Source organism: Tachypleus tridentatus, chromosome 12 (assembly GCF_004210375.1).
Source record: "Tachypleus tridentatus isolate NWPU-2018 chromosome 12, ASM421037v1, whole genome shotgun sequence".
Classification (NCBI taxonomy): Eukaryota; Metazoa; Arthropoda; class Merostomata; order Xiphosura; family Limulidae; genus Tachypleus; species Tachypleus tridentatus.
In genome coordinates, this window is record NC_134836.1 from 95,427,745 (window position 1) to 95,571,923 (window position 144,179).

Consider the following 144,179-nt stretch of genomic DNA (forward strand, 5'->3'; position numbering starts at 1 on the left):
TTGCACTTACGTATAAGCATGTATTATATTAATAAATTAATGGAAGCGATATATATTGATTACTTTACTATTACTACGCATCTATAACACAGACACCTTTAATATTCCACTTTAAAAGTAATGGAAGAATAAATATCTTACTTACTGCAATACGACAACATTCATATTAAACGTGTATAATTAAAACTCATTCAAAATCCAAAATTCTTAGTGTTATTGTTTTTGTCACGCTAAAAAAAAAAAATTTGATTGAATAAAGACAAGAGATGGATTATGACGTTACTGTGCAACATTTTATTTTCTTTTTCAATTCCGTGCATACAACATGCAAGAGATACCCATTCAGAACAAAATATACTAGTAAGAGCAGTTCAAATAATGCTTTCAGTTAAAAATATTGAAAAATAAACAACTCTATGGTAAAATGTTATGAAAAACAAACCGAAATAATGATTATTTTCAAACCAGCTTCTTACCAAGTTCAGAATATCAATTTTAACTTAGGATAAATCTTAAATTATAACATTAACAGAAATAACAAGTTACAGATCAAAATACTTTGTTTCTTTTTGCTGACCTCGAAAAATATATTTCAAAAATAAATATTTAAGATGATTAAAAATCAATTTATTAAAGAAGCAAAGAGATTGTTATCTCTTAACGACAGTTAAGACAAAAATGTTTGGAGTGATTGTGATTACACTTTGATTAGAATAGAACACGCATAATAAGAGGGGCAAATGCAGCTTGGTACAACATTGTACACTCGGCAATGCTAAACTGTCATTTTGTCTGTTTTAATGTACAATGTAAATCAAAAAAGGAAATTATTCAACAGCATTACGGTATAAAAAAACTGTCTTATTAGTTTACTTTAAACTTTTCATGAAGCAGTTTTTTCTAATTATAAAAAAACCTTGTTTTCTACGATTTTCTAAGCTTAAGAATAAAAAACAAATATTAATTTGTTTTAAGAATAGCAACTCTTCACTTTTTCATAATATATTGTCAACTAAATTATGGCTGACCACAAAAGTACTGATTTTAGTTATAATAAATAATCATATTTAGATGTTATGTTTTTATTTCATTACGTTTTGTATACAGTATTTGAAAAAACAAATGAAAAAACAAAAATGTTACAACTGAGTAGTTGAGATAAACTTTAAGAAGAGTTTTTTATAACAAGTTTTTAAAGGATTAAAACAACAAATAATTAATTAATAATTCCTCATTACAAAAAAAAGAAAGATAACATGCTATAAATTTGCAGCATTAGTAGATCTTCGAACTGATACTATTATTTAACAAATTTACAATATCATATAATTTTATATGTCTTCAAGTATCAATTTGACCATACGTGAAACACCAGAAGACTTTCCTTGATGAGTTTTTAATAACAGACAATTTTTAGCTCATATATCGCAAGTGTGGCAAGTGCAATCAATATGGATCTTCACCTTGTGGAAGAGTTTATTATATGAATTACATAGGCTTTGTGTACCATTGTTTTTATATGAAAATGGAATCCAAATATTTTAGATAGTTATTTTGCTCGCCTCTGCATACTTCTTCTAATGTATCTTGATTTACATAAAGAGGAAAATGTTCGTGTTGCTCTTTACAGACTTGTAAATTTTCTCACACGTTCTCTGAACTTGACGATAACTTTTATACACAAGTGTATTGGAAAGTTTTGTATTTTTATCCCACTACATTATCTCAATTTTCTGCTTGATTTCAGTCTTTGAGTTTTTGGTAAAACCGAATTTGTGTGTGTGTATATTATGTAATTCATCAATACTGAAGAATTAACCCAGTTTTCGTATAAGAACGTGTAAACACGCCCGGGCAATGAGCATGCGCAACAGAAACATATACAAAAATCTGAGCGTCGAATGTCTTAATTTCATGTGCTATATTTTAATACTGACTTTAATAACAGGTCTAAGTCTGTTTTTGCACTTACAAATGCTCGTGGTTATAAAAAAATAAATGTTCACACGTTGTGATATCAGTTTTATAAGACTCACTTATTGAAAACTAACCACGCTATTTACTTTCTTAGTAAAACAAAACCGATCTCAAGTTTCTAGTAACATATGATACGCTACAACTGGATTTAACAACCTAGTCTGTTTGAAAATCAAAACCTATTTAAATACTATACTATGACGTCAAATTGTTGCATTAATTTTAATACGAAAAACAAACAAACAGAGGCTTAATTTTGGATCGTACACACGAAAAATATATGGAATTTTTGCACTCTTTACACGATAAGGCAGTTTAGGATACAATAATCTCAAACAGGTGTTTTTTCACAAGAAAAGGGAGTATCTTCATGCACTCTGGTAGTATAGCATCCTCATCTTGGTCTGTTGTAGTTCACGAAGCGCTATATTATTACTTTTTGTGTTTACTCTGAAAAACAAATTCAGGGACGGTCAAATAAGTAAACGATTTTTAAAACATTTGATATTCACTTGTAGATATTTCTAGAAAGAAAAAACATTAACTGTTCTTAAGATATTATATAGTAATCCTAGTATCATGTTATAAAAGAAACTACAATAAGATTGTCATGTAACACGTTTTAAAATGACCTGATAGACCATACAACGTAACTAATTAATTATAAATACAACGTGTACGCTTCCAAAGAGTGTGCAGGGCTTTCAAGTTTAACACGTTGTTGATAAGTGTACGAGGTGTCCCAGAAGTATAGACCCATAGGAAAGACAAACATTATATTTTTAAAATCCAAAAACCATTTCTAATGTCATATGTACATATTTCTTGAAATAAAACACCATGAAGGCACAGTATACCAATAACTGATATGTGCATAGCCGTTAATGGCATACAATTTGAACAGTAAATCAGTTGAGAAAACATTGTATATTTTTCCGTATGGGTCCAGACTTCTGGGTACCTTGTATGTAAATGTGAGTGTGTGTCTATAGATTTATACGTCTTCAAGTATAAATATTTTGTATCAAAACACGTAGCTGACAGATTGTGCGACATATTCCAAAACTGTATATTAACACTAAACGTATTCTAAGATCAAACTTACAGGAGTTTCCAGAGATGTCTGAGAATCCCAGCGTTGCAACTCCTCTCTCATTAGTTTTTCCATCTGCATCCTCTTAGTCCTGTCGTCTAGTCCTTCGCTCTAAAAAAAAAGTAAAGACTATATTAGATAACGCCAACAAATGAATTAAGTCGCTAATCCATAAAATCAAAATATTACATATGAAAAGATTGATACGATAAGATTTATGCGGTTGTATTTGTTGTTGGTGTGTTGAATTTAAGCACAAAGCTACACAATGGGCTAACTGTTTTCTGTCCACCACGGGTATCGAAACTCGGTTTCTAGAATTGTAAGTCCAAAGACGTACTGCTGAGCTACTGGAGAGTGAGATTATTAATAAAAGGTCCGGCATAGCCAGGGATTTTAAGGCGCTCAACTGAGGGTCGCGGGGTCAAATCCTCGTCACACCAAACATGCTCGCCCTTTCAGCCGTGGGGACAGTATAATGTTACGGTCAATCCCACTGTTCGTTGGTAAAAGAGTAGCCCAAGAGTTGGCGGTGTGTGGTGATGACTAGATACCTTCCCTCTAGTCTTACACTGCTAAATTAGGGACGGCTAGCGCAGATAGCCCTTGTGCAGCTTTGCGCGAAATTCAAAAACAAAGTAACACTAATAAAAAATAGAAGAGTTTTTTTTACTGTTCTTGTAGTGTGTGCGTGTTTTTACAGCAAAACAGTCGAGTTATAATTTAAAAAAAAACAAGCAAAACGTTTCATGTATTATAATTTGTAATTTTGTTATCAACATTCACAGATTACTTTGTTGTTAAGTCCATAGCTGCGCATAGGTTATCTATGCTCTGTCCACCACGAGTTTTGAAACCCAGTTTCTAGCAATATAAGTCTGCAGACATGCCGCTGTGCCACTGAGGGGGTGGTCAACATTCACAGAAATGAAACACATGAAATGTCTTTAGCTCATATTAAATTTGAAAAATATTTTTTCTCTTTATTTATACTATTATTCCTTAAAATTCTACTCTTAGAAATGATATTATTTTTTTAAAAAGTGAAGTGAGTGAAAATTAGGTGAAAAAAGTACAAATAATACCGCGTAAGTAATTTTATTTGGTTTAAATGCAAAAAACCTGAACAGTGGGATATCTGCGCTGTGCTTACCGCAGGAATGGAACCTCACGTGCTAGTCTTTTAAGCCCTCAATATTACTTTCGAGCCAATGATGGGATCTGCAAAGTTGAGGACATAACCTCTGAACACTTTCAGCCGCGAATTCTGAAAGTTACGTGACTTTCTAAGCCACGTTAACAAAGGTTGACCTGTAGATGACCTAGGAAGGTCGAAGCGTTGTTCTCTGCTTATCAGTAGAACAAAAATTATTTGATGAAATAATAATCAGTGATGACGAGAAACCCACTTGTTGAGAAATTTATATGCAAAAAACGGCTCGTTTGGGCTGAGAAAACACTTTTACATAGAAGAGCGAACAACGTTTCGACCTTCTTCGGTCATCGTCAGGTTCACAAAGAAAGAGGTAACTGACCGGAAGCTGACCACATGTTTGAAAGGGGTTGTGTAACTGTGTGTCGAAATGTAGAGGGCGGTATTAGATGTTTGAATATATAATTTTATTTATTTTATTAATATAGGTATAAAGGCGTTCCTTTATATTGGTTTATTTTGGGTTTAAGTTGTTGTATAAGTAAGGCTTCTTTAATTTTGCGTTTGTTTATGTTTGTTTCTTTATTTAGTATTTGAGTGTTTTCTATGGTTATGTTGTGTTTATTTGACTTGCAGTGTTCGAAAACGTGTGAAGGTGACTTTTTTTATGTTCTTTGAATCTGGTTTCCATTTTTCTACTTGTTTCTCCAATATAGAAGTCGTGGCAGTTATCACATTGTATTTTATAAATAATGTTGGTGTGGTGTTTGTCAGTGTAGTTTTTACATAGTATAGACCTCAGTTTTGTGCCGGGTTTTTGAATAAATTTGGTATTAATTGGAATGTCATATTTTGTTACTAATTTTTGCCAAATGTTGGTTATTTGTTTGCTGATGTCAGGAATATATATCATAATTAACAGATCCGACCGTCAATTAAACACAGACGAGAAACAACTACTTAACAAAGGACTCAACTTCGCTATAGCACCTAGGTACATTCCAACCATAGAAATCAAAACATGTTTAGAAGACCTAGCCAGGAGACTTGTGATACTTTCTACAGAGAACAAAAACAAGGAAACAACCAAAAACAACCAACAAAAAGAAGACAACTTAGATAATTTTATTGACATCCAACAGCCAAACTTCCCAAGTAAAATTACAAATTTATATTTTCCAGAAACACCTAAAAAACAACATCTTAAACAATTTTTTCAAAGAATTTTCTCACAAAACCATCAACATAATTTCACAAAATAGAAAACTGAAAAACAACCTTACAAAAAGAGACATTAATTGCATTAAAAACCAAAAACAAGACATAAACATAAAAATTCTAAAAGCAGATAAAGGAAACGCTGTAGTCATAATGAACATAAATGAATATATCCAAAAAATGAAGAACATTCTATCAGACACAAACAAATTTAAACCAATACACACAAAGGCACACGAAACGCAACTAAACAAAATAGTACTAAAAATGAAAAAAGCCAACACAATTTCACAAACACTTTATTCCTACCAACGCAAGACCGACTCACACCCACCACAAATATACCGCATCCTCAAACCTCATAAACCAGATTATTTATTACGACCAATAATGTCCACATATGGATCGTTTAATTACAATCTTGGTAAATACATAGCATGGGCGTGCTCCAAATATGTAAAATCAGCCAGCTCATTTATCAAAGACTCTTTTAATTTCAAGTCTAATCTAAATCAACTTAATCAAAAAGCCTTAATGGCCAGTTTCGATGTTATATCCCTCTTTACAGAAGTTCCAACCACTGAAGCCTGCAAGATAGCCTTAGAACTCTATATCCGAGACCCTAACCCAACTATAGAAATTCCCAGTAACCAGTTAGCAACCCTCATAGAATTCACCACGATAAAGACAAACTTCATGTTCAACAACCAAAACTATATACAAACAAATGGCCTAACCATGGGCAACCCAGTATCACCAGTTCTAGCCAATATTTTTATGACACAAGTTGAAACACAAGCAATTAACACAGCATTACATCCACCATTATACTGGTACAGATATGTAGATGACACGATTGCGGGATTCACATCTACAAAACTCATACTTAATTTTTTCAATCACATTAACTCTATACATCCCAACATCAACTTCACATGTGAACAGGAAGAAAACAAACAAATATCATTTCTTAACCTCAAAATTACAAAAACTGATACACAATTTCAAACAGAAATCCACCGAAAAATCACCCATACTGGACTATACATTCCTTGAGACTCAGCACATGAAACAAAACAAAAACTCAACATACTAAGAAACCAAATAAACACAGCCATAAAACTATGCTCACCAGATAAAATTAACGATGAATTAGACAAAATAAAACAATACTTCACCAACATCAATAAGTTTCCTCCACAAACCGTAGAAAACATTATACGCACACACCTAGACAGAAAGCAAAATCAACCAACTAAAGTAAATACAGCTCACGAATCAAAAAACCACGAAACCATATACTGCTGTATACCATATATTCCTGACATCAGCAAACAAATAACCAACATTTGGCAAAAATTAGTAACAAAATATGACATTCCAATTAATACTAAATTTATTCAAAAACCCGGCACAAAACTGAGGTCTATACTATGTAAAACTACACTGACAAACACCACACCAACATTATTTATAAAATACAATGTGATAACTGCCACGACTTCTATATTGGAGAAACAAGTAGAAAAATGGAAACCAGATTCAAAGAACATAAAAAGTCACCTTCACACGTTTTCGAACACTGCAAGTCAAATAAACACAACATAACCATAGAAAACACTCAAATACTAAATAAAGAAACAAACATAAACAAACGCAAAATTAAAGAAGCCTTACTTATACAACAACTTAAACCCAAAATAAACCAATATAAAAGAACGCCTTTATACCTATATTAATAAAATAAATAAAATTATATATTCAAACATCTAATACCGCCCTCTACATTTCGACACACAGTTACACAACCCCTTTCAAACATGTGGTCAGCTTCCGGTCAGTTACCTCTTTCTTTGTGAACCTGACGATGACCGAAGAAGGTCGAAACGTTGTTCGCTCTTCTATGTAAAAGTGTTTTCTCAGCCCAAACGAGCCGTTTTTGCATATAAAAATTATTTGAAAAACATCGCAAGTGCAGAAAGGGATGCGAAATAAATCATTTAGAGTAAAATTAGAAACAGATATCGTGTAGATATTTCATTTACACCAAAAAATACGTCCAAATATCAGTATCTCAATATACATGATATATTTTACAAAAACAAGAAATTTAAAACATAAAAGTCTTCGATCTGCAATTGATAAGTCCATTTTGTATAGTGTACACTTCAATGTCCTACGTCACTATTCATGAGTCATCTGGAGCATTACCGTGGTTTAAATTTATAAATGTGTTACATACCTTCCAGTGATTTTGATTATATATATGAAACTATTTAAAATATTTGTGAATCATACAATTACGACGTGGTTCACAAAACTTTCATTAAATTTTGACATCTTTCAAACTTATATTCATATCATTTTGTAAACAAAAACTTACCACTCATCTTGTGATGTAATTAGATAAAAAAAAACCTCACTTACTTCAGAAATCGTATCCAAAATTTTTTTTATGTTTTCTTTTTTCTTTGACTTCACTTTTTCCATGGCGTCCATTTTTCTAAGCACGGTATCAATCTTAATACCAATTTTTCCAATAGTTGTTTCCATTTTATCTACTCGTCCAGAAAGACTAGAAGACAGACGATATATAACATTTTTTAACGTAACACAAACTGTCAACCTCATTTGTTACTTTTACTATAGCTATACACATTTCAGAATGACACACTATCACTAAATCTCTTAAAAGCATAATGTTATTTTAAAAGACTTACCAATTGAATGACTTATTAACCATACCAGTAATCATAACATCCCACTCGTAACTGGTAACTTCCATATTTTAGGACAACAATTAGATTTAAACTTCAATGTAAAGTATATAATCTCCTTTGTCTGATTTTTATTATCCTAAAACATACAACACTTGTTTACTTTTTAAAGACGTGTGTACTTTTACAACTTATTTTGTATAAAAAATTATAAACTTTTTCGATTTCAAAGAAAAGTTCGGTTTCGACAAAGGACACGTTGAAATAGCAAATTAGGCTTAATTCATCATAATAAATTCGGTGAATTATGAGTGAGATCCATATATAAGGATCAAAAGCAATAACATCCTGTAATCGTAATTTTATTCTTGATCGGATGAAGCACTCTATGGAAGAAACACGCGAGTATTCATAATACTTACGATACGAATCTCGCAGTGTTTATCATACATTCTATTTGCACTCCCCACTTTTAAGTACACGTAAAACAAACAGTTCCTCCATTTAGCCTGCACGCCCAAATATTTATTACAAGTAGTATATGCTCTTCCTAGTTTCTGTCCCATCCTTCAAAGTTTACTGCTCCTGAATCTTAAAAATGCCCACAAGAGGGCGGTACTGTTCAGAATGGGAAACACTGGTCTAACCAACAAGCATCTCTACAATGTTTGAACACTGACGTACCCGTTGATCATTTCTTTAGTAACATCTCCTTCACTTCCATTAAGTGAATAGCCAAACTCTTCCTGTTCTCTTCTAATTTCTCTGTTCAACTGGGTTTTTTCACCTTCCATGTCAGCCAGCATTTGTTTCGTTTCTCGTGCATCTAATTCACGATTTCCTGCTTTGTCGTACTTTGCAAATAACATCTCGATCTCAATCTCCGTAAAATTTTGCCTACAAAAGCCGAAAGAAACGCACTTAATTCCTACATGAAAGTATATATTGACTTCGAACCTTTCCACAGAAATATTGGCATATCTACACTCACATTAAGACGTAAATATACATCTAAATTAAATTAACCTCAAATTTTTAAACATTTTCATTTTTACAAACACATGACAAAATTATATTCCCATACATATTTTAAGAGAGAATTGAATTAATAAAAATGTTTCAAAAGGCCATTAATTAAATAAAATATTTAAAATAATTATGCATGTTATTACAAAAAACGAAATATATGCATAAAAAGGGAAGCAGTGAAGTGCATCTTTGTCATTCACCAAAGCAGCTCTACGAATACAATTATTAATAAATATTTTTAACTTTAAAAATCTGTTGTCGAGTTAGGTGTGAAGAACATAAGTTGAAGTTGAAACTTATTTTGTTTGTTTGTCTGTTGTTTTCAAGTACAAACTTTTATCTCATAGCTCAGCCTCTTGACCGTTTGACCATTAATTACATTTGCGGCTATTGAGGACTCCCTCTTGTATTAATCGTCAACAAAAAAAACCTTTTGCAAGTTAAAATCTACTCCTTACTACTTGTTTTAATCGTCAACGATAAATTTTTTTGCAACTCAAAATCTACTCCCTACTTCTTGTTTTAATCGTCAACGACAAATTTTTCTGCAAGTCAAAATCTACTCCCTACTTCTTGTTTTAATCATGAACGACAAATTTTTGTGCAAGTCAAAATCTACCCCATTTCTTATTTTTATGCAAGCTAAAATGTGTCCCATCATTCCTTTCTCTCGTTTACAGTCGAGTAGTCAACTTCGTGTCTTAATACACAAAAGGCGAGATAATATAACATAGTTTTACCGTTGTAGAGCGTGACGAACTTCGTCGAACGAAAGCGTCATATCGTTATCATTATCTGCGAGTTTCAGAGCATTCTGTATATCAATAAGTTGGTCACGCTTGCCAACTTTTCCCATAATATTGTTGTACCCCTGAAAACATAAAACCATTAATAAGAAAACATTTTATCCGCTTCCTTGGTTATTCTATTTTATTTTCAAAAACCATAGTAAATTTATCAAAAGCAAGCTTGTTTTTAAACTTCATGAAACAAATACAATCATATTAATAATAAAAAATCACCTCAAATGTTAGTATATGTATAAAGGCTTAGTACGTTAGACACAAATGGCTTTCTTAGTCAAAGGAAAGTTGCCTATGAGACCGTTGTATTAGGCCCAGCATGGCCAGTTTGTTATGGCACTCGACTCCTAATTCTAGGGTCGCGGGTTCGAGTCCCCGTCACATCAAACCTGCTCGCCCTTTAGGGACAGTTAGTGCAGATATCTCTCGTGTAGGTTTACGCAAAATTCAAAAACAGAAAAATAATCCTTGTACTAAAAATAAAATTTGATATTTTATATACGTGCATCGATACCGTGTTTATACTTATATTAAGTATAAGTATATATAAGTCCTTCTTTATAATATTTTCTCCTTATAATGTTATTTATCAAATATATGTATGCCGCACGTTTTATTGCACATTCCAATATATTATATATATAACTACCAAACATATCCTCTTCCGCTGGTACAACGGTAAGTCTACGAAGTTTACAACCCTAAAATCAGGGGTTCGATTTCTCTCGGTGAACACAGCAGATAGCCAAATGTGGCTTTGCTATAAGAAAACACACACACACAGCAAGAGAACTAGGGTTATTAGGTTGATATACTCTAGACGGCTTTGTCAGTGCACGTATTCTGTATAAGGAATCACTTCTTTTCCATTGATATTTTGCTAGCTTGATTCATTTAAACGATATGCACGCGAACGTACAAGAATAAGATAAGTAATAATACCTAGGTGCACACCCTTATGTTCTACATAGTATGGGTGCAAAATGTCTACATTCTTTCTCTTAGGGCTATGGTAATCGCATTTTTTTCTTATGTAGTTTTTCATATAAAAAGATGCACTTGCACGTAGATAAGTAATAACACCCAGGTCCAAACACTCAGGGTCCATTTAGTGTGGGGGCAAATTGTAAATGTCTTTAGGTTCTTTCTTTTTGGAGCTACGGCGGTCACATATACATACACATAAACATGTGCGTGCGCGCGCCCTCACACACGTGCATGTCTATCTGAAATGTCTATTTGTAATATAAAAATCATTTCTTTGCTATGTGTTTTCTGCTAGCTTGTATCAATAGAAATGTTCGCTTGTGCGCACACATGTGAATAAGATAATTAATAATACTCTGGTGCACACTCTAAGAGTCCACTTATTTTGTGTGCAAAATGTCAGGTTTCTTGATTCTTGAAGCTATGGCAGTCATACACACACAGAGAGAAAAATAAACATATTATTTCATTATTACAGCATATTAGTATATTCAGCAACATCTTTTTTCTCACTGACTCTAAACAGAATCATCATCTCTAGTTAATTTTAATAAATAGATGTGTGATTAATTTTCTTGTTCAGAAAACTGTTCATTTATTCACTTTCTACACACACTTTATGGTTTGGCTTCTCATAATGCCCATTTTGAAGGGTTATCTATAATAATAAAAGGGAGTGTCTGTATGTGTGCGTATGCTCATTTTTTTATGAGACAAGGTGGGGGAATAAACCACATAGAAAATAAGTGTGACCGCCATAGATTCAAGGGTAAGACATCTAGGTATCTAAAATTTGGCACCCATATTAAGTAGATCTTGATGGTGTGCACCATCAACGTGCAAGTGCGCAGGGATGTACGCATCTATTTTAATGATATAAACTAGCGAAAATCCACATAGAAAATAGATTATTCTTCATATTACAGGCGAAGCGTGGCCAGATGGTTAGGGCTTTCGATTCACTGATTTGAATCCTCCTTACTCCAGACATGTTCGTCCGTTCAGCCGTGGGGTGTTATAAAGTTATGGTCAGTCCCACTAGTAGCCCAAGAGTTGGTGGTGAGTGGTGATGATTAGTTACTTGCATTCCTTCTAGTTTTATGCTGCTAAATTAGGTACGGCTAGCGCAGACAGCTTTCGTGTAGCTTTAAGCAAAATTTAAAAACTAACAAACTGTATATTACGAATAGAAATCAAATATATACAGACAGGCACTCACGTACGCGTGAGATGTACACCTGAGTATTATTACTTATCCACATGCATGAGCGCAGACGCGTACGCATCCTTTTAATGAAACAAAATAGCGCTTGTTTGTTTGTTTGTTTTAGGAATTTCGCACAAAGCTACTCGAGGGCTATCTGTGCTAGCCGTCCCTAATTTAGCAGTGTAAGACTAGAGGGAAGGCAGCTAGTCATCACCACACACCGCCAACTCTTGGGCTACTCTTTTTTACCAACGAATAGTGGGATTGACCGCACATTATAACACCCTCACGGCTGAAAAGGCGAACATGTTTGGCGCGATGGGGATGCGAACCCGCGACCCTCAGATTACGAGTCGCACGCCATAACACGCTTGGCCATGTCGGGCCACAAAATAGCGAAAACCATATAGAAAGTAATTTGTGACCGCCAAACGCTCCAACAGAAAAGAACGTAGAAATCTGAAATTTTGTACCAATACCAGCTTTCGCTTTTATTTCAAGAAATCGAGCGTGACGTGACGTGACACATGGTGACATTTATATTGGTTAGATAACGTGACGTATGGAGGCATCTAAAATTAGCTATGATAATTTTATCATCATCGTACCTATGTGACCTTTTTTTAACGTTTTGAAGTCTACGGATTTATAACCCTAAAATCAGGGGTTCGATTCCCCTCGGTGGGCTCAGTAGATAGCCCCATGTGGCTTTGCTATAAGAAAACACACACAAACACAAGTTTCTGGGAAATAAAAATGGTTATAATATTTTTCACTGTTCTTTTATTTCGGGTATTTTCGGTAGCACTTAATAAATCATCCATATTTACCCTCATTCTTTATAAAAGAGGAAAAAGCAAAACGTATTATTAATTTTTCTTTGTATTTGCGCTTATTTATGTGAGAAATAGTACAAGTTAAATCTAAAGACTAAAGGTAAAGTTCCTAATTTAGTGCTCTCCAGTGGCATAACGATATGTCTGCGGATTTACAGCGCTAGAAACCGATTTCGATACATGTGGTATGCAGTGAACAGATAGCCTATCGTGTAGCTTGGTGCTTAACTAAAAACAAACAAACCACACTCTGGAGCTCCCCGGCAACACATCAGGATGTCTGTGGACTTAAAACGCTGGAATCCAGGTTTGGATCACCGTGATGAGTAAAGTACAGATAGACCATCGTGTATATTTGTGTCAACTACAGACAAGTAAACCCTAAGCTAGCAGTAATATACCAGAAAGAATGCTGTTAGTTAACATCACCTGCATCCAATTCTTAGGATATTCTTTTACCAACAAATAGTGTGATCATCCGGATTCGAACCTGCAGCCCTAATCAACTAGGCTCCACATTTCTCCGCTGATTTCTCAAAGCCCGTTCCCTTGGCTGTGGAATGTTAACAAGTAATATAAATTATGAAGCAATCAAATAATGTCTGTTATTGAAGAAGGGTGAGTGGTTAGAATTTGTAAAGCACAAAAATATACAATGTAATTTAAAACGGCTGGTATGAGAACTAACACTTTTACTAATAAAGCAAAGAACAATGTTTCGACCTTCCTAGGTCATCTTCAGGTTAACTCTTTGTGAGTAAAAGTGTTAATACCCATACCAGCCGTTCTGAGATACATTTTTATTTCAAGCGGGTTTATCGTCATCAATAAAAATATACAGTGGTCTATCTATGATCTGCCTACTGCTGGTATCGAAACCCTATTTCAGAGAAGTAAGTCTGCAGAACTACGGCTGAGCTGCTTGGCGATACAACCTAGAGAAACGTTTTATATTTATAATAAATTTAATTTACCGACATTTATTTGTACAGCAAATTCGAGACAGTTTGTTTGTTTCGAATTTACGCGCAAAGCTACACGAGGGCTATCTGCGCTAGACGTCCCTAATTTACCAGTGTAAGTTTAAAGAAAAGGCAGCTAATCATCACCACCCACCGCCAACTCTTGATATGCTTTTTTACAAACGAATAATGGAATTGACCCTCACATTATAACGTCCGCACGGCTGATAGGGAGAGCATGTTTGGTGTGACGGAGATTCGAACCCGCGACCCTCAGATTTACGAGTCGAGCAACTTAACCACCTGACCATGCCGGGCCTCACAAACCTTTGTAACGCAACTTCATGTCTACTATGGTCGTCGCACGACTTGCTGATTGCATATTCAAAATCATTTTAATATAATACCCAAGCCTTCATATGAGTTTATTTTATATTCGGTAAGTATAGATAATTTAATTTCATAACTGTATTTGTATATATTTAAGTTGACTGACACTCACCCGTTTAAAGTAGTCAGCAATTTCAAACTCATTTCTGTGACTTGACAGCTCGGATTTTACTTCTGCATAGGTATCGTTGATGATGGCCAAGAACATGTTCTGCAAGAAAAATTCGACTAAATGTGACTTCTTTTTATTTTGCAAGAGGATACTGAATATTAAGGAAAAGCTGGTAAAATATTGTCTAAAAATAAATAAAATACGTTTCTAAGCAACAACACTCACCATCAGGACAAAGAACACGAAAAACACGTAGCTAAGAAAGAATATTGGTCCAAGCACTCTATTGGCCGCCTCAATTTCATCGAAGTTAAAGTCTCCCAATATGATACGAAGTAAAGTAAATCTGTTAAATACATAAAAATTATTTAAATTATGAAACACTTGTTTTACATATTGTAAAACGTATAATTAATGACTCAGTGTCGAGAATATATCGTTATTTAAGCCGCTAAACTACTTCATAGAGAAAAACTTACATGGACTTAAGAAAGTTTCTGAAATCATTTATTTGTGTACCAAACAACAGGTAGCCCAGTTGAGCATAGGCCAAGAACACAATACAAAACATGATCCCGAAGCCTGCAATGTCCTTGGAACACTGTTTAGGAAAAGGAAGAAGAAATAGAGATTTGTGAGATGACATTTACTTTATGAAATATTATTATTCAAATCAACTTTACGTCTCATCCATTATCCAATGAAATAACGTTGATTGGAACACTACCAAAAATTAAACAGAAAATTTTAACTCTAAGCTTTCAGCTGATGTTTAGTGTTTTTAAAAAGTTAGACTTTACATCAAGAGCTTCACACTGATCGTATATAGAAGTTTCTACTTACCCGTGACAGAGTTGACGAAAGCTGAGTCATCGTTTTGTTAAAACTTATGTACTTGAAGATCTTAATCCATGCGAAAAATACGGTTATGGCAACGGCACTGTTAAACTGAGTTTGCCAAAACCCAAGGGTTTCGAAGTCTGCGAACACGTCCGGTTTTCAAGCAGCCTCTCCATCATACCGTTAACAGTAAGAGTTCTAAAAATGCTGAACCCTATACAGACGAGTGATATCTGGGTAAAAGGTGGGAAAAATAAAATAAAAGATGACCACGGTGTTAAGTATAGGTACATATATTTCTTGTTCATTTTGAAATGAAACATAAAAAATCTTTATTACCTTTTACAAGGCTTTCTTTTTGACAATAAAAAGTACTTACGAAATATCTGCTTAAAAGATCACAAGAAAAGACACTTCAACTTGTTTATTTGTAAGTTCATGTATATCAGTTTTTGTCCCTCGGTGGGACGGTAGCAAGTTTTTGGATTTACAACGCTAGAATCAGAGGCCCAATTCCACTCAGGAATCACAGCAGATAGCCTGATGTGGCATGGCTAGAAGAAAGCACACTTATCGGTTTTCATCATGTCGGTTTAGAAACCTGTGGTTAAAAGATTAGGATTGCTTATAAAAGTAATAGTGACAGCTTTGTTGACAAACAATCATTGGTCATTTCCAGGTGGTTAAGGCGTTTGACTTGTAATATAAGGGTTGCGGGTTTGAATACCCGTCACACCACACATGCTCGCTCTTTCAGTCGTGGGGAAGTTATAATGTGACGGTCAATCTCACTATTCGTTGGTAAAAGAGTAGCTTAAGAGTTGGCGGTGGGTGGTGATGACTAGCTTAAACTGGTAAATTAAGAATGGCTGACGCATATAGCCCTTGTACAGCTTTCCGTGAAATTCAAAACAAACAATCAATGTGGCCCAAGGGAAGGGAGCAAGTCATTGGCAGCCGCTGTCAGAAAGTGCTTTGTCCTGTTCTTTGGATCGAATAATGAGATTGATTGTTACTTTTATAACCCGCTCACGTCTGGAACATGTGAACATTCAGCAGCACAACAATTCACACTATTTATAATGACACGCCTGATTACATATTATTTTACTTACAGTTCAAACTATGGTGGTTAAATAGAAGTGTAACCATGTTGGATGAGGTTTTTATTTTTCACCTCAAAATTCGTTTCACTTTTGATTTGTATGTTCCACCTTGTACAAGACACGTTGTCTACCCCCTATCTCTCGGCGTTTCAGCCATCATCCAGCACTTATATAGCAACAGCCTGTTTGTTTATTTGAAAATGAAGCCCCAGTGGACTATTTGCTGTCCCCATTGCGAGATATAAAACCCTGGATTTTAACGTTGTAAATGCGTGAGCTTGCCGCTGTCCCACCGGACATTAATTAATTCTTTAATCTATTGCGACTAAAATGCATTCATACACATCACCATTCTTAAAAAGTGCACATTGTTGTTCACTACACTTTAGCTTTATTTTTATTGTACACTAACAACAAGCGTCCTCTGAATGATTTTAAAATTAGTTTAAAACATCAGAAAATCCGCAAGTTTGACACATTTTATACATTCTTAAAGTGAATACCATAAAATACACAACATGTGACACTAAACTCGTATTTTATATTTCGGAATTTTAAAGAAAATCCAAAATCTTTAAAGTTAAATTTAAAAAGTAGTTTTTCAAAACTTACCAAGATCACAAAAATATCTAGTAGATTCCAAATCGACTTGAAATACTTGCATTTATTCTGTTTAATCTGAAAATTAAAGGATACCGATTGAGTAACTAATCGTCTATAGACAAACTTGTATTGTTAAATGTGTATTTAAAATTTCCCGCCTATTCACCAAAATTGCAGAGGATTCTCGACTGTAAGAATTAATATTCGTGTACGAAAGCACTAGTGCATCGCCTATATCAGTCACCTTGAATTGAAAAGAGAAGGTAAAAGAATCTCTTATTGAACTTTAATCTGTTTAATATATGTCAAAGTGTCAGTATGTTATGTTAAAATAATTTTGAAATCTCACCACATCATTACGCTACACGTTGCCAAGTTCAGTTATGCCTTGTGTGACGACCCTGCATGTTAAAAATAATCGTGAAGCGTGGTTTCTACTGCAAAAGCCTCCATCATAAGACTGTCAATCTAAAGTAAACCACTCTGCATGCTTTCCATAATACATATATTGGAGGAAGATGCTTTTCCACAGCTCATTTCAACACTCTGGTCGCACAGAAATCATAGTTCGCTGATTTGACTTACACGACTTCGCATGGAATAGTATGAATACCTAGTTCATCGTCCAAATGCTTGAAGTATATATATATATATATATACATGAATTGTGTTGTTTTAAACACGGAGATACTTCTTGTTTATGTTGCGCATACTCACCTTTATGTTCGTCGATTCAGATAGGTTGATTGATTTGATTGATTGTTTTGAATTTCGCACAAAGCTACACAAAGCTACTTGTTCATTCTTGGGCAAAATTGTGTTTTATTGCACACGTTCAAAAAAACAACCACGTATTTTCGTTATATTTCGTGTACAATGAACTAATGGCTCTTTTTAGTTGTTGTTTAATATGTTTGAAGAGAGAATGTTCACAGTTCGACTCTTGTGGTAGTATTTGTATTGGCATTAATAACTGTTTGTGTTTTATGTCTTTCCTAAAGTTTTAAATTACGTCAGAAAAGAAATATTTCAATGTTAAAGGAATGTATCGCATTTATTTGGAAAACTCGTATAAAAATAAATAAAATATAGTTATTTTTAGAACAAGTTATTTCCATGTTTTTATATATAGGTTAAAAAAAGGCAAGTGAAAAAAATACTATTTTAACAAAAACAGTTTCATGAACAACATAAAATGATTTTTTTTCTAATAATTACTCACAGATGTATCCAATTAATTAACGTTTATCTGCGGATATTTTGAGACCGTTAATAACGTTCAGTTATATGGAAAAAACGATTTGTCTCAATACATCTTTGTTAAAGTTATATGAGTAAACTTCTTATTACTCAATGCCTTCGAGCTTTACGTATCTATATAAAAAAAATAAAAAGCAGAAGTCAATCACACACCTCAGAAAGAATATTTCCAAAATACAGCAATACAAAAGCAATATTCATACACTAAACTTGTATTTGTACAGGTAGATAAATAGTCTTACCTCAATGGCTTCTTCGATGATGTAGTAAATGATAAAGAAACAGAAGATGCACTCACAGACCAAAACAAAATAATCAAATGGTGTCACATACCGCAGTAGCTTCACTGTCCGAAAACTCCAAGAAGGAATCATACCACCTGTGGCTGGGAACTCGAATACTAACCTAAACGATCAGCCATAAGGAACAAAAGAACTGCTTTAAAGAATTACTTTTGTCAACTTAACAGAAAGATACAATACGATTATGAGGAAAAATAAGGATTTTGTTATCAAGACCAACAAACAAATACAGTTTACTTTGTAAATTTGAAATAAACACAACAATGGAAAACCGTGGCTCAAACTGAGACCAATTTTCTTGAATATTTCAATGAAAATAAACCTAAAATAAATACAATATGAAAAAGATGTGATTTAAACTAAGAGCAGCTTTCGTGAAAATATTTTAAAGAAAATATACCCAATAAAAGACAGCTGTGGCTCAAACTAAGACCAGTTTTCTTTGAGGTGTTTAATGAAAATATTAAAATAAAGATACAATGCATTTTATATTAATATATAAATATTAATTGGGTAAAGCCGATTTATCTCTTAATTTCACAACTAAAACCAAAGGGATCAGAAATTTAACCTCAACATTTGTTTACATGCATGATGTTATGGGGTCTCACGAATATGTAGCATTGATACTAGTAATGTATTCTTTTAAATCATTTTCGACCTCATCTTAACTAGGGTTAGTGATGATGGGTTGAACTTGACGAAATTAGCATAACTGCGTGACAAGTGATGAACAAAATGATAGATTGGACTTCATATTTATTTAAATACCAGTTCGATTCACTTCAAAAACACACACAAAATTTTACTGATCATTATATGCATATACTGTCTACACTGAAAAGCATCGAAATGTTATTATCAAAATAAACTTTAAAGCTGTTTAATGTACATTAAGTCCTCAGAATGAATAGAAGAGATCTTACTTCACAACGCAAAATAGGTTGATGTTGGCGTTGTAAGTGGTGAAGTCTAGGAATACTGCACGAGTAGCTCGAGAAATCCACAAGTATGCATAGAGTTCCTGCATAATAGCCGCAGCCTGTGATCTAGCTGTACCAAGAATAGCATATGATCCTGCTCCACTGTAACGACTCAGCAAACCCCAGTGGTTGGAGCCATTCATTTCCTTCTCCGTATGATAAGCCCATCTAGGTGGATTAGGTTTGTTATTTTTTTAACTTATCGATGTGTATATCACTATTGAATATATATATATATAATTGTAAATAGTGTCAATCACTTTAGTGCAGATGTTTAATTTACCTCCATAACTTCTGCTATTAGGTTTTTAAAGTGCCAATATTAAACACGATGTTCTTGTTGTTTTTTAAATTACAACACTCACGTGTCAGGTACTAAGGATAATACATTCTTTTTTATATTGTTGCTATCATGGTTTCCTCCAATTGATCAGGTAACTATAAATACTAGTGTCAAAAAGTATAGATTCTGGGGTAATATTTCAAACGAGCTTCCTTAAAGGTTTAGCAAGATGGTTCCAGTTGTATTTGCAACGTTCAATTACCTATATTTTTCTTACCGTTTTGTTTGTAGTTAAAAGCATAGTTACATAAAATTATCTGTGCTGTGCCCACCGCCGGTATCCACATCCGATTTATAATGATGTAATTCCGCATACTTACCGTTGTACTACTGAAGAATAATTTCTTTCTTGTATCAGAACCAAAGTATAAATGTTTAATTACAAAACACAGTTCACAAACTCATTTTAAAATATTAATGTTAAATTATTACCAGAAATTTCTATTAAAATATAATATATATTTCAATTTCGAAATCGATTAAAAATACTACAAATAATACATTTATCAAGAATGTATTATAAATCTTTATGGAAGCCTGACATGGCCGGGTGTTTAAGGCACTCGATTCGTAATCCGAAGGCCGCAGGTTGGAATCCTCGTCACACCAAACATGCTCGCCCTTTCAGCCGTGGGTGTGTTATAATGTGTCAGACAATCCCAGTATTCGTTGGTAAAAAAGTAGCCTAAGAGTTGGCGGTGTGTGATGATGACTAGTTGCCTTCCCTCCAGTCTTACACTGCTAAATTAGGAACAGCTAGCGCAGGTAGCCCTCGTGTAGCTTTGCGCGAAATTCAAAAACAAACAAATAACCTATATGTAAATATTAATTTTATTAGTAATGTATTTTGTTTAACACAATCATTTTTTGGATCAACTACCAGGATTAATTTAATTCGATAAAAACATAATTTTATCAAACTAAATCATATACTAAATATATTTAAATCTGAGAGAAATAATTTTCAGAAATGCAGGGATCAACTGTAACACTTTTCAGTGGGATTCACCGTATCTTCTGCCTATCACTAGTAGGATTCAGATTGGATTGAATCACTTTTTTACATAGCTTCTACAGGCGAAAGGTATTAAAATAATTTCTAATTTAATATATATCTATTTATTGTTAGTTTATCAACACTGGAAAACTGCATTATATTAATTCAATCATTGTAGCATTATTGTTAAAACTGTTGTTTTACACAGTAGCAGAGTGCACTGATGGCACCACAATTCTGCTTCAAGAACATTATTAGATATCAATTCAAAAGCGTGGTTTTCATTCATTTTTAGCGGCGACATAGCGGCTCATAGATCGGCTTTAGGTGTTTTTGTTTGTTTGTTTTTCAAGTGTAAATTTTAGCTCATAAGTCTACCTCTTAACCGATTTGAGATCGAGTTGTTAGAGATTTCCTTTTGCTTATTTTTTATTTGTCTAAAAGGAATAAAGATTTTTAGATCTCGTACTTATAAAAAATATAAAAATCGCACTACTCAATTCTACTGCATTTCTGAAGTAATGACACGCATGCACATAAATTAATTTATATACATACAATTATCAGTATAAAAATATTAAAAATGTATAGCCAAGCATATTCATTTTTTCAACACATTTTAAAACCAATGTAGTGTTCTACTGTGTAAATAAATATTTATCCATATTTCAGGGTTTTTTGTTTGTTTTTGTTTTGTTTTTTTGAATTTTGCCCAAAGCTACTCGAGAGCTATCTGTGCTAACCGTCCCTAATTTAGTAGTGTAAGACTAGAGGGAAGGCAGCTAGTCATCACCACCCACTGCCAACTCTTGAGCTACTCTTTTACTAACTAATAGTGGGATTGACTGTAACATTATAACGCCCCCACGGCTAAAATGGCGAGCATGTTTGGTGCAACGGGGATTCGAACCCGCGATCCTCAGATTACGAGTCCAACGGCTTAACCCACCTGGCCATGCCGGGCCCAGGGTTTTTTTTAACTCGTGATCGTTAAGTGTAGAAAAGGGATTCAGTCGGGAAACTTTTTCTCCTTATATATATCCTATTTCAACATGCTAACCGTTTGTTATACTTGTTTCTAATGAATTAAAAGTCACAACTCTAAATGCATTGTAAGGGTATAAAAGACTTACGCTGTTCCATTCATCGGTCCGAAAGGTTTCTTATCTTCGACATCAGGTGAATAGACTTCATAACAATTCGATATGGCATTCTTGAATTCTTCGTGGACGTTGCAAGAGTCATTTCTTACTCTTAGCTGCCGAAGCCGTGGAGATCCCAAAAGTCGGTTTTCATAAAGTATATTTCGATCCTCCACGTTGGTAGGATTGTTATTATACCATGTCTCCCAATAAAGACTGTCCAGCATCACGTAGTCAACAAACTGAAACGTGTTGTATTTTTTTCCATCATCCATAGCAGACAAAGTTGACCAAATTTTTAAAAAACTTATCAGGTAAAGAAAATGCACTTAATAACATTAATATGGTACATTAGTTCTGATGTGAATTGGTTTTGTACTCTTTGCAGATATAAGTATGTGATTAAAATATATTTATTTCGAAACAATTCAAACTATAACTTTAATCCTAAAATTAGAATATGTCAGAAATGTCGAGGATGTTCATAAAAATATAATGACAATAATAATAATCAAATATATATGTATTAAATATTTGTTAAGATCTTCTCAATCTCTTCGGAAATGATAATAATCAATACTTAACTTGGCACAACCTTTACAATATTTCAAAGATTGTATTCTATTATTTGATAAAGTGGTTTGTAAATTATTACTGCAGTAGGCTGTTCAAACACATTGTTATCCTTTACTGGTATTAATCAAGGAAAATAGTAACTAAATTAATAGTAGCACTTATTCAATTACTTAACTCTCCCGCTAGTACAGCGGTATGTCTCCGGATTTACACCGCTAAAATCAGGGGTTCGATTCCCCTCGGTGGGCTAAGCAAATAGCCCTTTGTGGCTTTGCTATACGAAAAACACACACACATTCAATCAGTTTTCAATTATGTGCACGTTGAATAGTTTTAGCATCGTTTTAAGAGAGACTTTGTCCATCATTATGTTAATGCAGTAGTTAGAGTTGGACCTATTTGCACTTGGTACAGTTGGAGTCACTATTTAAGGAAACAATCAACTGGAATATATTTGACTTTCTTAACTTATTTAATAGGCTTATTCAGTAGTATTTTCCTTTTGGCCGGTCACCAGTGGCTCGCGATCACAGTTTTCTCTAGTGGTAAATGTAGTTGTCTTTGCCTGTCACTGTTAATATAACCTGAGGGGAGTTGTCTTTAAACAGACCGTTAAAGAAACGGTTTAATAACGAATCCATGCCAGTTGGAGAAATGCTTGCTCTTATCCGTTGTTTTGCACAAGGATTATAGTATGACAACATGTTTTATTTATGATACATGCTCAAAGAAATACCTGACATATCGTTAAAAAGCCTGTTTTGTATATACAAGGCAATATAACTAGTTGCTCTCAGAAAAGGATCCTGGTAAATCAGCATTTTGTTTTATTAAATTAAATCTTTATAACAATAATTTTCAAAAGTTTAATAAATTATGACTCAAATATTTTGAACTGCCAAATTAATTTTATTATGACAGTTTTCAACTCGATATTTTAGTTATTTGTTTAGAGTAAATAAACATTTTGTGATCCACGAGAAATATATATAAAAGTGTAGCCACAACTTTTTTTCTTGCTATTTCAAGAAGTTTCATTCTGCTTGTAAGCAGATTAGGGTTTTTCAATGAACGATTTTCACTCATCGTTTTATTCAGTGCGTACCATACTTAAAACCAAACCGTTTGAAATATATTTCTTACCGTAAAAGAAATTTTATTAGGCTTAAGACACGTATGCTCATGACTTACTGAGCCCAGTTTTATATTTTATTTCAAACAAAAAAAAATCGATTCCTTAGGTCTATTTGAAATTGTTTGATATTTTTAATGCTTTTTCGAAATCGTATTTTTATAAAGCTGGTTTTACAAACTAAAGCAAAATGTAATTTCTTCTTACTCTCCAAAAGTCCATAACCTGAGTAGAGCCTCGAACGTTGTTTCGTGTGTCATTGAAAGGCGAATCCAAGAATAATTCACTTATTACTTTGGTCTGGTAGTACATCACTGGACTCATCATGCCGAAAGTCACTGAAAAATAACATAAAAAAAATCGAAAGTAAAGCTCAAGAAACTGCAAAAATTAGATGCGAGTATAAAAAGAACATTATGTAAGTTTATGTAATAGAATTAACATAAAATGTCGTAAATATGACTTTTTATATTTTACTTTTGGGGGTTCGTCATAATATTTCTACCAATGTGTATAACTGAATATAACTTGTCACTACTCGTTTCTTAGCAATTATAACTTCACAGAAACATTAGGACCTACACACTGGATAATCTAATAATCCTCGCTGTTGGAGTCTTGTTGATAATGAAAAAAGCTTATCCTTGAAACCCAGCTATGGTTTCAGTAAGCTAAGCAACGTTTAATGTTCTTTAAAAATAGTGGTTTCAATACAGAATGAAACTCTCATAAGTCTTGCTCTATGGTTCATAATTCTAAACGATCTCTTGCTTAGCGTGTATCGCCCGTGAGAACGATGATGCTGTTAAAAATGTGGTAACAGTTTTATAAAAAAAACAACCTTTAGTTTCACGTAACTACTGATAACGTAGTTTATGTTTATTGTCTGTGATATAGTTAGTTCTACTTTGTCTAAGCTTTTCTCACTGGTGAACAACTGTTGTGACAGGAATTTGTAAAAAATCATCGTTAAATAATAAGTCGTTTGTTAATACTGTGATTTAATCTAACTTTACTGACTGTTGCTACATCAATAAAAAAGTCATGTGTTAAACAGCAGTAATGAATAATGCTTAAATAGTTACACGTTTATCACATGTAAAGAAAACAACGCAGTAATATTACTTGAAATATCACTGTTGAGAGTTCGTTCGTCTGCTTCATCTTAAGTGTCAGCAGTATTATATTACCAAAAATAATATTAGCATATATTTCTGTGTTAAAAAACAATGGTGTAATATTACTTGAGATCTTACTACTGTGTACACTCTTTTCTTCTTTTTTATTGCCATTAGTTTCATATATTAAATTATTTAATCATACAACCTAATTAACTAACATATATTTTTGACTGAACTACAAACCATCCGAACCTGGCCAGCTGGTTAGAACGCTCGACTCGCAAACTGAGGGTCGAGGGTTCGAATCACCGTTACATCAAACATACTCGCTCCTTCAGCTGTTGGCGCGTTATAAAGTAATGGCCAATCTACTATTTGTTGGTAAAATTGTGGCCCAAGAGTTGATGGTAGGTGGTGATGACTAGCGCTCCTTCAGCTGTTGGCGCGTTATAAAGTAATGGCCAATCTACTATTTGTTGGTAAAATTGTGGCCCAAGAGTTGATGGTAGGTGGTGATGACTAGCTGCCTTCCCTCTTGTATTAAACTGCTAAATTAAAGACGGCTAGCGGAAATAGCCCTTGTGTAGCTTTGTGCGAAATTCCAAATAAATAAACCATATTAACCATGCCTCAGTTATATGTAGAAATAAATACTTGAATGTAAAACAAGAGTGCTGCACAAGTTCAAGATATATTTATATCCTGGTCGGATGGTAGATTGTATAATAATTATGAAGAGAGATTCGTGTGGCGAATTTCTAACAACTTAACAAGACCTTTTTTATTTATTATGCTCTTTATATTCGGGGAAATACGTTAGAGTAATAAAATATTGGTATCTATATGATTACTTAAAGTTGTATTTATTTTCTGTGTTGTAAATTAGCAATTTAGCTTCGTATTAACTAAATATGACACGACTGCCAGTTATCTTAAACCATAAATTTACTTCTGTTTACGGTGTCATATTCTCTTCAAGGTTATTTTGAAACGAAACACATAATAATGTCTCAACATTTAGTTGTTTATTTGGTATTTTACGTACTAATTATATTACATTCTGAATAATTGCTTTAACTATAATTGTTTTAAGCAAATGCTTCTTCAAAGTATTATACCAATTGCTTGAAAACAAAAACATTTTGAATGAAATGAACGTATATTTGGATCAAGGACAGCAAACAAAGTATCTCTGAAAATACAAACTAAACCCTGTTCGGATGTGTTTTTAAATCCTAGAAGTCTTGTTTTAAAAAAATTATTGGGAAGAAAAAACTAAACTAAATTTCAAAGTTTATGGACTGCTTCTGGTGAATGGACATTCATCAGTCATTAGGACAGAAACCGAGACATTCTATATAAAACGTTTAAATTCCGTGTAAGAATGAGTTAAAACTAACAACATCTATTTAACGTTTTCAGTCTTAGACAACTTAAAACTTATATATATCACTGATCCAAATTTTCATAAAAGCATAGCTGTTGCTGTAGTTCAAGGAAAAGACTCATACTGAGTTATCCACTGCGGGAAATTAAATCCTGGACTTTAATGCTATAAATCCGTAAAGTTACTGCTAATTCACTATGGATCTTCAAAAAGCCAACTTTTAAATTAAGGGGGAGAAGGGTGGGCTTTTAAAAATGTATTTAACATTTTGATAAACTGATGAATTTAATACCAGCCGTAATGTCCCTAAATTATATGTGTTCAAATTGTGCGACACCAACATGACTGTGGTTGGTGTGTTTTTCACAACTTATGAACCAAACTCACGTTGTTGAAAATACTGTTATTTAGCACAACCAAATGTCGCTCATATTACACTTCGTACCACGACAAAGTATAGAAATCTCGAGCCTGGGACCTAGCTATAAAGAAAAGTAGCATTAAACATTCTTTCTTTGTGAAAAGATATATACATAAACATACATACATACACAAACAGAATTCGCTCTAAACTGGCTCTCACAGCTAAAGACATATAAATTCCATTCTAAATAGCATTTTCTGTCAGCAAACCCAATTGGGCTATTGCATGTTACTACAGTTCTAATCTACAATTTCCTGGTCGTGGTATGGAAGATGTTAACCAAAATGAACTAATTTACATATTACATTGAACAAACCAGTCATTTAAGAATTAAAATGCGATAACACGATGTAACACAAATTTTGTTCCTGGATAGTATGTGTTATTTCTTAATTGCTTATGTTGTAAAAGTACACAAAATGGCCATTATTTCCTTCAAACTTTGCTTTTATGATCTGGATAATGAAATTTAGAAACTAACGTATTTTCTGTGTAAAAATGGGCAAATTTGCACATTTTCATTTACATAAGGTCTGAATAAAACAACATATAAATCAAGATTTACATGTATTTATACTAAAGTTATACAAAATGAACAAAAATGTTTATAAGTGAGTAGTTTTTCGAGATTTGCGACTGCAATGTAAATCACTTTCACGTATCATCCAACAAATATAGTCTCTCATCATGTTTTCGTTATACGATCCTAGGTAGCGGCGTTCAAAGTCCAGTATATCTTAATGGAAGCGCTTGCCTTCTTCCTCTGAGTATGTTCCCACGTTCTCCTTGAATTTATCAAGATGAGCCTCAAGGATATGGACTTTCAGGGAAATCCTGCAGCCCGTTTTACCGTAGTTCTTCACCAGAGCCTCAACCAATTCCACATAATTTTCGGCCTTGTGATTGCCCAAAAAGCCCCGAACTACTGCAACAAAGTTGCCCCAAGCTTTTTTTTTTCCTTCCTACTGATCTTCTTGGGGAATTCTGTGCACTCCAGGATCTTCTTTATTTGTAGTCCAACGAAAACACCAGGATTGACCTCTGCCTCAGACAGCTTAGGGAAGAAATCTCGAAGATACTTGAAGGTTGCAGACTCCTTATCAAGAGCTGTGACAAGCTGTATCATAAGACCAAATTTTATATGCAATGATAGGAACAACACCTTCTGGAAGTCCACTAGTGGCTCACACTTGACATTGTGCCTCCCCACAGAGAACTCGGTCCGTTGTGGCCAGTGCTTCCTGTTGTAGTGTGCTGCGGTGTCCCTGCTGTCCCAAAGGCAAAGATAACAGGGAAACTTGGTAAAGCCTCCTTGGAGACTTATCAGGAATGCCACCATTTTAAGTCTCCGATAACCTCAGACAGCTTAGGGAAGAAATCTCGAAGATACTTGAAGGTTGCAGACTCCTTATCAAGAGCTGTGACAAGCTGTATCATAAGACCAAATTTTATATGCAATGATAGGAACAACACCTTCTGGAAGTCCACTAGTGGCTCACACTTGACATTGTGCCTCCCCACAGAGAACTCGGTCCGTTGTGGCCAGTGCTTCCTGTTGTAGTGTGCTGCGGTGTCCCTGCTGTCCCAAAGGCAAAGATAACAGGGAAACTTGGTAAAGCCTCCTTGGAGACTTATCAGGAATGCCACCATTTTAAGTCTCCGATAACCTCCCAGTCATACTCATCATGCTTCAAGGCTTCTATCAAGGTCTTGACGCTGTTGTATTCCTCTTTGAGGTGCACCGAATGAGCCAAGGGAAGAGATGGATATTTATTCCCGTTATGGAACAGCACAGCTTTGAGACTTCTACAACATTCTAGAAAGTTCTTGTAAGTTCGAGAAAATTCTCTAGCAGTTACTCAGCACGAAATCTACCTGAAATGTTTTGAAAAATAGGTAAATTTTAAAATTTCTTTACTCATGTTACAAAAGCAAAGTTTGAAGAGAAAAATAGGTCTTTTCCGTGATGACGAGAAAACCCATTTGTAGAGAAGTTTGTGGAGGAAACTTATTGTTGTTGATGAAGTATTGTTTTATTTTGTGTAATTCGTCGTTAATTTTATCTGGTGAGCATAGTTTTATGGCTGTGTTTATTTGGTTTCTTAGTATGTTGAGTTTTTGTTTTGTTTCATGTGCTGAGTCCCAAGGAATGTATAGTCCAGTATAGGTGATTTTTTGGTGGATTTCTGTTTTAAATTGTGTATCGGTTCTTGTAATTTTGAGGTTAAGAAATGATATTTGATTGCTTTCTTCCTGTTCGCATGTGAAGTTAATGTTGGGATGTATACAGTTAATGTGATTGAAAAAAATAAAGTGTGTGCTCTGTTGATATGAATCCCGCAATTGTGTCGTCTACACATCTGACCAGTATAGCGGTGGATGTAATGCTGTGTTAATTGCTTGTGTTTCAACTTGTGTCATAAAAATATTGGCTAGAACTAGTGATACTGGGTGGCCCATACTTAGGCCATTTGTTTGTATATAGTTGTGGTTGTTGAACATGAAGTTTGTCTTCATCGTGAATTCTATGAGGGTTGCTAATTGGTTGCTGGGAGTGTCTATTGATGGGTTAGGGTCTCAGGATATAGAGTTCTAAGGCTATTTTGCAGGATTTAACGGTTGAAACTTCTGTAAAGAGGGATATAACATCAAAACTGGCCATTAAGATTTTATGATTAAGTTGATTAAGGTTAGACTTGAAATTAAAAGAGTCTTTGATAAATGAGCTGGCTGATGTTACATATTTGGAGCACGCCCATGCTATGTATTTACCAAGATTGTAATTAAACGATCCATATGTGGACATTATTGGTCGTAATAAATAATCTGGTTTATGAGGTTTGAGGATGCGGTATATTTGTGGTGGGTGTGAGTCGGTCTTGCGTTGGTAGGAATAAAGTGTTTGTGAAATTGTGTTGGCTTTTTTCATTTTTAGTACTATTTTGTTTAGTTGCGTTTCGTGTGCCTTTGTGTGTATTGGTTTAAATTTGTTTGTGTCTGATAGAATGTTCTTCATTTTTTGGATATATTCATTTATGTTCATTATGACTACAGCGTTTCCTTTATCTGCTTTTAGAATTTTTATGTTTTTGTCTTATTTTAGGTTTTTAATGGAATTAATGTCTCTTTTTGTAAGATTGGTTTTTAGTTTTCTGTTTTGTGAAATTATGTTGATGGTTTTGGGAGAAAATTTAATTTCAAGTCTAACCTTAATCAACTTAGTCATAAAGCTTTAATGGCTAGTTTCGATGTTATATCCCTCTTTACAGAAGTCCCAACGGTTGAATCCTGCAAGATAGCCTTAGAACTCTATATCCGAGACCCTAACCCATCAATAGACATTCCCAGCAACCAATTAGCAACCCTCATAGAATTTACCACGATTAAGACAAACTTCATGTTCATCAACCACAATAATATACAAACAAATGGCCTAGGCATGGGCAACCCAGTATCACCAGTTCTAGCCACATTTATACCTATATTAATAAATATAATCCAACATCTAAGACGCCCACTACATTGCGACATTCAATTACACAACCTCCTTGAAACATGTGGTCAGCTATCGGTCAGTTACCTCTTTCTTTATTTGTAAACCTGACGATGACCAAAGAAGGTTGAAACGTTGTTCGCTCCTCTACATAGAATTTTCTCAATCCACACCAGCCGTTTTTACATATATATGTATAGGTGTTTTTCCATTTACTTTAGGCAAAAGCAATCGGCATATAACACTTTCTGACCAGGAACAAGAAAAAGTAATAATTTTATTACATAGTGTAATTTATCGGCTACCTGCTATTGCAATAAACATAATCAATTACAAAGAGAAGGAACGCGAATGAGCCAAATCTTCAATTCGATTTTTATTTGGAATCTATTAACAAAATTGGTGACAAATTACTTTACTTTTACACACAGTTTGTGTTCTATTTTTTAAGTTATTTGCATTACGCCCACCGAGGTTATTGAGCCCAGTGTTTAAGCGTTATATTTAAAATACTAACAATTTTGTACTAACTCGTCCACCCAAGCTGAATTTGATTTTCTCTTACTTGTTTTCACAACTGAAATGATACATGAAAACTCATTTTATCGTGTATTTTGCTTTGTTCTGGTTGTCGCTGTCAAGATGGGTGAACGAATAAAAACATACCACAACTTGTACAGTTTTTCACGAAATAATGTATTAGATAGCAAAATCTATATCGTATATTATTAATCACATTTTATCCATTGGAATAACTCCTAGTGATCAAACGTCACGGAAAGTTGCATTTTGATTGAAAGAAAAAGAAAACAGATCAAAAGAGGTTGATATGTGACAACAATGCGGTTGGTGAAAAGCTTGTTGCTGCGTTTAATGCCTGTAACAGCAGCTAAAATTCCCACTAACATTACTTCGTTACTAGGGCAACCAGTACGAACTCTCAGCTTGAGCTCAAAGTTGTCACGGATTCCATTAGACCGTTGGATGACGTTCAACAACTTATTTCATTAGGTTCATTAGTAAAAATAAAAAAGCCAATATTGTTTTAGCACAATGAAAAGCTTGAGAAATTTAACACACTCTTAAGTTTACTGTCTTTCTTAAGCTTATGAACTATAGTGTTCTTGTCTTCCTGAAGAAAAAAAAAAGTCTAAAAAAATTCTTTTACTTAACCAAACATAATTCTGTGTCTCTATTTTTAATTTGTTTGGGAATTTCGCACAAAGATACTCGAGGGATATCTGTGCTAGCCGTCCCTAATTTAGCAGTGTAAGACTAGAGGGAAGGCAGCTAGTCATCACCACCCACCGCCAACTCTTGGGCTACTCTTTTACCAACGAATAGTGGAATTGACCGTCACATTATACACCTCCACGGCTGGGAGGGCGAGCATGTTTTAGCGCGACGCGGGCGCGAACCCGCGACCGTCGGATTACGAGTCGCACGCCTTACGCGCTAGGCCATACCCTATTTTTAAAAATTAGGAATTTGAAAACTTAATTTTGTAAGAACGAAAAGAGTAAAGCAATATCGCATAATTATATAAAGAGTAAAAATCAAAACGCTAATTAAAATATTACTAACATTCAAAGTTTTTTGTTATAGTAAATTAATTACTTTGTAGTTTATTTGATGCAAACGTAAAGTTTTGATTTGTGACTTATAAGGAACAGACAAATTATAAATGCACTTAATAGAAATAATTTCATATCTATTACCCTCAGCTACACGTCTTTCCCTTGAAGCGCTTACTTCAGTGACAAAGAATCCATTAGTCCTAATTTTTAGCACTCTAACTATCATATCACAAATGACACTGTAATACAACATTTTACAGAAACAATGTTTTGATTAGACACTATATTGGCATCAGTAATTCGCTACCCAATGATGTGATAATACTTATTGTTTACAAACATGAAAACGTAACTCACAGATGCAAAGAATGATGACAAATATGACGTAGATAAATAACTCTCTTATAGTTGTCCTGATATACCATTCTCTATCGGTTTTGCCTTTGCTCATCTGTCGTGTACTCCAGCAACCTACAAGGAAACATTGATTCAGAAAATCATGAAGAAACATAGATTTATGTTTACGATACGACACTAATACTCTTTTATAAAACTATTTCTAATACTCAAAAAAGTAGTGTAATAGAAAAAATAATTGCTTTTTTCTTCTTAGCATGTTTTAGAGAGAAAAACAAACTATTTTGTTGTAATTTACCATTATTGAGGTTACTATTTCATAACATAGAAAGAAAGAAAAATGAATTTGATTTCCAAATGTTACATTTAATTTTTGCTAATAATTTATGACCATAAACTTTGTATTTTAGATGTAAAAAATGTTATGTTAACAGGACTTTAATTAATCAAAATTAAGCTATTATTTTATAATTTCTAAACTTTCTTCTTACCCTGAACTTCATTGTTTCTTATTGTTTTTACTGACATTTTTTCTTACTGGTAGGTAGGTAGGTGTTCAATGTTTATTAGCACAAGGCTATCTGTGCCAGACAAGAGTTTTTCTTACTGGTAGGTAGGTAGGTGTTCAATGTTTATTAGCACAAGGCTATCTGTGCCAGACAAGAGTTTTTCTTACTGGTAGGTAGGTAGGTGTTCAATGTTTATTAGCACAAAGCTATCTGTGCCAGACAAGAGTTTTTCTTACTGGTAGGTAGGTAGGTGTTCAATGTTTATTAGCACAAGGCTATCTGTGCCAGACAAGAGTTTTTCTTACTGGTAGGTAGGTAGGTGTTCAATGTTTATTAGCACAAGGCTATCTGTGCCAGACAAGAGTTTTTCTTACTGGTAGGTAGGTAGGTGTTCAATGTTTATTAGCACAAGGCTATCTGTGCCAGACAAGAGTTTTTCTTACTGGTAGGTAGGTAGGTGTTCAATGTTTATTAGCACAAAGCTATCTGTGCCAGACAAGAGTTTTTCTTAATACTTTACTCATTCCGAACACAGTAAACTAAAAAATATATACAATGGAAAAATATTCGTTTCCTTTACTTTCTTTTAGCACAAATCTACACATGAAACTGTTTCTGCTCTGTACACCACGAGGAATCAAACCCTGAATTTTAGAGTTAATCTCTAAACTTTTTGCTGACTCACTGGATGACTTCCGTGACTTTTGTTTGCTATATATACTACATGCTAGACTAGAACTTTAAAAATTAAATTAGGACGAATTGTTAATTTATTATTCCTCTACCTTAATTTATTTGAACATTCGATAAAATTCAGATTACTGTTAACGTTTGATCAGTTTTGGATAATTTTAGGTATTGATATATTTTTACTAAATATTCATTTTTTAAAATATTTCTTGCAATGAACTATACCTCACGATTTGGTCACTATATCTTTACTGTAAATCTGCATTTGTAAAAGAAACAAATTTTAATACCTGTAATTATTTTCTAAATTTAAGCATATGATCCCAGACTTAGGGCAAAACATACGTTGCGATGTTATCGTAATGCTGATCCAAAAAACTTAAATACATCAAATAGAAGAAAACGTTTGCTTGTTTTGAATTTTGCACAAAGCTACACGGCGGCTATCTGCGCTATCCGTTCCTCATTTAGTAGTGAAAGACTAATGGAAGGCAGCTAATAATCACCACCCACCAATCAACTCTTGAGCTACTCTTTTATCAACGTCCCCCGCTGGTATAGCGGTAAGTCTACGGACTTACAATGCTAAAATCAGGAGTTCGATTCCCCTTGGTAGACTCAACAGATAGCCCGATGTGGCTTTGCTATGAGAAAACACACAATTTTATCAACGAAGATTGAGATTGACAATAACATTATAACACTCCCACGGTTGAAAGAGTGAGTGTGTTGGTTCGGACGGAGATTCGAACCCGTGACCATCATATTCCGAGTCGAACATCCTAACCGCCTAGCAGTGTGCAAGAGACGAAGTAAGTATAGTTATTTTTATTATACATCAAACATGCAATTGTATTGAATCAGGAATGACTTCACAGAAGTGGGTTCTCGATGAACAGGTTCTTGTTCATATTGTTAGTTGATGGTTTCTTTTCTGAAATACGTAACAATTTCTACGAGTATTGTTTCTATTTAATTTTGCACGTATCGGTAATTCTTACGTAGTTGTGCATTCCGTGCAAAATCAGCACATTCATAACATATGCAGTTGTGAGCATAATTGTCTGATTCTAGTGCGAATATTCAGGCATATATCTAATTAAACGACAGACTAAATGACTAGGATTGTGTGTGTGTTTGTGTTTTTCTTATAGCAAAATTACATCGGGCTATTTGCTGAATCCACCGAGGAGAATCGAACCCCCGATTTTAGCGTTGAAAATCCGTAGACTTACCGCTGTATCAAACAGGGGACAATGACTAGGATAAACTGCACGTTTTTTGGTGTTCTAGAGATGAATCAATTTATTTTTTTTGTGTTCTACAGATGTATTAATTTATTTTTTATGTTGTTCTACAAATGTATTAATTTACGCTATAGTATAACACAATATTTTTTATCTTAATAACTGGAATACGTCCCACATATTAAGATTCAACTAATGTAGTTCATAGGTTCTACTGAGAAAAATCCTGAGAATGCCTTGTTTGTTTTATTGTTTGTTGTTGAGCGCAAAGCCATACAATAGACTATCTTTGCTGTGCACATCACGCGTATCGAAACCCGGTTTTTTTAACGTTGGAAGCCTTCATACTTTTCGCTGAGCTACTGGAGAGCTTTTAGACTGATACAGGAAGTCCATAAGTCGTTTATGACCAGCTTTAAATAATCAAATAATGTTTGTTTGCACATGAATGAAAAATAAAAATGGCTTTACAGTTGACGACAACCATAGCAAAGGCTTAAACTTCTGTTATATTAATACACTAAAGTTATAAGATAAGCACATGGACTTATATCACTAAATCGCAAAACAAAATTACTTTTAAATATTGTAATTTATATTCTTTTCTACTCATATATCTTATGGTACTTAATTAATGAAAATACTTCATCGGTTAAACCACAATTAATTATTATTGTGAAAACAGATATTTTGATACGTGTTTCATTTACATTTGGTCGGGTCCCGTTAGACAAAATAATGTTTATTGTTAAGCACAAAGCTGCATAATGGATTATATGAGCTCTACCCACTACAAGTAACGAAATCCGGTTTCTAGCGTTGAAATCTCATAGACATTCCGCTGTACCACTAGATGGTTGGCAGAATGAAATTGACAAGACCTTCTGACTGATGATAGCCGAACAAATGTCATTGAAACATGTACCATAAGAAACAATCATAGCGTATGTTTTTGTAACTATTCACTAAATCTGATGAGTTGGTAGCAATTGAACAGTAATATAAAAGTATATAATAATGTTGAGTGACATATTTATTTACCTCGAAAATATTTTTGTAATTGTATTTGTGTATGACATTATCTAATCTTGACTATTAAAGCATTTTTGGCATATTTCTTATTTACATAAAAACTTATTTGTTCAAGAATATTGTGAAATAAGAGTGTACCTTTTTCAACAATTTCTAATAGACTTTTATTCTCCATTGATACTAAAATAACAGTTGCTATAGTAACATAGCAGGTAATTATATGTAGGGACGATGAGTTCAGATTTGTCTATAGGAGTGCTAACCAGGCACACCTTCTTGAGTCGATAAATAAAACTAATCCACTCAAAATACAGCCACGCAACATTCTGCTCCCATGGCAACTAGTTTTGTTTCCAGACCAAACAAATCTCAACTCCATATGCTTTAAAGAAATCTATATTATGATAAGCAACTGAATGACCAAAGACCTAGATTTTTAAGTGCATGCTCAGAAAAATCAATAATTTTATTTATTTTACAGTTCAGTTGTTGTATTCAAGACTATAAAACATAAATTACTAACTATAAAAATAGGCTTTAGGAATTAAACGTATCCATATTATTATTATAAATGAAGAATTAATTGGACAATTTTAAAAGCTTTTAATATTTTCTATACATTAAAGATTTGCTTAGAATTAAACACCGATAGCCCATTGTGTAGCTTTGTTTGCTACGGGTATTGAAACCGGCTTTTTAGTGGTATGAGTTAGCAAACATGCCGCTGTGCCACTGGGAGGGGGGCATGCATTGAAGAAGTCAACAAATATAGTTTCAGCATTTACACCTAATAGAACAGCACGCACACTATGCATTTTAGTCAGATTGTTTTGATAATTAATCAATAATATATAAGTCGACAGAACATCAGTCCCCACCCTCCTCGGGCTGGAATTAAATGACACGAAGCGATGATGAAGACAGAATGTTTGAAAAACGTGAGATTTTAATTATATAAATTAATTATATAGTTAAATTCCTTTTCCCAGCTACTTGCCCATTTAAAATTCTGGCATTGTACCTCTAGCGATTGCATTGAATTATGTTTGTTCCTGCAACTTATAGGTTATTATAAAGGAAAATCAACTACATTAAACACATTTGCATTTTTTACGTTTTTTAAAAATTGATAAAATGTTGAAGATAATATTTGAATGTGTTTTTTATATATCTTGTATGTTGTTGACGACTGGAGCTCACAAAGTAATTGAACAGATGACAACCAATTTTTTTTCTAGGACAATACTTTGTACCCCGATGGGATAGCTGTAATTTTAAACACTTACAACGCTAAAATCAGGGGCTCGATTCCCTGTAGAGGACACAACAAGCAGTCCCTTGTGACATTATTCTAAAATAGACGAACCAACAGACAATGTTTTACTTTCAAAAGTAAATGCAGATTTTAATTCTAAAAATTATTCTCAATGACTAACGTGTAAAACATTGATACGTCTATAAATGTATTATGTGTAGGAATGACAAGTCTTTATGGCCCGGCATGGCCAGGTAATTAAGGCACTCGACTCGTAACATGAGGATGGTGAGTTCGAATCCCCGTTACACCAAACATATTCGCTCTCCCAGTCGTGGGGGCGTTAAAGGTGACGATCAATCCCACTATTAGTTGGTAAAGGAATAGCCCAAGAGTTGGCTGTGGGTGTTGATGACTAGCTGCCTTCCCTCTAGTCTTACATTGATAAATTAGGTACGGCTAGCGCAGATAGCCCTCGAGTAGCTTTGCACGAAATTAAAAAACAAACGGAAATAATCAATTACTGGATCATAAGTATCTTACAATATAATCTACCGTTGCGGTGTGTTTTTGTTTACATTTTTCGCGTGAGAAACTTGTATCGAATTTTTTCTTTTTTTAATACAGCACATCATTAAGAAAAGGAAATGAAATGCATATAGCATGTTATAAGTTAATTTAGTATTTCTGAAAATCCCAAAAGACGTTGTATAGAAGTAACTCAATAGGTACGAAAATTTAAAAGTTAATAATTAAACGACATATGTCTGCGGACTTGCAACGTTAGAAACAGGGTTTCGATACTTGTGGTTCGCAGATCACAGATAGATAACTGTATAGGTTTGTGCTTAACAGTCGCAATAATTTATAACAGGCTTGACTGCAATATTTGTCGAAAGAAAAAAGTGCCAACAGAATTGTTTGGTTTGAATTTCGCGCAAAGTTACACGAGGGCTATCTGCGCTAGTCGTCCCTAATTTAGCAGTGTAAGACTAGAGAGAAGGCAGCTAGTCATCACCTCCAACTCTTAGGCTACTCTTTTACCAACGAATAGTAAGATATACCGTCACATTATAACATCCCCATGGCTGAATGGGCGAAGAGCGTTTTTGGTGCAATGGGGATTCGAACACGCGACCCTCATATTACGAGTCGAGCGCCTTAACCACCTGGCCACGCCAGGCCTGACAAAAGAAAGGTAGACTTGGAAATATTTGAAAATTACTCATGTCTATTAAAAGAAAATAGCACACAACAAAGAAAGTAAAACTATATTATTCAGATATCTAAAATATTAATATTTATAGCAAAACGAAAATATATCGTAATGGATTTTACTCTTAGTACAAAATTTCTCTGATATAATATTAAAGAAAAACAAGGCATGTCAAAAGAATTAACATTTTATATGAAAATGTCTTAGTTCTTATTGAATTTACTACTTTATATTTAACTATGTTTTACGTCGTAAATAACGTTTCAAAGCCTAGTACTATACGTTTTTGCTCTTCTTCAAAGCCTGTTTTTTAATAATAAATAATGAGATAGATTACTCTTGATTTTGTTCTTAAAAGCTTTCTTACATTGTTACATCAACTCTAAGTGCATAAAGGTTCAATATTCTCGGAAAACCGGGTGTAATGAATTTATAAACGCAAAGATAGATACACATGAAACAATCCCAGACTTACTATAATAAATATTGTTATTAAAGTAAAATATCTCTGCCATTTTCGCTATAACGAATCGGAAAATATTCCAAAAATTTACATTTTTTACGACTTCAATGCTCCCAGTGATAACAATTGAAGTTTTAGTCCAAGTTTTTACTTTATTTGGCACTCTGAGTGTTATGAAAGCAGATCAAAGATATCTGATTTATTAAAACCGTTTTCTGTAAACCTAATGTTTAGTTTGTTGATCCTTCCCGTTGGTTTTTTATCGGTTTTCTAATAACACAAATGACTTGAGCTTTATAGGTTTAATGTTTTCGTTGTTACTAAAGGATGATATGTCACAAAATAAGGAAATTGTCACTGCTCACTTTATTTAACGTACTCTTCATACCATATACTTCATAACAGAAAACTGAATTTATTTCAAATTTTCAAAATTACAGAAAATTATATTTTAAAGGATACAAGATATAACTCAAGTGGTCATTACTGTCTATCTTATTTATTTTTAAGTGTTCGCCCAAAGCCCTATTTAAGGAGTTTCTGCTCCAGCCGTCCATAATTCTGAGTTTATAGAATAGAAAGACAACAGTTAGGAAACAGCACTCACCACCAACGTTTAGTGAATAGTGTCATTTGACCATCATTTTTAAAAAGCACCCATGAAGCTAGAGTGCGAATAACAATCTTTTATTTAGAAAACGGAACATTTCATCATATTTACTACCTGACAACCCTTGTCCTCTTTGAACGTTCCAGCACCAAGAAAAACGTTTACAAGTTTATTATTAACATTAAATCTAATATGTAGAGCATTTGAAAAATAAACGTCATTTATTATAAACGTATTTGTTTCAGAGGCTGGTACAAATTACAATTAGAAAACGCAGTTAATTTTATTTTTAAGGAATTATTTGTTTCTCTCTTTTAACAATTTTTAAGTCCTTCTACTTTCATTTCGATGGTAACCCCATCTTGTGGCATCAAAACAAATTGTTAATTAATTCTACAGTGAACCGTTACTTTGTTTGTTTTGAATTTAGCACAAAGCTACACAACGGGTATCGAAACACAGTTGCTAGAAGTGTGAGTCCGCAGACATTCCACTGGGGGAGAGAACAAACCACTAATTATCTGTGTATTCGACACAGATTATTTCACAGCATTTGATGGTGTTCTTAATTCATTGACCTTTTCCCTTTTATTGGTTTCTAATAGACCGTCTAACACTATCTAAGATATTTCAATGAATGTACCTTCTATTTCTACGAACAAGGTCATTACTGGTTTTATGCTTCGATTTGCAGGAAGTGTTTAAAACAGTTCTCAATTTTGTGTGAAATACAAAAAAAAATAAATGCATAAAATAAACACATTTCACGTCAGTGCACTTTACATTTAACCTTCGTGACTTCTGAGTTGAAAAGTACCCAAAATATGTTAATAAACGGTAATTATCCGAATTACAATAACAGTTTTATGTACACTTGTACTTACATTAATATCCTATGCTTATCTTTTTTTTTTTTTTTTTCATCGTCTGAGGTATTCGGAAATTGCATTACAAAATTGTGTACTTGTATTTCAGAGACGGGAGCCTTAAACCGTGTTTCATTACAACGTTTACAAGATTTCCTGATCTTAGAGCAACGGAAGTACATTGCACTATAGCAACACGGAGCTAATTCATTCAGAAATAAATCTTGGTAAATTGGTTATTGTATTTTCCGGACCCTTTATTTCGGAATCGATTGTTAACCTTGTAAGTCTACTAAAACGTTTTAAAAAATTTTATTTGTCTCTCATGCATTCATGACGAGAATAAAAAAAATATCGCGTGACGCTGTTACGAAACTCAATACAAGAGAGTTTGGTTTGGTTTGAATTTCGCGGAAAGCTACACGAGAGCTATCTGCGCTAGCCATCCCTAATTTAGCAATGTAAAACTAGAAGGAGGACAGCTATTCATCTCCATCCACTGCCAACTCTTGACTACTCTTTTAATAACGAATAGTGGGATTGATCGTGCCATTATAATGCTCCCATGGCTAAAAGGGCAAGCATATTTGGTATGACGGAGATTCAAACGCTGGGTGGTGATGACTAGCTGCCTTCCCTCTAGTCTTACACTGCAAAATTAGAGACGGCTAGTGCAGATAGCCCTCGTGTAGTTTTACGCGAAATTCAAAACAAAGCAAACCTTTGAGTTGGATAATTCACACAACAAAATTTGTTTCTTTCAAATACAATAATTCATACAGAGAAGTTATGTTTCCTTTCAGCTGGGTGAATTGCTAAACAAAATGTTTCTTTTATAACTGAGTAGTTTATACAAAAAGCAATGTTTTCTTTGAGATGAAAATTTACACGACAAAGTGTTGTTTTCTTCAACTAAATAATTCATATAGCAATGTAGTCTTTCCTTGTAACTCGATAAGGTACCCAACAAAGTGTGGTACTTTTCAGCTGAGTAATTTACACACTAAAATAAAATTCCTATATACAGTGAAATTAGGACCTAGTAAAAGTAAATGTAATAAAAGAAAGGGTGAAGTGTCTTCAATTTTAACTTAGATATCATCAGGTAACAGGCATATAGTTGCAAGAAACGTCACTATGACAACGTATAGACATCAGAATAAATAATGCACTTACTACAAACATGAGGTATGTAAGGAATGGAAGAATCAATCGATTTACTTTGATTTAAATTAGAATTGTTTTGTTAACGATTATACAGAAACTAGTTAATTACGTTGTCGATCAAATGTCAAGGGATTCTATTACACAGGTCAAAATACGATGTAACGTAATTTTTTTCTTTAATTAGTCATTATTATTTACAGATAAATATCGTTTTGTAAAGGAAACTTTAATAAAGACAATTTTTGTAGTTGGAGTATTCAATGATTCTCAACGAAAAATTAAATTTATGTGGATAGATTTCCACTGAATATTTTGCTGAAAACTATCGTTATTTCGAGGAACCAAAAGCTAAACAATGAATGTGTTATTCTTTTTTCTTTGTAAATCGAACTGTTGGATGAATCATTTTGATGTTGTAAAATAAATACCCGTTTGAACCATTTTCCTCAACACCAGAAAAGACAACATTGTCGATGCGTCTTATCCAAAAACGTGAAGAAAAAAGACAAAAGGCAATTATTTCAATTTTTTAACGCAGATAATATAGTAAAATGAGCAGAAACTGAATTATCTAACCGTACGCTTTGGGTTCGTCTAGAATTATATCCATTAAATTAAAAATTAGTATTAGTATTGGCAAAATGAGATAGTTTCAAAACAGTATAACTTGAAAAGGTAGCGTGTGGTTCATTATTATATATCCTGAACCGATCTGTACAAGCTTCATAAAAAAACGTTAGAAAATTGGTGACAACATAATTAACTGTAGTGGACAGTTGGGTTAAAGTTGTTTTTTTTCGATTTTTGAATGAAGTCTTTTCAGTGTTTTCTATTTGATGTTCTGATTAGACGTAGAAAAACGAACCAAGAAAGAGACTTAATCCAGTTACATGAGTTTCCAGCTGTATCCAGTTAACACGTATTTGCAGCCATTAATATCCATCTTTACCTCTGTTTAACAGAAGAAATGGCGTCCTCTCTTCTAGTATGTTTCTTAACTACGTCATATTTTAACTATCTTTGACGATTTTAATTTAAAAAATACGACGCTTCTAAATATTTCAAAATATCAAAATAAATGATTTCTTTGAATCATGTAATTCATACAAAAATGAATCTCGTACTCTTACGCCAAATAATTCGTATAACAAAGTGTTGTTTTTGAAGTAGGTTGCTCACACTGTTCCTTTTCATCGAATAAAATCTGTACATTCTATACTACTTACAAAAAGTTTATTTCCTATAAGTAATATTAAATATTATAAATCATTGACGCGTTATACATAAACATACAATACTTTTGTTTTTAACCACTCACTTGCTTAGAATACACACGTATCCATATCATTTTGAAATAAATACGATTATACGTCAAATATATATACTGTTATTTTTTTATTTCAATTCGATCACAGTGTTCGCTTCAAATTTTATCTGGCCAGGTGGTTAGAGCGCTTGACTCACAAGCTGAGGGTCGCAGGTTCGAATCCCTGTCACATTAAACATTCTCGCCCTTTCAGCCATGAGGAGACGTTATCATTATTCGTTAGTTAAGGAGTAGCCCAAGTGTTGGCAATGGGTGGTGATGACTAGCTGCCTTTTCTCTAATCTTTCACTAGTAAGTTAGGGACGGCTAGTGCAGATAGCCCTCGTATAGCTTTGGGCGAAATTCAAACCAAACCAAACCAATCAAACTATTTGGAAATATACATAATGTTTGAGAATGCACAACATTTATATATTATTTTCTAAATTTGTATACGTTTCTGTCTGTCTGTTTGAGATATCACTGTACTTAGCCCACCACGGTATCAAAACTATTTTTCATCGCGATAAGCCCTCAGACCTACCGCTGAGCCAACTAGAAGGCTTTTGAAACATAATTCTCCACGTGATGTTAGGCTAATATTTGACAAAAAAGAAAATCATGTGTAAATTTGACGAGGACCTCACCTCCAATACTGTTTACCAAATCATGCCAACATCCTCTTCTTTCCTTTTCGGGGATAACATCAGCTTCGTTTAACTCATCGTAGGAGGGATCACCTGTTCCCAGGACATCCAAATCTTCATTCTCCACATCCCATGCACTTCTGCTACTAATTGGTCGTTTATTAGTAAAGTTTTCCGGCATTTTACTAGCTGGGTTACTTGTTATGTAAATATAGTGTTCGAAAATGTTTGCAAAACACAAGAATATCTGATATCTTTACGATAGTTGGAAAAAACAACAACCCAAGATTGAAATAAATTGTAGTTTTTTACCATAAAGTAAGGTTTAGCAACATAGATATCTACTTAGTCATCTATAAGCAAACTACGTTTCTAGCAGCGTTCCAAACAACAGAGCCAAACTGCTATGGATACCACCACACATTATCACACACACACAGAATGACATGAAAAATCATTCAATTGGCTCGTGATAAACCACGTGTGGCACGTATAACTCTCAGCTATTACTGTTGCTATCTATTGACGTCAACGAAAAGGAAACGATACAAAATAACATGAAACTTTTCTACAAAGCTCCACTTTTCAAACCACTAATTACTTTTTTTGCATCTAATAAAATATCTCTCCTTTAATTTGTACTTAGTACATCTCTCACATAATTATAAATATAAAAATTAAACAAGAAGAAATAGGAGGAAAGTTAATTAATTAGCTGTTCTTGTTTAGAAAGACAAATGGTAATAGTTATAAACAGAATGGAGTAATTTTTTCCTAGGACAACTTTATGGGAATAACATGTTTCAGCAATTATGTTAAACATATATACTGTTGATTTACATGTGTTTACTCATTTTAAACATTGCAGCTTCATAGAAGTACCAACAATGGGAGTCAACCGAAGTTGAAAGTTCGTTTAGGGAAGTTTTATGAGTTTCACAAGTAATAAAGTTATGAATGTGCCTAAAGTTTATTTCCTCAATCTGTGAATAAATAAAACCGAGAGAATGTTTCTATCTTTATTTCTTACTTTCATTCAAAGAGACATTTATCATATACAACGCTTTTATTACCAAACTGTTCTGCCAAACAAGATATATAATTAAATTCTTACTGTCCCCCATTAAAACAATCTTTAAATTTACAAAGCTAAAATGAGGGGGTTCGATTCCCCTCGGTGGAAACAACACATGTGGCATTGCTATAATAAAACACACACAACTTCCTACGAAAAAAAAATACTTCCTAATATGGTTAATACAGCTGGTATAATAAATCTTAATTAATATGCACTATTCATTATTTTTTGTTCACCGTCTTTCGTTTCATGTTTCTCTATTTATTGTTAAGCTCAAAACTACACAAAGAACTATCTGGCCATTGTGGGCATTGAAACCTAAATTTTAGCATTATAAGGCCACAGGTTTGCTGTCTGGTCACCGTGGAGGGCATTCTTTTATGCAAGTTGCTAGTTCAGTATATACTGAATAATTAAATCGATTCTTTTACATAAAAGTATAATATTTCAAAATTGTTACAAAACGTTCATTCAGTAATAAATAGCTAATTAACTTCAACTAAATATTTGAAGCACGACAATTATATTTGTAATCTTCTATTCGGAAATTTATAATTAATTAAAAATTGTGATAACAAATATGCAACCTAAAGCGTGATGACTAGTTTTAAATTTTACAATAGAGATATCACTCCAACAGATGCTCGATTTGAGCATAAATATATATTTATATTTAGGTTCTTACCTTTTTAATACACCGACTGTGAAAAAAACTCGAATATATACATATATGATATGTTTTCCATACAGTCACGTTAGGAATAAAAATACGTGAAGCTAAAGTTAATTGCTTCCAATCAGCAGTACAATGACATCCTATTAAAATGATCTAAAATGCAAACAGCAGGTAAAATTGCATAATTATAAAAATATTTTAAATAAAAAGAAAATAAACATATTTTCATATATCTTCTTCTTTTCTTTCAAAAATGAAAAAAACCTATTCCTTGTTTTCACTACCAGATGGCGAGACGTTCTCCAAATTCATAATATCATCGTCAGAATCTTCGTCCACGGGTGAGTTAACGAGGACGGTCACAACAACCGACTCCATGGATTTTAGTTGTTCACGAGATGCATTTGTCAGAGGGTTGTCTTCAAAGTTCACTTCTCTCAACGAACGAATAGATTTCAGTTTATCAACGTCAATGCCTATAAAACACATGTAATCTTATTATTTTTCAAACATAGCAATACTGTTTCGCAATAATAATCTTAGTTATCAAAGTAGCCAAATTTTCATTGCAGGCTTCCTCGTCGTAAAAGAATATTGGGAGATTACGACTAAACCCGATTATTTATACGATGTTCACATAAATACACTTCTGCAGACGAAGTAAATATTTAACTTGTCAGCACTATACTTTTTACCAAACAGGAATGAAAACATATTTCTTTCAAATGTTGCACACAAACATATTTGTTGCTGAATTCTATGCAAAGCTACTCGAGGTATATCCGAACAAGCAGTCACTAATTTTGAAGTAGGGAAGCTAATCAACACCACCCGCCGCCAACTAGCAGGCTATTATAATTTAACACTGATATTTGACTGTCACTCTTATAAAGCACTCACGGCCTCAGAGTAACGAACACGATTGTATGTTTGTTACATTTCACATTTAATAGATTCTCTACTTGAAGCCTTGAACTATCCAATAATCATTACATTTTCAAGTCATAATCTTTTCTAATTGCACACTTTATTCATTTTTTTTTTCATTCTAAAGACTTAATGCTTATAATAATATTTAATTTTCAGCATACTCTACTACAGTTTTAGTTTTACTGCTTCTTTCTAATAGCTTTAAAGACTGCTAACAAATAACAAAATGCAGCTTGACTGTAATAATTACCTCACTGTGAACCTGAATTTGGTTATGCCTCGAGCTGATCCCCCGATAGATCAGCGGTAACTTTATGGACTTCCAAGGCTAAAATCTGTGGTTTAATTCCTCGTTGCAAAAGAGCACGAAGAGCTTATTTTACAGATATGCGCCAGAACAAACTACTGAGATTATGGAAACATATCATTATTTAACTGAAACCTAGTTTTAATTTTTTAATTTCGCGCAAAATTACGCGAAGGGTATCTGTGGTCGCCGTCCCTAATTTAGTGGTGTAAGACTAGAGGGAAGAGAGCTAGATATCATCACCCACTGCCAACTCCTGGGCTGCTACTATTTTTACCAACGAATAATGGATTGACCGTAATATATGACGCCCCCCACGGCTTAAAGGATGAGAATGTTTGGTGTGACGAGGATTCGAACCAGCGACCCTTTGATTACAAGTCTAGCGCTCTAACTATCTGCTCAAGCCAGGCCATCTAGTTTTCAGTGGAATACCTTTACAAGGTCCAATGGCTTCATCTATTATTTGTTCACTTACTCTGATTTGTGTTTCAAACAAAAAGCTTTAAAGATTGCCTTACTTTGGTTCATTTTTCTATTATGTTGAAGGCCTGGCATGGCCTAGTAGTTACGGTTGCTCGACTCACAATCTGGGGATCGTGGATTCAAATCCCCGTCACACCGAACATGTTCGCCCTTTCAGCCGTGGAAGCATTATAACGTAACAATCAATCCCTCTATACGTTGATAAAAAGAGTAGTCCAACGGTTGGCGGTGATTAGTGTTGACTAGATGCCTTCTTTCTAATATATAATTGCTACATTAGAAGCGAAGAGCGCAGATAGCCCTCGTGCAGATTTGCGTGAAATTAAAAACAAATAAACAGACAATTTTGTTGGAACCTAACGGTGATAACAAAAACTTGCGGCATTGAATATTGATACATTTTCTCAAGCTGACTTCTTATGATTCTTATTTCCTTTAGTCAAAGTCGACGAATTGTAACTATAATTGTCTTCCAACTGAAACATTCTTAAAAGCTATTAACGAATAGCTTTACCTGAATAAAACAATCTGTAATATCATCAACTGCTTAGAATTTTTTTTGTTGAAACCAATCTATGAAAATGGCGTTTTATAAATACCATAGGGATGTTATATTTTATGATATTCTCGTACTTGGTATTAGGTTCCCGTAATAATCCTCAATCAAAAAATTTCTAGATACATTTGTTAATAATCCTCATACATAGCAAAATATGTCGTTGAATAAGTAAATAATTTTTTATACAAGATGTGACCAGAGAAATGCAACGAAGAATCCGATAAACTACATTGTGGGTTGAGTACGTTCGTTAAGTGCAGTTTTGTAATCATATTTTATTCAGTCTATTTCAAGCCAGCAACTAATAGCGGTGTTTAGAAACAAAATAAGAAGGATTCAGGCCCGTATTGATGCCAACGGGGGTCACTTTCAACATTGTCATTCATATTTACCTCCTGCATTCTATATTGACACATGTCTGTTAATAAATATACAAGTGCACAGTGACTTTCCAAACACCCTGTATCAAAACTATTCTACGGAAGGCTGATCAGGTTATATCAAAACTATCTGGAAGCCTCGCCACACCATTACAGTCCATACCACCTTATTTGGCCATGCTCTACCTAATGAACGTATAACTTAAACAACGGCTGGTTCTACCCATTCTGGAATACAGCCCTACAATTTCCATTTTAAAAGGCTCCATCAAAATGCTGTGCTGTTCAAACCATACTGCTAATCCCTGTTAGCTTTCCATAATTCACCTCCAGTTCAAGAACAAAGGTGTCTCGGGGCCCATTTCGGTAGTTCAATCGCATAGTGTTTTTGTGTGAAAGAGCATGAATACCCGTTCAGTTTTCTAGCTACTAGAGATATGGACGGCAGATATGCCTGGTAGCTATCACTTGATAACTCCATACCCGGTTAGCCTCCTTTCCAGATGTGGGCCTTTCTTGGATATGCTGCCTGGTGAATGAGGACAAATTTGGCAATTCTCCTTAGTGTTGTAGATTTTCACCTAATATAAGACGACAGTTTGTTTACTACAGCTGGGGACCAATTGTTGTAGATCCATTAGCTGATGGTCTTAATGACTCATACTCATCCATATTCCTTTTCTTTCCAATGGCATTAAGTATAAGGAATATCTCAGTCTTGAGAATTCTTAATCCCAATCTAAAAACATTTCTATATATTAAATGTCGACTACTCCACCAACAAAGCGCCAAAGAATGTCAACATATAATACCAATATATGTCTTTCCATCACGACTTTATATCGTCAGTTTGTTTAAAATTTACCACAAAGCTACACAATGGGTTATCTACGCTCTGTCCACCACGGGTATCGAATCTCGGTTTTTAGCGTTGCAAATCCGCAGACAAACCGCTACGGAAAATATGAGAAACGTTTTGTTATACTTAATTCACTAATTTCAAGGCAGCCTTAATGATGTATGGAAACTTTATATATAACAACAACAACATTACAAAATCTAAACAATGATGCCTGGAATCACTACTTACTTGTAATGTGATTTTTCTGCGCGTTCAAATAAATAAGATTCGATAGCTTGAAGACCACCTTTGGGAATAACATATAATCATTTTGCGAAATATCTAATCGTCTGAGATCTCTGAGATCGCATAATTCCTCTGGAAGAGAGCTCAGTCTGTTATTTGCCAGGTTGAGGTCTGAAATCAAACCAGAACGTTCACAGTATTAAACTATTGTGCAGAGATAAAATATTGATAGATAGCTAGATATATGGACTGGTGGAAACATTTAACTGGTTAGATATATTTAATGCTGTTGATAATAGAAACAGTTAAAGTACAAACTTTTAAAAAAATTGATGTTAAGGGAGTCACAATGTGTATTAATGACTCTTTAAACGACGACTCTGTTACCAACATTCTTTGTTTTACTGCTTTAAAGACAATGTCCCACCTGTGATGTACGTGAATTTAAGAGCAAATTTTGGAGGAATCTTCCTCAACACATTGGAAGAAAGATCACATGCAAGAATAACTGTATTTCTCATTAAATGGTACACGGCATCAGGAATGGACATAAGCTGACATTCCGAAAGATCTGGAATTCACAAACAAAACATTCATTTTTATCTATGTAGTACATATATATATAATGTATCTATGCGCATGTAGTATACATATTTATATATAATGCTATCTATATAGTACACATATATGTATATAATGCCATAAAATCAGTTACAGGGATAGTGATAATGACGTAATCGATAAAAAAGAAACATTAACAGGTATCTCTACGCTTCCAGTATGTACATATGTATATACACTATAATTCAAGACTCGAATCCTTCCTCTTTAACTAAACTGTTCCTCATTATTAGGTGTTTTTCTACTACGCATGTACACTATAATATTCTTCTATTAACGTATCCCTTCTAAAAGCAGGGATGATATCCTTGAGTTAAATATCTATATCTTTAAATTTAATAGACAAACTTTCTACAAAATGTCTTTGGGAATTTCGAAGCCTTCTATTAGCAAATCCAAATTTATTTCCATTATTCTTTTGCTTGGACAGTCTTTTGTGTGTGTCATTATCTGAATATTTCGTATCCTTTTCTATTTGTTACATAAATCTGTTTCTGTTCTCAGCCAAATTCTTTTGCTCCACCTCTCTTCTTCTTAACACAACACCCAATGTTCAGTTAAACCTTAAAAAATTTATTCACTGTGAAAGAAATAGCTCAATAACCTTACAGTAGATTTCTACATATTTCAGTTTGATTTTTTTTCTTCTATCCTGTAATGCTTCAAATTTCTATTCTCCCTGTTTCCAACTTCTTAGTGTTTTCGGATGTTTTTTTTCTTATTCTGATACAACTTCACCAATTGACTTTCGAAATTCACAATAGTTGAGAGTTCGTTCCTTTTCTATACACTTTTTTCCATCAAAAAATAAGTTTGTCTACACCCAGTCTCCTCCAACACTAATTTTCTTTCATTTCAAAGTCGTAGAGTTTGTATGATCTTACAAATTTCTTCCAGGTGGTTAAGGCACTCGACTTGTAGTTCGAGAGTCGCGAATTCGAATCCCCATCATACCAAACATGCTCGCCCTTTCAGCTGTGGGGACGTTATAATGTCACGGTCAATCCCACTATTCGTTGGTAAAAGAGTAGCCCAAGAGTTGGCGGTGCGTGGTGATGACTAGCTGCCTTCCCTCTAGCCTTACACTGCTAAATTAGGGACGTGTAGCTTTGCGCGAAATTCAAGACAAATTTCTTCTATCTATAAATGCATATTGCTTTAATAATTATCTACTTGAAGGAAAGTATTCTAGGGAGAGCAACGGAAGACTAGGATAACAGGAAAATATTTTATAGAAGAGACGGTTCAACTTTCAGAATTAGCAATGAAAGTAAAACTAAGATATCTAGGAATAAATAGCAATTTGACACAAAAGGAAAGTTTCGAGTTTTCGTAGAAAGGTTTTAATGCTAGAAAAGCAGAAAGTAATAAGTAACAAAATAATGAGAAACGTTTCTTTTTAATAGAAAAACAAGATAACAGTGTTTATGTAATATACGCCAACATAAGATATATCAATTCTGAATCACCCAGTTTAATGGCACATTACTATGTATATAACAAGTAATGTGCCATGGTGCATTATCTACAATGTTTCTTTTTTCTAAATTAATACCAAATAAAAGTGACAATCAAAGTTAGAGTTGAAATGTTTATTAAAACAATTGAAAATAGTAAATATTAAAACGTAAAACATGACCTAACTTTGGAATTAACAGCTAACAAAGCACAAGTTCAACCGTGTCGAAGTAAATTCAAAAATTGACACAAAACACGCATCAGTTTTGAAATAAAATTATTGATAACAGAGAATAACCTTGTTAAAAAATTAGGACTCTTTCAAAACATCCATGTTTACATGTGTGATACAGAAAGAGACTATATTAAAACGTAGCTGTTCTAACCTGGTGTAAGTGTGAACTGCGTAGTTTCCTAAATTAACTTGTTGTTTTTTTCCATGTTCTATTAAGCTAAGTATTGGCTGATATCCCATTAAATTCTAGCTAAGCTGGGTCATTAGCATACACACTCAGGTTTTATCAACCACCTTATTTACTATTTATATTATTATCAAAATATTTCCTAAATTTAGTTTATTTTCAACATTTAAATACAGTTTTCTTGTTTGTTTCTTACAAAGCAAAATGACATTGTTCAAATACTTCTTAAAAATAGCCTAATAATACACATTGTGGTATAAATGTAAATTTGTTGTAACCACTGTCCAGTTTAACGACAGATCCAACATACAGATAAATCAGATGAATGAACGAGTACAATTATTTTGAAATTTCGACGCATCATAAGTTTGGATTAATGAGATGTCGCTGTTTGGCAAAGTATCAAAACTCTTGGCTCGCGCTACTTCACCAGAAGGTGTTTCGACATCAGTCAAAAAAGTTAAAATTTCCGAATATAAATGCGTGTTTATGTTTACCTCAACAAACTGATCCACTTTACACAACTTAACATGAATAGTAAATTTTGAAACTTGAAAAAATAGTTTCTGTTTCGCCATAAAGAAACTACGATTTCACCTCTTAAAAGCTTTAAAGAAACATTAAGTAAAACATGTTATCGTAAGTTAGGCTGCGATCGTAGTTCATTTACTTCCTTATTTTTTTCTAGCTTCAAGATAAAAACAGTTACTTTGTACAACACAAACATTCACAAATATTAGTCACTAATTTGTGCCAAACTAAAAACTCGTCACGTGTTAAATACACGTTGAATTTTGCTGCAACAGTGGTTATTAAATATACACTAAAAAGAACAGTGATTAAATCAACATCTCATGCAAATAAATATGTAAAAAGTTGGGAAAGACAATGTATTCGATAGCACTATTTCAACGATTTGTTGTAAGACAAAGCTTGGCCCATGAAACTGCCCAAATATCATTTGATGCACTGCACTAAATGTATGAAACTCGCATTCTGAACTGGCATATCCTGCATGGCTTCCTAAAAGAATTCATTAATTATATTACATAAATGTACAAAATAAAGAAGTTTAACTTCATAAAAAAGAAAAAAATTATAAAATCACGTTTATCTGAGAATTGTTTATGAGATTTCTTCTTTATTTTTTTTATAAAATCACGTTTGTCTAAGAGCTATTTTTCGTGTTTATGAGATATGTTCTTTAAATTTTTATAAAATTGCGTTTCTCTAAGAGCTGTTTTTCATGTTTATAACATTTGATATTTAAAGTTTTAAAAAATCCCAACACGTTTTTCTGAGAGATGTTTTTCATGTTTCTTCGTTCTGAAGGAGAAGGCAAGTGTATATTTTGTTACACAAAAAGCATCTCAAGCAAAAATGTATAGATCATCCAAGAGTTATGTGTACACAGCTATTTAATAACACATTATTAACCACTAAACTCTAGTGCAGCACACAAAGTTTCACGTTTTACAACAGTGGTTCATCAATAAGATTTGAGAGTCACATGTAGTTTTCATATAACACGTTTTTATTAGTTCATAGAAGAAAATATAAATATTACTATAAAGTAACTACGATAGAAAAGTTAATCTTATTAAAACACGTGGTTTGGTTTGAATTTCGAGCAAAGCTACACGAGGGCTATCTGCTCTAGCCCTAATTTAACAGTGTAAGACTAGAGGGAAGGCAGTTAGTCATCACCTCCAACTCTTGGGCTACTCTTTTACCAACGAATAGTGGGATTGACCGTAACGTTATAACGCCCCCACAACTAAAAGGACAAACATGTTTAGTGCAACGGGGATTTAAACCTGCGGCCCTCGGATTACGAGTCGAGTGCCTTAACAACCTGGCCATGCCAGGCTCACAAAACATGAAATTGTTCGATTTAAATCTAAATTATTATTCTATGTCCTATATATTTTCGATCTTTTTTAACCTTCTATCAATCTGTCACGGATTACTCATACCGAAAACTATAGTTCTAATATGTATCAAAATTAAAACATGCAAATTATGAAAAAAGGCACGGTATTGTTTTTCTCTTAAACATTTGCAAAATAAAATAAAAAATACGCGCACATACACATTAAAGATAATTTTTTTCCTTAGTAAAGGGTTATTAACTGATTTCGCATTCATTGTTTAGAATAATAAGTTAATTATTTTTTGTGAGTTATACAATATTTCTATATCACTGCTTTTGTGATTAAAGATATTTTTTGTCATCAGTTACGCTAAAAAACACAATATTCATACACTTACCAAGGTTCTCTTCTTCCTCAGCATGCTGACACCTTTTGACTACTTTGGTTACAGCTTTACCAGCCATAATACCAACAGGATTAACTGGTATGGAGGCTATCGTTGATCCAACCGACATGAGTTTCTTTGTTATAGTGTAGTAATTACGATGGATTACTACACTAAAATAAGTTCGACAAGGAGCTGTCTACAACAACAATAAAAGATGGACTTTTTTTAACATTACACTCTAAGACGGAACAGTATTCAAAGAGAGGCTTAAGATAAACTTCTTGATAAATTGTATCTAACTTGTAATGCTTCGAAGAATGTGTAACTAAACCATAGTACGTAATATCGTTGTTCTTTAATGATGGTGGTAGTGAAACTGCGTCGCAAATCCCAGTCTTTTAGAGAGGCCTCAGTCCTGTTATACCACGTTTATTTTGAGTACTCCTTGACGTAAGAGCTTTTCTTTTTAAAACCAGATATAAGCAGTCTCTCAGTTGTTTGATATGTTTCAGAATACTTGACGTTCGTAGAAACAGCTAAAAATTATTAATTTTGCCAAAAAATTTAAAAATAAAAATAGCATCATTTTCCTTTTGAATACAATGATAACTTGCCATCTACCTCAGGTCAACATCTTCATTTAAAAATTTATAATGCATATTTGGCCTCTTTTTGTTTCCAAAAATGTTATTTATATATGGAAAGTTGTAATATACTTCTTTTTTGTAAACGTTAATAATGTCCTGGTCTTGAGCCATCTTTGTTTCAGAATTTACTAGGCCCGGCAAGGCCAGGTGGGTTAAGGCGTTCGACTCGTAATCTGAGGTTCGCGGGTTCGAATCCCCAAACATATTCGCCCTTTCAGTCGTGGGGTGTAATAATGTGACGGTCAATTCCACTATTCGTTGGTAAAAGATTAGCCCAAGAGTTGGAGGTAATGACTAGCTGCCTTCCCTCTAGTCTTACACTGCTAAATTAGGGACGGCTAATGCAGATAGCCCTCGAGTAGTTTTGCGAGAAATTCAAACAAACCGAGTTTACTCAAAATTACAATCAACAGTCTGCCAACTAAAAGATCTTGAAATCATGTCTAACTGAAGCCATTTTGGTAACTAACCATGTAGGATATCATCTGCAGGGTATGGTTTGGTACTAAAATTAAAAATTTTATCACGGGACAAGATATGTATATACTATAAAAGATCTATCAACAGCTAAAGAAAATTAAACTGGCTTTTTTTTCTAGTATTTAGGAATTATTTCTTAAGTCTAAAAAAAAGTAAATATGCTTATGAAAATATGTCATATAAAGAATATAAACACTGAAGCTTATCGCTGAACCACTGGGTTCATATAATACAAATGACCTTTCTAGGAGGACACATCGCAAGTTATATAAATACATATAAGCTCTACGTCACGTTGGTTGTCAAGAACACAAAATGTAGAAAGAATGAATACTAAGAGCTTTAATGACTCGCATTGCATAACTTCTTTGCTCTGTAAGAACCATAACAAAAGTTATTACAGCATAACGATTATCCCATAAGTCTCATCAGGTAAACGTAAAAGGAATAAGCAAATACCCTAGCATAAAGAATTAAAAAAGCCGTAACGGCCAAAGATTGAACCACATGTTGTTAAGCTGTTTAAACAGGTTATTTCAATAGGCGCACCTATCATCTTGATAACTGGGTCAAGTCCACCAGTCCTCAATCCTTCGGGATCCCCACAACAGCTAACAACAGTGATTAGGAACTTCCAAGAAATTTTGCTCCACATGACCCATGAGGTCTACTTGTGTGAGTGTTGCTTGTTTGTTTGTTTTTTTAACTGTTGTTGTTGCTGTCGTTTTGTTTGTTTTTGTCCAATACCTATATATATCCGTAGAAAGCTATATTAACGTTTCAATTAGGGCTTTAAGCACTTGGAAGCACCGTTGTGATTTGAAAAACAACAACAACGAGCATAAAAACCCAATATATATATTCCTTTCACTGATGGTTTCCCTGGGAAGTCTAAAAATAATAAATATTAATCTTATTTCAAAAATCTACGCTTTTGAGAAACTATATAAAGCAAAGCCAGAGGGGGGGAATGAACTTTACCCTTCAGACAATAGTTCAGCTAACGTATCGCTGTAGTGTCTACTACATAAGGACTAGTATTCAATACTTAAGCTGTTCTTTACTCTTACATTATAACGCCACACGACTGAAAAGGTAAGCACGTTATGTGACAGGAATTCAACCCAAAGCAACAGACATAAGTCATATCCATAAAGATGCAGATCAGTGAGTACAAGAATGTTACAGTTAATATGGAGCAGTTACCTGAAACTATTAGTCTGGACACCTATGAAAATTTTTAAACTTATCTTCGACAATGCTAAAATTCTACACGAACAAAATACTTCACATATAGCCAAAACATCTACATTTAGTAACCAATAACATTTGTTAGAATTTCACTTGTTAGAATTTCACTGATATGTTAAGAAAATACGTTTTATGGAAAGAACTGTTCTTTGAAACCGAGAACTTATTCTCTTCTGCGATCACACTTTGTGTGAATTCGAAAGATCTGTGTGTGATACTGGGAAATATAAAAGCAAAATTCATCACAGTGTCTTTAAATCAGCCTCTGGAGTGAAATGGCTACCGTTCGTAACTTTTATAACACTTTCTCAGCAAAACAAAAACCTTTCCTAATTCTAAGGACATACCGTTCAAAAATACGGATAAGGATTTTCTATTTCATACTCATAGATCAATTTCAGAAGAAGGAATTGTTATAAAAATATATATGTTAATAACGTCTACAAAGGCGTTATTGGTATTACAATATAAAAGACAAGGGCTTTAGATGATATACTGGTTTAAAATTTTCCCTGTTGAATATATATATGTATCTGCAATTAAGATGTGTGTAAGCTACAGTACTTTTGTAAACCATTTATTTCAAGTTGTATAAATACATAGTAAAGATCATAATACTTTATTACTGTTGTAAAATAAAAATTAGTTATTTGTGGAAAATACGTTTAACCACTTAATTTCACTGTGTTTATTTTAATGTATTTAATTTATAACACCTTTCATTATTTCGGTACAACAGTAGTCAACACTTTTCGGGTGAGGCTGACGAAGGAGTTTTCCCTCGGACCCATAAACCTATGTCTTTTACAAAGAATAATCAAAAGACACCTCATGAAATCTTAATACGGGCCTGATCAGAGTAAACCGTTATACAAGTGTATCTAAGAGTTATAACAATATGATAAGAAAAGATGTAATCGTTTTCGAGACAAATTCTAAAGATGAGACTGTATTTAAAAATAAAAGAATATATATACACATACATATAGCAATATTAAATATTAAAAAAATACTTCGCATGTCTTTTGATGCGAAGTAAACCAATAACAAATAAATATTTTATAAAGTCACATTACTTGTATCTATCAAAATTTCTAGTGATTATTCAGTTGATACATATGATTAAAAATAATGGTGCGTGTGGAAAGCAGAAACACTGTTTTATTCTTGGTACAAAATACTCGCATTTAATTTCTCCTAAACCAGTGGTACATTGTTACAAATAAATGTAACACACCAAGAAATGTTACTGCGGTTTAATTTGTTCCACAAAGTTGAGGTAAATAGTCCATTCTTCACTCTGTTAATCATATAAACCCATTTTCTATGTGGGTTCAAAACTACTTCAACGCAAAATGTCGCGCTTTACACTTTCAGTTACGTATGTTTTAAAATTCTGTGCACCAAACTTGCTATTTACATTGTCGCTGCTAATAATCTACAAGTGGAAGCGAAGGAGAACGTTACACTATATCAACCACACGAAAACTACTGTATGCAGTGCCGATGAGACCCTTCGCCACGTACCAAAGCTCATCAAGTTGTTGAGATATGACACCCGTAACATGCGCTATTTATACAAGTATTTATAAACAACTACTATCATGAAGTGAACTGTAATTATTATCGATTTTACATAAGCCATTTGAACATCAGATTTTAGGATGTGTTAATATCACCATATTGTTTGTTTATATTATCTTAGACTTTATGTTTTCATTACTATTTCTATGTATTTGAATCAACTTTATCTCATTTAGAAGTAACTGGCGAACCAACTTGTCTGGCGCAGTTCTTTTGAAACATGAACTTTATACACTCTTATCTTTATTCCGGAAGTCGTTCCGTTTAAGTTATAAAAATAATCAACAAAATTCAGTGTCACTGCTTTTGGTAACGAGGGTCAGTTCATCCTGAACTTTATGGTAATGTTACTTAAGCTTAACCTAAAATTCCAAACGTCAATATCAGGCAGAATGAACGGTATTTGAAAGGGGGTTTCCTATTTTATGATGCTAAAAGCCAACACATATTGTGCGAAATATAATTAGCGTGCTAATAATACAGTGGTCTGGAGGCATGCAACAATTTTAAGGCATAAAATACTAGTGATTCATCAGAAGAATGTAGACTGTGTACAAAACACTAAATACTATAAGCAGCATCGTTACAAGTCAACCATATAACATTTTTTTTTATATATCAAAAATATGGTGTTCGGCCGAATACTTTCACTCCCCAACCCTCTTCGCGTACTTTTATTGAATTATTATTGTCGTTCATGGATATCAATCTATTTGCAACGTGGATTGTTGTAAGCACACGTTTCACGCATGCTTACCCCCTTCAGTAATAATGGGAAACAACTAACTTCCTGTCAATCCACTCGTTGCCCTCATTTCGTATCTCCCTGATTTAATATTTTACAGCCTGTATAACTTATTAGTGCTATTTCTCTAAAACAAAAAACACCGAGTAACTGAATGAGTTAATCTTAATAATCTTGCTATATTAGTTAGTACCTTGTATTAAGCCTAATCTCATTACGTAAAGCTTTGATGTACCTGCAGAAGTTAAACTTGAGTGTCCAGTCCTAAGGAATTTAAGTAAACTAACTATTCTAAATCTTAATAATATAAAAAATATACTTATCTTACTCAGATAAACGTTTTAATCTACATGGCACATCTATAAGCATTTCTAATTCCTCTGTCTCAGTGCTCAAAAACATTATGTCCATCATGCTCAGCAGCTCCCTCACAAAACGTTTTAAATATATTTTTCATTTACAAGAATTATAAAATATTATAACATTTACCATATATTTGAACAATTTAAATTATATTTATTCCTATTTAATTTATTTTAGGCATCAAACAATCTATTTTTTATCTCCTAATTAAATAAATTTATTTTCTATAACTTGCAAAAATATGTAAAAATACGCATTCATTACAAAGTTTGCTTCTATGTATGGGTTTTTCTATTTTGGCTCTTTCCGTTTGGGCCCGGCATGTCCAAGCGTGTTAATGCGTGCGACTCGTTATCTGAGGGTCGCGGGTTCGCATCCCCGTCGCTCCAAACATGCTAGCCCTCCCAGCCGTGGGGGCGTTATAATGTAACGGTCAATCCCATTATTCGTTGGTAAAAGAGTAGCTCAAGAGTTGGCGGTGGGTGGTGATGACTAGCTGCCTGCTCTCTACTCTTACACTGCTAAATTAGGGACGGCTAGCGCAGATAGCCCTGGAGTAGCTTTGTGCGAAATTCAAAACAAACAAATCTATCCGTTTCCTTTATAATTATCAATCGTGAGTAAAACCAAACCATAATAATGGTGATCGAAATTTATATGACTCTAATTTAAAAAAGGTTTTTATAACTGCAATTTGTAGTACGATAATAATATCTTCAAGTTCCAAACAATTACAGATTTAAAATTTTCGTTTCGTGACACTAAAAGAGGAATATTAATATGCAATAACATGACCGTAGATCATTAAATGGTTATACGTAGCCTAAAAATCTGTATCAGTCAAAACCTAAGTTTAACATTAAATCCATTTAATTTTTTAAGACTTTTTTGATTTCTTAGAGGTTTCTGTTTAGCAGTATTGATCTTATATAACAATACGCTAAGCTACACAGTTCACCAACGTTTAGAAATCAATAAATATCTTGATAAATCAACTCATAATTTTTACTATTTGAATTTAGTTTGATTTATTTTTAGCTATCTTTTATAATTATTATGTGCAGGCTATATTTTTATCCAATGTTTAACGTACCTTTTAATTAAAATAAATGAAAAAGCTAACATCATATGTATTAATTTTTTCATAGCCTCGAGTATAGTGCCATCTCTTGAACAAAATACGAATTGCTGTGTTAAAATAAACATTCAGAATAAAGCTCCGTGTTTAAAAATAGAAAACAACATTCTTATAATTGCTTAATATAATTTAATTAGTTTGTTCTTAACGCGTATTAAATCATTAGTAGTCAAAGGCGTTTCTTCTTATAATTTGAAAAATAAACAGATACCCCTACCTTAATAACATTTTTTTTTATGTAGGCTAATAAACAATGCTTCTGAACAATCAATACGAATTGTCTTCCACTGGGTTAACAGTGACTTGACAGGGGTAAAACGTTAAAATCCAAATCTGTCTACGATAGACAGAGTGCAGACATCCTGTTGTGCAGCTTTGCGCTAATTATAACAATAACAGTTCCAACTTACTGGTCATTGGTCATCATAGAATTATGGTCGAAATTTATTTAAGACACGCTTTAAAATGAACTCGAACCATAAGCATCCACAGACATTCCTCCAGGGATGGCAAAGTCTAATTGAATGGTATATGCTGAATGAATAAAGAAATATGTTTTTAATTTTTCAGGGCGTAATGCCCCCTTGCTCATGACTTGAACCTAAATTTGTAAGTATTGACAATTTATAATTTGAAAGATTGTACAAAAGTAAAGCGAGTTCATAAGTCTTACGGCTATAAAAATGTTGCAAGTTACATTTTAATATTATAAGCTATATTTTGTAAGTTACATGTTATCTTGACAGAACTGCAGGTCTTAATGATGACGTTAAGAGATCAGAGGGTTTAATATGATAGGCCTGGAACATCTAAATAACTTTAAGGAAATAAAGTAAATTACTCTAACACATTCGAATCCATATTACAAATACAAGATATCTGTAAAGTGTGAAGAGTAATATTTAAAAAAAGAGAATGAACCAGTCAATGTGTCATCGATCGCGGTTACTTTATACATGTAGATTTGTGTTACGTAACGTAGGCCTAAAGAAATTTACGACAGAGTAGAATTGTTCACCATCGTAGAAATATTAAAGGAAGAAATAAAGTAATATATTATTATTATCTAAGCTAAAATTTGAATTACTTTCACCAGATAAACTAAAATAACTCGTCAATCGAAGAAAAACGACACAACAAAAGGTGAAGATTATATAAACATCTCATCAGAATTTTTCAAAGTAATGAAATTGCTGTAAAAAATTTCAAATTCCATTTATGGCACACTATCATTCAAAATTCTCCTTCTACAAACAAGTGGCCCGATCGTGATGTAGTGCTAAGCATATGGCTGCCCACTGAAGAGTCCGAGGTTCGAGATATAATGCTGCTGAACGTTGCACTTTCATCTGATTACAGTTTGAAAATTACAATTAATCATGTTATTGAGTTTAAAGAATGAGATAAAACCACAATGATGGCGAGTGATTCTCTAAAATGCACTGTATGTAGTAGTTATTTTAAAACAATAAATATTTGATATAGGCGTTAAACACACGTACACATTACAAAATGCAAACATAAATATCTAATTAAAACACATGAAATTTTAAAAAAGTGAAATGAAAATCAAAACACTCATGAAAATTATTCTAAAAAATACAAAGAGTGGCTGGAAATTATACTTACAGATTTATTAATATTAATTTATGTCAGAATGTGTCGCACTACTGTCATTCTTTGCGCTTTCGTTGGTTTAATAAAATACAGTGTAACAGAAATTGAATGTTATTGAGTATGAAACACGAGTTAACGATTATATTAACATAATTTTTGGATATTTTATACATACAAATTGTGCAACTTATGAAACATTTGCTACTTCAACATCCATATTATGTTATACCCAGGGGCGTAGATCCTGGGGGGGGATGGGGGTATACATCCTCCTTCATTTTAGGTGGGGAGTATGGTGCATACAATCATCCCCTCCTACAGTTTGGTCTGTTAAATTGTTTATTGCATCACAGGCCTACAAATTATGTGTTTGTTCTTGTGATTATCTTGTTTTTACCAATCGAATTACATAATTAGGCCTAGATGTAGGCTTTTTGAGTAGCCGAAATGTACATCTTTAATATAGACGTGCTTCTAAGCTTTTCGATCTAAGCGATAGTTCGTATCAGTAGGCCTAAGTATACATGCAAGTATCGTGGCAATAATATTACTCTGTGACTGCATGTTTACAGCGTTCAGGTTCACGTAACCAGAGATTACCAATTTGCAAATTGAACAGTCTACATAAGTGGTTGCAAAAACCATCCCCTCCATCGGGTGTAAAAAATCTACGCCCCTGGCTATACCACTTGGAAGGAAGTTATATAAATCTGTGATTAATATAAGGTTATTTTAGGACATGAAAAGTTGTTTCCTTTATAGGTAATTGTAAAAAAGTGCAAAAACACAAAATGTGAAACCGCAATTTTGTATGGACCTAACAAACCTTCCAGCCAAATTTTGTGAAGCTTCATCAGTAAATTAGTGATAAAAAGAAACAAACGCCTATAAAAACTGCAAAACGCAAAACTGAAAATTTGTATGTACCCTCACAGGCACCTAATGAATTTCCATGCCAATTTTGGTGAAGGTCCATCAACTCTTTACGAAGTGGTTCCATAGGCATACACCAGACAACAGATAGTATTATTATATTTATATAGATTCAGAACAATTTTTATCTCTGAATACAAACTTGGATTAGTACCTAATATACAAGTTTAGTAAAATCTGTTACTTCTTTGAATATGAAATTAGTTGACTTTAAAAATACTGGGAGAGTGATATGAGTTAGATTATAAAATGCATTCTATAAATAAAATAAAACAGATCTAAATCTGGACCAATCATCTGTTGTTATTTTGCTTAAAATGATTCACTTGTAGTATGTATTATACACAAAATGTTTTTTATTTTTTATTTTAATGGGCGAATATTTCATTTTCAGCTGCAATTGAAACAAAAAAAAAACATATACACCCGTTCTGACCCTCTTGTAGTATTAATATATAGAAATACCAGTCCAGAATGTGTCTAAGTGTCCTAATTATGCATTGATCATAGGTGTACTTTTAGTGTTGCTAAGCTCTCTTATGGAAAATGTCTCTCGAGAAGTATGTGGTTTAGAAATGACACTTAACCTGGGCAATAGTTTTAACACTCAATGCATAATGTCTGAATTTTGGAGCACATTGCAGTTTTGAATTGAGTCTTCAAGCCTACACATCCAACTATGCACATAACCAATCAGAAATCAAGTTTGTGAAAGCATATCAACAGCAACTTTGTCTATACATACGAGGTCTGTTCCAAGTTTCACTGTGTCGGTATTTGGGTATTGATGTTGTTAAATACCCAGGAGGGTCAGGTACATTTGACCTCTTCCTCCCTCCCGAACGATTATAGCGTCTGTCTTTAGGGTTTTTTTTCTTTAAGCTTTGGGCCAGAGTAAACGTATAACATCATACTCAGGCCCATTTCAGGGCTCAGTCCATGCATGGACGAACAAGAAGTTTTTTTGTTTTTTTTTCCTGCGCGGCTTCAGCTGGTTCCAGGGGAATCCGCTTGATGTCGCTAGGTTCACACATATCAGCTAATTACGACGCCATTTCCCGATTGCAGATATCTTCATTTGTGTATTAGCTACGCGGTTTTAAGTGAAGTACGATTTTTTCGTTTGGCGGATTTCAGAATGAATGACCTGAAGGAGCAACAACTTGCTGTGAAATTTTGTGTCAAACTTGGAAAATCTGCGACTGAAACTTTTGCTATGCTTAACACGGCTTACGGTGATGTTGCTATGAAGCGTACGGCATGTTTCAAGTGGCATGAACGTTTTAAGGATGGTCGACAGTCCATTGAAGATGAACGTTCTTCCACGTCAACTGACGACCCACACGTCAACAAAATCAACACCCTGGTGCGGGCAAATCGACGTCTGACTGTCAGGGAGCTTGCTGAAGAGTGTGGGATATCAGTTGGATCTTGTTACGAGATTTTGACCGAAACATTGAAGATGCACCGCATTGCTGCGAAATTAGTGCCTCAGAACTCGTGTGGTTTTGGCCAAACACTCGATCACTGTTCTTCCCCCCCCCCTACTCACCTGACCTTGCTCCTTGCGATTTTTTCTTATTCCCCAAACTCAAAAGACCCTTGAAAGGAAGAAGATTTGAGACGATTCCCGAGATTAAGGCAAATGTGACGAAGGAGCTGGAGGACGTTACAAAAGAAGCGTACCAGGACTGTTTCAACAAGTGGAAATACCGTTGAGATAAGTGTGTGCGTTGGGGAGGAGAGTACTTTGATGGGGGCCCAGACCTGTAACTTCTAAATAAAGTACATTTTGTTTTATGATGTCAATCCGCGTATTTTTTGAACAGCCCTCGTATATACGACTAAAATCTTAACATTTTGGCTATCATACCAGAAGTTCCAATCTATTATCTCAACTGCCTGACTCCCTACCGTAGTCTCTAACATAGTATTTTTATTTTTGCTGGCTTCAATGATATGAAGGAATATCGAATTTTCCCTAAGACTTCCAGGGACTGAATTTTCTCCATTGCTAAAGTGGAAGTAATATATGAATACGTGTTTCCTAGCAACACGTTCAACATGCGGGCGTTTGAAGAAGAAATGAACACGATAGCCCTAGAGTAAGAAGAGATAAGCTGACACTTTAACATCACCTGTCACTCCAGTACCATGCTGTTAATAACTATACTACTCAAGATCAGAGAATCACCGTGTTCATCTGTTGTACAGCTGGAACCAGTATAGCTGACGAGGTCAAATCCCTCTGTGATATGTGTCCAATCATCTCACTTGATTTCACTTACACTCCCTTGATCACCTAAAGTTTTCGACAAGCTATGAGATGCAATTATTTAACAAAGCAATGAAATGAATTATAACATACATTTTTTTCTGCTTCATTATCAGTGCTTTGAAGTTTTAATATTTAATAACTGCATGTTATGTTTTCGTGCTTCACGAATTTTCCTATCTTTTTTTATCTGTTGATATCACAGACATGTTATTATTATGGAGAATTGCAATTATCATTAAATTTTAATTGATCAAACAGACCTGTCACGATTAATTATAGTTATTGTCCAGCCAGATAGGTGACAAATTAATTGCGAATATGTTTTTCTCTCACCAAAATATGTAACTTTTCTGAAAAAAAAAATCAATTAATGACTTAGAGACAAAATCTATTTTTTTGTTTCGCTACTCGCTCATAAATGCTGCTTGGAAGAGTAAACCAAAGAAGTATAGTAGGCCAGTGATGAATTGTTTGTTTGTTTTTGAATTTCGTGCAAACCTAGACGAAGCCTATCTGCCCTAACTTAGCAGTGTTAGACTAGAGGGAAGGCAGCTAGTTATCATCATCCATTGCCAACTCTTGGGCTACTCTTTTACCAACCAATAGTGGGATTGACTATCCCATTATAACGCCCCACGGTTGAAAGGGCGAGCATGTTTGATGCGACGGAAATTCGAACCCTCGACCCTCAGTTTATGAGTCGATCCTCACAACCATCTGTCTATGCTGGACCGCCTCATGCTAGACGATCAATCTGTTGTTGGAAGAGTTGTTGTTTTAAGTTAATTTGAAGTTAAACACAAAGCTACACAAAGGGTTATTTGTGCTCTGCCCACCACTAGTATCGAAACCAAATTTCTAGCGTTATACGTCTGCAGACATACCGCTATGTCATTGTGGGACTTGTCAGAAGATAAGATATTAGCTATTTAGTGGTTCGCTAGTTCGTTTCAGGAAATGGAATAAAATAGTGTTAAAAAACCTTTCCAAGCAGAATTGCTGTGCTTTGGACAATAGAGACAATAGTGGAACAAACAATAGATCAGGCCTCTACGTCATTGGTCAGTTACTCATATTACCTCATTAAAGGCCCCTCGCTAGTAAAGCGGTAAGTCTACGGTTTTACAACACTAAAATCAGAGGTTCGATTCCCTTAGGTGAGCTCAGCAGATAGCCCGATATGGCTTTGCTACAAGAAAAAACACACACAAACACCTCATTACAATTAGTCGTTTTTACGTGTGAAAGAGAAAAAGAAAGGCACAACTGAGATAAATAATTAGTTACTATAATGCATAACAAATATATTTGTGATCCTCACTCAAGTCACGTGCACCAAGTGAGAGTACACGCTCGACCTCACGTCTTTAACAGGCTCGAAGGTTAAGTGAAACACATGTAATTAATCACTGGTTTTCTCATATTACCTGTTTCATTTTAGCAATAAACGTGGATAAAACATTATACGAATGATAACAAAAGCATTAATGTCATAAGAGTTTAGCTCGGTGTGTAATCCACCCTAATTAAATACACGTGCAAATCATGTTTGGAAATTCGAGTTACTGAGTTCGCCTTGACCAATTAAGCGGCTTTTTTATTGTTTGTTTCTTTTTCTAAATTCGCGCAAAGCTGCAAAAGGGCTATCTGCGCCAGTCGTCCCTAAGTTTGCAGTGTAAGACTAGAGGTAAAGCAGCTAATCATCACCACCCACCGCCAACCCTTGAGCTACCTTTTTACCAATGAATAGTGGGATTGACCGTCACTTTATAACACCCCCACGACCGAAAGGGCAAGCATGTTTGGTGTAACGGAGATTCGAACCCGCGACTCTCAGATTACGAGTCGAATGCCTTAACGACCTGGCTATGCCGGACCGACTACATGGAAGGCAACTAGTCATCACCACTCACCGCCAAGTCTTGGGCTACTACTTGTTGGTATTGACCTGACTTAATAACGCCCCCACGATTATGAGTCGAACGCCCTAACCACATGGCCATGCCGGACCCACTAAGAGGCATGAGGAGCGACTAGAATAGTAAAAAAAATAACTCAATTGGTTTTGCTGAGTCCATTAAAATTTTAAAAATTATTTCCATTTTATCTTGTCATCAAACGTGCGTTTCTGTATTTTTTTTCCTTATAAAATGACAGTTGTGTTTTTACATCATGAAAGTACGTCTCATATAAACCATCTAGCATTCTGAAGCTCCCTGGTATAGTTGTAAGAATTTTGGCTCTTTAATTTATGAGAACTTTCTATGACGTTTGTAATAAAAAAAGAGGCTTCTGGAATATGTGACTGGCAACTAAAGTTTCTGACCACCCTGTATTGTCTTTTAAACCCCAAATTGTCTTTGAGGCTTGAAAAATCTTTGACTTAAATAACTATAACCTGTTGAATTGAACTGCGAGTGGCGGGATATATTCCAACGAATATTAACATCTCAATGGAGAAATATCTTTCCTTTTAGTTGGTATAATGAAATATTAATTTGAGGTCACATTCTTGTGTGTTTGTCTGCATTAATGTAAAGATTATATATATTTCAAGAGTGTTATAACCAAAATTATTTTCTTATCAGTTAAAGTTTTGTTTGGCGTTACAAACACAAACACAGGTCGATATAAATAATTACAATTGTCTTTCTTTAAAAAAAAACGCTCCTGCTATTGATAAAATGGAATTAACATATACGTATGTAAATGTTCTTGGCGTGAACCAGTTAAACTTGATAAGGATCACGTAAAATTTGTTTGTGAATAACCAGTTAAAAAATATGCCAATTTTGGACCATAATGCAAACATAATCATAGTTACGTTTTGGATTAATAAGAAAAAATGTCATCACCTGAAAATGTATTCGTTAAATCAACCAGGTTTTTTTATTATACTACTGTATTATCTGTTTCCGAATATGAGGAAAATCGTAACACTAAAACGAGTAGTTGATTTGATTTGTTTTGAATTTCGCGCAAAGCTACTTGAGAGCTACTTGCGCTAGCTGTCCCTAATTTAGCAGTGTAAGACTAGAGGAAAGGCACCACCCACCGCCAACTCTTGGGCTACTCTTTTACCAACGAATTGTGACCGTCATATTATAACGTCCTCATGGCTGAAAGAATTGATTTGGATATTCGCGTAAGCTACGCTTGAGCTATATACGCTACTGTCCCTAATTTTTCTGCGGACTTACAATGCCAAAAACCAGATTTCGATACCCGTTTTTGGCAGAGCACAAATACCCTATCGTGTAGCTTTGTGCTCATCTTCAAACAAGCAAACAAACCCTAGTTTTGAGCTAACAGAATAAAAGGAAAGCAGTTAGCCAAGAGTGCCCACCTTTAATTCTTGGCGTTACTACATTCAAATTATAGGATCTAAGCATTATTCTACATACACAAAATATGGAGCATGATTTATATATATTATTATTGTAACAAAGCGCGAACCATAGATCTTCAGCACTTTGCACGATAACTATTAGGTCACGCTAAGTCTAAGAAGAGAGCTAGTTTAGAATTGAATTTGTTCCATACAGTAATAAAATAACTATACAATATACAGAACGATGGCATAAATTAGTTATAGGTTAATATTTAAACTCTACAACTGCAATAACTTTTACTGATTTGTAGTTAAATGAGCTGTTACGTGACATCGAAACCGAAGTTAAGAACACCAACATTTGTAGTATGTAAATAGGCACTTATAATTGTGTAAATACATATGAATTCAGGATGAACGTTCAAGGCAATATCTCTGATAATGAACATTATCCTGTATCGACTATTTCGTCACAACCACCTACTTGCTTTTCATAACTGTAAATGTCTTTTTTTTTTTGTTGTTGTTCACTCATGTAGTAAGTCACGCAAGCAACTCCGGAAATTCGTGAACATAGCTTGGGGATTTCAGATTTGAAGCAATATCCTACGTGTCATATACCCTCAACAACGTTTATAATGATTATAGAACACCGGAAATTAGCTCATGATGTTTAATATTTTCAACATTAGTAGGTGTTTGACTAAGAAGAAAAAATATTTTTACCATTTGCTTCGGTAGTAATGCGTGTAATAGTAAACTTTCCGTTATATATTTTATAATAAGTCAAGAGCTCTGTATCCAGTTACTTTCAAATTTTTTATTTATTTTTCCTTTTTTTGAAAAACTCAAAATCTAATCACCTTGTGATGATGTTCCCATAGACACGCACGTGTAAGATGTTTGTTTGAAGTTAAGCAAAAGGCAACACAAAGAGCTATCCGTGGTCTGCCCATCACGAGTATCGAAACCAGGATTCTAGCGTTGTAAATCCGCAAACATGCCTCTGTGCCACTATGGGACGTTAAAAGATGAGAAAATTGTTTTGTCTTACAACACAAACATATTTTTATACGTTCAAAATAAGTTAAAATTAAAAAAGGTTAATGATACGTTATTACGTGTTAAAACTTCTAAAGAGAAAACTGAGCAGTAGTCAAGAAAGGAAATATGCATTTATGTCAAACACAATTTATTTGAAACATCCTAGTGAAAACTGTTATGCGGAAATTAATCTCTGTAGTTTAATATGAATGTTTGCAAAATAAAATTCGAACCATTCCATAGTTATACTAAGAAACATACATAAATAAATTATTCTACCTCATAAAGTGATATCATTTGCCACTCAATTCCTTAAGGAACATAGGGCCGCAGTCACTGCGGTTTCTGTAACAGGTTTTTAAGTGAGTAGGTTGTTAGCCCACTGCACCTAGCCGTCCCTAATTTAGTAGTGTAAGACTAGAGGGAAGGCAGCTAGTCATCACCACCCACCGCCAACTCTTGGGCTACTCTTTTACCAACGAATAGTGGGATTGACCGTCACATTATAACGCCCCCACGGCTGGGAGGGCGAGCATGTTTGGCGCGACGTGGATGCGATCCCGCCACCCTCAGATTACGAGTCGCATGCCTTAACGCGCTTGGCCATGCCGGGCCCATAAAGTGATAACTTAGATTAAAACATCAGACTAAGAAGGTATAACACTTGAAAAATTAAAGAAACTGACTCTAGAATGATTAAAACAAGTAACTAAATATTCCAACAACAGGGTGAGCTACAGAATGAAATCGTCCAAAAGGTGTAATAAAGATTTACCTATATAAGCTGTTTTTTTTTTTGTTTTTTTTGTTTGTTTTTTTTTTGAATTAAGCACAAAGCTACACAATGGGTTATCTGTGCTCTGCCAACTACGGGTATCGAAAACCGGTTTTTAGTTTTGTAAGTCCGCAGACATACCGCTGAGCCACTGGGGGGCTTACCTATATAAACCTTATTGGATTTATATACTTATTTATTAAATTGTTAAAATAATTTGCAAAAATAATATATATTGTTTTTCCTTGATATATGACACACACACACAACACCAAGAAAGCTTTATCCAAGAAAAGTGTATAATAATAGTATTTCAACCATATTATGCTCGCCATATCCATTTCCTGCAGACAGTTATGGGAAGATGACTGCTCTCTCAAGTTAAAATAATAATAAAAAGATAAACAGGAAAAGATAAAAAAATATTATATAAATATATATATGTATATTTAAGCTCTTGTGCCCGTTCTTTGTCTGGGTTAGGAAAATAAATGTTGGGTGGATGCTGTGATAGATAACGCAACAGTCCCAACTTTCACACAATTTATTTACAACACACATATTATTGCATTATTTATTATTATTACATCACCAGACGTTTTGTATAATCTTTAAAATATTAATTAATAATTGACGATCATTGGTCACAGAAATGTCTTACGGAATCTAGTAGTAAAGTCAAAGTAGGGAGTGGGTGTGACTCAAGAAATGGCTCTTCATTATGGTGGTTGTTGTCTTATCAGCTTTATCTGAGTTTAATTATTATTGAAATAGTAGTGGCCATTCTATTTTCGTTACATTCTTCCATAGAGAGTATCATCGCACTCTCTTAAATATATAAGACGTTTTTTGTCTTCTCCTACACTGTGCGTATGTCACATTATAGAGAATTTAATGTGTTTTCTTATGTGAAGTCACATCAGGCTATCTGCTGTGTCTATCGAGGAGAATAGAACCCCTGAGTTTAGAGTCATAAATATGAAGAGGTAGATACTGCTGTCCCACTGGGGGATGAAAATTTAAGAGTTTTTGCTTTGTTGTTTGTTTGGTGTAAGAACATGGCTCTATCTATGAATGTAGTTATCGTAAACTTATATGCTCAATAATAAAGTGGAGGGGTTGTGAATCCATCAGTAGTATGCCCCTAGTCCCAGACTATCATACCACAAAGTTTGATCGAGATTGGTTCAGCGAGTTACGAATAATTAGATAAGTGACAAACAGACAGACACACAGATTTTTGTGCTTTATATATATATAAATATTTCAGAATTTCGAATTGACAGGTTGTAGAGGGAAAGCAACAGTACCTGTGGCCAACTGAATAGTGTGGTTTTATCGTTACACTTACAACTCACCTACGGCTCCAAGTTGCAGCATGCGTTTTATAGCAACGGGTAACGAACCACGAATAGCTAGATTCATAATCCGAACATGCTAACCACGTAGATAACGCTCGAACCCCCACTGGACATTACCTTAGCCTACGTGTACATTTTAAATATTTATTGTTACAAATATCTTACTCCTTATTGAAAGTGCAAAGCTTCGTCAGAAAATGTCTGTATAATAACTGTTTCCATAGTTACGTGTATATTTTGTACTAACAAAACAGATGTCCTATTTCTTTTCTTTGTTTCAATAGAAATCCTGACAGCTTCAACTAAGGATTTTAGTTGGTATATGTCCATGTCTTAACATAATCAAAGCACAACTTTTTAATATTTAATTCTGTCCAAAATATTTATTTTCTGTTCACACTGGAAACAGAAAGATTACAAGTGCAATAGCATGCATACTTGAATTAGCATGTTTTTGTGATAATTGATTTTGTCCGTTTTACATTACTTATTGAACTGGAAACATATTTAGAATCATGTTGTGTAACACGAGTTATTTTTCAGTTTAACTGTTTCAAAATTAAAACTTATTTATTTCTACGGTTTTTTAATTTACGTTCTCCTCCTCACCAATATCTCTAATTTTCACATAAATAATTATTTAGTATTATCATAATTATAAACTTAACGGGTTACAAATCTTGTGGTTTCTTACGTAGCGTTTACACGGTGTCCAATATTAAATTTACTTACACAAACGTACGTATGTGCACTTTGATCAGAAATAAAAACAGGAAAGACCAGGAGAAACTACGGACAGAAGAAAAAGTGATATTCTGGTCTCAACCGTCATTTCAGCCGTGGGAACGTTATAATATCACGGTCAATCCCACTATTCGTTGGTAAAAGAGTAGCTCAAGAGTTGGCGATGGGTGGTAATGAGTAGCTGCCTTCCCTCTGGTCTTACACTGCAAAATTAGGGACGGCTAGTAAAGATAGCCCTCGTGTAGCTATGCGCGATTTTCAAAACAAACCAAACCAACCTTATGTACTCCTGAAGAGCTCTTAGCTCTTATTAACAATGGCCGCTAGAGGTCAAGTTATAAGCCTAAAAGCTTATAACACTAAAAATTGACTTTCAGTACCAAAAGTTGGCAAACGTCGGATAACCCATGATATAGCTTTGCATTTAACAACAATCTTTAAAAAGTCATTGTACTCCAATTACTGAAATAATCCGACTTTTGCAAAAATATTTCGTGACTTCGTATCACCAACCTTTTCAGTAGGTTAAAATATAACCCTATAGAGTATTTTAATGTTATGGGCTTTATGCTTCTGATTTCTTTTATTAGTAGGACGTCGATTTTTAATATACAGATAGCCTTGTATGTTAAAATATATCACGCATTATGAAATAACTTAAATTCACTTGCGATAATCTGCACTGCCTTCAAATATGCATGTGAATAATTTGTTTGTTTGTAGTTAAGCACAAAACTACAGGAAGGTATCGACACCTTGTTTCTATAGTTTAAGTCCACAAGCACACTGCTGTGCTACTGGAGGGGGGCGTCGATAAAGTTCTATTTCCTACAAATGAATCATAACCTCACACTACAATCTTTCAGATACCACTTTACAATTTTACGTTAAAACATTTATTCTCCATCTTTTAGTCTTTCTGGTGTTGAAGTTTTACTATTTTAAGGTTTCTCTAAATCAAAAGCAGAAATGAAAAATGATTGCTGATAATATAAGTTTACTTACTAATATCATTATAGTAACAATTTCTACACTTTTCCAACATTTCTTTATGTATTATATTTTAATTAGATTACAATCAAATAGTACAAAACAAACAAGATTTCAGAAACCTGTTATTTCTGGTTACACCTGCCTATATTAAAATATTGAAGAAAGGAAATAAAAGAAGTCCAGAACAAACTGATGGTGTGCTCTATTATGAAATAAAAGCTGAAAAATATATAATATGTGCTTGAGTATGAATACTTTAATGTATCAATATACAGAAATCACACATACATGAAACGCTTATTTTTTTATTTAACAACAAAAACATGTTAGTTATTCCAAAAACAGTTTTAACTTACCAAGAGAGAATTTTTTTACATTGGACAACACTAACAAGTATTCTTGGTCATTAATAAAACTTAAATAAAAAAATTATCCGAATCTGAAATAAATACATAATATTTCTTTACATTAACTGAAAAACATGTCTTTCTATAGTAATTCAATTTTGTTTATCAAAAGATAAAAACTGTTAATTCAGGATCACTGGTTCCTCTTTTCTCATATAAAGTGAAGCATCAAGTAAAAGGTATGATATTGGAGATAAAAAATTAAAACACATCCCCTAAGGCATAGTTAAAATTCTAAGTCAGTGATTCATACCACTGGTGCTGGTATCCGTAAAGATACCTAATGATTGAATTCACTCAGTTATTTAATCTCTTAAAGACGTACTTGCTTCTGTTAAACAGCGCAATACGATTCATTTAGCTAGCTATCAAATCATTAATGTATTTATTAACATTAGCCACTTTCTTACTGAACCACTCCAATATCAAGTCTTATGTAGCAGATCAAATGCAAAAACACAACTTATTCATATCAAGATGGATTTTGGGACAAATTATCGACGAAAACATGGCACAAACACACAAAATAAAAATTTAGCAACTTAATTTTCAATTTCATAAGTCTTGTTAAGTTGACACACAATTTAAATTACAATATGCAAGGTAGTCAAAAAATAATAAACAACATTGTGGTAATGAAAGACAGTGAGTATCCTGAGTGAGAAACAGATTATGAAAACAGGATTAATCATTAAGAAGTCTAGGAACACGAGGCATCAAATGACTTCTTGTTTTTTTCAGACACAAGTAAAGACTTCAAATGACTACATTTCAAGTAACCAATGGGTCCTATAGGTCTTGAGCACATCATATATTAAGTAATATTTACAGAGCTCTAGTTTGAATCACAGTTTCTTTTTTCTTGAAATATTTATTCATGTACTCAAAGATTCAATAATACTGTGTAATAAAAACAGGTTTAAGGAAATAGCTACTTGGTTGTATCATAGAAATCCAATTAAAATCAAATCTTCAAGTACCTAAGTGTATTCAGTAATACTTTATAAGATTTGTCTATCACAAAGAAGCATAAGGAACATGTCTAATACCAATCTTCTCCTTATGAAATAACTGAATTATTAAATAATAATAATAATAAGTGTAATTTTCTCCTACATTATAAAGTCTGATACATTTTATATTTTTATATGCTTACACTGCTGCATTATAAATAATAATTACTTTAAAATAAAACCAATTCTATCATCAGTTAATAATTAAAAGTTCATCAGCTCTTGTTACAGTTATGTACATTTTTCAAACAATAATATTGTTTAGTTAAAGTGTAGCTTATAAATTTAGACATTTGTAAATATAGACTTCAAAAACAAACAGAGAAGAAAACTCATGCAACATTAATAACAATTATATTAACAACGAAATTCTGTAGTTTTTAAGATTGTCCATTGATACATACCAAGGTGGAGTACCTCAGATTACAATTCTATGAGTCTCATAGTAAATAACTGAATTTTATGTTGACATTAAAAGAATTACTGTAATAACAAAACAAAAAAAAATACAAAAATGCCCAGATATTTTGAGTTGTGAGAAAAGTTATCCAATTTCTTCTGAAATCAGCTGTAACCAGTACCACAAGTTTCAGGTGTATCTCCCTTCAAGAATTGCTCTAAGAAGTGGTCCCACCTGTAAAAACATACAAAACAGAACTTGGCATTTATACAGATCAAGATATAAAGGAATGTAAAATAAAATCCAAATCCATGCAAAGTTATACTAAAAAACATAAAAAAACATCTGTAAGTTAATTGTTCTGTCTCACTAAGTAATGACTCAGGTTAAAATAGCAGACCAAACATAAGACTTCAAAATCAAGGAAACTGTAAACTCTAAAATTATTACAACAAATAACTAACTATTTGAACAATAGGGTGAGCCACAGTAGGAAGTTGCCCAAAAGGCATATTGCAGACTTACTTGTATGAAGTTTATTTACATTTAAAAACAAAGAAAATGAATATATATTTTACTATAAATGAAGGCTTCCCTAGAAATCTTACACACACACAAAACACTACGAATACTTAATTTAAACCAAACCATTAAAACTAAAAGTTTTCATATTTCTGAATATTGTAAGTGCCATCTTTGGTTTTTAAGGTATTTTTGCCACAGCAAAATCTACTTCCTCTGTGTGTGATGAGATAAAAAAACATAACTTAATGTAATGTATTGAAATAATTAATCTTTAAGGTTACTACAAGTTGTTTGTTTGGAATTAAGCAAAGAGCTACATAATGGGCTACCTGTGTTCTATGTGTGTGTGTTTTCTTATAGCAAAGCCACATCAGGCTATCTGCTGAGCCCACCGAGGGGAATCGAACCCCTGATTCTGCATTGTAAATCTGAAGACATACCACTGTACTAGCGGGGGCACCTGTGTTCTAACCACCACAAGTATTGAAACCCAGTTTCTTGTAGTGTGAGTCTGAAAACATATTGTTGTGCCACTAGGGGGCTACTACAACTTAACAAAGAAAATAATATTACAAGTGACCTGCCAAACCAAATGTCTCTCAAATTATAAGTCCCCAAAATTTTCACTCTTAAAAAGCAAACAAGAATAAATATAGCATTAAAACATGTAATGTAATATAAATACAACAAAAAATGAATAGTTATGAATTAATAAATAACACATTTTTAACAATGACAACAACAGCATTAACACTGATTACTTCAGAAATATTTAAGTCATTGGAAAAAATCTTTTGGTGAGATGTTTATTTTGTTTTCAGTACTGTTTGAATAAAAATGAAACAGAAAGATTAACACCTTAAATATGAAGTAAATCTAAAGTAATTTTTTGCTAGTTTTAAAATATTACAAAATCAGAATTAGGTCTAAATTAGTTGTTAATATCAAACTTTGATCTTCTGTTATTTCCAAACCAGTATATGCATAAGGTTGAAATTTTGATACAAAACACAGAGGACATATTTCAGGTTTCTGTCTGCCAACCAGCTCCACTAAAACCAACACAAACATTATGTTCCAATATTAGAGTTTTTAGAACATGTACAATAGAAAGGATTATTGTAGTTGTAATCATACATGTTTGTGTAGTATTATTCAGTGGATTATTATAATATATATTTGTGGGTATATTGCAACTCTGACACTAGAGCGGATACTACATTATTTGAGATTTGTAAAAAAAAATCACTTTATCACTTTCTTGAATTTGCAAAAAAAATAAATAACTAAATATATTTTTTAAATTTCTAATAACATCTCAAAATGTTGAAATATGTGAAAGTAAAACATCAGATAAATAAACATATAATCTATAAACATTACAAAGAAGATTACAGATGTATCATAACTTACCTCATTTACATCTTTGAGTGTTTCTACCAGCATTTTCTCCACATTCCTCATTATTGCCATTTTCTGATAGCCTTCTAGGGGATACATTGTAGTTACTGATGAGCTATGAGTGGGTCCTGCCTATAAAACATGAAAAATGCAATCATATTAATATCACATTAACAATTAATTAGTTCAATGCAGATTAATATTTTTAGAAAAATCCAATCAATGACTATGTATCCAAGAAAGAAAACAATTGCTGTAGCAAAGAACAATCTTGTGACATGAATCAATATATTTCAAATAACTAATAAAATTAGAGAACTTGCAGTAAGGCAGAGTTACAATTTTATGTACCTGTTATAGCTAAAGTAAAAAGCAATAACACAAATTCATTAATAACAAAACAAAGTGAAGCCAAGTTTAGTTATCACATCATACAAAACTACACTATATTTTCACAACAGTTATCAGATATATTCAAACTTCTAAGCACCAGTATGGAAATTAAGGAGAAATAGTATAACTAATTTCATACTAAAACAGTCAAATCATAATACACACAGACTTTTAATTAAGCTGTGTTTATTTTTTAAAAAATGTCACATTTTAGTAGAAGATGCTAGTCAGGTTTGTTCAATAAAGTATTTTACACACTGAAGAAAGCTAATTACAAACCTTTGAAACATTTTTAAGCCTTAAATTAAATAAACTTGCAGTTTCATTACAGAATACCTAGCTGATGACACAGAGCTACATTTACAATAAAAATTAATTTGAAAAGAAAAACTAACTTGTACTTACAGTGTCGAAGAAGAAAACAAAATGAAAAGTTATTTCAGTACAACACACATTATGATATCAGTTACATCTCAGTATATTAAGAAATAAGTTATTATTTATTTTGGATTCTTATAATTCATACACATAACTATACTACCACTGAATTACATACCTTGTACCAAAAGTTCAATGAAGTAGTATACTGAGTTTGACAGAGAGATTCTACATGGTGCCACCAGTAGAGTGGTAGGTACAAAACATCACCAGGTCCCAGTACTGCTTCATGCCCCTTGATTTCCCGAAATTTTGGAAACTTTGCATAGTCTGGATTTTCAAAGTCAACCTAATGAGGAGATAAAGTTTAACAATAAAAATCAAACTTAAAAATGAATACAAGTCATTCCTAGTATAACAAGAAGGAATCCCCAACAGCCATAGCACTTGTTATTATTTTAGGCAGGATTAGAGTAAATTAATCTTTGAGATCTTTGTTTCCCTTTTAATAGCTATATTTTTGTATATCAGCAATACCAAGCATGGGATGCATGTACACCAGATTCAATTTTGTTAATCATCAGGATCTCTAACTAGCCTACCCTCAACTAGAAATTCTTTAAGATAAAATATATTAAAAAATATATGAAACCTTGGGCATGGTTAACTACATCAGATAAAAAATTTGACCTCCTTAATCCAAACTTGTAATTAAATCTCAAATCTGATAAGAGATGATGGAGGTATGAGCTAAAATGTTTGTCCTTGAAAAAAACAACAAAAAAACTCAGAGCCCATCTTTGAGCTACTCAGCTTCAGCTAATAATTGATTCACTATCCTCAAAAAAACTGTACTAATATATTATAATGTTATAACTATCAAAGTACTATTCTTGTAAACTTATCTAAAAATAAATAAAAAGTACTATAGCATAGGTGATGCTTTTAATAAAACACATATTGTAAGCAATGCTCAACGTGTTCAATACATCCAAAAATTAAAATTTTTAGGCTAAAATGAAATACCATTACAAAGAGTTAAATATTGTAATCACAATGCAACAATGTCATCATGAATCAAATGAATCTAAAAACAGTTACCATAACAGAAGAGTTAAAAAACAACTTTTAGTTTTTGAAATGGGCCTGAAGAAACTTTTTTTGGAATGGCCAGGAAAGACTTAAGAAGTTACAATATTTCAAATATTTCACTTACCAAGTTCAGTTATACTAGTTATAATTCAATTTATTCTGTTTAACATATAGAGTTTTGCAATTAAAATTTAAAATAACTGTTTTAGAACAAATGGATATTTTTTTATATAGCAAAGCACAGAATAAAAGTTTCAGTGCCTGCTAGGCTTTAACTATAAAAAGCAATTATAACCTGAATAGTATTTTTGAGAAGAATTATATAAATCATATACCCGAAAAATATCAAGTTCCTACATATTGTGATACTACAGTTCCATTCTATTTACACTTTGTAATGACACAAAAACAAAACTTGAACATTTTGCATACTCTCAATGCATTTCTATTCACATACTCTAATTATTATAGCTTGGAAAGTACACACTCTTAGATTATATAATGACTCCTGTTTTACTGTTATTCAAACCAAAAAACAAGTTACTTAAGGTTGTTTCTCAACTTTTGAGAAGATAAATTTGTAAAGAAGATTTTACCTCAAAATATACACTTTAGAATCTTAATGTCAGTGACCACTAAACACTATAATATGCTTCAGAACCTTAATGTCAATAACCACTAAACACCTTGATATGCTTCAGAGCCTTAATGTCAATGGCCACTAAACACCTTGATATGCTTCAGAGCCTTAATGTCAATGACCACTAAACACCTTGATATGCTTTAGAGTCTTAATGTCAATGACCACTAAACACTACAATACACTTCAAAACATTAATGTCAATGACCACTAAACACTACAATATGCTTCAGAACCTTAATGTCAATGACCACTAAACACTATAATACACTTCAAAACATTAATGTCAATGACCACTGAACAAAACAAGGAATAACTAGTTATAAAACATATGTTCTACCAGATTATTATTTTGGTTAATCATTTTGTTACATACAGAGATGTGGAATTCATACCACATGATGTACCAGAACAACAGTATTTGTCTAGGTGACAGCATGTTCTATGTGATATTTTACCCATTAGAGATATACCTTCTTTTTCTTGTTTTTTTTTTCACATCATTTATTCCACTGCTAGAAAAATATTCAGTGTACATTTCTATGGATTCATACAAGTTCATTAAAATTCTGAACTGCTGATGTTTAGTACATATATCTGAACACAGATTTAGAAATGTCTTTTGTATACCAAAATTATATATACATCCCTTTAACTCACAATTTCTCAGCCATGTAACATTAATTAATGTATTCAGTTAATGCAAAGATATTACTACTTTGTTTCATTCTGCAGTAGAATCCCAGTAAGGTTTGACCACCATCAGTTTATAATTTCAGTTTATTGCAACATTAATATAAACCATAACTTCTTTGTAAGTTCAAGAGTGTACTGTACTGTACTGTAAAACCCTAAAGAATAAATATTCAGAATTATAGAATACATACATGTGTATGTATGTGTATATATATATATATATATAGACACACATATATATCGTACAAAGAGCTTAGATGCAAGATGTGGTATACATCATTCCTGACAAAACTGAGCTAACACTGGCATAATATTAATTGTGCTCAACAGAATCAACATCCTAACATTACAGTCTACTCTGTGTGTGTATTTTGGAAAATTTCACTGAGTGTAGGATAAACATATTTTTTTTGAACAAGAAGTTTTTCCCACATATACCATATTTCTAACATACTATAAACTATGTTTAACACTGTATAATTGTGAAGATTTATCATTATGCACATTTTGCTTTTTTATACATAAAACAAATGTTTATATTTAATTTGGTTTTCTTTGGTTCTTTTCCTTTGTATGGTTTGTACTCAATGACTTTGTTTATGTATACATGTACACACAAACACACACACTGCAAGCTTTTATCAACTCTTGCTATCTTACACTATCTTAACCATACATGTTACATCATCGTTGACATTTCTTGTATGTGGTTTCTTGCAACCATGACAAAACCTGCTCAGAGAACAATAAAGCATTTGGAACTTTTATTATAACAACATAAAGCTACCTGGCTTTGTCTGTCATGTGGATGCCATACAGGATGAGGATACAACTTGTCGTAATCTTCTGGAGGGAACAATATGAACCTTTTATAGCCATATATTTGGGCAAAAATATTTTGCTGATTGTCAAAATGTGCAGGGGTAACATTCCCTATAATAATAATAATAATAATAAATGTCTGTATATATATATATATATGCACACACATGCAATAACAAACAACAGCATCACAAAAAACTTAATATTTTCTGAAATTCATAAACCTGACTGATAAAACAGCAAAAATTGTTAAAAGCAACAAAAGAGTAAATGTCAATTTTTTATCCAAACATATATATTATGCCTTGAGTGTTGCCATATCAACAAATCACATATTTCTTTGCCAAGACCTACAGGAGGAAGAAACAATGGCTATTTCAGTTTAAAAAACAACAGTAAAGATGGCTGATCTGTTGAACCTTTTCATTTTATGTATTTCAAATTGTAGCTTTCTGTCTACAGTGTCAATAACAGAAATTGTACAATACATATTTTTCCAAAATAGAAATTTCATCCAATGACTTTGTTTCTTTTTATGCAGGAGTACATGACAAAAATCACAAAAGTTAGAGTTGAGTTTTGATTCATTTAAATCTGAGTAAATAGTGAAGAAAAAGATATTTAAAACTTTATGTGTGACTGTTTACAAAGGAGTTAGTGTAAAAAAAGAATACATGAAGAACTTAGTGTAGCTTTGACTCTCTTTGTACAGGAGTAGATAATAAACACGATATGCAAAGAAAACACTAACATGACTTGTGTGTTTTTCTGATATTTAAATAGGAATATGGTTTCTGAGTAAAAGCAATGAGAAAATATTAATTATACAACATGAAATTATCCTGTTGTATTGACTGACTTTCTATAGCTCCGAAAATTGGTATATTTATTGTATCAATAACATTATACATTTGTGTTTACATATTAAGATAAATTTCCAGAGAGCTAAACTGAAATGTGTAGTAATTGCATACAGTAAGAAGTACTATTTGAAAATTTAAGAAAGTGTTGTCTAAATAGCATATATAACTGAAAGAAACAACAGAATGTTAAGGTTCCATTATAAAAGGCACAACTAAAGAAAAAGTGTTTTACATTTTAAATGTTATTATTGTCATGCAATGATTCATTCAATACAAAGCAAATATAATGAAGAATATCTCAGAAAATAATTCTGAACATTTAGCATGTAAAATAAAGCCAATCAATCCTGCCTCATCCTTAACAGAAGTCAAATTCTCTACTTTATTATTCTTATCCTCAGAATTTCTACAGTGAGAAATTTAAAGTGTTAAAATCAAAAACCAGATCACAAGATTTATGCACTTTATTTCATTTGTGATGTGAATGAGTTACATATTTCTGTCTTATAAGGACTGAAATATTCCTTCCACGTTCTATTTATGAAAACAAAACTGTCTGTGTTCATACCAGCTTCTGTATTTTCCAGTATCTGAAAGAATGTATTATCAACCCATAAAATTTTGAACATAAAAAAAAAATCCACTCATCTATCCTGCACATCTGATCATATTGCCTTGTGAAGTGAATCAGTTTTGCTTTTGTTTTTCTGTCGAAACTGGGGACCTTACCTTGAGTTGATATCATGAGAAGATTGGCTGTGAGTGGTCCCCAGTTGTTCTGTTTTTGCTGTCTTCTTATCCAACTCCAGTTAAATGTAAGGATATCATTCACTAATTGCGAGCTTTTCAATATTTTTTCATTGAGAAGCTGTTGCATGTATAATCTGAAAAAGAAACATCCACACCTCTTTCCTGAACAGTTTTAAGGCAACACCAACTGAAATACAATTCAAGACTCCTAAAACACTAGGAGAATATTAAGTGTATGGATAAAGAGATACCAGATGTGTATGAGTGAGAAAGGAGATGAGTAAATGAAACAGCATTATTACATGGGCATTCATCTGTTTAAAGACATACAATACATAGAAATACAATTTTCTCATTTTTCATTTCTAGCAAGCTGATACATTTTATTATGCACCAACTTGAAATGTAACATATATTATAAAATATTAAACTTAATACAGGAAATGAGAAACCAGCTGAATTAGGTAAATTTGATCACTGTATCACTATCAAGCAACATTTATTTGTAGAAAACACAGATACAGTTACTAGTCACGCTCTCCTGTTCTGAACTTTCTCAAATCCATACTTAAGACACTAGAAAATAATTTGTCTCCTTTTTCTTTAATGAAGAAATCTATTAATCAAACTTAGCTACAGACAACTTGTATGCAATTTTACATTATTAAAGAATATTTACCGTCTATCTCCTTCTTTCCAACTTTTCAGGTGTTTTGCAAATTCTTGAAATTTCATCATTACCTGTTCAGTTGGAGGTGAAAAGTCATTATCACACTTCTTGGTATGATTGACATCAAAATATTTAAACTTGTGAGTTCTGGACAAATAAACAGTACAAAGATTATTGCCCATGGTCTCCTGCAGGTAGTGACATTTCCATTTCAAAGCTGAACCCACTAAGTTGGTATCAGTCAGAACCACAGGTTTCTGTTTTGAAAATTAAGTCAGAGAAAAAAATGTTATGTATCAGGTATTATGACCCATTGAGTATACAAAATAATCAGCCTTCCAAAATTTTGAAAATTATGTACAAGAGCAATAAGCTTAAAATGAATTCATTTTATTTTTGTACAATGGATTCCCATTTGCAAAAAACCTATGTCAATTTTGAAATACCAACAAAATTACAAAATATTCTAATTTAAAAATATAAGTAATTTCTTCTGCAGTTTTACTTAATTATAAATAAAATATGTTTACAAGAAGAATCCAGCTAAAGACATGGAAAAACAATTTCAGTGACAGTGATTATACATATATATATATATACACACACACACATTCAGTAACAGTGATGATGATATATATATATATATATATTCAGTGACTGGTCATATATATATATAAGAAAATTCTATTTTGACCTTCAACTAAATTATTCTGGAACCAATTTTTTAACTTAATTGCACAACTAAGCAAGCTTCTACACAGTCATGTTCAAATAAATATATATTTAAGACCATACATACCATACAAACTCCAAGTTAAAACATTTAAGTAATAAATAACATAGCAACACAACTTTGTGAGCTTAACACATATTTCCAATGATATGGATTACACATAAGAACTAACTAAAGTTCATACTGTGTAAAAAATTGGATCAGTACAATTTTGAAATACATACAGAAATAATGCAATCACAAAAAGGTATGTGATTTTTATGGTGTAAGTGTGTTTATAAAAAATAAAAAACATAAAGGTAAAAAGAGATAATCTGGTCCTTTAAGGATGTTCTTGCACATCCACTAATGAAGTAAGATAAAAATAAAAGTTTAAAGTCATCTTTCGTTTTTCTGACACTTAGGTGGTTCCCTCTGAAAATCCCATAAGGTGTCAAAATTTACTACTGTCAATGGCAACACACTTAGAAATTAAAACTGCCATAACTGGATCATAGGCTCTCCTTCCCAAATTTTACATTTTGTTGACTTTTGAATAAAGCACAAAGAAACCAGAGATTTTTATCCTATTGACTGCCAGATAATCTTATAAACTTCAATAGATCACCTCTACCCTTCTTTTCTCAGGAAAAAGTCAGTATAAGTTAATAACACTTAACTGTCCTCATAAAACTATTCTTCCATCCATAGTCATCCTAGCAGCTTTTCTCTGAAATTTCTCCTAATAAATCATTATTTTTCTCATAAAAAGAGAACAAAATTGAACACAATACTTTAATTGAGGTCTAACACTAATATAGGTATGAAATAATTACCTCTTTTGACTTGCTATCAATATCTATTAACCTTACTACTATCAACAGAAAGTTTCTCAATGATTTAAATGACTTCGCTACCACTATGCTACAATTCCTTTTTTTTTCTTAATAACACTAATAAATGGTATCTCATCTATATGTTATAAGGTACCTAAGAGCTCAGTCTTGGGACCTTTGCTCTTTTTCATTTACATCAATGATATAAATAAAGAAATAGTCACTTAACTTTGCAGATGATATTAAGGTCTTGGGTGTTGCTAGCTGCAGAGAGGATACTGATGATTTACAAAAGGATTTAGATCATTTAGTGACTTTGGTAGATAAGTGGCAAATGGGTTTTGATTATAATAAATGAAAAATTATTTATGTGGGTTATAATAATTAGAATTAGAATTTGAATGAGAATAACCTTAAGAGTGTCATGAAAGAAAGGCATTTGGCACCTTACCTAGAAGGGTGGGGTTGTCACATGAGGAGAGATTAAAATCTTTGAAATTGTTTTCTGTTGAAAAAGGAATAGTTAGAAGGAATCTAACTGAGTTAAGACTGTTAAGGGAATTGATGGATAATACTTTTTTCATACTTAACAGCAAGGGCTAGTAACGCTAGGGAATGCAGGTGCAAATATTCTTATCTTCAGCTAAGACAGTTTTACTTTTCTTACAGGATGTCTGGCCTCTGGAACGGGTTGCCTTTGGATACAGTGTATGCAGCAATTTTAAGAAAAAGCTTGATAACTAATGAATGATAACAGTTGACCTTAAGATTTTATTTTTGTAATATTTATAATAGTTTAGTTTATAAGATATAACAGCCAAGATGGACCATGGGGTCCCTTGTTTTCCCTAAACATTATGTCATGTTATTATATTAAAACGTGTGTCCCAAACTACAATAATCTATGTGCGTTATTTTGCACTTGATATAATTAAAATTATTTGCCAATTATTTGTTCACCTTATTAATCATTTCATCATCCAATTTTAACTTGGGTTCCTCATCCTCAGTACATTTAGACTTTGGTGAAACACTCACAGATATATATTTTACAGCATGGTAATTACTATTTTAAGAACGGTTGTATATTTCAATAATGACGTGTTTTATCTTTTTTTAAAAAAAATTAGAATTTGTCAGTGCCAATGTTAATATAACCACATGTCATGATTCATACGTTGTTTTCATATAAACCGTTTACATCTTCACGAAATCGATAAAATTCGGAGCTCGTTCTCGAGCGGGAAGTTATGCTACACCAATGAAAAACGTTCGTTAAGGTGAACGTGGAAACGCATGTGATTGAAACGTGACGCCGTTGGTTGCCTACGTGCCTAAGTGCATGCAAGCAAGCACATGCCTGACGAAAAGAACACTCCACCTGCACTGGAGCACCAAACTCGTGTTAGTAACGGTGTACACAGTGAAAATCTGCGCAAACAGCTTTATTTCTCAGTTTTCTTTCATGACTATCTCAGTTATATGATCAAGGTTAAAACGAGGTTAAGGTTATATTTTCAAATATAAATGTTTGTGGTTCATAAGATGTAGAAGATATGTTTGGTTTATCTATGCAATTTCATATAATAACTAGAAATACGAAACTTTCTGACAACTACACTTAACATCTCAAAAACGTAATACCATTGGGATGACAGTTTTCCACATTAGAAACAATTAAATATCTGAAGCAAACAATATCAAGTAAAACGTATCTAATAAAATGTTAAGTATATAACAGCAGGTTTAAAACAATTATTTTTTTAGTCATCGAAGGTATCGCATAACTTTCAGAGTCGAGCAATGCACACTGACCTAATTACTTTCAGTGAAATACAAGTTCAGTTTCTTATTTATTTTCTCTAGTTTTAAGTTCTTGTATATTTCTATCAAAAACATTTAAATGAAATTCGAACTGCTTTACTGTCTGTTATAAATACAAAATATGTTAAGTACAATGAAATTTCGTGAAAAAAAAAAATTGAGAATGAATATGGTTTTGCTAAACAGTTTTGTTCTTTAATCGCTTTCCCTTATCCACTTAAGATTGTTATATCGAGCATGTTTTGTTTATCTTATTTATTGTCTTTATATATATTAATATCATTTCATCGTACATTTTTATGACTTTATATTAAATTCCCATTTCTTTTATTGTTTTATCTCGCTAAGAAATATCAATAACATTATTCGACACACGCATCCATTCTCTCATTGTTTACGTAACTTTGTTTTCTCTCCTATTCCCGTTATGATTTTTATTCTTGTTTTATTTACTCTAATTCACTTTTTTCATGTTTTTATTTCCTCTAATTTTACCCAACCAATTATTATTACCTGTGCACGCATGTGCATGACTTCTCATACCTTTATCTTTTTTATAACAGAGAACATGTCCTCGAACCTCATGCCACGCGTTATGTTTTTCTTTCTCTTGCTACCCAACGTCTCCGATACGAAGTTTTCTCCTCACCGGAAACATGATGAAGGCTGTTTCCTCAGTTGTTTTCGTATTCATTACTATACTTGTTTTAATGTAGGGAGAGTTTCACATTGTTTATTTTCTTCTGTATTTCATAACTTTCTCGTCCACGAAATTATTTTATTACTATAATTCAGCGAACTAGAAAATGCTGTATCGATTTTCGAACCAATCAATTAAAACTCCGAAATAATGAAACTGTCACATCTGTTATTTTGCTCGTTGTTTCAGAACGTCGTGCCACGCGACAAAGGATTTCCTCTACCTAGCTCACACAATGAGCTACACTGCTCTGCCCACGGCGGGTACAGAAACCCAAATTGTGGAGTTGTAAACTAGGATACTTGCCCCTGACTAAGCCACCGAAAAACCTGAACTGACAGATATAAAGGAAAGGCAATGAATTATTTTCACCTACTGTCAATACCTGTGTAACAATATAGTGGGATTCGAGCATCAGTTTTCCAGACCGCAAATTACGTAACGTTTTTGTTGCTGTTGTTTTCCGTTTGGCAACAAATCACGTACAAAGAATCCTCGCATTCACGAGGCCACGTCCAGCACATAATATCAAACTTTAATTATGGGAAATATAGCCATAAATATTCTTAATTTAATAATACTGAAACAATTATGTACTGAGAGATATACATAACTCAATAATTTAATAAAATAAAGAATACAAATACTAGTTGTACAACTACGGCAAAACCAAACAGTGATTTTATTTATACTTATAAAAATCCAATACAAGTAACGTCTGATCTTTTAATTTTTTTTTTAAAGGCAGCGTTTCGAAAAGCTACTAGAAATAAAGTGAGGTAGTTCTACTTCCTTTGTTGTACTCGACTTTCGTTAGAGTGTCATGAAAAATGTCTCTCTCTCTCTCTCTCATCAAAAATTGTTTTAGTAGTTACCGATTACAAAAAATATTTCGTTAATTTGAAGAAGTTATATGCTATTTTTGCATCAAAACAATATTTACAATAGAATATTTTCACATTTTATACGTCGAAACATTGACAATATTATCTTTCCCAATAAAGCTTACAAAGCGATACGTTTTTATAATTTTTTTACCAAAGGATAAAGTTGCAATTACCTCTTTAACATTTCATATATCGTAATGCCCATGGTTCATGTTCTAAAACACTTCCTACAGTACCTCAAGTTTAACGATAGTATAACCACAGGAGTATTATATTGTCAATATTGGCTGATACTTTGCAGCAGAATGGTTCAGCCTTTAGAAGGGCTATTTACTCCTTATATTTCAGACGTACACACACTTCGATATTTTTTAAATAAGCCCATTGTAGAGAGTTACTTTCCACTACCATCTCATATTCCGTGGATTGGGTTTAATGTATTCCCTATCTCAGAAATTATAAGGCATGCTATACCTTCAACATAGGAACTTAAGTATTTGAACTCTCATAACTACACGTTTATAATTTTCTTACACCATACCAGGTGTCTTGTCTGTTTGTTTTTGAATCTCGCGCAAAGCTACTCGAGGGCTATCTGCGCTAACCGTCCCTAATTTAGCAATGTAAGACTAGAGGGAAGGCAGCTAGTTATCACCACCCACCGTCAACTCTTGGGCTATTCTTACCAAAGAATAGTGGGATTGACTGTAACTTTATAACGCCCCCACGGCTGAAAGGGCGAGCATATTTGGCGCGACGGGAATTCGAACCCGCGACCCTCAGATTACGAGTCGAACGCCTTAACCAACCTCGCCATGCCGAGGCTAGCTATCTTGAGATATCATTTTTCCTTCAAATGGATTTCTCGTCATTACAAATAACATTACATTAAGTTTAACGCTTTTGAAATTGCGACAGATTGTCCTTTACAAAACTACATTAAAGCATAAATAAAAAAGTTATCTTGTGACACTTTTTAGTTTTAAATAATATTGTATATGCATTACGAATTAGTTAAATGTATCTTTTATATCTCCTGTATTCAGGAACTAAAGAAACTTTTTCAGAGAAAGATGATTTTTAACTGCATTTTACACCGAAGTTTAACCCATAAAAAACACTTCTTTCCCATAGCTGAAGTGCGAGTGTTTTGTTTCGGTAGACTATACTGTGACGTGCGAAATGGGATGTGCAGTCGGAAAAATAAATGAGCTACTCTGAGACACACATTTGCCATATTTTGCTTTCTCTCCATATATACGATATGATATTTTTGAGTGGTGAGAATAATACCATATAAGCGAAATTTTCTTTAGGAAGACTGTCTGTCTGTCCATGGCAGGTGTTCGGGAGGGAAGGTGCCCCTCGAGCACTCAGAAATCGATCTTCACCCGTTCGGCGTGGCTAAGCTTTCCAAAGCCTTTTATTCGCGCCGCCTCTGCTTTTTCCCGAGAATTTGTATCTAAAATCCAACTGTGAAACTCAGACCAGTATGTATGGAATGTAAAATACTGGAAGCCCACACTTCGTTACCTATCAGTGTGACTTGCTAAAAACATATTTGCGAGTGGATTATTTGATATATATCACGAAGATTTAACATGTTATTCAATTTTAATTACTAACCTGTTTTGTATATTACTCACCACCAGTAGGATCCACAGATTACATATTCACAGTTTAATTTTTGAATATTAAATGATCCTATGTTTTAACCTCTTTACAAGACTTGTATAAAAAATTGTTTAACATCAGATAAACTCACTTTTTTTATCTAAATACATAGAGAACTACAGTAAAAATCAATTGGATTAATTCTAATATTACTCATGTTGTTAGGGGCACTGCAATCAAGTCACTGGCCCACAACCAACTTAAATGAATAATATAATATAAATTTGTTTAAAGCAAACTGGAGTTTATCACGAAATATTTCTGTAAAGTTAAACAAAATAACAATTCACATCTTCGTAATGTATCTTTATAAGCTCAATATTTCGTTATGCCAGCTTCTTCTACAGTTATCGATAGCCTAAAACTTAAAAAGTGAACCTCTTCGTTAACTTGTATGATATCGATAGTTCTTTCCGAAGCTATAATAATGCAAGTTATAACGATCTACGTCTTCTTAATGTATCCTTTTCAGCTCAATATTTCGCTATCAGTAATAAGTTTTTAATTAAATTAGTCAATAGATATTTTAGAAAAATGTATTTAAAAACAAACAAATTGAGGAATTAAATAAATGAGCATGCCGAATAAAATTAATCGTTGAGTCATGTATGACCACAATTGGCCAATTGTTACTTTACATTCAAAATAACACGGTAACTAAAAATGATATAAAATCCAAAAATATCGCGAGGCCTAATGTTAGGCCTATTTATATGTTTTAGCAATTCAGCAACACAAATGTTAGCTGATAACAATGATTGTTAAATTTCAACCAATATACAATGTAATTGTGATTTTATTTTATAATAGAGCAACATAATTTAATTCTTACCATATCTGCGATAAGTTTTTCAGCTAAAGGATCCTTGTAGTTCAGACGTGGGATGGATTTAGTTGGGATGGTGAAACGCGTTGAGAGAGATTCATGCCACATCTGGTCTTTCCTTTCTTCCATAGTTAGGTAAATTGACCCCACAAATAAAATAAACCAGTGTACTCAACTGGTAGGTAAAATACAGTATATGCATGTATTATTAACTATAAGCATACGACACTCAACCGATCACTTCACGTTTTATATTTATATCCCGGTGTTGACGGCTTTTAAATTTATGATGTGATCATAGTTTCCATCATTATTATCCTCTACAGTAAACTGTTATCTAATTCGTCAGTTTGTGAAATGACCGCCCCTTGACTAAAACGCATGCGCGAACTTCGCCTGTTACAGGTCACATATTCAAGGATGTCGTACCATAATTTCACTTCGCTTCTTTTGTAGCATAACTCACAGATTCAAAAATACCTTACACTTACTTTTTTTTAAAATAAGCAGTAATACTGGATTTATGTATTACTACTTTGATAAGTCTGCTGTTAACACGTTGATGCAACTGTGCTGTTAATATCGTCTGGATAAACAGTATTTCCACTGTCCTTAATATTTAGTTTTTTAATATACTGCTACTATTTTTAACTTCTTAAAACAAAAAAAACTTTTCACACAAGATATGTTTAATATATTTAATCACATAAAATGTAACTGGTATAAAATAATGTAATTAAACTGAATTATTGAAATGATAGAGTTAAGGTACAAATCAAGGCACGTGGAAGGCAGCAAAATTGATACTTTGCCAAGCTGGAAGGCTAGCAAAATGCGACTGTAATCCGAGGGTCGCGGGTTCGCGCCCCGTCGCGCTAAACATGCTCGCCCTCCCAGCCGTGGGGTGCATAATGTGACGGTCAATCCCACTATTCGTTGGTAAAGAGTAGAAGTTGGCGGTGGGTGGTGATGACTAGCCTTCCCTCTAGTCTTACACTGCTAAATTAAAGCACAGATAGCCCTCGAGTAGCTTTGTGCGAAATTCCCAAAACAAACAAACAAACAAACAAGCTGCGCTATTGCTGTCCTGAATTAAAGAGAAAAAAAAGTACAACTTTTGAAATAAAATTTTAACTACATTGATTTTTAGAGGTTTGTGTCTACACGCGATTCCTATGAGTTAGCCAGTTATTAGTATAGCAGAATAAATGATATCTCTCTGCTATTTTACTGTGTAAGACACGAACTTTTGTTTACCAGATGAAAAAAAAAAAAAAAAAAGTACGCCACACGTTGTCACATTGCATCGCATACTGAAACATTTCAGATAATATTACTGGTCTCGAACGTTTGTAATCAGTATATATAGCTAGCTGTAAGCTATTATACTCAGCCACTCGTTTACGCAAATTATTCACTAATCCGTCTGGACAACACTGCTAGCTTTCCGCTTTTTTGGGTGTTACTACTCTTTCTATGTCAAGTCACAATCATAGTAGTTAACCCAATGTTAGTGATTTAGACATTTCGACTCCAACATCAAATAGTACTAAAATTAAGCCCTACAAATAACCTTAACATTACATTAAACAGTAAATAAAAAGGAAAATACGAGAGATCTACATTTTAAATTCAGATTAGTATGTGTTTAACATTTTTACTACAATATTGTTTTGTTAGTTGTTTTACTTCGCAAAACCATACAAATCCACTTTTAAGATGAAAATAAAGTAGTCCAAGAAAGGCTTCAATACAGCTAAGCCTATAAAGTAATTAAACGGATTTAGCTCAAGCATTTATGCATTTATGTTTTTGTTTTTTAGTTCACATGCATAGAAGCATGAAATCAAATCCTTTATATACCACAGAAACTATTTTTGCACTAGCCGAATATTTCATAAATATTGGTAATTTCCTTTTTGTCGACAATCATGTTGACTTTATATATGTATATATCCCTAATAAATGGAAAGTATTTCTGCTGATTGCCTTAGTTTAAAATAACACTTGAAGTAAGATAATTACAAAAATGGAGATTATAATTAATTTGAATTACAACTGTTATTGTGCGGGTACTTACTTGCTCTTTATATTATTTTGTATAGCATTGTTGTAATATGCTTTGTTTTGGGTGGCTTCTTTCGATTATTTAGTAAAAATAATGTGGAGTGCAGTCCACATAACGATGACGAATTAAAATTTATTTCTTCAATAATGTCTGATACGGATTATGTTCACTTTGACACAAGTTGTACGCGTAAGTTCACAAACAACTTTTCAACAGACTTTCCGAGACTAATGGTACTTCTAAGATTGGTTACCTGTAGAACTAGAATGCATGAAGTAACTGAATAGACCCGACAATTCTAACTATAAATTTGAACTGGATCACTAGTGCAGTTGATTATTCATTATATTGACATCTTACTGATTCACTGAATATTCGTATTAATATCCATGAACTTTCCAGATCATAAATCACACGTCCTCTAGGAAACTCCTAAAATAAAACATTAAAACAAATATTACACCAGTAACTTTTAAGGCATATTATAATAAATAAAGAACCTTTTCCAGTAATCTTACTGAAGTTGCCCTCTATCTCGTACAACAATTTCAAATAAGGCATAAGAAATATTTTTCATAGATAAATGTGTCACACAAGAAGTACGACAGATATACAGAGAATAATACGTACGAGTTTAAAAATTCTGATAAACTGCATTTCGGATTTTCAGGCTTTTCTTTGTTTCCTCAAACTGTAGGTAAACAGGTTTCCTACAGTGGTTCAGTAGTAAAAAAATAGGTTTATAATTCTAAACATCGAATTTCAATACCCGTGTTAAATAGAGCGCACTGTCTAACTTTGTGCTCAACAATAAACAAATAAATCTACTGATGGATTAGCTACTATTCTGACATTTGCATACCTTATATCACATATCTTTTATCTAGCATTCCAACCAAATTATGTTGTTTCTGTTTGTAGATATACGGTAGCTATGAGACGTGGCGAGTTTCTGTGCACGTACTTGACTTTATGAAAGGGCTTATCAATAATTGTTAGGGTATTAATTCTTCACTGAATATTTTAATTTGCAAATCGCTACACTTCCACGAATACATCACGCAGTTCCCTCTAGTTTTTTTTCTTTTGTATAGGCTATACTAACCTTTACACAGGACGCCTTACCACAGATATTCTATCTATAAATAAGCCTTATGTTGTTAAGTGCGATAACAATCGACTAACTTGCTTACAGAACTACGAATATATATACCGTGTTTCTCCGAAAATAAGACAGGGCTTATATTAATTTTCACTCCAAAATATGACACTAGGGCTTATTTTCTGGAGATGTCTTATTTTGATATATTGAAAAAATGAAGTTACAAAGTAAAACTATTGTTTGTTTGTTTTTGGAATTTCGCACAAAGCTACTCGAGGGCTATCTGTGCTAGCCGTCCCTAATTTAGCAGTGTAAGACTAGAGGGAAGGCAGCTAGTCATCACCACCCACCGCCAACTCTTGGGCTACTCTTTTACCAACGAATAGTGGGATTGACCGTAACATTATACGTCCCCACGGCTGGGAGGGCGAGCATGAGTAAAACTATTAAACTAACCATTTAAAATAAACTATTATTAAACTATTAAACTAACTGATTAATACTTAAACAAACTAACTAACTAACTATTAAACTAATTAATAAATTAATTTTTTTATTTCTTTCCTCTTCCTGCCACTCTTAACTAGGGCTTATTTTAAGGGTAGAGCTTATATTAAAACTATCCCCAAAAATCACACTAGGTCTTATTTTATGGGTAGGTCTTATTATCGGAGAAACACGGTATATATCATGTTTCAGTTAACTACAATTCATGGTTTCATAATATTTATCATAATATTTCTTTCACTTTTTTTCCTGGCATATTAAAGCTTATTTGTTTTCTGTGCCTAAACAAGTTATGAGAATTCATCAATACTAAAATAACTCATAATGTATAAATTAGCTGATACATATAAGTAAATTCACAACTATCTGTCCTTTCAAATGTAATAGGCTCGCATTAGGGTTAGAACAAGTATAACTATTTATTACCTGTATCAAAATGAAACCTAAGCATGTGCTCAACCCATACCACAAACTGGAATTTCTTATCGGTATTTTCAATCCCAACAACATTTTATGTGACACATAGGCTAAAGGTCAGGTCATGGAACAATAAGGTTTGAGCAAAGCTAACCCTAATTAAGAACTTCTGACTGGAAAGAGATTCACCAGTATAATATGATTGATTGCAACAGATGTAAGGCAACACCAACAAAATGCAAATCATATTCAGCGATATTTCGCAACTTAATCTTAAACCTTCTGATCCACAGACTAGTATGCTAATTGTTAGGCCATATCTGGCCTTACGGCAAAATGTAAGAACTAAATAGAGATTTACAAACTAATTACAGTTTAGTATAGTAAGTGGACTGGATGTGTATTAAATGAAAGAGTATTGTGACTTTTCTATGTCTAATGAGAAAATGAAACATGAAATGTGGTACAGAAACTCAAGTGAGTTACTAATTTTAAATGGAAAGCTAATGTATGTGGGAATTAAAGCCCACTTGTATAGTTCTCTAGGCCCGGCATGGCGAAGCGCGTAAGGCGTGCGACTCGTAACCTGAGGGTCGCAGGTTCGCGCCCGCGTCGCGCTAAACATGCTCGCCCTCCCAGCCGTAAGGACGTTATAATGTTAAGGTCAATCCCACTATTCGTTGGTAAAAGAGTAGCCCAAGAGTTGGCGGTGGATGGTGATAACTAGCTGTCTTCCCTCTAGCCTTACACTACTAAATTAGGGATGGCTCGGTGCAGTGGGCTAACAACCTACTCACTTAAATACCTGTTGAAGAATTCGCAAGCGATTGCAGCCCTATGTTCCTCGATGGAATCTAATGGTGATAATAATAAAAAAATATATAGTTCTCTCGGAATAAAAAGTTGTTTTTAATTAGTGAACTAAGTTATTCTTGTTGGCGAATTAGATAACAAATGTGAATAGAACTACCCTTTGCACAGCTTAATGAACAAAGAATAACCACGGATTTCTTACATCGGGAACTCGAGAATTATTGATGCATATTTAAGCAGTGGTAGGACTTGAAAGAACAGATTTAATCTGTGCTTTTGCTCTTATAATTTGTTCAACAGAAACTTTTTTCTTTACCGTAATGATCTCCCTTAAGGTCCTCAAGTCGGAATTGTATTTTTTGTAGTTCATGTTTTTAAAAGAACTTAAGCAGTATCGCTTCCTCTTTCCGTGAATGAAGAGTGCCTTCTGTTTACTTTCTCTTTTGTTTAGACTGAACGCTATAAGACTCTTGACAGTACTTCATTGCTTGTTTATGTTCGCTGTAAGAGAACAAGTTTTAAAACTGTTTGTGAAATCCAAGTAAGGACTTCTTGAGCATTTGGTTTATAATTATCGGATTTTAACTTAACTCCAGACTATTTCTTTAAAGTGCTTTAAATTATACAAAATTTTACTAACAATGCGCGTACACGAATTAACAGAAATTTTAATATTAAAGTTTATTTATTTGCTTTTAAATTTCGCGCAAAATACACGAGAGCTACTGGAGCTAGCTGTCGCTAGTTTTGCAGTGTAAGCCGCGAGGCAGCTAGTCATCACCACCCACCGCCAACTCTTGGGCTACTCTTTTACCAGCGAATAGTGAAATTGACTGTCACATATAACGCCTTCACTGCTGAAAGGGCAATTATGTCTGGTGCGTCAGGGATTCGGACCCGCGACCCTCAGATTACGAGTCGAGTGCCTTAACCCCCTGGCCATGACAGGCCATTTATTAAAGCCGTCATTAGTTCTTGCTAGCTTTATGCTTTTTATTTTAAAACATAAGCGATCGCTTAGTTGTTGTAATGTATTACTGTGTGTTGTATTACAGTTTATTCTAATTGCTACTGTGAATAAATTTCTTTGTGTGTGTGTGGATCGATGCCTTGTCTCGTTCTATTTTGGTCAACTACATGGATTTAATTGATCTCATCTGTGGAATAACAACAAAGAACATGTAATTATATATCAGTAACTGTAGTTTAAGAAATGCATCCGCGAAGGCGTCTTTCGTCGCCTTAGTTTCTGTAATTTACGAAAAAGTCAATTACTATGACGCACCAGGCCTTTTTGTATGCTACATTTTATACCTTGTCAAGTTGTCACATCAATGGCTTTATTATATTAATTTATATCATCCTATACATTGTCATGTTGTCACATCAATGACTTTACTGTGTAACTTTGTGCATGCTACGTAAGATACTAACTTTTAGGAACCATTCATGATGCTGAAGTAAATGATTAGTACTTCTACCAGTTCCTCACATAACCTATGTAGCAGGCATGCCTCGACTGACATACATTAATATTTTCCAATTTGTTGATGAAAATGCTTTTTGTGCACAAGCTCCACTATGATCATTGTAAACAAGTCTCTATAATTTTCCATCAAGCAATTTCTCACCTGGTGACGTCTCACCATCAATGCTCGAATCCCAATCATACCAAACATGCTCACCCTTTCAGCCGTGGTGGCGCTATAAAGTGACGGTGGGTGGTGATGACTAGCTGCCTTCCTTCTAGTCTTACACTGCCAGATTAGGGATGGCTAGAGCAAATAGCCTTCATGAATGTTTGTGCAAAATTCAAACCAAACAAACAAACCTTCTATATGAATCACTTTTTGTGATCGATTTAAAGATTCTTAATTAAAATTGTAGTAATTCATACTTTAAAATGACATATAATACATTGTTGATCACCTGACCTGTAGCTAGGATTTTTTTCCCCACCGGAGAAGGTCGATAAATCTTGTTACATTAAGTACATCCAGAATGTGCCTCAACACTTTACGTTCAACGCTAGTGTGAATATTTTAAAGCAACAACTATGCGTTGAGAGTGCAGTTTATTATTCTTATTCTTATTCTTAATAGTATGATGTTAAGGCTTCATACTTATGAATATAGTGTTCTTTAGACTGGATGTAGTTGTTTAAGCGCAAAACTGAAGAATGGGCTGTCTACGCTCTGTCCATTTCGGGAATCAAACTCTGAGTGTGAGCATTATATGTTTACTAACCAACTGCTGGACCCTCTAGATAGTTTTGATTGTAACATAGTAATAGTGTAATATTTAGTAAAAACTTCGACTTGCCCTTTTGGGTGTTGGGAAGATAAGTGAGTTTATGAGTATAAATGTAGGTATGGAGAAGAAAGAATTAAAATGTGAAGATCAGAACTAGTCGTCCCTAATTTAGCAATGTAAGACTAGAAGAAAGGCAGCTAGTCATCACCACTCACCGCCAACTCTTGGGTTAATCTTTTACCAACGAACAGTGGGATTGACCGTAACATAATCACGCCTCTACGGCTGAAAGGGCAAGCATGTTCAGTGTGAGGGGAATTGCAACCCGCGACCCTCAGATTACTAGTCAAGTGCCTTAACCACCTGGCCATGCCGGGCCTGAGACGATATTAAGGAAAATCATATTTATGTGCTTAAATTCATGAAAGAGAGGTAGAATGTAAAATAATGGATTTGGAGAACTAAATGGCACAGTAAATGGGAAGAAAAACAGTTGCAGAAATATTTGGACTTGTCCTTTCCATGGGAATCTTTTTTTCAAAAACTTGGATGTTTCTGTAAGCCATTTTAAAATATTAAACAACTAACTTAGAAGCGATAAGTTAAGAGATTTTGCGCATATAGATAATGTCTAGGTGTATGGATAAGGAGTCGAGTAAATACGTCTATTGGACAGCCTTATCAGTAAGATGACAAGGTAATCATGTAGCCATATTTGAAGAGTAATCAAATGAAAGTTATGTAATTTTTAGGCGAGTATGTGTAGTGCCGCCTTTGTTTTATAGCTAATAGTTGTAAGTAGGTTAATATGCTGAAAAATTCTAGTGTTTATGACTGATATGTAGGTGTTCCATTTACGCACATGCTAAAAGTTAGACAGAAATTTAATTGGTTTAGTAACGGTTAGAAAGTCATTATTGTTTGTTGAATTTCGCGCAAAGCTACCCTAGGACTTTCTGCGCTAGCCGTCCCTAATTTTGAAATAACGTAGTAGAGAGGAGGCATACTGTACTCTTGGGATACTGTACTCTAATAGTACGATTTTACTGTCACTCTTATAATGTATATATGAGGGTTAGTCGAGAGAACATTGTTCGTTACGTCTGTGTCTCTTAAAAAAGACGCCATTAAACTTTCACTCACGTTTTTGCTCGACTCTGACAAAATAATCTTGTTAACTCGCAACTGATTCCATAAACTTCATTTTATTTTCGACCTTATTCAAGTTAAAAAAAAAAAAATCTAACTCAAACTTTATAGCACTGAGAGACCATATATTACTGACGTGACAGAAATGTGGAACCCTCCTTAAATACGCAATTTTAGGCCTCGCATGACTCATCAAGTAACTAACAAATGACTCAGGACAAAATACATGCAACATCCAATTCCATCAACTGTCTGTCTGAAAACATGTACGCAACCATAAATAATCATAAAAAATTGTTTCTTACGCGGAGCTGCTTATAAACATTAACTGTTACAAAGAAACCTATATTTTTGTCCTTTACTCGAAGCTGCCTGTAAACATTAACTTTTACACAAAAATTTATGGTCGTCCTTTACTCCTCGCTGTAGATTAATATTCACACACAACCCTAGACTTGTGTCCTTTTCTTGAGTTTTCTGTAGTAATTAAATTTCATAGAGAAACCTACATTTGTTATTTTCTTCGTTATAGCCCGTATACATTAATCTTTACAAAGAAACCAAGATTTGTGTCCTTCACTTTGTGCCCTATGAACATTGATTTTCACAAAGATGACTAAATATCTTGATAATGAGAGTTTAATTCCAAATATTGTAAATATATAAGGCTGCAATTATCCACATTTTAACAACAATATACATATATAAGGCTTTGTCTGTTAACTTGTGAATTTCGCAGAAAGCTACTACAGTGCTATCTGTGCTTAATGTCCCTCACTCTAAAGTGATGGATTTAAAGGAAGGATACTAGTGAGTACCACCCACCGTCAACTCTTGGGCTCTCTTTACCAACAAATAATGGGATTGACTATAAAGTTATAACACCACACTTCATTTAGAAGGTAAAAACAACAACAAAAACAAAACACCCATAATTTATTTATGGGAGGTCGTAGTTATAAATTAATATCACGCTAGCAGTCACTAATATATAAATCCTTATTCGATATTTCAAAGCTAATGACATTAAATATAAAAACTTACACATTCTTTAAAGTTTTAAATAAAAACAAAATATCCTAAAGTGACTTAAGCTACAGAGGCTTTATTTTCTGCAAATGTATGAGCCAAAAATGGCGGCAAGTGAGACAGTAACCACTTCACACTTTTCTCTGCCCTAGTAGACAAGCATTATGTGTTTGCTATTTTAGACTAGTTTCAGAGTTGAAAGCCATAACTAAAATAATATATTACAAGCTATAACCTTAAAGTACATCGAAGCTTGCGATTAACTACTTGACCTCAGAGTTATGATAAGTAAATAAACAATCATTTATCGTATTTTCACAGCATTGACACTAAGAATAAATAAACAACAACATTGCTATAACATTGTAGTAGGTGCTCCACTCATCCACTTTTTTGTGTAAAATATTAATTGTGAAATATACTTAACTTGTATAAATAACATTTTATAGCATTAAACTTGTATGGTTAAACTTCTGTTTACGAAATTCATTGATTTAAATCCTTATATAATACACCTCTATGTCTTTTATTGTGTGGAGATAAACTACAGATAACATGTCAACTGTTTTTTTATGACTCAGATTTACCCGTTGGTTTTACAGGGTTAATTGATAAGTGGGTGGTAACTATAAACATATTAAATGCCTGAAATACAGCCTACGCGTGCACATATAATTCAAGGGTAGATGATTTTAACACATTTTGTTGGTGGGTGCTACGGCATAAAACATTTTACCATAGCAGAAATGATAACTAAAAAAAACATAACGTAAAACAACAACCTCAATTTCATATAAATGAGTCAACTGTGGCTGCCATAATAAACAGAGAGGTTTAACTTGCAAGTTTCATATTTATATCCTGTCCAACTCTCCTCTCATGTAATTATATTTAATTTTATTACATACGTATAGTGCTGCTATTTTTGACAATAAAAATTAGTATTATTTGAACAATGACGTTTATCTTCTCTCCTTGTGACCCAATAGTGGGTCTGAAGGCTTGTAACGCTACAAATTGGGTTTCGATACTAGTGGTGGACAAAGCACAGATAGCCTATCATGTAGTTCTGTACTCAATAATTAAGCAACCAAGAACAAACTTTAAATGTTTTCTGTGGAATAGACGAATAAAACTAGGATACAATCGCACTAAAGGTAGGAAAGGTAAAATGTACCTACTAGAAAAAATATCTCCAGATATAAGACCCACGTAAAGATGAGGATACAGTAACAGGTTTAATCTGTATTCGCAAATCTGACACGAGAAATAATATTAGGGTATATAGATAATTCTTGAGAGTAGAAATGATATTTAGACATATTCATATCTCTCAGAGTAATATTCTAAACACTGATAACAATCACAAAACAACAATAAAAACAAAACAAGTGTTGAAATGAACTTTTTTTTTTAATTCACATAAATAATAAGAACTTGTCTCTTGGTTGGCTACTGAAGTCTAGAGTTTTACGTGTCTACATCAGACAAAGACAAGGTCAAAGCAAAAGACTTGAGGTGAGAGAATAAGAAGTCTAATCATGAAGCTACCAACTTTTGTTGTCAAAACAGAGAGTCCTATTGCAATATCCCACAGTATTGTTTAGTTGAAATTATTCTTGACGCTGGCATACGCAAGAGAAAGAAAATAGCAGCTAAAAGCAACCTATATAATAAGTATCCGTGTTACCTTTTGTAATATACTAATCCACCCTAGGGACTAAACATAGACACAGGGTCCAGCTGGAATATGTTTCTACAAGATAGCTGTTAGATATAATTAGTGAATGTTTATGACCTTTGTATGTTTTATTGGGAAAACGCTCAAGGACAACACACAGAAAAATTACATGAAAATCTAGAAACATTACGTGAATATGCGTAAATAAAGATCATATTTTACACTACTTATGTAATGGAAGGTATCTACTCCTAATAAATAAAAAATGAAACTTAAGATGCCTAGGTCAATAATGACTAATGTCTACTGGTAGAAAAATAACATACATCTCTAAACATAAAAAAAAAACTACAACAGTAAAAAACCAGAACCTCTTTCTTGATCAATATCTGGACGCTCAGTTGTGTGATTGATGTTAAATAATCACGAACGTGCTAGTTACCTAACTGAAAATTCACGTGGGAGTATACAGAAATGTTCAAAAACTGTTAATGTCTCTAATATAATGATTTCATATTTAATTAACATTTTATAACCTGGCCCATACGCAGAATGGTTGAAAAGAAGTTCTAATTTGCGAGATTAAAAGCATGTACATATTCTGCTCCAGAAACTTTGCAAAACATAGGTGTTATGAGGTTAAACCTGAAAGCAATTTTGCTTGAATTTAATATCTAAACAACTGCATGTTTGTTGACGTAAAATCCACAAACATCCAATGAAAAGTCAAAAATCATTATTCTGTTATAACACTGCATGGTGAGTTAGACTTAAATTAACACAAATGTATGTTTAAATATAGTAAAGTAGTTTACCATCTTCGTGGAGTGTAGTTATTAAGTTATATTACTAAGTTAAACAATTCTGTACAACAATAGTATATTAGCCATTTCAATCATTGGCTGTCACATTGCGCAGAAGTACGTACGACTTTAATAACATGTTAAAGGCTCCATTTTTACGAAGTACTTTTCTATAAAAAACAACAGTCAGTTTTTATGCTGATAGCAAATTCATAATAATTACGTATTAAAGTATTCATTTTTTTTTTTTTTTTTGGTTTGTGTACACCTCAGGTAATTATTCACTTAGTGACAAAGTGTTTCAGCAACATAAGTATATCTGGCATTCTCAAGCACGCTTTTAAGCAGTCAGCCAGTATCCGAGGTCTGTCATAGAGAGGTATAGAAGTCGACCTACAAAACCTGGCAATAGCAATACCACTTCGGGATTTCCAATTACAATGTGTCAACAGCAGCCATTGTATGGGACCATTTTAAGCAAAAATTAAAAATAAAATAATGCTTCAACAGAAGAATGTAGTCTACACAGAATGCGAGAAATACAATAAACATATGTGCTATAACTTTATAGGCATAATTTTTGACATCACAAAAATAGATGGTTCTACCGAACTCTCCATGCGTACGTGCACGATAATATCAACTGTTATTTAAATTAAAGTTATGCTGTTGAAAACATTATTTTATATCTAAAAAGTTTTTCTCAGAATGAAAATATCCTGGTTTGTTTCCTACTAGTCAAACCTCAGAACGGCTCAATGGTAACTCAGATGGCGTACAAGTGAAAAAAAAGTCTTCCATCTTGAAAATTCTAAGTCCCCGAAAGGAAAACATATATGATCTTAGTGTATGAATATCTTAAACCAAAAGAGCTTTTACATACCCTTTTCAAAAGTGATTAATTTTCAGTTGCATCACACCACCTACGTAATGTCAAAAACTAGTTTTGAGACATACAGAGTTCCATAGACTTTACATAGGTTGTAAAAGCGCGTGATTTTGCGGTTTTCAATGTTCAAAATTATTTTAATATAACGTCTTCCTTTCTCCATTTGATCTACGCAAGAGGGACAGTAAGGTTTATAACCTTCGTGTACATTCAGTTTAGTTGCAATACATGCGCACAGGTTTACTAAATATCACATCATTAAGAGTATTCTTTAATTTTTTTTATGTTAAACATTTCTAACCATTCAGTCAGTATTAGGCTACATGAATAATAAAAAAGAAGCAGAATATAGCTAGAAGTACTGAACATCAGAAAGAAATCTAACATGCATTCTACCAAAAACTTTCTTTTTTAATACCTTCAGTTACTAACCTTTTGGAGCATACTTCCAAAAGTTAGTAGGTTTAATGACTTCAGTGTCACACATCTTTCTGGAAAATCATGCTAGCTGGTTTTATTAAAAAAATAAAATTATATATATATATATATATAATATATATTAACTTAACTTTTGAAAAATCAGTTTTATTACTTAATATTGCAACATCTTTTCAAATGGTGGTATTTTTCATTCTTATTATGTATGTTACAGATAGAAGCAGCTTCTTGCAGAAAAAAAACGTTTACAAATTCAAACGTGAAACTGATCTAGCAACTTCAATTTAAAGAAATATTTTTATCTTTACACACATGTATAGAACCAACTTCAACTGCTTGTGAAATTATTCAAAACCAGTAAAGTACAAATATACTTTAAACCCATTTTATGATGAGAATTTGAATACTTTCATAAATTACTTATTAATACAGTTAATACAAAGCAAGTGTGAGAATACTTCATTTCTAGCTCATAAGTACTATTACAGGAAGTAATAGTTATATAATGTAATTACAAATTGCATTAATTTGGAATTACAGAATACAGGTGTACATGACGTATCTTCTACTATTAAAAAAAAAAAAAAAACTACTGCTAAACACTATACACACTTGATTCTTGACTGTGTGATATGATAAGCACCAAAACTGAGGTCAGTGATTTCCCAACTGTGTCACAACACATTAGTATGCCACAGATAGGGATGATGTGTGTTTCACCAAATGAAATACAATTAAGAACATAAAGTATTGCATGATCCAGCAGAGGGTGTTGTACAAAATAAGGTAAGCAGATTAAGGTGCCACCAGTGAAGAAAGTTTAGAAATCACTGACATAGCAAAATACAAAACTTTTTTTTTTCATGAAATTTACTTTTGATCTCAATGTAGGTTTCTTGTAAGTTTGTTTTGCATGAAAAAAATGTATTACTGTATGTAAAATTATATATTTACAGTACTTGTTAATATTTCAAATAAAAATACCATATAAATAGAATTTTCATGATCACACACCAGGGGCATAGATCCTGGTGGGGATGGAGGGTATACATCCCTCCATCATTTTAGGTGGGGGGTATGGTGCATACAATTCTCCCCCCCCCACAGTTTGGTCTTTTGAATTGTTTTATTGCATCACAGGTCTACAAATTGTGTTTGTTTTTGTAATTCTTGTGTTCTTACCAATCGAATTACATAATTAGGCCTAGATGTAGGCTTTTTCAGAAGCCGAAATGTACATCTTTAATATAGGCGTGCTTCTAAGCTTTTCAATCTAAGTTATAGCTCGTAACTTCTTTAGGCCTAAGTATACATCCAAGTATCATGGGAACAAGATTATTCTGTGACCACATGTTTACAACTTTCAGGTTCATGTAATCAGAGATTACCAATTTGCAAATTGAACAGTCCACATAAGTGATTGCAAAAATCACCCCCCCCATCAGGTGTAAAAACTCTATACCCCTGTCACACACATATATTGCATACTAATAATATGAACAAAGATTTTTCTTTTAATTAATTTTGTACAGCATTGTATTACCTCTAAAAAGTAAGGCCATATAAACAATAGTTCAGTAAATCTGTGTGCATAACATATTTTCTGAAGTGATTGAGAACAATTAGTTGTTTACCCCACTAAGATGTCAATTATAAAGCAAATTATTCCTTTTCATATGTAGCCTTAATACTAAAAAGTTGAAATAGCAATGTAAATGTTTAACAGGAGAAAGACTTTACTGTTAGTTGTGAAGAAAATGTACAATAAACATAAGAACCTGAAATGCAATTTTAAAAAATTCATAATTGTTCATAAAACATATAACAAATTACCTAAATTGTTTATATAAACTTTATCATCTCATGTGGAAACTATTTTGAATTAATTGAGAGATATCAGGAAAATTTACAGCTGTTAGAACTAATACAGTATTGATGCGTGTTTATTAAACATCAATTTTTAAAACTGTTTTATTTGTTATCATACAATATTTATGAGAAGTTTTCACCATGATAAGAAATGTCAGAGGTTGAAAAGTCCTCAGGGTGGGCAATCACACAGATCACATAAATCCACTGTCAACTTTCTCACTTGATATTGCTTGTCCATTTCCAAGTGACCACTACAGGAAGAAGGACTACCTTCTGAAAGTGCTTGGGTTATCAGGTTACTTGTAGTAATCTTATAGAACTGTGTAACATGTCAATCAAAAACACTTATCAATACATGTATTTAGAATTGTTTTATTGGAGTTATTAAAAAAGTGCATCTCTATACATCTTCTTAAGAGTTGAAGTTACACTGTATATCTCAATGGATAAAAAGTTAAGGACCTTATGGTACTCTTAAACTGAAATATTTTAATAACAGCTAAAGCCAAGACTTCAAAATGTATGTGTTACTTAATACTCTTATTATATTACAATCCACTTGTCAGTAAATTTCACAATTCATTCAACTTCTTTCTAATCAGTAATATAATCCCATATATAGCTATTTTGAATTGTTTAATATAACTGTTCAAATAAATGAAATTTAGCTTGTATATTTCCAGCTTTTATTGTGTCTATATAGAATTACAGAAATATAACAAAGCATACAAATATACAAAACGTTTTTTAACAAATAATACATAAATTAACATCACAAGTCATACTCACTGTAGGATTTATCAGTCTCCTCACTGCACAAATGTAACTGAAAAAGTTATTTATTTTCCCTTCTTTACATATTTTCAAGGTGGTTAAGTGTCATGTAGGCAACTAGTAGGCTTAGCTTACTAACAATGAAAGTGTCATGGTCAATTATTTGGGAAATCATTTATAGGCAATTATTTTAAAATAGATTAATTAAACAAAGACCAAATAAACTCAAGGTCACTGTTATAACCTCAGACATTACCAAAATACAAAATAAACACAATTACCTGAAACCAGCTTCAAATATTAGACATATATGACTGCTGTATGAATTTCCTTTTTCCCTATCTACATTAAACACAAGTGGGAATCTTCAAGGTCAAATAGTTAGCAATTTTTGAACATTCATCCTGTGTATTTAGCACATGTAGAATGATGGTATCACTGAACAAACACTGCATCATACATTTAGGAGCTTTATCACAGATGAGTTTAAAACCAAAAACTTTTATTTTACTATGTTGATAGTTCACATAGCCAGTCACTGGCATCTGGTACTATTTATGCATGATGTAACTCATGACTGTATAGTGATTGAATGAAATAAGCAAATAGCCTAAAGTCTGAGTATACAAGACATACTGTCTATTATCCTTCCTTGTTTGTACACTTTTAAAGGTACATCACTCATGTCTTTTGCTTACCTAAAATATCCAGGCATTAAATAATTTGTGACTAAAATCACTTTGGAATAAGTTTAAGCAAGGGGTTTAATTCTTAATTACATATGACAAATCAGTTCTTACAAAACTGACAGGAGTTAAATCTCACAAGTGTGTGTAGTTAATCTATCTTTGGGCTACGAGCATATACATCAGTAACAAAACATGGTTAATATTAGAAAAGTAAGATGTAATAAAAAATCACGTTAAAATTTAACTGAAACAACTTGGCAGTTGCACTTTGAAAGATATGAATAGGAATATAAGTAGCAGATTGTAAACAGAAATCTCTATACCAAATCTACCTAAGCAACATAATGTGTGTTAAACAATAGCAATTACTGTATCCAATAGTTTTAAACTATTACATAAGTAGTGTTTAATGCCTTAATACATATGCCTTTCAACTTTCTTTTGTAATAAAATTAGATTTTAATATTAGCATGTCTTACTAATACAAATATCATAATTGTCAACTACTGTCTGGCAATGACTTCATTAAATATTGTTATGCTTGATTGTATTTCATATAATTAAATGTCTTATTTCATCCATTTTCTAGATTGTGTTGTTAACAGGTTTGTATTACTTGAAAAGTTAATACATAAGTATATGAAACTTTCTCTTTTATGTACTAACTTTTAATTAAAACATGAGCTTTTTCAGCTTTAATAACTTTTTACACCTGTTTGGATAACATGCCACAATTGAATACATAAATGTATGAAATTTCAGTATTCAGAATTAATGTTTCAATGAAAAATTAACTTGTGTTACTAAACCCAAATTTTAAAACTACTTATCATGCTGTCTTACTCCTAAATAGTGCATCAATGAGTAAGAGTAGTTAGTAGAATTAAAACAGTGATGGCACAGAACTCAGAAATAGTTTACAAAACAAATTATGGGCATTGACAAAAAGTCCAAATCAGTGATGTAGAACTTTCATAAAGATAAGTGAATAATTTGAGGTAAAATAATTTTTAAAGCAATTTATATGTTAACTGCTTTGTAAGATTGCAACACAAACTTTTTGTAGTCAGAGTGGCATTAATAAACATGCAATATTATTTGTTAAAACCATATAATTGTTAAGTATAGCAAAAGTAAGCAGTATACACTAATAAGAACAAATACATCAAGGGCTCCAATAAAAACTAGTATTTGACCCCAGTGGGCCGATACATAGAAAGAAACTTTCAGAAAATGCTTGGAATCCTTTTAACAGGTTTTCCTTTAATTTTTGTCATGTGCATCAGTACAATGCGTTACCATCTCTCCTGTCCATTTTTGCAATTTAAATTATTTCATATTTTTGCCTAAGATGAAAGTAAAGGAGGAAGCATGAAACTTTCCATTATTCATGAACCTATCATTTGTGCAAAAAACTCCTAATAAGTAATACTTAGAAAACAAATACTCCTCTAATGTGAACTAATTTAAAACAATGAGGAATACACTTATTTTTTGTTATTCAGTTAGCATATATAATTTACACATAATACATTAGTTACATCACTTAGAAATTGATGGATTGTGAATCCTGGTTATATGTTTAGGTGAGCATGTATGGTGCGATGGGAATTTGAACCCTTGACCATCAGATGAGTCAAGTGCCTTAACCACCTAGCCTTGCCGGGCCTCCAGTACAGTGTAGAAAATAAACGTTTAGAAGGATTTTTCTAAAAAAAAAAAGTATCAAATCATCTTACATTAGATTATTGAATGTCAATTGGAATTAACTTGAAAACCATAAACTATAAAGCCTATACTGTTAAGAATAAAAATATAGTTATACAACTACAGTTTTACTACACTACTGCTCATTAACACTAAAGATATCTACAAGGGAGTTTTACTAGTAACTCAAACTTTTATTGCTTAGAAGTAATAAATAGAAAACTCTTACCTTAGCTGGATTATATAACACAACTTCCAAGAACCCAGCAAAGCCTTTCTAGCTTCACAAAAGTGTATGATGGTGAAACACTCAAATAAAAATAAAAGGAACCTAACATACAATGCATTATTAAAATGTTAACAGGAGAACACTGTTGCAAGAAACTCTAAAACAAACTATTTTTCCTGAAATTTTAAAACAAATTAAACACTATACATTCTTGCATTTTATCTAATCTGAAAAAAATAAAATGTTACGTTCACATATCTTTATTGTTCACAACTTTTATGTCTGTGGTAAAAAAGTTTCTCTGTATACATTTTTCTCATACCAGAATTATCAAATACGCCATTACAAACTACATGACTAGTAAAATAATACATACTAGGATGCAATACCTATGTTATGTAACTAGATGTTCAGGTAGTTTAATTAACTCCTTATATAATAAACATTTGAGACAAACATCAACCACGTAAGGAGTATTTTTTTCTCTTAGTTATAATAAATATCTCTGTTGAGAAGTTATCTATTTGAATTTATAGTAAAATAAAACTGGGTTGATATAACTTGAGAAATAGCTTGTCTTTGTATGCTGTCCCAAAGCAGGATGCTGAGTATTTAATTCAAATAAGTGATTTCTATGAAAGAGTTCAAAGAGTTGTGGAACATATTTTTCATCCTGAACAAAAATCTGCATTCCTCTGTTGCTACAAAACTCAAATACAGCTCCCTTTCTGCCTCTGAAAGTTCAACAGCCATCAAAAGTTTATATTTCAATACTTCAATTACTTTCCCCACTTGTAATATCTAAATCCCTTCCCAAATCAATCTGAAAGTCTTCTAAAGGGCTCAAAGTCTCATTCTCTCCATTTCTACTAATTTCATCATATGGATCTTCTAAAAATATCTACAACTGTACTTTCAAACATGTTTTGAATGAGGCTACTTCTCATGGGAATGGCCATGTTTATTTACATTTGTCAAAGAAATTATGAGTTTATAACATTCTAGCAAAATGTAAGGTGCCACTTTCAAATGAACTGAATCCACAGAAAGAGCTTGACAAACATAAATGATATAGTAGGGAGCTGGAGACCAGATACTTAGTGTGTGTGTGTGTGTGTGTGTGTGTGTAGTGTTGAAAAACTGGAATTGATACAGAGAATGAAAACTTAAGACTGTAGTGTGTTTTTCTTTTTACAGTGCTAATGTGTTGGTAATTCTAAGAAATAAACATGGAACAAACACAATACATTAAAATTAACCACATTCACACAGTTTAGTTATAAGATTTTTCACAAACCTGGTGATTATGTGCCAAATCTATAAAATGGAAATGTACCTACAAAGTTGACAGCAATGAGTTTTGTATATTGAGAACTTGGCTCAATGTGCAGCTGGTTGTTTGGTTTCTTTTAAAGGCATTCTATGTTATCCATTATTACACCTAGAAATATGGAGATAGACATTACCAAGATTTTTGCCACCCTAAAATTGTATTCCCATGTAGTTTACCCATAAGAATATCAAAAATAATAGCAAGGACCTTACATTCATTTGAATTCCTATTAGTTGATATAAAAGTAAAAAGCTTTGAGTGGAAATTTGTTGCAGACCACCAAATAGCACTGGTGAAAATAGCAAAAAACTTTACACTGAGATTAATATTTCAACTGTTAAATTCAAAATTATGGGCAATTTTTTCACCAATTAGTTGAGTAACCTACTGGAAACAATGAAGTTATTTTCGATTTGTTAACTTCAAATATAGAAATGACTGAGAGGATGGAAATTAGGGAATATGTGGGTAGAAGTGATCATTATTCTATTAGGTTCAATATTCTATTTCTTATTTCCATATGCAATAATGATATTTTGGCTATAAATTTGAATATTCAAGGTAAACATATTCCTCACAGAAAGAAACAGTAGATGCAAGTAAAAAACAGGCTATCTCACCAAAAATTTAAGAGATAAAATTAAAAAAAAGAATTGCAAATTTAAGAAATTTGAATTGACTGGCACAACAGGAGATTTAGAAGAATAAGAAAGGATGTATGAGAGAAGTTTGAAAATGTAAAAATTAACGATAGGGATTTCCTTAAATACAAGGTAAACAAAATGTTATAATGGGAGTAGGATCATTGAGAGATGATACAGGAAACCTAGTATCTGATGATTATGAGATGACAGGGTTATTAAATTTTACTTTTTTTTTTTGCTTTTACTAATAAGGATATAAATAGTATTCCAAATCTTGAACAGCCAATATAAATGGAAATGAGATCAAACATGATGACTGTATTAATTCTGGTTAAGAAAAAACTGTAAAGCTTAAAGAATAGGTCTTCTAGGCCAGATAATAACATCCCCAAGGGTTTTGAATGAGATTAAAGATTGAGTATGTGAGCCACTTGCTATTTTGTTTTGTCAGTCCTTGAACAGTGGGCAGGTACCAGAGGATTGGAAGTTTTCTAATCTCACTCATCTTTAAAGGAAGGTGGTAAAAATGTCCCAGAAATTATGGATCCATTATTCTTGCAGTAGTTTTAGAAAAAGTGGTGAATACTCTGTGACAAGATGTTTTGCAAAAGTCATGTAACAAAGTTTGGAATTTTATTGGATAGTAATGTTGTTTCACTAAGAGAAACTTTTGCTGTACAAATTTTGGTATATTTGGATTTTCAGAAAGCATTTTATAAAAAGGTGCAACATAAAAGGCTTGTATAAAAAAATATTTTGATAAATGTGGGGGATAAGTTAGCAAACTGGATAGTAAAAAGCAGAGTGTTATTATAAATGGAATTCAATCAAACTGGATTGTTGTTACAACTGGGAAACTTTAGGGCTCAGTCTCAGGATCTTTTGGTTTTTTTTATTTACATCAATGACATAGATGAAGAAATAGTCAATACAATGCTTAAATTTGCTGATGAAATTAAGGTCTTTGGTGTTACTAGTTGTGAAGAGAATGTTGCTAATTTATAAAATGATTTAGATCTTAATGATTTGGGAAAATAAATGGTAGATGGGTTTTAATTATAATACATGTAAATGTAAGATAATGCATGGGGGTTATCATAATTTGAATTATAAGTACATGTATAAAGTTGCTAGTGGTAGGGCAACTAGAATTTTAGGTTGCATCTACAGAAATATAGAACACAAGTCTAAAGAGGTTATAACTTCATTGTACAGGTCCTTAGGAAGCACACTGAATTGTTTGAAGTGATTCAGACAAGGGTTATTAGAATGGTGCCTGGAATGGCAGGGTTGTTATATGAGGAGAGGCAAAACTGATGTGAGGTTCAACTACTAGATATATTCTACATTTTTCTTTGCTTACTTAAGTAAATCACTTGCTCTAAAGACTATGTATGAAATATCACTTTTATAATTTTTTAAAGAAATATGCACCTACAGTGAGCATAAACACCCAGAAAATTATAATAAATGGATGTATATGGAAAGACAAAAAGTTAAAGGAACAAGAAATATGTAAGTCCTCAGTTCAAAATTATATATAATGTCAGGTACACTTGCCAATTTAAAAATTAAAGCATTCTTTATTTACATCTATGAATTCAGAAACAAAAAATACATGGTAGCAGTAAAAAAAATGGCATACCAAATAATGTTTCAATACTATGAAAAGTCACTTCTTCAAATGTACTTTAGAAAACAATTTTTTTTTTAAGTTGTTACTTATTAATTTCACGTATTTACAAATAATTTAAGTGGTTTATTTTTCTCTACCGATTCCCCGATTTCAGGGCAACAACTACACTGAATACAAAACTACTTTGCTTTATAGGTAGAGTAACTAATAAATGGAAAAGTACAAACACACACATATACCTAAAAAGAGAAAATAAAATGACAATAGGCCGAAGTGAGATATCTATTAATGAAGAACTTATTTAACCATAAAGTTTCAGTGATGTAGATTACACTTTTATAATTTAGTTTACTAATGCCATTATATATAATGAAGTGACATGAATTCTCTACTGAAAAAAAAACAACAAATTAATAAAATCTAAACATGTTCAAAGGTAACTTACAAACCACATATACTTGAAGCTTTATAATCGTTATCATGGAAGTGTTTCCAGCAAATGAAAATCGAAGGTGTTGGTTTCCAGTCTTGCTTTCGTATTTACACTTGCAAGTTTGGAGTTATTTTTTCCTTGCACAAGGAAATCTCAAGACCACCTGTGATATTACACTATGCTACCCTGGGAATTTTGCAAAGTTTAAGATTGTTGTAGGGCTCTGTTTTCCTTTCAGTGAAGTATGCTTGCTTGTTGCAAACAACTACCAACATCATTTAATAATGCAGGAAGTTAAAAATGTGATATATTACATGAAGCACCTAACTAAATAACATAGAAGGATCAGTTCCATTATGTTCATACTTAAAGCTTGCCATTGGCACTTACATTATTAAATGGAACTAGTGTGAAAACAAGTAAAATGTATATGACATAACGTTCTGTTTTAAGTATCTGAATTTTAAAGATGAACATCAAATCTGCAGATACCAATTTTTTTTCTTTTTTAGTGAACAAAATCTACGTTCTTTTTAAACAATTCGACTTGATGTTTGCCATTGAACTTATCAATTCAAATGGGTAGAAAGACCCTAAAGGACTTCTTATTATAACCATGATTTTCTTGCATTTTATATAAATTGCAAGACATAGTTCCAAGATCTTTACTTCCATGATATAAAAAAGACTGTTTTACAGACAGTAACATCTAATAAATTTACAGGTTGATTTGTTTCCACCTGTAATGTAATATAGGTAAGTTACATATAAATGATTAAAAAAAATAAATAATACTGGACAAGTAATCATTACATGTACAAACTGGCAAAACGTGTTAAACAGATTCATAAACCTCATGAACATAAAAGTTTCAATAACTTTTCTTATAGATTGAATTACTTCAGATAATTTTCAACATGGAAATTACTGCCACAAGAAAAGGTATGAGAAAACAGTATTCTATACAATTCTTAAACATGTATATCAGTTTGGTTATAAATTATGCAAAAGGTACCTTACAAGCTTTAGTTCACTATGTTTATCATCATTAGTGATTAGAAAATTATGACACATTATCAAAAAATTATTCTTATAAAACAATGAAACCTTTGGTGAAAAAGGTTAACAAAAGCACTTCACAGAAGACAGTAATGCAAGTTTGAGTCACATTAGAAATAAAAACAACATTTATTAATATGCTTTAAACTGTTTCACATGTATGAATAATGCCTGCAATAATAGTGTGACCTATTTACAAACACAAACACACACTTAACATGTAATCTCCTTATCTGTTTTTGATCAAGTACTTTTAGAAAATTGTTACTTTTTGAATTAAAGATATGTGTAACAATATTTCATATTAGTGATATATCTTCAAGTTAAAAAAGGTAAAAGAATACATAATAATGATTATATAAACTGTTTAGTAATTCATAAACTTGTTAAAAATTATAAAACCATTACGACATGCAAAAGGCTTAAGCTAAAACTGTTTCAGTGATTAACACAGCAGAAATAAATTAACAATAAATCTTGCAAGATCAAAATGGAAGGTTAAATGAACTACTTAAAGAACATTCAACTGAAAAATAAAATATATTTTCAAAATATTTTGCACTTTAAAACAATGTTAAAATAAAGTTTTACCATTGAAATTTACATAAGAATAAACATTTCATAAGATTATCATAATTTTCAATCTAAAGAATAAAAACTTAAGGCTGTTTACAGAATACAGTAACCAATTAGATAAGCAACTAAGTTGTTCAAAGCAAAAGAAACGGTTAAATATCTTTTTTTTACCAACACATTTTCTTCTTACTGTAATATTCTAATGCCAGTAGAAGATAATCTGTATAACATTTTACCTTAAGATGTAAACATATCCCTTCAACATTTCAATAAACTCAGAATAATTCATAATGTTCATGAAATTACTGATGTAAGCTAACAATTGTACAGTGCTTAATCTTGAGAAACCTGCATTAAAAAAAGCACACTAACACCAAATAATTCTGTTGACATAACTGTATTTTTAATCCCTTTCACAATATTATTAGAAACTTCAGTTTTCTTCTAGTGTTTAAAATAAAAATACCAGTTCAACTAGGTGAAGAAAACAGCTTAAATATGTATGTAAAGATTTCTTCTTCAAAAACTAGTTTAAACTTTTATGTGTCTTTAACAAAGTCTTAAAATTTCCTCTAATTACATAACTAGTACATTTTTCTTTGTCCTTATTTAACTACAATTCTGCAGAACTGCTTCAGTTTATTCACTCAGATTTTTTGCTGTCTCAGATTTAGTTCTCTGACAGGTAAATGGAGTTGCAGAGGATCTTTAAGTCTTCGTAACTCCTCTTCTTTTTCAAATATGGCATCACGTAAAGAATTATATTCTTTCATATCTAAACCATGTTTTCTGGCTTTTTTATAAAAACTTAATAAAAATTCTCGATCTCTCACATCAGGAAACAAGTATTCCTATTTGTAAAAAATAAAAATAATAAAAACAAAACCCTATTAATCTTAACAAATGTTAAAACAAGGAGACTGTTAAGTCACCATCACAATACATTCACACTCATCTCTTACAAATACAAGGTAACTTGTGTTTAAAAATTATTATTACAATGTAATTCAGAAAGTATTTTTTATATATATATCATTAAATGTGTTGAACGTTAAATTTCTATCAAGTATTTCTATATACTTATGAATAACCAGCATTACTTAATTAACCTCATGCTCCATGAGGTAATTCAAGTCCTTTTTATGTAAGTATTATTCATTTCTAATAAGTATAGTAAAAAGTATAAGAAACATTTATCTTAAAAAATAAAAGTAAAAAATTTACAAACTAAAATTTAAAGTTGAATGTTAAGATTACCAGGATGTGAAAAAAAAATTATAATTTGGAAATTTTTGCACAATGATACTTCAAACTAAGACTTTTTAAACACATTTGATCAAACTATTTATGCACCAAATAGTTTGCAAGTCAAAGAAACACACACACTGAGAAAGAAATACCATTTAATATTGATGTTAATTTCATTAATTATTGTTAGGTTGTCTTATTTTCAAAGTGAGCAATTTCACCCAATTTGTTTTCTCAGTTCTTTACATTAAGTGACGTTATGGGTGCAAAATACAAAAACTAGTCAACATGATGCAACATGTGGATCTCACAGGTTGTGAAAATTATATAACAAGTCATTAATCAGGAGTTAATAGAACAGTGGAGTTTGAGTGAATTATGTCATTCATACATTTATTATTTTAAGAGGAAATATAATCATACATTACCAAAATCCACAAAAATAGTACTTATTTTAGAAGGATACAAAAAAGACATCAAGAAATGAATAAACGTTTATACATTGGTGGCTGACATATCCATTCAACACATGGGAAATATACTGAGACCCCAAGGGTGTGATACAGTGTGATCAGATTCAAACACTAATCCAACTATGTCACATATTAGAGGGGGTAGTAAGGTGTGGCCTTAAGGGTATGTCAGGTTGTCGATAATTGGTCCAGTGGTTCACCAGTTATAAATGGATACACACACACAGCTTTTGTCAAATGATATCCCTAAATACTTCTTGAATTATGAATGCATCTCAATTTTCTTCAATTAGTCGTATATTTCTCTAGAAATTCTAGGTTTCACATTTATATTAACAAACCCGTTAGCCTATCACCCATATTTACAAGGCTGTTATAATGAAATTTAATTTATTTAACCAAGTTACAAACAGTAATTACTAGGATTCTATTTATTGATTGATGCAACTCAATAACAAATTTAGAGGGTACTTTCAAGGAATCTCCATAAAAGTGTTTTGGTGAAATACCCTGGTTTCCCAAGAAGTTGGGTAAAAAGTTCCATTTCTGTGCAAAACTCAGGACCAAGACAATTTTTTACGGCATTATTTGTAAATTAGTGAACCTAGCAACTTAGGAGAAGGGTTTATTTGGGGAATCTCAGAGTTTCCCAAAAAGTTGGGATGAGCAATTTCACTCTTTGCAAATCTCAGAACTGAGAAAATAATTTTAGTGAGTGACAAATAGTAATAAATTTTACACTAATAAAAATGAAAAATGGGCCCCCATTCTCAATTAAAATAAGAACTAGTTGCAAAAAACACCCCTCATTTTGTCAAGTTGTGCTTGTCCAATACTTAAAGTAATATAACAGAGTCATGCAAATTAAGTAGTTATAAATTAAAAAAAAAAGTTATTCAATTTATGAATTTTAAAAATCTATGCCAGGTTCTTGAAATATCACAAAAATGTAAAAAGAAAAATTATTTTAATCCCACATTTTACATTTAGATGTGGTAGTACACCACAGATATATTATATACACGTGTACAAAGGATGCTAAGTTTTGAAACGTTCTGCAAGATGTCACTTTAATCGGGATGCTTCTTATTTTCTTTTACTTTGGTCCTTCTAGGCTATCCAAGCCACTAAATTAAACTAATCCTTGGTAACAACCTCAAAACTAGCCCTTATCAAACAAATACTTATAAAGCATTCTCTTAAATCAACTGCATCTACTAAATCTGAAAGAAACTTGTACCAATTACCCTAGTATGAAAATAAAGCTGTCTTAGTTGAAGACATCTTCTACCCTGCCAAAAATTATATTTCTATTCTATTGTTTTACCATTAAACATGAACATAGTTGATGTATAAACATTATCAATCAGTTACCATACTGATCTTAAACACCTCATTCAGATGACTTTTAACACTTTCTGTTTTTATGATATTTCCATCTAAAATTTTATCATAGTAGCCCTTCTCTGAGCCCTTTTGGAAAAATTCAGTATCCTTTGAGGTAAAGATCCTAGCACTGAACACAATAATCGAAATGTGAGCTTAAGAGACCGATTAAACACAACATTTTCTGTCAGTAACACCACTAAGGTTATTTCTATACAAATTATGCTTATAATAATTCAAATTAGAGGACCTACATAAACTCTCATGCATTTATTATAATTAAAATCCATCTGCCATTTATTTGCCCAACTCACTAAATGATGTAAATCCTTTTGTAAAGCAACAGCATCTTCTTCACAGCTAGCAAAACCAAATAATTTAATATCATCTGGAAATAAGTAATTTATATACCACTCATTCCTCTATGTCATTTATATAAATCAGAAAGAGTAAAGGTTCTAAGATGGAGCCCTGAAGTAACCCACTTGTGACATTAATCCATTCTGGCTGAACTCTCTTACAACAACCCTTTTCTCTCTTCCATCTACCCAGTTTTCTATCCAATGAGTCAAGCTATTCCATACACCCACAGAGACAGCCTTTTATATGGCACATAATTACTAGCTCATTCAAATTACCACTCATTAATAAAATTGGCATGAATTAGCACTAAGAAAAGTGAACTGTTTCAGTAACGATGCATTTGGATTAAAAATGAAGCAAATAAAAGTACTTTCTCTTGTAGTATCATTTTCACACCAACATGCAAGATTGATTTTTGGCAATCCTATCCTTAATACAAAATTTTACCCAATTTGCCTGTATGACAGGGTTAGAAAAATGAAACAAACATTAACTTTGAGTTAGAGAGAAGATGGAAAAAATCCAAACGACAACATTTGAATAATGTGGATAAATAAAGCATACCTGTCTTGATAATAAAAAATATGCATACATAGCTACAGATGTTCCATAAGTAATAAAGTATGTAACTGGTTCCATTATATCCCATGAATATTCCCACCATGTTAACCGTGCAAGACACCAAACTGAATTCCTAGGAGGCCCAGTCCAGTCCAACTCAGAAACGATGTTCTTCTGTGTGATTTTCTTTCAAGCTCAATTCTTTTCTGAAATGTTAAAAAAAATAACAACATATATATCTAATAAGATGTACAGTAATTGAAAGTTGATCAGAATAGATCTTTAATTTCAACAATAACTACAAAACAATGAGTAACACTCAATTTATTTCAAGTTAGAATATTTTAACATATAAAACCAAGTCTTCTCAATATTTCTGGATGGGTGTAATTTTAGGTAGCCACCTGTATCATGTATTATAAACCAACATAATGGTTTTCAAACAAGACCCAAAACCCTAGCACTTTCAAAGGAGTAGTTCATTATTCTTCAAGAAAATAAAGGGTTATGGTTTAAAGAGTATACTAAAATATACACACAGATGTTGACATCACATAAATATGAGTTAGTCTGGAGAACTAGCTAATCATAACATAGAGTTGTAACTGTTATCACTGGTACAAACTAAATCCAAAACCAACAAGAAAGTTTATCCAATCTTTTTAAATGTAAAATTGATAATAAAACAATGGCTGTTAATACAGCAAATAATTTATATGTACATATATATATCTTTTGTGTGTGTGAGCATGTGTAAGGTGACCCCTTCCTCAATGGTAGCCAAATTTAAACTTATGCATAACCTTGAATAAGGATTTGAGCAGACTTGGAAGATTAACATATATATGCCACTGGTTACCTTACTCTCTAAACATACCTGGGGTTTACCTGATGTACTGTCAAAGAAAAAAAATTCTACAGGTTTGAAACAAATCCAAATTCACACAAATATTTTCAGAAATGAAGGTTTTCTAAGGAAGCTATTAAAAGCTTTCTAGATCTGTTGTTTATTTCCAAATCATCTAAAAATCCCATCAGATTCCATCTTTCCAGGAGTTACATTTAATCACTTTTTCATAAAACCAAAAGTTATTTTTCACCCCAATTCATTACCTATACACTGACAGAAATAATTTATATTCTACTCTCTTTAACAATATTCAAATATTTCCTGTAGCTATTTTAAAATTTGTGCTTCATTAGTAGTTTAACTTCACATGCTTTTAGAACATAAAATGGTGAACAAAGACTTGTAAAATAAACTGCCAAATAAAGAAGGAAAGTGAGAATAAAAACAAAGATTATTTCACTGTATTCTTAAGATAGAATAGCATTTTAGAAACTAAAAATAATGCTTTGGGATTGATAGAGAAAGTCTAAACAAAATAAAAATAAAGTTAACTGTTTGTTCACAAACAAGACTCCTTGGAGATATGCAGAAATATCTAAATTTAAAAAAAATAATTTGTTAAATATCTTTGACTATAAGCATTATGGGTTGGTATGCATTTAACACCTGAGACTATTTACTGGTCCAAATATGGATAATTTATATAAAATGCATGTCAAAATCATAGAAAAAATTCTCATCCCATGTTTACAGATTTTTCTTTTAAAAAACAAAATACTTTCTCAAGAGGTTCCAGTTTCTGTTTTAGTTCTTCAAGTTTGCTGATCAGTCTTCTTTCTTCTTGAATTTGGTGTTCATCAACATGCAAGACTTCATAAAGTTTTGCTACTTGAAATTTGACGTCAGATATGTCTTGAATTCTTTCACATGTTAGTTTACCTGCAAATCACAAATGGCCTTCTCTTCATTTTTACATTATTTGACATAAAAATTTCTTAAAAGTGTGTGTGATTTTTATCATATTTATCAGCATTTCCTAACTATGGAGTATGGATCATTATTTGATCAAGTGTGAAATGTTATATGAATTTTACCAAAACTAAAAAAAAAGTTGATAAATTAACTTACCATTTTTATCTGCCACCAACAACTAACCTTAACTCTTTTGTGACATGTGGGTCTAAGTGCACTTACAACATTCTAGTTAATTAAACTACTCAATTACCATGGTATATAAATAAACTTGACATCAAAATATAAAAATTAAACTTAATATAAGTTAAAGTTAAAACAACCTCAATCTCTCCTAGTGTGAAAATAGTCATATTTGTTTCCTGGGTATTTCCTCTTTCTCAAATTTATTTACCACCCCTCTGAGGAATACAACATTTAATGTAATTTACTCTTTCCAGTGTTGGCACCAATCAAGTGAGACAAAACTGTTATATCCCTCAATCTTAGTTGTCTGACTCTAAAGAGCAATTAAATAGAAAATCATATCCCTCTTGCCATGCCAACTTCTCATATTTTCTCTTTCAAAATATGAAAATCCTTACAACTAATGTTACTGGATAAAGTAAAATATTAAAAAAATCTATTAGGGTGCAGTAGCTTTTTGGTTGGGAAACACTGGTTTAGTTAGATAATGTCTTCCCAGAGATTTGGATAATATTTACAGAGTTTATAAGAAAGAACACACTTAACAATACTAATATTCCAACATGTGTGCCATTCTATGGCTCTCTTTTCAAGCACAGTAGAGAAAGGAAATAAACAAATCAAAATAATTACTTAAAAACAGTCCTTTAGCAAATAAGCTTCCAATCAAATTGTAATTTACCAAATATTCTAATTCCAACATAACTATAATCCTGCATAAACTGATAAGAATTAACTTTGATAAGGTATTACCAGCTCTGTAAAATGTAACAAACCTATGTTTTTTTCATATTCCTTAAAATGAACACTGCATCAGCACAACTACCAAAAAGACATACGCACACACAAAATTCTGTCATCTGACTTTTGTTGAAATTTATTATTATTATTATACCAACGAAGGCTGTTCAAAAAATATGCGGACTGACGTCATAAAACAAAATGTACTTTATTTTTATTTAGAAGTTACAGCTCTGTGACCCCTTCAAAGTACTCTCCTCCCCAACTCACACACTTATCCCAACGGTGTTTCCACTTGTTGAAACAGTCCTGGTACGCTTCTTTTGTAATGTCCTCCAGTTCCTTCGTCGCATTTGCCTTAATCTCGGGAATCGTCTCAAATCTTCTTCCTTTCAAGGGTCTTTTGAGTTTGGGGAACAAGAAAAAATCGCAAGGAGCAAGGTCAGGTGAGTAGGGGGTGGGGAAGAACAGTGATTGAGTGTTTGGCCAAAAACTCACGAGTTCTGGGGCACAAATTTCGCAGCAACGAGGTGCATCTTCAATTTTTCGGTCAAAATCTCATAACAAGATCCAACTGATATCCCACACTCTTCAGCAAGCTCCCTGACAGTCAGACGTCGATTTGCCCGCACCAGGGTGTTGATTTTGTCGACGTGTAGGTCGTCAGTTGACGTGGAAGGACGTCCAGGACACTCATCATCTTCAATGGACTGTTGCCCATCCTTAAAAGATTCATACCACTTGAAACATGCCGTATGCTTCATAGCAATATCACCATAAGCCGTGTTAAGCATAGCAAAAGTTTCAGTCGCAGATTGTCCAAGTTTAACACCAAATATCACAGCAAGTCGTTGCTCCTTCAGGTCATTCATTCTGAAATCCGCTAAACGAAAAAAATCGCACTTCACTTAAAACCGCGTAGCTAATACACAAATGAAGCTATCAGCAATAGGGAAATGGCGTCATAATCAGCTGATCTGTGCGAACCTAGAAACACCAAGCGGATTCCCCTGGAACCAACTGGAGACGCGCAATTCAAACAGTCCCTGTATTTTTTGAACAGACCTCGTACATTTAGTTGGCATTTCCAAATTTAATGTAGAAAACTTTGCAAAACATGTTAATATAATAACCACAGTAAAGCACAACCAACAGATAATTTCTTACATGGGAGCTGGGGTTCCACACTATACTTACCTAATGGTGGAGGACTGACATGATACACATAATCATTTATGGTCAGTATAAAGTCTTCCTGCATAAGAGTTTCTATATTTGTAGATGTTGCTATTCTCACTCCATCTGAAATTAAGTTTTTACATCAATGTAGCTTATTTCACTTTATTGTGCAACAACAGAGATGCCAACTTTTTCAAATGACTGAGCATAATGATTGAAGACAGAGCCTTTTATCATTTGCAGATAATAGGTATGACTAAGCTGTTTATTATTATTATATTATTATAACTATTATTATTTATTACTGCTATAGATTGCTAATTTGATTGTGTTTTGTGTATTTAATAAATAAATTTTAAAAAATTCTTTTGAAATTATGCCTTTTATTTAGTTCAGAGTAACAAACATAGTGGTAAAACATTGAACATGCACAAAGAGTAAGCAGAAAAAGCCTTTGTGTAAGGACTAGTTTATATCATGTTTATTACACTTATTGTAATAGTTTTGCGGCTGTTGTAGCCTTTGGTTTCATGAGAATGTCTCTGGATGGTTGCGAGTTATAACAACATTGTTCATTTGACTGCATACACATCTTGTGTGTTATAATACTGCTCAAAACTGAGGTGCTCAAGTTTGGTCTGAACTTGCTTTTGGTTTCAGTCACTAACTAAATATCCTTTCACTGTCAGCATTAGAATGGAAGATTGTAAGAATTCCAAGCATAACCCTACACAGAATGCCATACTTCTGGTTGCCATTTCCATCCTTAACTGAAGACAGTTGAACCCAAAACTTGTCAACATTCAACTGAAGGACAGTTTCTGAGAAAGTATCAATTTGATAGTTCAAATATTGCCCTTCCAACTTGTCAATAGTGTCGTGCTCATGTGTATTGACAAGGACAGGATACCTGTGTGTGAAGAAGTGTAGAGAAGAGAAATCTTTGCTGACTTTCAGTTTTGGATCAGCAACCTCTGTGTGAATCAGAAGTTCATCATTTAGAGGGAAATGTTTTATCATAGCTGCAATCTAGTATTTCTTGACACTGGTGTAGAAGCTGATCAGGTCCAGGTCCTTTTCACAGTTGACAATGTATTCCTTGGCAGCATTTCCAATAGAAACTGCCTCATCAGATTTGTGTGAGGATTCATTGTTGTAGTCAAGTTCAGTGATGTTGCCTTCAAGATATTCTGGCTTGATGTATCTGACAAGTATATTTTTAACTTGTGTAATCAGAGTTCTATGCATAATGTGTATGCAAGGTTCTTTTCTTTGCAATATCAAATTGGTTTGCTCAAATAGAGGAATTGCAGACTGAAGAAAAAGACAAAATAACAAGTTCATTTTGTTGTCCAAAAAAACTGTTAACTTATCTAACTTGCTCTGTGCACAACTTTTCTTGGTTACTTCCTTGCTAGCTTTTGTTTTCTTCTCTTTTTTCATTGATTGTCTCTTCTTTAGTTCAAGGTCAGACTGCCTAAACATATATTATGTTATATCAAATGTTTCTTTGCCTACTTTTGGAGACTGTTGTCTAGTGTCCCTGTGTGGCTGAGAGGATATCATGACTATTAAAGTCTTGCTGCCTGACTGAGCTGCATGTTTAGATCCTTTTTTAATCTAGTTTTTCCTTTTCACAGTGAAAATACTTCTTCAATGGCTTCCACATGTCCAATATTCTGTTGAGGCACACCCCAAGTAATAGCAATCTTGTGCTAACAAGCTGTAAAATTTTTCTTGTTTCTTTGTCACACAATCCTTGAAACTCTTTGAAATGTTGTTTTCTGCTAGCACTTCTGTCCAGAAAATAGTAGATATCTATCAATATATCAGAAACTGGGCAGGGGAGTTCTCTGGAAGCTTTCTGGGCAGCAATATTCATCAGGTGACAGACAGCCCATGAAGTAAATGCTAGGCTGTTGTCTTGAGATGTATCCCATCACATGTTTACCTATACCAGACATGACTGAGGCATTGTCTGAAGGAAAACTAAAACAGTTTTCCCATGGAATTTTCCTATTTGTCAGTTCATGGTCCAAAAGCTTGAAATTATTCTCCTGTTGAAGCTTCTTTCCATTCCACCATTGTCAAAAGAAAACAAACAATTTTTCCAAGCAAAGGGTCAAGATATCATACAACCACTGGATACAGTTTTGAGTCATCCATGTCTGTGGATCCATCTGTGGTTAAACTGTAAATACTGTTAGTAAGTATGCTTGAAATCATTTTGTCATCTTCACAACTCAACATTTGTACAATGGCTGTAGTTTTGGTTCTAGCACAGCCATATGTTTTCACTATATCAGAGTCTGAGAACATTTTTCTGAATAGATGTCCTGCATGCTCAGCTACAGCTAGGGGTAAGTTATGAGCAATGACGAATTGCGTGAACATCACTTCTGCATTTATGGTTTCATATTCTGAATTCTTACTCATAAATGTCGTTATCTGCATCGTTTTTGTCTTTGCCTCAGCCTTTTGTTGGTAAGATGCCGATTTTGTATGTCTGGAACAATTGTTTATCCTGCCATGCGCCACAGAAAAATCGATGTGACAAACTGTACAAAATGCATGACTGTCACCGACTTTTGATGCAATGACCATATATTTTGCACTATACTTTTCCTAAATTTCTGATTCTCAGTTTTAGTCCTTTTAGATTTCCCAGAAACAAGACAATCTGGTGAACGAGACCTTTTTTTTCCCCATCTTATGAACGATCGCATTAGTGTTTCTATGCTGCTTAGAAAACAAAAAATACCCATCTATGCGAGTGCTGATTGGCTGACAAGCACTGATGACGTAACTATGGATTCCCCATTGTACCCGGTATGGAGAAGCACCACACTCAAACTATTGGTAGACATTGGAAATACAAATATACTCTTCAAAAAAGAAACGTTTATTCCGGGTAGTTCTGTATGACATGTGTGAAACTTTGCACATTCACTGCTGAACATCCAAAGTCTGCAAAGGCGAAGTCCACGCTCACTAGTTGACAGTTTAACGCCACTCAACGCCAATAACCAGTATGCCCCCCGTGAGCATCAATAACTGCTTGGCATCTCCTGTCCATGGAAGCGATGAGATGGCAAATCACATCCTGTGGAATGGCTGTCCACTCAGCCTGCAAAGCTGCTGCAAGCTGAGGTAGAGTCTGCAGTTGAAGTTGTTGCCGTCGCAGACGTCGGTCCAACTCGTCCCAAAGATGTTCGATGGGGTTTAAATCTGGTGATCTGGAGGGCCAGGGAAGAACGTTGATGTTGTGGTGTCTCAAGAAGACAGAGTTGTGTGAGGACGGGCGTTGTCATGTTGAAAAACGTCATTGACGTTCACCACGATGGGTTGCACATGGGGCCTAAGAATCTCGTAGACGGTTGCGTACGGTCTGATCGGAAATCCTACGCAGCCCTGGTATGGTTGAGGCAGTAGACGTCGCAGTGGTGGTCCTATCCCGAAGGTGACGTAACCGGATGTAGTGATCTTGTGCGGGCGTGGTCACACGAGGTGTGCCAGATCGTGGACAGTCACAAGTTGATCCATGTTGTTGGTGATGATTCTATAGCCTTGTGATGGTGCTTGTGTGGACATTCACAGCTCTGGCAACATCTGATCGAGATTCGCCTGCTTCCAAGCGACCAGTGGCATTGTTGCGTTGTGCTTCAGTCAGTCTTGGCATAACTGTATTGCGTGTCGGTGGCTTAACACTGAGCTATGGAAATCGAGAACCCGTCATTTTTATAGGGATTTTGCACGTGTTGCACTTGTAGATCTCTCAAACCAATTTATTGGACACGAATGCGTTTTGGCGAAAAATCCGATGTTTTCCTCCATTTTCAAAGTGCACAACTTTTATTGTCATTTTGGTCTGACAATCAGTGCCTTAACACGTGTAACATCACATACTTTGAGCTTGTAACATTATTACATATATCCCTTTTGCGTTTCTTTTTTTGAAGAGTATATGTTTTATTATTTCAAGCACAAACATGGTTATCACAAGTAGTCATTTGGACTATGTCTTTTATTTATTATCAAAACTTATTTGTATCTCACTAAAAGTTTTCTTTTCACCCCTTTCAAGCCCTGCAGGAACAATTTATCACTTTATTGTATAGGCCTATATAATAATTTGGGAGTTGCAACAAGTCGTAATATTTGTCTGTATAAGAGTATAGTCGTAATGTATACACCAAAATCGTAATGATTACACTCAAATTGTAATGGTTGGCATCTCTGCAACAAATATATTTGTTTATCAAGCTACACAAACAAATGAAAAACTAATTCTTCACTTCAACTTATTTGGTTCATAAAAAATAAATAGTCATGAAAGACACATAATTCAATCCCTTTTCACATAAACAAGTCTTGTTATATGTGTAACCCTGTAAGTGATCTATTCAGAGGGTAATAAGTTTTTCAACAATGATAATTATATAAAAAAACAACAACATTTTCTCCAATTACCTTGGCAAGAATACAACCCACCCAAAAAATTGAAACTTAATGTAGAACCTTCTTATGCACAAGTTCAGTTCATTGAAGTTACTCAAGTAACCAGTTTTTAGTGACTTTTACACTTTTTTTGGGAAACTATCACAATTAGGTATTCAGAAAACGATTTAAAAGTACATACAGTTATTAATTATACAAGACTTCTGACCAAAACAAGTTCCCTGCATAGGTCAGGCCTATAAAAATATCTATTAAATAATGTAAACAACTTTATTAGATGTAATGTCATGAAACAGATTTATACTAATCAGCACATGCAATGATTCATTAGCTGGATACCCTTGTCATGCCATTTATTTAGTCTTGGAGAGTTAGCCTCACCTTTTATAAACTATCATTTTGAATGTTAAAGATTTACAAATAACATGGGAAGTAACAGCTTATGCCAGACATTAAAATCTATGCTTTGGGAGAGGCAGAAAGTTTCTAAAAGACATAAACAAAGAATAAAATATAAGCATAAGATTTAGTTGAGAAGCTTCCTTAGAGTGAAACAATACACATGACTGCATTTTTAAGAACAAATATTAAACTAAGTTGACTTCCATACCTACTCTATTGTGGAAAAAATGAAATTTCTAATAAAAAGAAGCTTTATATAAATTTAGTGAAATATCCCCTGAAAGCCAATATGAATTTACCAATGGGAAATCTTGATGTACTAATTTATCTTTATTTCTTTTCTCTTTGAGGACATCACTTATCTGGATGAAATTGTGTACATTTGGTGTAAATAGATTTTCAAACAAACTATTGATATGACATCAGACAAGAGATTAACTACAAACTTTTCATTAAGGGATGGGAAGAGACAAGTTAAATGGACTGCAGGGTAGTTGGATGAAAGTGAAAGGTTGTTGTTAAAGAAGTTCAGTCCAACTAGATTTTTGTCACTAGCAAAGTACCTCTGGGGTCAATGCTTGCACCTTTGCTTTTTCTTTCCTAAATTAGTGAAATTAATAAGAGCATAACTGGCAAACTGGTAATATTTACTGATCTCTCTAAACTCTTAAGCATTTATAGATGTATTAAGGATGTTGGGGTTTCACACTGGACAAATATCTGATAAACAGCCTTAAATTTTATCATGCCAAAATTGGTGTATTACACTTTGAGAGAAAATTGCACTAATGAATTAAAACAAAATTACAGGAATTCAACTCAGTTTTACTTACATAAAAACATTTCACAGTTGAAATTCATTCAATAAAAAGTTGTATTTATTTAATTTTACACATAAAAATCAGTATATTTAGATAGAGGATTGAATTCAGTATGCTCCAAACTAAAATGAAACCATCTGCTAATTTCTTGAATTTTGTCCTGGATAAAATATATCATGTGTTGCCCCCAGGAAAAAAAGTTGAAATAATTTTGAACAAAATAGTTTAAATTTGATCCTATAATTTCAGCACAACTGTAAAGCATGGTTTTACTGATTTTAGTCAATTAGTTTCTCAAATTTGATTATTATGTTATTTTGCAGATGTCTATATCTCTGCTTTGAGAAGCCATAGACTAGTAGTGTAACCATGTTATGAAGACTATAATTTTTCTATACTGAAAATGTATATACATGTATTTCCCTCTTCTCACAAGACTAGCTATTCTTATCCAGTGCTGCACTTCATACGCAAACTTTTTCCTTTATGCATGCCAAAAGTTTTCTGCTCCACCCCTATAAGAATCAAATTATTCCAACATGTCTCTCATGCAAATCTTCATGTATCACTTTCTTACCTTGGAACTGGTAAATGGTAAGGACTTCTGTAGTCCACTAGAACAAAGGAGGATAAGAATGCTTTGGAGATTCCAAGGGAATTTCAATACCAAAGATAATGCAATGGATGACTACAAAATTCTATTATGAAAATCAGACAATACTAATTAATTCAATACAAGGCACAGAAGGTATTGACAGCTATCCCCATACTGCTGTACCTGAGCAATCCATGCATAGTACAGTTTGGAACAGGCAAGTTTATGAAGCAATTACCTTGTGGATGAAACATGAGGAAATGAAGGATCATACTAAAGGTCCCAGTCTGGAAAACAAGGCCATCTAGGGGATGATGAATCTGGAAGGAATGCATTAATATGGTAAAGATAGGGGAAACAAAAATTTGAGGGTAATGGAAAAAAATAAAAGGTATGGTATAAGGCAGCAAATAACCTGAGACTGAAGATTACCTACTGAAAAGCCACATGAGAAACTCAGCCACACGAGCCATAGTATATCAATGAGTGAGAGATCTCCGAGTAGTGAACAAACTGAGAAACACCTTCAACTTGTGCTGATGTCCTTTTTCCATGGAGGAGTAAGCCAAAAGGAAATCTACTCAATGCAAGAAAGCTGATCTCCTCCCTGAGGACTGGATGAAAACCAGGCATGAGACAAAGGATGTGAATGGCTGGATGTAGAAGTGGGAGGGGTCGAGGTTGATGAAGAAGGGAGGGAGACAAGGGAAGGGAGAAGTTGCAGTTGACGTAATTGTGGAAACCACAGTTGAGCTGGCTAAAAGGAAGCAATAAAAAAAAATTCTTCACGGAGTGGTATGGATGAGAGAAACCACCCAATGAAATAATCATATAGGAGGATAAATACAAGCCAAACTGTGTGACCAATCCTGGTCAAAGGCCTCAATTCCTAAGGATGAGATAAAGGGGAACAAAAAAGGGTAATTTGTGATTGACTGCTGAGGCAAATGCATCTACATGTTGAACACCCCACACATTGCAAAGCAAATGAAATATGAGGGGATCTAAAGACCACTTAGATAAATTATGTTAAGGCAGGAAGGATGATTCACTATGAGATTGAATGCACCTAGAACAAGACATACCTTGATTTGAATGTGGTGTTTCCGAGCCTGATAACGAGATTCAATGCATGAAAATGAGAGACCTTGATGTAGTGCACCCTTGGTAAATGAGATGCGATACCACCATGGAAATGTTAGACAATGTCTTGCAGAGGAAGGCAAAAGCCCAATGGACCTCAAAAAACTGAAGAACACCAACATTCAAAATCTACTTGTCACATGACAGACACCACATGGTGAAGAGTACAGAAGATAACAAAATAGTCTTACTGAAAACAAATGTTTGAAATATATTTAGGAGATTTTAGAGATCATGCAAATAATATGAGACTTTTGTTATGTAGAACATTTTTCTTTAAACAAAACACTTTGCACTCAGACCAATAACAAGACTATTTTCAGAAACAAATTTTTAATAAAAAATACTTCATTGGAAAACCTGAGTTTTTATACAAAATACTTACCTTTACTAAAAAATCTACCAAATTTTGTGAAGATACACATGTTGTATGAAAAGTTACAGTGCAAATACTTAACGTGTGCAAATGTGTAGACAAACAAATGTAGAAAAAGGATTAAGTGAGATTCTTTGACTGTAAAGTTCAAAAATAAAAGTTTGAATTTGCCAAAAAAACCTATTGGTTGATGTGTGATAGTAATGTATATGGTGCTAGATTTGATATTTAATCATTGTATACAAATATATTGTTGGAAAAAGACCATACAGCTAAGTGCCAATTTCATTTGTGATAATTTTTACATTTTTATTATTCTCAAATCACGTTTTTCTGAATGAAATAAATGCAATCAGGAAAAACTTATGATTGGGGTGGTTTGCCAATTCTCAAATAAATCAGTGATACAACAACATTAGTCTATGTAGCATGACTGTATTAAGTTATTTACTCATAAGGTAATGAAGTGAGATGCTAAACAAATTACAGTCGGCCCTGTTACAGGTCTCATTCTAAGTTTCCAGTCGTTTTTTTTCCCTAAACAGTACCTTTATGTAGCTTCTGTTCTGCCCCTTAATATACTTACCTTTTACAAACTCCTTAACAGGATTTAAAACATCTAAATACAAGTACAAAATAATGTAAGAAGTACTTATGATACTTATAAATCCAAAGTATGAGGACACTTTCATATATTACTTAATAATATGAAATAACAGAGTGTGGTCCATGTGTTATGAAAATGTGCAACATGTGTATTGACCCATAGCTTTAGTATGGTATCCAAAAGCCTAAAACTGTCAGCAACAGATACATTTGCATCAAGAATTTGAGCATTTCATGATTTTTTTTTCATACAAGTTAAAGAGTACATAACTACAATGGACCACTATTAATTAATAATTTATTTCAAAGTGCCACAGCTTTAAAGTAAAAACAACGGACTGAAAGTAATAAATGTGAAATAACAAAACAACAATGTAAATCTTCCACATTCTACGTCAAATTTCAAAAAATGAAATATACAATAAATTATGACTCACTAGTTGTTTGAATTTTAATTCTGTCAATGCCACGATCTTCATTACTTATATCCTGTATAAAATCATTCACTGTACTACTCACAGGCCTTAATGTAAACCTGCATTTTTCTCGACGAGAAGGAAGAGGTACCGTGACCACTGGAAGACCTCTTTGATAATAAACTTCTGTTTCTATAGAAACAAAATATAAATAAATGTACCCATTACTGTTCATAACAGGATGAAATTCCACCCAAACTTAATATATGCAGAAGTTTTTGAAATTAGTTTTTATTTCTTATTCTCTCAGTGTTTTCTGAATGAAACAAATACTAAAATACTATGTTGTATAAAGAACAAGTTTTAAATAAACAATAATTCCAATTATTCCTCTTGATCATATTTATGTAGGAATAGTTGTTATACATAGTTTCTTACAACTCGGTTCATATTAAACACAGATGGATTATTATTGTAGATTTACATAATTCTCCAATCAGTAGAGATTTACTCTGAGGATGCTCACAAAGAAACTTTAAGAATGAAAAATATTTATTTATGAAACATTTAAAAATTGATCAAAATATTAATAGAAAATTTAATTATGCTGTCTTTCACAGAAAATTTTGTAGCCTCAACGTAATTAAAAATAATTGAAATGGAATAAAAACATTTTTCTTAGGTCAGTTGAATTGCAAGTTCTTTCAACAACATGCACTCAGGGTATATAGTTTTGATGTATCAGATTATATATTTATGATACAATATTAACAGATATTCATTTTCCATCAAAAAATTCAAATATGATAAGTCATAATTATAATAACTTATTTAAGACATACCACCATGAATGACATCCTTAATGTTATACAAAACATCGCTTGAACAGTAACCTCGACTTGCTAAGCCAGGTAGCTGAATGTCTTTCCAAACAAGCACCTACAAAATCAAAAATCAATCTGTTTGATGACATACACTGTCCTCCTGATAAATCTTTAGACCACAATACAACTGCCACTATTAAGATTTCTATCTAAAATATGTTTCGAAGGTACCAAATTTATACGAGATAACACAAATTACATCTTTACACAATGATACTAGAAAAATGCTGAGAGTTGCACTTATAAATGTCTCATATCAAATGACCAGCAAACAAGTTTTCACTTTAATTTTGTTAGTTTACTTATCCATCATTTTGCAAGTTAAAACTTACAAACAAACATTTATATAGAATAATGCATATTATGTGGTGAAACTAATGTGGACTTCAGTGAGTGTAATGACAGTGGGTTAATTCATTTCTTCTAAGTTTGCTACAGGTTACTTTACTTTGAAACAAGTTGTAAACTCTTACAATGTTTAAACAGAAAATCTGAAACTAATGGCATGCATAATGTACAAATAAACTTACTTTCAGAATTTTTTTGCTAACTTTATATCGTAACAGACATGATAACTCACAACAGACACTGAATTGAATCACTAACTAAATCCTCACTGATTTCAGACTGAATTGTACACCCACTGATTAATCATTTATTCCATAATGATAAACCCACTTGAATTAAAAATGTATTCTCAAGAATAGCTTGGTGTGGGTCTTGAAATTCTATTTGTTAACCTGAAGATGACCTAAGAAGGTGAAAACATTGTTCTGTACTTCAATTAAAAGTTTTTATACCCATAATAGCTATCTTGAGAATACATTTTTAATCATATTTACAATGTACTCTCATCCTTCCATAAACTCATATGATCTACTGCTTCCTCTAACAAATATCTAAATTAAAACATTATTTGCTGAAATTAATATTTTTTTCTAGTTGCTTTCATACATTGAACCTCTTGAACAGTAATATGTTATTATGAGGTTATGCCTTACAATGTCATGTCACAAAACTCAAAAAAACAGAAAAATGAAATTTTGTCACCTATTTAAAGAACGCTTACTCACTCAGTTTGATAACTGAAGTTGTTGTACAATATTTATGTTTACGTCTTTGCACGTTTTAATTTCTGACTTGCACAAGTACTCCATCCTGGTGTCTATAACAGTAATGCTTGTTTTTCAAGCTACATAGCTATGTCAATAAGAATGCTTATATAATGCATACTAAGCTACACAAACCAACATGAATATCGATCTTAAAATGCTGTTAGTAAACAAAATCAAATTATAAATCCAAAACTAAATTGATTCACTGTGAAAGCATTCATGTGTAATTTGAAAATTACTATGCTAGTTTTTATTTTACATTTTAAGTTGTACAACTTCAAAATTTATGCACAAACTATAATTTATTCTAAAGAACTTCAAACTATAGCAGTGGGTATTACTTTTTTGCCACAAAGTTTTCAATGCTTAAAATATTTTATATGTATACAATGTTCATTCAAAACTATCTGTAAATACACTTGTAAAGCACTAATGCTTTATGTGATAAAAAACCTTCATTATTCCAACTTTACTTCAAGATGTGAATAAATTTGTCAAATATGAAAACATTTTTTCACTAAATATTTATATAAAACTTAGGGTGCATATACACACACACATTTTTTTTTTGACAATCAACACTCATTGCAAGCTATAATGTATATTTACTAGTTAGATATGTTACATTTCTATGATGTCTTATTAATTCTCCGTGTTCTTGAGATAAATGAGAATTGTCTCCTGTTTCCATTCATTTTCAGTATCTTGAAACATGATTAAAAAACTAAAATAATAAAGATTTTTACAATTTATTTGTATTCATATATACAAATATTTTGAAATATAGAACTAGTTATTGCTACATCATAATTTTATATTCAAAACTATAAATCATTTTTGACAAAACTCTAAACTTCTGAGTCCAAATCATTGTTTTGATTTCTTAGTTCAACTTTTCTATAATCTTATTACCACTTTCAGTGTCATCACTACAGACACAAGAACAGAAATAATAAAATATTATATTCATTCCAAAGAAAGCTATCAGGAAGATTATGTTACCTCATGTAAAGTTACATCTTGTTTTAAAAAAAAATTAATACATGCAATACATTCACTTTCATTGGTCATAACTAAAGGAATACAGATGGGCCTGCCATTTTACTGTGAAGGCCAACTAAAAAGAAATTCCTCAAAGTTAAATTTTTCAGAAATGGAGGAATATAACATTTCAATCCCTGGGACAATCTTTATCTTTGTTATCTACCACAGAACCATCATTATCTCAGAAGATTTTGTCTTCTGACCAACCATGGCATTTGTGAGGTAACACTTTTTAAAGCCTAGTTGGATCAGTATTGCAAAAGTCTAGGTACACAATCTATAATGATAGGTAAAGTTTCTCTTTTTTTTTCCCTGATGCATATTATATTTGGGAGCATATATTCAGAAAATTGTAGCACATTATATAAATATTACTTATTCTGCATGAAGGCACAAGTTACAGTTTTACAAGTCTTATTCTACCAATAAGTGGCAGGTATATTATGAATGGCAGTTTTGCAGATTAAATACTGCATTTGAGTTTAAAGGCTATAAATGTTTTCATGCTCAGATCATCAAAATGGAAAAATACTCTAGTTTCAATAAAATACATCAATACTACACAACATTCCTTTAAGGATTTGAGAGGCAGTAGCTGTTTATTTGATTCCACTTAAAAGTAATCCTGATAATCGAAAATGTAAGAGTCAGTTAATTAGCGCATTCTCTTCACAGATGTTAGCAATAACCCTCTTTCATTGTTTTCTTGCCTTTACTTTATTCCAGTATTGTTCTAGCCACATCCAAGTCCATTCCATAACATTATTCAATACTTTTCTTTGTCTGAACCTGTCTTGTTGTTTCACAGATGTCTTTTGTATATTTTCATGGCCATGCCAATAACTTTTCACATCCCCTGCTGTTTCCATCACTGTGTCATTTCTTTGTTTCTTCATTAAGCTGATACCTGCTATTCTTTTTATGATCCACATTCTGAAAGTCTCCCATGTTTTCTTGCATGTGTTACTTTTCTACCTAAATTCTCATCACCATCTCCCTCTGGCTCCTTCCATCTCCCAAACAGATATCCCAGATGAAGAACCTGACCTATCTACTTCAAGGTAGTTTTATTTGCTATTAAGATTTATCTTCTCTAACACCACCATCCTTTTGGTCTTCCTCACATTTAACCAAGAAAATTGGTGACAACACACATCTTTGGCTCACTCCCCTCTTGATATACAAGTACATATACACCCAGATTCAGCTGGATTTATCTTTCATAAATATTTTTTAAATTACTTACTCATTACTGATTCCTGATATCAAATACCATATCAATCTTGTTCTTCATGCATTTGATTCCTTCATTTTTTATATTAATACATGGTTCATGTAAGATATGGAAATGTTTAAGGACATTTTCATGGACAAAAATGTGATTTTCAAGTACATTAATTCTTCTTAAATTACTTCCACATACCAAAAGCCATAAAAATAACATTTCATGACATTTAGTATTAAGCAACAGTTTTTAACTTTTTGATCCCCTTTTTTTAAACTTATTTTGAAAAAGAATCAAAAGCTATACAACACTACTTTATTTTAATTAAAATTTAAAGCTTAAAATTCAGGGCATCCAAAATTTACCTTAAAAATAGTAAAGCTGAGACATTTACTCATACTAGCATTATACTATAGTAAAGCTGAGACATTTACTCATACTAGCATTATACTATAGTAAAGCTGAGACATTTACTTATACTGGCATTATACTATAATTGTAGCATTTGTAAGATAAAGGACTTAAATTCCATATTCCTATGCAAAGTTTGGGCAATACAAAATATTTAAACAGAAAATCTTTTTCAATGACAATGAAAAACATTTTCTGAAGCACGTTAACTCCATTTTTTCTCATGTTCTTCATACACCTTCTAACTCAGCTTTCTTTTTTTGTACAGCTTTTCTGAAACAGTTACATTTAATTTTTTTTTCTATATCTTGCTTAATATCTCCTAATACAGCCATTTTTTTCTTTCAGAACTTTCCTGAAACAGTCAATTTTAATTGAGTGTTTTGTAGCTGGATCATCACAGATTTCCTTTCCTTCATCAACAGTCAAATTTAAGCATTCATTCTCCTGGTTTAAAAATTGTCTGCTTCTTCTGTAACTTTCTCTTTTCCATCCTGCCAATGCTCAATATCTTTTTTCAACATTATCTTCTCATCCAGCTCCATGATTTCTTGCTTATGTGGTTGTTTTCTTTGCCTGTTGTTTTTGCACTCTACTTGAGTGATGAAGCATTGTACATATTGTTGCCTAGCAGATTTGCAATGCAGAATCATGTCTGGAGTAATCTGTAAAGTGGTTTAATATCTAAGTTTGACAAAACCTGTTCATCACATTCAATATGAAGTTTTCAGAGGCAGTTGACATGAATGGTATTGTTTCATTTGTATAGTACTTTGTATAGTACTAGCAAATTTCCAGACATTGGTTTGCCACAAAGACGAAAAAATGCAGTTTTGCAGAAGGGTACAGACACTGACATACTTCTCTGACTAAGGCAAAAGTTTTGTACTTTGAGGTAGTGAAACTCTTGTCACAGACAATTTTGTTTAACAAAAGTTCTTTATCCAATGGCAAGCTTAAAATTTCAGTAATAGCACAGATGTACCTGTTATGGGCATATCATCACATCAAGCAAGTGTATCCTTATAAAAGGCTGTAGAAGCTCTATAATGTGCTTTCTACATCCCACCTGGTAGTGCTAAATGCAGCTCTGAAGGCAGCAAGTATGTAGTGTAAAGTGCATAATCCAATGTCCACTATGTTTGCAACTTTGGACAAGCATATGAAATCTTGACAGAACTTATGAATGATAATTGGTCCATCCATCAGGTTTTCCAAATTAAAATTTTCCATAAACACACTAAAGTGGAAAAAATTTGTTGCTGTGTTATGAAAGCTGAATCACACAATGAGTAGCCATCTTGTTTGTGAGTGTGTCCATGAAGAGATGTATAAATACACTTGTATTAGCTGCAATTTCTTGTTTAAAACATCATTAGAAAAAGTAAGACATAACTGTCATTTTTATGTATTTTTTTCAAAAGGAGATAGAAATAAAAAGCAAGACTATAGTTAACCATGTACAATGTTTTTCACTCCCTTTTAGCATAAAATCAAGTGAAATTGCACCATCAGGAAAAAATAGGTTAATAAAATGTTAAGAATCATCATCCAAATATTTATGGTAGCAGTTGGAGGCAATGGTTTTCAGTGCCCACAGTAATTCTGTTTGTCATTCATGAGGCAATGCCTTTTACTTAAGAAGTACTGTTGCTCCTTGAAGAGGAAAAAAACAACAAAATTCCATTAATTAAAATGCACATAGTTATGCTAATTCAAGAGTGACATACTCTCTATTTCTATTGTAAGAAAATACTGAGACCTCACAAAACTTGAATCAGTAAATACTTGTTAAAAAAACAACAACAATACAAACTTTTGTCTACACTTGGTACACTACAACACTACTAGACCTAAGACTTTTTACTAAATGGTAAAAAAACAACTTAAAAGCTGAATCATTTATTTAATTTTTATTAAAACAATCATTTAACCATGAATTACTTCTAACTAAAAGAAAAAACTTAGCATGTGCACAAATCAAAGCAGATGAATGATAATACAGTTTTTATAATTATTATTACCAAAACAGACTCAAACAGTTGTTACATATTATAAAAATTCCTTTTTTTTTCTTAATTTTTTTTGATTAAGGAAAACATGGGAGTAACAGAAAACCCTAGGTGACACAACATAAAAAAAGTTATCCTCTCATTTTTGTCAAATGCACACTGTTATAAATAGTAATGTTAATAATGATAACCAAGCAAAATACATTCTAAAACAATACCCTAACAAATATTTACTTCTGCTGTTCCTTTCACTTTATTTTCAGTGTACAGATAATCCATGATGTATGTTATCACAATCTACTCTGGCAAAAGATAAAAATCTCTCAAACTTATATACATACACTAAAAGCTAAAATATAAGATACTGTACATATACAACAATTGTGAACATAATGGGGCTCACTCATCAGATTAAAAACACTTTACACATAAATAAACAGAACTTAGTTTTTTTGTTTTTTGTTTACAATACACCAGAAGTTTCAGTAAACAAAATAAAACTATTACATTTGTTGCTTTAACATTCCTTAGATACCGATACATCTCAGGCTCTATGTACATTATATCTTGATTAAATAAGTTTGACCTAATCAATCAATTTTCACACTGTAGTATTAAGATAAATGATCATTCTGTGAGAACTAGCTTTTATTTTTTTTTAGTAACACTTTTAACTTGTATGTTCCTCATGATAACTTTCATTCTAACACAATAATCTTCTCTAAATGTTTCATACATAGAGATTTTTTTCTGTGTAATTAGTCTTTAGTTCAGTTATGAAAATAAGAAAAACAAAAAGTTACCTGTTTCGTCTCTATACATACATGTTACTGGTAATTGTTTGTGCCACAACTGAAGTCCTTGGAAAGAAATTCAATATGGAACTTTTTACACTGTTCATTAGAGCTTTGTTTCTTACTGACTGAATGAGAGTCTTGAGTGGAGCCTCACCCATATTCTAATACTGAAATCTTTTACACAGTTAATATTACTGCAGTATAGCAGCACCCAATAGAGATATAAATCAGTCTCCTGCAATACATGATCGAACTTAAATTATTTTGGCATTTCCTTTTACATTGGCCTATTTCTTTTTTAACTAAAAAATGATAAAAGAGTGTCTTAGTCCTTCAGCCAAGTTTGTGCAAAATTAATTAAACCTTTAACAGTCTTTCACAAACATAATATTATCTTGATCATATTTACACAGCTGCTTTATTTCACTTTGCATGAATACACTGTGGATATATTTTTACTGTGGAAACTTGTGATTTTATACGACATACCACAGAAACAGAAACTAGGTCTTTGTAGTGAGCATCCATACTGAAGAACATACAATAATGTATCCTGCAGTTACCACATTACATCACTGACTACACATTACAGAATTGAGAGAATTAAATTTCATACAGTAATAATGTATATGAAACCCACTTTATATATTATTTTATTTATGACAGTATTAAGCAATACTTTTCTTCAGAATCATCTTTTTCTCAAGTTTTTATAATATTTTCCAGAAAATTGTTGATTTTCTTAGTTTTTCTAGTACAAGCAAGCACTTTTTGGAATTTTAAGGACATGCGCAAACCTTGTTATGAGTTGAAATATTTTTGTAACAAGTGAAAACACACGGATTTAAAAACCAACGACATCTATTTTTCACAGTTTTATAGTGTGTAAAATACAAAAGAAACCAACATACCTCTTATATTTATCATTACTCTATAATCTCTTGCCAACACTTATTTGTTGTTTTGGTACCTATCCTATTACCACTGATAATACTGACTATAACACCACAACTCAAGATATTTCAATGGACAATTTAGATCTTGAGATGTTTGGAGGTGCAGATCTATCCAGTAACAATCCAACTGTATAATAATTATTTTACATAAAGAATTGACTTGAAGACAGAAGCTATTATGAGATTAATCTCAGCTGTCTACAATGCAAATATTACCAACAGAATAACTTATTTGGGAAAATCGTTAGATGTGTCATGGGAACACTGCTTTTTCCAGTTTTAACAGACATTTTCACGAATGGTTATGAAAGAACATCCACCTCTGCAGAAAAACCTGGTTTTTACAAATAACATCAACAACACATTTGTTATTTGGCTCTAGAGCCATGAAAATATACTCTCCTTCTTACATTTTAACACTGTAGACAACAGAATCCACTAGGGAAAGTGAGAACAGCAGCAGCATCATACTTTGACATCCTCAGCACCAAACAGAATGTCAAAATCATGATAAACACAACAACATCTAGTGATAGATACATTTCCAGCTTCATCATCTACATCATGCAGTATTAAGTGCTTGAACAATAAAGCTGAAACAATCTGTGATCAAAACTCAATCAAAACCAAATTTGACACACCAAACAACAGTTTAACCCTTATGTGGCAGCAATCATCAATTGATGCTGCTACCTACAACATTCCTGCTGTTTAATGGTTAAACAGAATAGGTACATCTTATGTTTCACCAACAACTTGAAAATACAAATACCAACTGAAACAAAAAAAGGAAAAAAAAACCAAAAAAAACAAGCACAACACTTTTACCTCTTGCTTGTACAAACTAAACAAAGTACACTTAATAAAAAAAATATTTACAAAATACCATGTTCCTATAAACAGAGCTACATCAGAAAAAGTGTGGGAGGAAAAAATACAAGAAAATAGAGTGCAGGAGACTAATGAAAACACAGAATTCATCCCTTATAGGATATGGCATGTTTACTGGACATAAAATAGATTGTAACAATGTGACAGACTCATGTAAATTCAGGAAAACTAGAAAATTCAAAGAATCTTCCTACATCAACATCCTTCAACCATCAATGAACAGAGAATACCTTGAAAGCAACAGTTTGTGGCTACAAACAGTCACATCACACTCATTCCACCAACATGCTCCAAAAATTGTCAGCCAATTGTGTTACATCTAATTTCATCCTCATGGATACCATACAAACAATTACAAAAACCAGTGCTAGACGACCTTAAGACATGACATTTGAAACACTTATGTAATCCACCTTTGCACATTAGTCTTCCAAATATTATTCTTCTACAAGTACCACCCAAAACTGGGTAGCTGTTACCCATTTCACATTTGTTTGTTAATCTGTTTATGAGCAGCTTGCAAAATTAAGAAATTTACATATTTTTTGAAAACATTAATACACAAATATCCAAACATAATAATCATTCATGCATATTTGTCTCAAGTTATTTTTAAAATATTTTCAGAAATAATCTAATAATTTTATGAGTATTTCCACACTATAGCATGGTATAAACAAATACAAATTTCATTTACTACTCTGGAAAGTTTGTGTCAGTATGTTGTTCTTCAATTTGCAGTCTACTAGTATACAATACAGTCCTTTAATTAGGTACATGCATTAATAAAAAAAGACTTAGGTTATATCAAGACTGTACTAAGCAGATACAAGGTTGTTGAAGTAAAGCATCCCAGCCCAATGTTAAAATATTCCAGGGAAGTGCTTTGCTTACTCAATCTGAGTAACCATCGTTGTATGTATATTAGGGTGCGTCAAAAAACAAAAAGTTGTGACACTCAGTAGCTCGCTTATAATTTGATTCCATTCAATGAAAAAAATATGCTAGCGTAAAAATCAATCCAATACATTAATATTTAGGGGTTGTGCAATGTGCACAAAATAACAACGTGCTTCCGGAACCAAACGAAAAGTTGGCATTAGTGAAAGGCTAGCTTCAGCTTTAGACAGAACCCAGATCAGTGACCGAAAAGCCGCGCAAATTTTGCTTACTTTTGCAGCTCATATTGGACATAATATCGAGGATTTTGCCATTAGCCCAAGTTCCATAAGGAGGAAACGAATTACTAACCGTACTCTTCTAGCAGCTGAATTGAAGGAAAGTTTTTCTCCAAACGTTCCTTTGACATTACATTGGGATGGTAAGCTGATGCCTGACTTGGTTGGCAGAGAGAAGATCGAATGTTTGGCAATTTTAGTTTCAGGTGAAGGTGTACAGAAGATTCTTTCAGTGCCCAAGATTGATAGTGGGGATGCAAATTCAGTAGCTTCTGAGATCGGATCAGTTTTAATAGAATGGAATGTAAAAGACAGAATTAAATCGGTTTGCTTTGACACCAAGGCGACCAATACAGGATCCAAATCTGGCGTCTGTCTGAGGATTGAAATGTTACTTGAACGTGAGCTCTTGCACCTTGCCTGTAGACATCACATTTTGGAGATTCTTCTGAGCGCTGTATTCTCTACTCTTGTGATAGAGACATCAAAAAGTCCAGATATTACTTTGTTTTTAAACTTTAGAGATTGTTGGCCTAAAATTAATAAAACTAAGTACATAACAGCAGTAGAAGCAATGCCACTCCAAATACAGCCTTGGAAGGATGATATTATTCAATTTTGTCAGAATCTCCTTCAATCTCATCAACCACTGGACGATTATAAAGAGCTCTTGGAATTAGCTGTCATTTTTCTTGGATCTCTTCCACATGGACGTTCTTCAGTTTCTTTCCATACTTCTGGTGCTGTACATCGTGCACAATGGATGGCTCGAGCAATATATTCTCTAAAAATTTGGATGTTCCAAGAGGAGTTTGGTAGACTGCAACCACGGCCTGCTTCATCTCGTGTTTCATTTGACGCACATTTCTGCAGCAAACTTGGCGATTTGTGTGTCTTTATAACTAAGCATTACTTGCTCTCATGGTTTACAGCTAAGGGTGCTTCCGTGGCAGCTCGAAGGGACCTTACACTACTCAAGGAACTTGCATTGCATGAAAATCATATGATTAAGGAAGTTGGTACAAAGGCAATGAATCGGCATTTATGGTATTTATCTGAGGTTGCAGTTGGGCTTGCACTCTTTGATGACGGTGTAACAAATAGCGACAAACTCAAGATGGTCTCAAATATGAATACAGTGAAAGGATCTCCTTGGCCAACTCCACGTTTAACAGTTGATGCTGCAAGCAATGCTGTTTGCAGAAAACTTCCAGATTTTTTTACCTTGGCAACAAAGAAAATTTTCTACCATCTGGATATTAGTAGCGCATTTTTATCATTACCACCGAAAGAGTGGAGCGCCTCCAAAGAGTACAAACAAGAAAAGGACAGAGTAAAGAAACTTTTTGTGACAAATGACGCAGCTGAAAGAGGAATAGCTTTAATTCAACAGTTTACGGCAAAGGGCCGCACCAAGAACGAAGATCAATTTTAGTATATGATTCAGGTGGCAGAAGAACATCGGCGAACATAATGCGAAGGGAGCAGGCAAGATAAAACTTCAATGAAATAAATTTTTCTTTCAAGTTTTTATCTTTTTGCTAATTGTATAATCAATAAATATTAAATAATTTCTTTAAATAATTTAATTACCATTAACAATGTAATGTAGGATAAATTTAAGGAAAATAGTGAACTTTGCGAGGGATGCGCGACCCCTAAATACTTCGCAATTGAAATGAAACTTTGTCTATGTTCTTTTCTCATGCAGTGGCACAACTGAGCAAAAAAATTGGGACATTTTAATTTTTATCCTTTATCTGCTGACGCACCCTAATGTATATATTTAAAATTCTAAGAATGTTGCCTGCACCTTACAGAGTAAATTTCAAGAATTCAGCAGTTACTGGTTCATTCCAGTTTACATTTTTTGTCCCATTTTATAAAACAGCTATCTGAAAACATTATATAGAGCCTTAGAAAATAACAAAAAAACCTTTCTACTTTGCATTTACAATATTTTTGTAATACTCCAAATTATAACCTGTCCCATTACATCATTTACTAGCTGTACGTGAATCAAACAGTATATAAATTAATCTCGCATGATATCTGCAGATATTTACATAATAATATTAAGTAAAAATTCCATATTGATTTAGTTTGTTTTGAATTTTGCACAAAGCTACATGAGGGCTATCTGTGCTAGCCATCCGTAATTTAATAGTGCAAGACTAGAGGAAAGGCAGTTAGTCATCACCACCCACCACAAACTCTTAAGCTACTCTTTTACCAATGAATAGTGGGATTGACCATCACATTATAATGACCCCACAGTTAAAAGGGTGAGCATATTTAGTGTGAAGGGGATTCAAACCCACGACCCTTGGATTATGAGTTGAGTGCCTTAACAACCTGACCAAGCCAGGCCTATTCCATATTAATATTCTCATGCTAAAACTATGTTCAATCATTTCTATAGTGATGTATTCATGTCTCGTGTAGATGTTATCACCCAGGAGATCCAGATTATATGAATAATGAAAGGTTTATATTAAAAAAACCAAAAAGTAGTAGTAAAGGAGTATCATAAATTAATCAATCAAATGTTAACTCATCACTTCAGAAGAACATTAATCCAACATTTACCTTTGG

The 144,179-nt window shown here is 32.9% G+C and overlaps 3 protein-coding genes and 1 pseudogene across 9 annotated transcripts; all 4 read right to left on the minus strand.

Moving 5' to 3' along the window:
- Nucleotides 1-271: 271 nt before the first annotated feature.
- Nucleotides 272-43,316, minus strand: LOC143234062 (polycystin-2-like; annotated as a pseudogene). Its single transcript, XR_013018503.1, has 16 exons — nt 43,136-43,316; nt 32,128-32,241; nt 23,976-24,106; nt 22,052-22,302; nt 19,522-19,746; nt 18,536-18,698; nt 17,043-17,108; nt 15,328-15,557; nt 14,964-15,085; nt 14,710-14,830; nt 14,485-14,583; nt 9,928-10,058; nt 8,843-9,055; nt 7,869-8,016; nt 3,083-3,181; nt 272-2,427 (listed from the first exon to the last, which is right to left on the minus strand). The product of XR_013018503.1 is annotated as a polycystin-2-like (transcript).
- Nucleotides 43,317-44,140: 824 nt separating this feature from the next.
- On the minus strand, nt 44,141-58,544 carry LOC143234063 (leucine-rich repeat-containing protein 40-like). Of its 3 annotated transcripts, none has more exons than XM_076471103.1 (5): nt 58,437-58,544; nt 53,411-53,597; nt 49,066-49,209; nt 48,642-48,809; nt 44,141-45,365 (listed from the first exon to the last, which is right to left on the minus strand). In XM_076471103.1, the coding sequence occupies exons 2-5, from the start codon at nt 53,526-53,528 to the stop codon at nt 45,154-45,156; spliced, it is 642 nt and encodes a 213-aa protein (XP_076327218.1). In that variant the 5' UTR covers nt 53,529-53,597; nt 58,437-58,544; the 3' UTR covers nt 44,141-45,153. The 3 variants fall into 3 exon arrangements, with proteins under 3 accessions (XP_076327218.1, XP_076327219.1, XP_076327220.1); XM_076471104.1 differs by having other exon boundaries at nt 58,302-58,538; XM_076471105.1 differs by lacking the exon at nt 58,437-58,544 and adding an exon at nt 58,344-58,362.
- Nucleotides 58,545-72,921: 14,377 nt separating this feature from the next.
- LOC143234066 (hypoxia-inducible factor 1-alpha inhibitor-like) lies at nt 72,922-98,577 on the minus strand. Of its 4 annotated transcripts, none has more exons than XM_076471109.1 (7): nt 98,498-98,577; nt 82,745-82,992; nt 82,045-82,199; nt 80,418-80,563; nt 77,381-77,551; nt 76,444-76,563; nt 72,922-74,739 (listed from the first exon to the last, which is right to left on the minus strand). In XM_076471109.1, exons 2-7 carry the CDS (start codon nt 82,915-82,917, stop codon nt 74,695-74,697), a joined length of 810 nt encoding a protein of 269 aa, XP_076327224.1. In that variant the 5' UTR covers nt 82,918-82,992; nt 98,498-98,577; the 3' UTR covers nt 72,922-74,694. The 4 variants fall into 4 exon arrangements, with proteins under 4 accessions (XP_076327224.1, XP_076327223.1, XP_076327221.1 ...); XM_076471108.1 differs by lacking the exon at nt 98,498-98,577 and adding an exon at nt 92,893-92,934; XM_076471106.1 differs by lacking the exon at nt 98,498-98,577 and adding an exon at nt 90,201-91,010.
- Nucleotides 98,578-105,890: 7,313 nt separating this feature from the next.
- Nucleotides 105,891-138,166, minus strand: LOC143234067 (calcium uniporter protein, mitochondrial-like). Its single transcript, XM_076471110.1, is given in 8 exon segments — nt 105,891-115,146; nt 118,330-118,445; nt 118,448-118,532; nt 119,955-120,115; nt 122,273-122,377; nt 131,093-131,263; nt 131,914-132,010; nt 137,997-138,166. Coding segments are annotated over 8 exon segments (984 nt in total). The 5' UTR covers nt 138,042-138,166; the 3' UTR covers nt 105,891-114,942.
- Between the last annotated feature and the right edge of the window lie 6,013 nt (nt 138,167-144,179).

What these genes read in the sequence shown, in the direction of transcription:
- LOC143234063 (XM_076471103.1), bottom strand. Translation starts at nt 53,528, where the DNA reads ATGTCGGTTGGATCAACGATAGCCTCCATACCAGTTAATCCTGTTGGT. An exon ending in TAAATTCACGTACATCACAG is followed by an intron (nt 48,810 to 49,065) that starts GTGGGACATTGT and finishes GTTTGATTTCAG; the next exon opens with ACCTCAACCTGGCAAATAAC. An exon ending in GCAGAAAAATCACATTACAA is followed by an intron (nt 45,366 to 48,641) that starts GTAAGTAGTGAT and finishes TGTGTTTTATAG; the next exon opens with GCATTGACGTTGATAAACTG.
- LOC143234066 (XM_076471106.1), bottom strand. Translation starts at nt 90,323, where the DNA reads ATGGAAGAAAGGAAAGACCAGATGTGGCATGAATCTCTCTCAACGCGT. An exon ending in CACATGACAGACAAAGCCAG is followed by an intron (nt 77,552 to 80,417) that starts GTAGCTTTATGT and finishes TCTCCTCATTAG; the next exon opens with GTTGACTTTGAAAATCCAGA. An exon ending in CATTGAACTTTTGGTACAAG is followed by an intron (nt 76,564 to 77,380) that starts GTATGTAATTCA and finishes CATGTTTTATAG; the next exon opens with GCAGGACCCACTCATAGCTC.